General features: G+C 42.2%; 1 protein-coding gene across 2 annotated transcripts; it reads right to left on the reverse strand.

Moving 5' to 3' along the window:
* Positions 1-16,208: 16,208 nt before the first annotated feature.
* Positions 16,209-117,969, reverse strand: NUDT14 (nudix hydrolase 14). Of its 2 annotated transcripts, none has more exons than XM_074956357.1 (5): positions 117,733-117,969; positions 61,992-62,035; positions 46,024-46,088; positions 41,483-41,720; positions 16,209-16,766 (listed from the first exon to the last, which is right to left on the reverse strand). In XM_074956357.1, the coding sequence occupies exons 1-5, from the start codon at positions 117,811-117,813 to the stop codon at positions 16,526-16,528; spliced, it is 669 nt and encodes a 222-aa protein (XP_074812458.1). In that variant the 5' UTR covers positions 117,814-117,969; the 3' UTR covers positions 16,209-16,525. The 2 variants fall into 2 exon arrangements, with proteins under 2 accessions (XP_074812458.1, XP_074812459.1); XM_074956358.1 differs by lacking the exon at positions 117,733-117,969 and adding an exon at positions 117,316-117,464.
* Positions 117,970-144,179: the final 26,210 nt, after the last annotated feature.

Here is a 144,179-nt window from a genome sequence, read left to right on the forward strand (position 1 = left end):
CAGAGTACTGGAACTCAGACTGCTGTTATAAGGGGCATTTGTGGAATATTCTTCCAGTGTTTAATAATGAATTGTACAATTTCATACCCAAATAGGAATATTAATACAGTTGCAATGCATAGCTAAATTTCTTAACATTTTAGTCGGAGGCGTTTAAACTTCTTTAATTGTGAATTTTAATCTATTATGAAACAAGATCACATATGCTTTGAATATGTGAATACACTGATAAATTCAAAATACAACAGCTACCCAGTTTAATTCTGCACACAAGATGCAAACAAATTAAAAGTCAAGAATGAAACACAAAATGCATGTGGAATGCAAATCCTGGTTCAAAGAAAGGGGTGGATATAAACAAATTTCTTGGCTTCTTTCTGTCCTCGAATTTCCTATGACCTGGTGTTTCAATGCTGGCTTTAAATGCTAATTTTATATATAAAATATTCAAAATCACAGGAAATTTACAAGAACTAGTCTGATCTAAAGCCTTTGTAATCTGCATACAGATGGCTGGCTGATGTGCTAATACTGTATCAGTTTATAATATTGAATACCTTAGTACTGTACCATATCAGATGCTGCTGCAATGGATCTTAACATCTCCATGTTGCACGAAAGGGTCGTTACACTTTTTTGATCTAAAATAATAGTGTTGGTTGAAAAACAGGTTAAAGGGGAGGAAATATTTTGTGCTTAACCTGCACAGATGGCTTCCATCAATTCCACTACATAATTCTAGTAACTCTGTGTTATGTTACATAATAAAAAAACATGTTTCTTTGCTAATAAAACGAGACAAGTTGTGAAGTGTACAGGATATTTGTTGCATTCTGCTACTTTCTTAAAAACAAGCTGTTTGCATTTGTCCTTTGTGTATCTTGTTCAAAACACTTCTGCCTGAAAAATGTCAATCGCATTTAAAACCATTATACAAGAGACAAGTAAAACGATTAGCCCTAAACCTTGCTGGGCCTCATTTTCAGAAGTGTTGAGGTTCCCATCGCTCCCACTGGACTTCAGCTAGATTAGTGGGTGCTTCCTTTTCGTTTAATTTAAAAAATCTCCTTGCTATGCATAAAAAAATGGTAAATGCATTATCTGGTACTAAATCAGGTGCAGAAATAGTCTGTGCATCTAAGATAAATTGTCAGCATCAATCCCAAGTTCTTGTATTAGTACTTGAAGCTGATCAGATAAAATGATGTTTTAGACTCTGGTCCTGTGAAGAGTTATGCGTGTGCTAAACTTTAAGCATATGCTTGGACTCACTGAACAATGTGACAAAGTTTAGCATAGAATCGGGGGCTTAGAGCGCAACACATTTTACCAGAAAATAATTTTAGTTTACAAAAAAGTGAGGTTCTTTCATTTACTATTTTAAAAATATAGTGAATATCTGGGGCTTTTCTCCCCTGAATGACCATAGAAATGTGATCCAAGCTATGTAACTTAATCAGAAAGTGCATTTGATCTAATTCGTGGGCCACCTTAGTGATGAGGACTCTGACGTGACGCAGCATTTGGCAAGATTTTAAAAAAATGAAGCAGCAGAGGTTTTCTCCAGTTTTATTCTCATGGATTATACCGAACAGGAAAGTTTAAAGAAACTGAACCAACAGGTACAAGGCCACATGCTTCAGTTCTGCGGGGCAGGAGAATACAACACTGGAATTAAAATTCATCGGAAGTATACGAAAAAATAGAAAGGAAAGACGTCCTGTAGGATGCCCTTGGATCTGGTTAGAAAGAAGTTTGTTGTGTATCATAGTGCACATAATAATTTTAGAACACCAGTATTCAGAGTGCCAAGCCCTGGAAATCCTTTCGGGGCAGCAGTACAGCACTCAGACCCAACATAGGTACCTGAAAGTGGCAAAGGGGACACAGAGCTTCTCATCTCACTCAGAATTACTTGACACTAGCCTCAGTGGAGTTACTCCTGATTTACACCAGTAAGGAAGTGAGATCAGAATCCGGCCCAGGGCACATGTTACTACCTCCCACACCAAAGAAAAAAAGAAAGAGGCAGCTGAAATCAGAAAGGGACCACATGCTGCATCACGTGTATAACTGGAGCCACCTACTACAAGAACCGGAGGACTAGAACCCAGGTCTGCGGATGACCGATGCTTCCACACCGCCGTAGCAGAGCTCTCATCCATGTGCTGTAAATCCTGCGGGGACTAAGCATCACAGGAAGTACAGCCCACGGAAGACCCGATTGGCAGCAGCCTTCCATGACCTCTGATTCGTCCAGGTGCACTATTTAAAAACAGAGGGAATTCCAGGAAACTGCAACCTGGCAGCACCTGTCCTGTTGCTATAACAAACCCTGCTCTTGGTTCCTGCTTTGGTCTCTGGCTGTGTTTTCTGGCTCTGACCCTTGGCTTGACTCCTGACTCCGGCTGTGATCCGTGGCTAGACTCCTGACGCTGACTCCTGGTTTCTGAATCTGGCTCCGAGTCCTGGCTTGACTCCTAGCGCTGACTCCTGCTCTGACCACTAGGCCTAACTCCTGATCCTACCCACTAGGCCAGACTGACCGCATCCCCTCCTCTTTATTGACCCAGACCATACCCTCAATTATCCTGGTGATCCTGAACCTGCCTGCAGAGGGTGCTTCTACCATGCCATGTTTGATTGGGCATCATGCTAATTAGCATGTTCCCACATGACAATGGCACACACAGGGAGGTACATGGCACTATTCTGCACCAGCCTACACTCTGCACCCCACAGAGCACAGTAACGTAAGACCTGCAGAGAGCTCTGTAAGGACTATTGGAAGATCCCAGGAGGTAAGAAGGGGATCTATGAGGTCTCAGTTTCTTTATCCCTTGTAAGAAGGTTTGTAGCACACAATGATACCTTACTCCAGACTCTGGTAAAGTGGAAATCAACACTAGCTAAGGAAACTCTGATCATCCTACTTAGAGACTTGAATTAAAAAGCTTTGTCAAGCAGTCTTGAACGATAGACAGAGGACAAGGCATTAGGGATCAGTCATGTATCACTAGAAGGCAGGATACTTGACCTTAAATTTCATCTCCTTTTTACGTTTACTGTCCCTACCTGACTTTTGCAGTAAGCAGAGCTGTATTAGTAACTGTGGTACATTTACACACCCTCTCTCCAGAGGAAAATGGGGGAGTCTCATATTAGTGTTCAGTTGTGTGCCAAATTCTGTGCCAGAGTATGCATGGGCACATTGCTCTGACCTCTGCCACAGCTAATGCTCCCGCACTTGGAAAATCTGAAGCCCTCGCTAAGGTGGTACTTACCATTTTGATGTATTATTATTTTCAAAGTGCTCACCGGGGAAACCAGGGTCACATTATACAGGAAACCAAGAGCATAAAAAAAGGGATGAAGATAAAGAGAAATAAACTGGAAGGTGAAAAACACAAAATAGTCCAGAGCACACAGAGCAGGCCAGGGAGTTGGCCTGTGCTTCGTCTTTGTACTCTCTCCATTTCTGGGCCAGCTATGCAGCAATTTGGTTCCCTGCTCTAAGTTACACCAGCTGCTCCAGCCCCCAAGGGGCTGAACCAACCACCAGAGATGGGTTAGAGGATTTCCAGTCATGTCCCTTTTGCCCTGGCCATAGCCCTTACAATAGTAGCAGGCAATAGCTTTGTCCACTCTGCGCCATCTGAGGAATCCGTCTACATTGGGGTGATTCTCCCATTGGGGGCGGGGGGGGATGGTTTACACCAGCTCTGTGTCCAGAACCTGCTGACAGTGCAGTCTGGGGCATGATCTGTGCCGATGTATGCAATGACCTACAATCATAAAGAGCCCAGTTTTCAATGGGGGCCCAAGTGGAGTTATTTCAAATGGTGATCTCCACTTGGGCCCTCATTGAAAACTGGGCTCTTTATGATCGTGTGTATATACACACACACACACACACACACACACACACACACACTATAATACAGATATCAATCAATGTTACACAGCCAGGTTTGTCCAAACAGCAGGGTGGGATTTTCAAAAGCACTTAAGTGACTTCAAAGCACAAGTCCCATTGCCATTTCTTGTTATATTTTAAGAGGCACTGGAGGTGACTTAGGGCTTGTATACACTTAAAACGCTACAGCGCTGTAGCACTTCCGTATAGACACTACCTCCACCGATGGGAGGCGTTCTCCCGTTGGTGTAAGATAATCCACCTCCCAGAGAGGCGGTAACTAGGTCAATGGAAGAATTCTTTCATCGACCTAGCATTCTCTGCACAGGGATTTAGGTCGGCTTAACTACGCCACTCAAAGGTGTGGATTTTTCACATCACTGAGCAACGTAGTTATGCTGACCTGATTTTCTAATGCAACCAGGCCTTATTGTCCTCACTTTTAACCCACCCATAAATCTGAAGCCCTTGTTTTATTACCAAGAGGAATTTCCTAAACCCCTGAAAATAAAAGGTGCAAGAAGCAGCCCGTTAAAAGTGTGTGAGGATGCTATTAAAGAAGCAAACCTTCTGGTTATCAGCACCGCAAGTGCATTCTTCTGGGGTCAGGTGGTAGTGGGGAAACCAGTGCCTCTTTCAGCAATCCCACAGAGATGTTTGCAGAATGACTGCCATTTGTCATAAGAACATTTCTTAAATTGTTCCGAGCACTTTCAAGTGCCTGATTGTGACGTGCCCAGTTATTTTACTGATTAATGCATGAGTGAAAGTATTACTCAAATACCACCTCCATACAAAGGGTATTCCCAACAAAGAAACCAGAATTGCCTCCTGGGTGGTGGGGGGGGGCGGGGGGGGGACTGCAGCATGTTTTATTCAAGGCTGTGCCATTTTGCCAGCAATTTTATTAGTAGTTTTGGCCCTTGAAACTGTTCCCTTTCCTCACATGAGCTGCTGGAGCAGCTGCAGCCAGCAGGCTGGAGCTCGTCCTTTCCCATGGAGAATCAGCATAGCAGCCACAGTGTGCTCAGAGCAACGGAAGGAGGTAAAAACAACTGGCTTCAAGCACTAGCCAAGAGGAAGAACCACCTGCCAGAGGTTCAAGGGGAAGTAGTTTTAAAGATGGCAGATGGTTTGTCCCGCCTGCAAGTCATTGACAGTGACTCAGGAGCTTCTCAGCCAGATGGAGCCACTCCTTTTGAAATGGGCTTAGAAGCCCCTGAAACTATGGAAGTGACATGGTAGGATGGAGGAAAGCTGTATGAAATCATCCCCAGGAGACTGTATTAACAGCTCCCTCCCGTTATGTTAATTGCCCTCATATTGTCCCGTCCTGTCCCCAAACCCCAAGGTTTATCAGAAATCAGAATTCCATTTCAGAACAACGTCAAACAAAAGCAATAATCATGCAGGGGCGGTTGGGGGAATATTATCAGTCCGATCAAACAGAACAGTCACATCTACAGTCAAGGGAACATGTAATCTAAACGTGTAATCCAGAGCTGTGCCAAATGCTCACAGCACAACAGGGAACCACACAGAAGTTACCTTGGTCAGTATTTCACTACAAACCTGAAACTCAAGCCATGAAAAGGTCCACTAAGGTTCCAATACTTTTCCAGTGGAGCTGAACCAAGGTTTTTCTTAATGTTTTATTGATTGGTTTACTTTTGTATGAAATCATATGGTTCTGATGTAAAATCAGGTGAACCTCTGCTTTTTTATCCAAAGTTTCTCTTTCAATCTGAGGGTGGCAAACCCCAGGGGATCACAACCCAAGACGTTCTTTGGTTTCTGCTGAGCACTGAACAGTGTAGCCAGCACTGCACATTCCCAAACCCATTTTCACGCGAACCCATAAACAGCAAAAATCGCTGATTTCTGCTACGGAGAGTCTGAAAATTGTTACTTAGAGCACCATTGGTATTGAAGATTTTATAAGATACCAAATCCAGCACAGGATATTGAGTATATGGAACACTACAGAAATATATTGTTTAAAAAAAAAATCAATGCATTTCCTATGCCAAGAAATGCACTTAGAAACATTTATGAGCCAGATCTGGGAGCTCCGAATATGAGAACACTGCGAAATGGGACCAGTTGCGGGCTTTTCCTTTTCCCCACATTCTTTATTTGGAGAGCGGTTAAAAGGTTCTCTAGCAATATGTTTTTAATTAAAGAATGTGACTAAAAAATGGTTTGGGGCTGACATAAGATGAATTTTTTTAATCCTTTTTGCAAACCAAAATGTTTCATTTGACCAAAAACAAAATGTTTCATTTTCAATATTTTTTTAACCTTTTAATAAAATAAACAAACAAACACATCAAATTGAGGTACAATTCAAAAAGAAAAGTCATTTCAAATTGGAAAATCAAAATGTTTTGTTTAGAAAATGTCAAAAGAAAACATTTTGATTTTTTTCAGAATTTTTGTTTGTTTCCTGACTGAAACAATTCGGCAAGTTTGATTTGAATTCCTGAAATGTTGTGGTAGACCCAAATCTGCTTTATTCAGCTAGAAATTTTTGCCCAGCTCTAATGGAAACCTTTCCATTAATTCCAATAGGCTTTGGATCAGGCCTTAAGTGACTGTCCTGGTTTTCAGAGGCTCCTAGAAATGCTAAGGTGCTGCTGAGTTCATATTTTTTTCATCAATTGTTTTAACAGTGAGCATCATACAGAACATTAATGGCTCAACCCTCCTGCCCTGAGCCAAACCCAAAGTAGCTGGGTTCGACATGAGCAAGCATGACAGGACTGGGGAAGGAAGTCATCTTCCCAAGAGGTCATGGATCCACTCTGCAACTGAGCCTACCACGTGCAAACCTTAGCTCTTCTGGGGACAGTAGCCAACAATTGTGTGTAGTGGCAGATCCTTCTGCTGCCACAACCCATTAGGGAAGGAGGTGCAAGCAGGTTCTGGGGAGGTGAGTAAAATTCGGATCCCTTAGAAGTCAGTGGGAGTTTTGGACTCACTCTGGGGGAATGGAATTTAGCTCAGGGTGCTTGGTCTTTCCAACTGTCTCTGTTAGCACCACACAACCCTATCAATTCTGCTGAAGTCATGGAGGAAAAGGCATGATTGCCCCTAGACATTAAAAACAACTATACTACTCTTTGATCTGCACATTTATCAGTCATCCTAGAGAAAGAAAGCAGCATAAAATGTAGGACGGGCTGTACCCTTGAGAGGTAATGCTACAAAGGCCAATTCACACCTGCTAACCGCTGTGAATACACAGGCAAACAGCAGCAGGTGTGTCATTTAAACTGATTTTACAACTGGGTGTGCCTTTAACCTATGCATAGAGCCACAACAATACCTTGCATTGTTCCTAGCAATTGTCCTAATTAAGGAAAAATACTGTTTATCAAGCAGTTGAATAAGCGGATTCTTCTGAGGTAGGGGTGGCCAACCTATGGCTCCGGAGCCGCATGCGGCTCTTCAGAAGTTAATATGCGGCTCCTTGTACAGGCACCGACTCCGGGGCTGAAGCTACAGGCGTCAACTTTCCAGTGTGCCGGGAGGTGCCCACTGCTCAACCCCTGGCTCTGCCCCAGGTCCTGCCCCCACTCCACCCTTTCCTGCCCCTTCCCCTCAGCCTGCCGTGCCCTCGCTCCTCCCCTCCCCCCAGAGCCTGCTGCACGCCACGAAACAGCTGATTGGGAGGTGCTGATCAGCGGGGCTGCCGGTGGGCAGGAGGCGCTGGGAGTGGGGTGGGGGAGCTGATGGGGGGGCTGCTGACGTTTTGCTGTGGCTCTTTGGCAATGTACATTGGTAAATTTTGGCTCCTTCTCAGGCTCAGGTTGGCCACCCCTGTTCTACTGTATTGGTATTCCCCTTTTATTGAATGGCCTCCAAGTCCTGGTCCTATTGGAGTCAATGGTAATTTTACCTTTGTTGTTAGTAGGACCAGGATTAAGTACTGAGGCATAAGACTGAAGGGCAAGTGACTTTGACCACCAGAGAAATGTATTACACCTCTAGAAAGGAACTAGGTAACCTGTCTCAGAGTGGTCTAGTCTAGTAGATCAGGCATTAGCCTGGGATCCAGGACACCTGGGTTCTAGTCCCACTGCTACTACTGACCTGCGTGATCTGGGATAAGTCACTTCCTCTCTCCCTGCCTTTTTCCTCTGTTTTATGGATGAGCTTGTCTCTAAATTATGCAAATGTTCAATGCCTTGTACCATGGGCCCCATGTCCCAGTGGGGGCCTTTAGGTCCAACCTTACTACAAATAATAATGATAAAAATAGGGGGAAATGGTAGCCATGTATTTAAAAGGCACTGATGACATCTTAGGACATAACTAATGGCCAGTCTAATAGGTAGATTTTGCCCAGTTTGTCAATTGTGTATATTTTTATTCCCATTGGCTGATATATACGTCCCATAGCCACACCATAAATATTAAAATATATTTAATACTACAACTCTGCTTGATTAAGGCTTCCTTCTTTAATTATAAATGTAGCAGATTTAACTGTGTAACAGAATGAAGGCCAATCTCATTTTGAGCAGTAGAGTATATGAAATGTGAATGAGTTGTGTTATCCGGGTTTTATAATAACCCTTTACAAATTAAGAGGGACTATCTGTTTTGTTTTTAAGTTTTTACTCTCCAAGGACCAAAGCTGCATGTGTGGCAACCTAAAAAAAAAGGTATTAAAAATACAGATGTGAATTTAAAGATTGCATTAGCTCTTGGTACTTTGCCCAGACTTGGCAGATGTAAACCTAATTTGCCCTAATTATGCTTTTCTAAAAGAATGCTGATTAGAGAAGCTGTACACAAGTCTCTAGAGTTGCATTTTTATAAATATGAATCATCTACCATTTTGAAACAACAAAAACCTTTCCCATGTGTTTTCAAACCTTCCCACTTATTTTATAAAAACACTGCAGAAATTAACAGTTAAGAAAATAAGAGAAGACATTTTAATTTTTTTCAGAACCTTAATTTCTAATGTTGAAGAGCAAAATGCAGGCACTTGAAAATAAAACAACAGATTATTAAGCTACACCTGTTGGATACAAAACTGCATTATATCTAGAGTATGGCTTATTGTATTTTATCCACCCTCTGCCATTACTGACGTCTATGTTCAATAGTGTGTTTGTTGCAGATATAATATAAATGCAAACAGCACAAACTCCAGAACTATTCCCCATGGAATTAACCCCCAAAATTTAGAAACCGTGTAGCCTCAAACACACTGCAAAAAGATTAGGGGCCAAATCCTCAATTGGTGTAAATTGGTGTCATTCCACTGAAGGGAATAGCTCTACCAGCTGAGGATCTGGCCCCTAAGTAGCTAAGGATCCAAATCAGAAACTGTATTGAGGAAATTAAATAAGGCAAATTTTCTGCCCCTCTTCCCAAAACAGTGGTCTTACATCTTTGTATGTACTATGTATTATTATTTGGCTGGGGAGATAATGTGCATAGGAAAGAATCAAGCAGCGTGCAGTACTTTGGTTTTTATTTTTTTTGCTTAAAATGGAATTAGAATATATGTTCATAACTTCTTTTCTAACTGTGTTCGAAACGGGGAGGGTTGGATGCTCCTAAGAAGCAGGTGGCAAACTTGGAGCTCTAACTTGATAGAACTTGAAACTGGAAGGATTCAAATTGGGTAATAAGACACCAGCTTTAAGTAGAGAGTATAATTAACCATTAGAATAGCTTGCCAAGGGATGCGGTAAATATTCCATCGCTTGAAGTCTTTAAATCAAAGCAAGGGCTTGTCTACCCGAACAATTAGACCATGACAAGCTGGGGTAGGAATCTACCCAGCACTAGCTTTCCATGAACTAACTGTGTGTGGACCCTGCTGACATTAACAGTTTGTTAACGCACTTTGAACTGTTCCCATTTCAGAGGACTAGATCAGACAGTATCAACTAACTGGCGGTGTGGGTCAGCAGGGTCCACCTAGGCAGTCCATAGCAGGCTAGCGCAGGGGAGATTCACATTCCAGCTTGCCATGAACTAAATGTTTGTGTAGCCAAACCCTGTAGTTCCGCCACAATGCCAAGTCAGGGTGAGTTGAGGACATGAAGCACCTATCAGGTTTAGGCTCAAAATTACATAGATTACCGAACAAGTGAAAACAGATCTGGAGCTGAAAGGGAAAGAGCCAAATTTCTCCTAGTGTAACCACTGAAGTCATTGGACCACCACCAATTTATACCATCAGAGAATCTGGCCCAAACTATGGAAAAGAAAAATTTCTCGAGGAAGCACTATTTATAGATAATTCAAATAGATAATTTTTAATACATATAATCAACTATGAGAAAGGGCATAGCATGCTGGAAGTGAGATAAGTGACAGAAATGAAGCAGAACAAAAGTGATCTAAGAAGTGGATTAGGAGCCTGATTTGAAGCCCACTGAAAGCCTTTGACTTCAGTGTGTTTTGGATTAGACCCTAGCAGAAGAAAAAAAGAGGCATTTTCAGATACAGGACTAGGCATTTACAGGTTCTTCAAAACCAACCTAAAAATCAGGTGTGGGGTTTAAAGACATAACTAATGCATCATCACAAAAGGATGCCTGTGCCGGAAAGCAACATGGAGGTCTACATTATTCCTCTTTTCACAATTCAAATAACCCTTTCATCACTATTAAAAGAGAGTAATTTTGGGGAGGTGACATTTTTATATCAGAAAGCACGTTACTTACAGTAACTGTGGTTCTTTGAGATGTGTTGTCCAAATGGAAACCATTCTTGGCATACACATATGCCTAATGTGCGCAAGACTGGATTCTTTTGGCCAGCAGCGTCCACTGTACCTGCCCTTTAGATGCCCTCATGCCCCTCACCTGAGGGAAAGGTGGAGCAGGCCCAACCATTGCTCAGTTCCTTTGCCAATATACAATTCCAGAGGAGTCGGACTCCATAAAAGAAGAGAGGACGGGACATGAAATCCACATGGACATCTTAAAGAATCAGTTGCTGTGGGGTAACTAACTGTTCTTTCTTCTTCGAGTGATTGTCCACATGGATTCCACTCTTAGTGGCGAATAAGCCGTTGTTGGGTTTGTTTGGAGGTGAGTAGTAGGAGTCCTACTTAAACAATGACTACATGACATCCAATCTGGAAGCCTCTACCAAAGAGCAGTGCCTTGTGAAGGCATGGAGTGAGCTGCACATAGCTGCCATAGAGAGTTCAGAAATAGAGACCTTCTTTATAGTGGAATGAGCTCTAATATGGCTATATGGATCTAACTTGGCTAGATCCATAGCATGTTATGCAGTTGGAGACCCACTTAGATAATCTATTTGCCCCAAAATTCTCTCTGCAAAGGGCACAATGTAAAAAGACATTGCCGGTTCTATATCAAGTGTAGTTTCCCTGAGGTGGGGTGAGGTGTCGGGAAGAATATTGGGGGATGAACAAATTGATTCAGATGGAATTCTGAAACAACTTTGAGCGTGCACTTGGAATGAGGTCTGAGAGTGACTGTGTCCTTATGAAACACTACGTAAGGGGACCCAAGGTGAGGGCCTGAATCACCCCTATCTTTTGAGCTGGGGTAATGGCCACTCAAAAGGTCTTGCTGCCACAGGTGGCCAGAAGGAACTGAGGGATGGCCCATCCCCTCCGCCCTTTATGCCCTCAGGTGAAGGGGCCATGAGGGCATCTAGGGTGCAGAGGCAGCCCCAACAAATACTGCTGGCCACAATAACCCAATCTCCCATGTATGTAGCACACGTGCACCAAAAATGGAATCTATGTGGACAATCACTAAGAAAACTTTATAATTTTGAATTTGTCCCTACACTGGGGACATGCAAACGTAATGGAAGAATTTTATAGCTATTTTATTAAAGTAGGTGAAAGCTTTAGTTATGAAAAGCAACTCTCTCAACAATTTGATGCAACATATATATTCAGTAACAAGTCCAATTACTATAAGTGTATTTTAAGCCTAAGACTTGCCGTGCAACCATCACCAAAGTGACTGAGTTATCTGATCAAACTTATTTGTCAGTATTCATTGGTGTACACATATGCCTCATGTGCGCAAGACTGGATTCTTTTGGCCAGCAGCGTCCACTGTACCTTCCCTTTAGATGCCCTCATGCCCCTCACCTGAGGGAAGGGTGGAGCAGGCAAAGCCATCGCTGGGTTCCTTTGCCAATATACAATTCCAGAGGAGTTGGGCTCCATACTAGTGGGAAAAGAGAAAGGGTATTATTCAACATTTATTAAAGTTGAGAGAAAATTTTAGTAAACACGTTCACTTTCAGGTGGATACAATGAACAGCTGCTTGCTAAGATGGTTTACAGCATCTTTACTTTCATGCAGAAACTATTAATTTGCATAAAACGTATAGCCTCATAAATGATCTGGAGGATGGTGTGGATTGCACTCTCAGCAAATTTGCAGATGATACTAAACTGGGAGGAGTGGTAGATACGCTGGAGGGGAGGGATAGGATACAGAAGGACCTAGACAAATTGGAGGATTGGGCCAAAAGAAATCTGATGAGGTTCAATAAGGATAAGTGCAGGGTCCTGCACTTAGGATGGAAGAATCCAATGCACCGCTACAGACTAGGGACCGAATGGCTAGGCAGCAGTTCTGCGGAAAAGGACCTAGGGGTGACAGTGGACGAGAAGCTGGATATGAGTCAACAGTGTGCCCTTGTTGCCAAGAAGGCCAATGGCATTTTGGGATGTATAAGTAGGGGCATAGCGAGCAGATCGAGGGACGTGATCGTTCCCCTCTATTCGACACTGGTGAGGCCTCATCTGGAGTACTGTGTCCAGTTTTGGGCCCCACACTACAAGAAGGATGTGGATAAATTGGAGAGAGTCCAGCGAAGGGCAACAAAAATGATTAGGGGTCTAGAGCACATGACTTATGAAGAGAGGCTGAGGGAGCTGGGATTGTTTAGTCTGCAGAAGAGAAGAATGAGGGGGGATTTGATAGCTGCTTTCAACTACCTGAAAGGGGGTTCCAAAGAGGATGGCTCTAGACTGTTCTCAATGGTAGCAGATGACAGAACGAGGAGTAATGGTCTCAAGTTGCAATGGGGGAGGTTTAGATTGGATATTAGGAAAAACTTTTTCACTAAGAGGGTGGTGAAACACTGGAATGCGTTACCTAGGGAGGTGGTAGAATCTCCTTCCTTAGAGGTTTTTAAGGTCATGCTTGACAAAGCCCTGGCTGGGATGATTTAACTGGGAATTGGTCCTGCTTCAAGCAGGGGGTTGGACTAGATGACCTTCTGGGGTCCCTTCCAACCCTGATATTCTATGATTCTATGATTCATGGCCACTCTAGATGCTTTATAGTCTTTCGTTTGTTGACCTTTCTTTTTCCATTTTCATGTAATAGGCTCTTTAGAAAAGTCCTTAATATGCAAGTTCCAGTTTCCTGAGCAATCACATTAACCAATAAATCACTTGAGGCTACAATTCAAGAAGCTCTATGCATCTTTCACAGCCTGAGTTCATATGGTAACGTTATCAATGATCAAAACAGTGCACATCCTTTTGCTGTTGTCTTCACAAAAAACAACACTCCCAGAATTGATCCAATAAGGTGAACAAGGAAGGAGAGTCCATAGAAAGTCAGTCAGTAGAAAGCAGCTGCTCGCCCCTGGGGTCAGAGCAGAATCTGATGTGAAACTGAAGCCCAGCAATGAAGACTGAGAGACTTGGCTAGGAGATCAAAGCCCAAGTACTCCGATTGCCACATGGGTATATGGCAAGTCGTGTAGAAGTAGTATTATAGCAGTGGCAATGAGCGGTGTTATAGCTAAGGCTGTGTCAGCATTTCTGTTATAAGGCCCAGATCCAACACTTTTTGAAGTCAATAGAAAGGATGCCACTGATTTCACTGGGAATTGGATATGGTTCTAAACCATGTTTTTCAGGGGGTTGTAATTTGGCCACACAAATTGCTGTCATCTGATGCTTGGAAAACAGGCTAATCCACCTTGGATTAAACATTTTTGAGAGAAGGTTTAGAAAAAATATTTTGTCTGTGCATAAAGTGCTTTTGTACAGTTTCAGTCTCTTACATCCTTGTGCTTGCATTTTTGTCTGTTAAAATATTTTGCAGACCACTGTATGCTGTTAAAAGAGGCCCTTTTGACATTTTGCACATACTTTTTACAAGAATATTTTCAGATGTACATATTGTGACAAAGTTCCTCCTCTACCTCGGTGGGTCTTGCGCTTATTGGCGGATTTTCTCGCCTTGGAGATTCATGGCAGCCCTCAGTTTGGCCGTTTTTGTGAACCCACAGTCCAGGTCAACTTCTCCTGTGTCTGACCAGGAGTTGGGAGGTTTGGGGGGAACCCGGGCCCGCCCTCTACTCCAGGTTTCAGCCCAGGGCCCTGTGGAATGCAGCTGTCTAGAGTGCCTCCTGGAACAGCTGTGCGACAGCTACAACTCCCTGGGCTACTTCCCCATGGCCTCCTCCCAACACCTTCTTTATCCTCACCATAGGACCCTTCCTCCTGGAGTTTGATAATGCTTGTACTCCTCAGTCCTCCAACAGTCTGCATTCTCACTCTCAGCTCCTATTGCCTCTTGCTTCCAGCTCCTCACACGCGCACCACAAACTGAAGTGAGCTCCTTTTTAAACCCAGGTGCCCTGATTAGCCTGCCTTAATTGATTCTAACAGCTTCTTGATTGGCTGCAGGTGTTCTAATCAGCCTGTCTGTCTTAATTGTTTCCAGAAGGTTCCTGATTGTTCTGGAACCTTCCCTGTTACCTAACCCAGGGAAAAGGGACCTACTTAACCTGGGGCTAATATATCTGCCTTCTATCACTCTCCTGTAGCCATCTGGCCCGACCCTGTCACAATATATTTATTAGTAGTATTTGCTCCACATTACACAGATTGACAGGCTATTGTGTAATAACTTTGAACGAATCAAATACACATTGTGGTGACAGCAGTCCGTAAAAAAGGCATTAAAATCTATAGCAGATACAATAATTATTTATTATTTGTATTACAGTAGTACCTAGTTGCCTCAACTGAGACCAAGTCCAATTGTGCTAAGGGTTGTACAGATTCATAGGAGGAGGATGAATAAGCCCTGAAGAGCTTACAATTTAAAATATGAAAGGCAGACAAAGTGAATCTAGTGCTCATGACAACTCCAGGAACCCAAGTCCTCTGTTGATCCACAGAACAGCTACAACACAAGCAGCAACAATACAAATGTGCTTTCACCCTAATGAGAAGGTTAGACTTACCTCTAGGGACAAGTGGATAGTTCTTTCTCCATGACCTTTTTAATACTTAAGCTCTCTTCTATGACATCCGGCAATGCTGCCAGTAAATACCAACATGAGTGATTTAGACACCTATTTAGAGTGGAACTAGTGCCACCACCTAACTTCACATCAGTTACTGGGTACAATTACTCACTGCTAGTCTGCAGTGCATTTGAATGAGTTAACTTATGTGCAGAAGGCTGCACATCCTACTGCAAGTCTTCACAGAATGTCATTCCCTTCTCGTCCACCTAGCACACATAATATTGCTATGGTAATTAATGTTAACAGAGTGAACAACAAAAATTGATGTACAATCAAGTGGCAAGATTTGATTCTCTTCCATTCATGCACTTAGCAGATTTACATGACAACTGGCTTACGTCAGATCTATGATAGAACAGACATTTTATCATCATATCCATCTGTATTAAGAGAGAGGATACATGCACACAGCTCCCACTGACTTCAACGGGAATTGAGCATATAAGGGTAAAATTTGACCCTAAGTAATCCAGTGATTATCCCTAAAACAAACAAGGAAGCATTTGTACCAATGTCAACTCACACACTTTTTGATATTTAATTCATACTTGCATTATCACTGATGCACAGCATTACAGTGAGAAGAATGGCTACCACTCTGAAACCTGATTACAATTACAGTGTGTTAAAATAGACTCTCTTTCAGTTGTCCATCATTAGTTGGTCCATCATCAGATTTGAAAATGATCATCATTAGGGTCATTTGCAAACGTCTCACTTTGTGCACGCTCATGAAATAAAACATCACCATATTTAGAAATATATAACGTTTCTTCCGATTGGGCCTGTGCCCAAGGGAGCAGTTCTCACCGTGGCAGTATGTACAGAGGGTTGGGAATGTGGGCAGGTGTGTCTGTGACTACCCAGGTCTACTGGCCAAAACCCTGTTTGTAAGGACAGCAGCAAATACTACAGTGGAGAAGCAGCCATCAGTAGTATAGCTCATACTGCGGTAGCAACTACACGGTTGCTCTGTGGTTTTGAGGGATGGTGGTAAAGGATTTCCACCAAAACAGAGATCCTTTGCACAAAACATATTTACTATGCTTTGTACAGGGGACCAAGATTTGACCCTTAGACACTTAGGGTCAAATCCCAGCCCCACTGAAGTCAACGGGAGTTGTGCGATGGATTTCATGGGGGGCCAGGATTTCACGCTACATTTTAATTTTAAAATCTAGAGAGAGTCTATGATCAGTTTTTTTGTATGCATCTCCCCCTCCTGCTTCCCTACCCATATCTCAGTGATCCATAGAACAAAGAGGAAGTCATTTGTCAAGTTAGAAAATCATGGTGCTCATTTTATTTTTTCAGCGGCCCCAGGGCAACATTGCTTTGGAACCACATGAAGCTGAAGATAACGCCCATTGTCTTAGGGAAATGCTCATCAAAAGCAAATTTCATGGAGTCCTGTAAAGGTACTTCTACAACTTCAATCAGCTCTCCCTCTTCAGGCTGGCCTCCACCTTCTCCAGTTTTCATCTGATCTGTTACCTCTGCATAAAATAAGGTTTGCTTAGAACCGGTCACACCAACTCCGGACCTGGAAAAAAAATAGAAGAGGAAAAACTTCACATTTATTTAAGAAAAATGTTATTTTGTACCTATGAAACTGGGGCCCTGGTCCTCAATTAGTGCCCCTGAGCAATACCAAAATCAAAAGAATTCATCATTAATGAATTTTAAGTATTCAAAATGACAATGCAGAATCTCTTTTTATTCATAAAAAGTCAACTAAAATTGTCAGTTAACTAAAATTGAGTTCAGTTCCATTTTAGCACAGATATATCTACAACTACATTCTGTGGCTGCACCGAATGTTTATTTTGAAAGGAGATGGAATAATTGATCTAACAAATGGAAGATTCTTCAATTGACTTCAGTGGGAGTTGGTTTGGGCCCTGATCTATAGAAACCTGCAAACAATAGGGTGAAGCTCCCCAGGGTATCTGAATGTTACATTTGTTTGCTTATTTTTATAAGAAATTTTAGACTTCTATTGCTTAAGAAGATTAGGTCTATTCACAGCTGGAGACCTCTATTCACATACTGGATAGGTGCAAGAATGGAGTGGCAGCGTGAGATTCTTTTCTCCACCCCGCCTAACCCTTTTGCCTTGACCCAGATGGACCACCCTAAGAATGAGTGCATCTGAAGTAATTCAGCCTCTCAGCTAAATTTGTTATCATGGATTTACTTTAGGATATCTTAGATTATGCAGTCTTTCTTCAGCTAGACCACTTGCTGTGTGTTATACTTCTTATTTGTTAATCCTCTATTTCTTAAGAACTATTTCATTTAGATTTTTTTAAAAATAAGAGATAAGTACATAATCCACTCACTTGGTCCTTCCAGGAAAATAGTCACATTGCAATTGCAACTTCTGCATTTCCTGTTTTAACAAATTACTTTTAAGGCATATTGGGGGCTGATCCAAAACCCACTGAAGCTCTAGATCAGGCCACGAATGCTGAAGAATTAGTCTCAATATTACTGTACATAGGATTCAAAGATTTGTAGTAGATTAAAAATTATTTATTCAATATATATAGTTTCTAATAAAATAAAAATCTTATAGCATATAAACCCTTTTTACTCAATCTCTAGATAACTAAATCTCCCAGTTAATCCAAGGTAAATCAGATCCCCAGCAGGAATTCAAGCCAGGCTGTATTCTTTCAATCTTCTCAAACAAATCTATTTATTTTGGCTGGACAACGAATATTAATTAGTCAGTTTGTTGCTATATCAATAGCCACAGTCTTTTTTCTTTCTGAAAACAGAATTGGGAGTCAGCAAGCTGCATTCTCTTCCTAACTCTCCCACTGATGTACTGGGTGACCTTGGCCAAGGCACTTCTGTGCCTCAGTTTCTGAATCTGTACAAAGTGGACAATGAAATTTACTTATCTTTGTGAAGAGCTTACGAGAGACTAGGATGAAGGGTGCTATGTATGTATTCTATCTATTCTCTGCTTTCTCTGTGATTGTACTATTCTTCTGATACATTCCTTGGCCAAAGATAATGTGACCTAGTGGGAGGCAGCAAGAGAACAGGCTAATGGCTTCCCACTTTCTCTCCTCCCTCTTGCTGAAGGATGTGACCTGCTTTCTCAGTAAAACTGAATTACTATTTACTGTCCCTAATGACCTGGTTTTTGCAGCCACTGTCCTCAGCGTTTGTATCCTATTATGGTGGCTATCACTGCAGGCTTGTCAATAAAAACACTATCCAGCACTGACAATGATTCACAGACTTGATGCACCACTGGCACAAGATCAAATGCCTTCTCTGGACTCCCCCCTGCCCTTTGCATCCTTTCCCCTTCTCTAATCGGAAGCTGCTCGGAAGAATAACCCCATCAGGCATGCTGCCACTCATCTCAGTTGCAAGTGACGATCCAACTGGCAGAAGACACAATAGAAATGCAGTCTTTGAAAGCAGCAGGATTTACACACTGGGCCCACCATGCTGGTTTAATCATTCTAATCTCATTATAAAAGTAAGGTAGACCCATTTTTCACGAAGTTGCTACCAGCACCCGGTTTTCTAAAGTTGGAATGTCATTTTTTATGCTAATATGCTATCAGTGTGCTCTCTGCTGTAATGACGACAACACACTTCTATATATTTTCTTGGTACTAATAAGCAATAATGCATGTTACTAAAAAGGAACACAGGAGATGAATCACTGATTAAGAACAAACAGGGTTATTTCAGAATCCATCACAGGAAAGCCCTTTAAATCCTAGGAGGAGTCCAAGTTGTTCTGTAAACATGCTGGCCCCAGTTTATTCACCTTGTTTCATAGGTGTAGCTTTGGGAGGGAAAGTAAGAGGGTTGTTGCCCCCCCACCCCCAACTGCAAGCCTCGGGCAAGCATGGAATTTGCACCCGTCATGCGCAGCCCCATTGGCCTGATTGGAGCTCTCTCCCCAAATATAGAAGTCAAACTATGCCTTGGCTTGCTTTCCACCACTGAGCTCCAACCAGAGTGCTATCAACTTTTCCCAATCCTACCTCAGTCTGTTTAACAAAATTGTAACTTAAAAGACTTATTTGCCATGGAATATTACATTGTTTTTATACAACATTTATTTTAATTCTTGGCCCTCATTTTCCTATCCCTTTCTATTTGTTATCTGTGTGTTGTTTGTATGTGGGGCACTCTGTTTTTCACAGTCTATAAGAGGTGGGGATATTCTTTTTTCTTGCTGTTTTTTATATAGGGTAGGATTTGTTCTTCATCGATTATTTTTTGAGGAATTGTGTTTTTAAAAATTACAAAAGCACATAGAGCCTGGGATTTGGTATTTTTAAGTAGAAACCTAAAGAAATGAAAATAAATGTTGGATTAATTTAGCCCGCATGCTAATCTCTGTATGTGCCATGGTAAATTACAGAACTAGATAGGGGTTTAATAATAAATGAATAAATAAATAAATAAATAAATAATAAAATATTGCTGGTGGCTCTCTCACCTTCTGATCTTGATTTGCTCTCACCTCAACTTGATTTACACACATTCTTTTTAGGACCAATTCTAACAATTTGTATCATATTATATTTCACCCAAAAAATAACAAGTGGGAAAAACAGTTTTGAGTATTAAAACATATCCCCTTCCCTTTTAACCTGTTTCTGAAGTTCATGACCTTTTTCAAGAAACCAAATTGGTGCAGATCTGTAGTTAGACAATTAAAACATTAGATGTAACCTAGTCAGTTTGATATTATGCAAAGGATCAGTCTGCAATCCACCAAGTTTAAAAACATATAACCCTTATGTAAAAGACCCTTCCATACAAACTCTCTGCCTTAATTATTTACAAGGTAATCTCTTCCTATGCTACCCATGACCTTTTACTTTTGAAATAGCTGCAGCTGTGGAAATCACTGAGTTCTCCCACCATGTATCTTTTCTTTAGCGTAAAAGAAAATTGTTTCCTGAGTCACAGCATCATGAGAGATTCAGTTTCTTGCCTCAGGATCTCAAATAGCTTATTGGTTTCACTTCAGGATATTATTATTTATATGTTTCAGAGTAGCAGCTGTGTTAGTCTGTATTTGCAAAAAGAAAAGGAGTACTTGTGGCACCTTAGAGACTAACAAATTTATTTGAGCATAAGCTTTCGTGAGCTACATCTCACTTCATCGGATGGATTCCTTACTCAACGTATCAAGACTGGCTGTTATTCTCAAACTTAAAATGTTTTAAAATGATATTTGGCCTGGATCTCATATCTTTCCTATACTATAGTACCTGGAATTGCACGCAGTTTGGGTCATATCTTGCCATCTAACTACGCATAGAGCTTGCCACTGAAATCAATGGAACGTTTGGGATAAAAAAAATTGTGCTAGGATATGGCCACAGGTTCATTTTGTTTGTTCTTTTATTTGTATTCTCTCCATTCCGTTTTAAGACAACCTTAAATTGCATGTTGAGCTATTAGTTTTAAAACAAATATCTGCCTCCAAATAAGCAATATACAAGAACAAAGGGTCTGATAAATGCTTTTCACTGCAGTTTATTTTACTCCTCTCTCTAAGACTTTATATTTGTAAATCTATTTATATTATAATTCAACAGCACTTCTCAATCTTAAACTGGCTAACTTTGCACACTTAGTATAACATTACATTATCTACTGTATAACAAATTGACTAGGTTATGCCTAATGCTTTCATTGTTAAACTATAGATCTGTCTCACTTTGGTTTCCAAAAAACATCATCTACTTCAGGAAGAGATCAAAAGAGAAAGCAAATATTTTGCTGCACAAAAAGGATCTATTTCCAGTATTTTCCCACTTGCTACTTTTTGTCTAGATCAGTGGTGCCCAAACTTTTCTTGCCGCGCCCTCCTTTACCAGTAATAGAATCTGTCCACATCTTCTTCCCCTCCCCCTGCTCCCATCACTGCACACAGTTGGCTCAGCAGAGGAGCCTGGGCTAAAAGCAGAGCTGACCTAGAGGCAGAGAGGGAATGAGGGCAGAACTGGACTAGGGGTGGAGCAGGGGGAGGAGTGGAGCGGAGGCTGTGGCCGAAGCTGGGCTGAGGGCGGAGTGGAGCTGTGGCTGGGGCCAGACCTGGGCTGGGCGGCGCTTCCTCTCCATCCCCCAGCGGGGGCTGGCCTGGGTCCTGCCCCTCGAACGTTCCTCTCTGCCCCTCTAAGGGGGGAGTGCCCGACAGTTTGGGGATGACTGGTCTAGATGATTTGGCTTTATTATCTTCTGCTTTAGTTAAGTGTCATCTTCTTCTCATGGATGTATGCTGATTGCCCTTTACTAAAACAGATATTCCTGAATATTGACCACTGCCATCTTTTACAATATTTCCAACCTGTCTTGCATCCTCTTGTACTCTCCCTTTCCTTAGAGAACTATCAAAAAATCACCACCAAAAATGTTTTATTTGCCTTGCTATTTCCTACAGAATTCCTAAATGCAACTCACATGGGCCTGTTATTTTGAAGCAGTTTTAACTGCCTCTTCTGCTCTGATGAAGTCATAAAGCATTTTAACATTCCCCTTTGAAAATGTATATTAGTCTCAGGGATGTGACCTTCAGCAGTTGTTTGTTTTTTTGTTTCTTTGGGGGAAGGTTCCAGTAAATAAGGAAAGACTTCTTTAGGTTTCTAGTAATATCAAACTTCAGTCATTAACACTTTCCTTTTATCCTCTTGGATAAAGTGCATGGTTGTTTGCACTTCCTATTCAAAATATTCCAAGAATTTTGGTGTGCCTTTATTCTCTTTGATATTTTTATTTCAGTGACGTCTGCCACCTTCCTGCTCTATATACTGTCTACACATTGTTTTCTTCTTAGCCTTTTCCTATAATTTCAAATAAAAAAAATTGCTTTCCTCATGATCACACAGTGAGCCTCCTAAGAACAGAGATAAAAACTGTATTTATTACTGACACACACAAGCATATATCTTAACTTGCCAAGCACTAACATGCTATACAATGTGAGACAAGTGCAAAGTGAGGGGGATACAAAAATTAGGAATGCAGGAAACTTATAATGCTGCAGGATTTGTTCTTTTGGTGTAAATTACTCTGTAACTTCAATTTCATAATTCTTTATTCCAATCTTAATAATTTTTTACAATAAAAGTGATATGACACCAAATGTGTGTAGAATTGAAGAGACTAAAAAGGATGCAGTCCCTTAAAATGGGTGCTATGTACACAGATATAATCCTTTTTTTTGGACAACCAGTGTGGATGCTTGTATGTAGTAATGACACTATGTACATAGGTTGTGTATATCAGTTCACAAGAACCCTGGGAAATCCAAGCAACCCTTCACGGGCTCTTTCTTAACCATCTAAGTAAGTGAACAGCTCTGGATAAAGAGGTGGTTGAAAAGGAACTTTCAGGTTTTCATACATTCCTTTTAGGTTGTGTCTACACTTACAGTGGCATATGGGGTACAGGAGCTACGTGCTGTAGTGAAAGGCAGGCTGTAGCTACATTTATCGCTGCGGTGTGTCCTGCTGCTGGAGCCTTTCACTGGGGGAGAGGACGGGGAAAGCTCCAGCAGCAGGGTGGCAGCGAGACACTGCACTGCTAAAAATAACGGTGTAGATGTGGGAGGTGTTGCTTAGGCATGTAGAGCCGTGTAGGGTATATACCTTGGAGGTTCAGGCATGTCGAGCCTGTACTCACCTAGACCACGTCTCACTGTCTACACTGCTATTTATACCTGTGCTAGCTGGGTATTCAGTGTCTGACCTCTACATGTGACCATAAGTGTAAACGTAGCATTAGTTAGAGCTGTCATTTTCTTGAGTTTTTAAATCTTACTATGCAATATGTCACTTTCCACTTGTTTTATTTCTACTCTGCATGGAGACACTTTCTGGGTTATTCTTCACTAATTCTACCACCTCTCCTGGAAATCAAGGAAAACTTATCCACAATGCTTTCATAAACTTCCCAGTTCTGAGAAGAAACAGCAATCACCAGATGCTAGAGCCAACCATGCCAGCAGATCTTAGAAATGTAATTTTGGCTATATTTCAGCCACATCTTGTCTATGCTTCTTATTAGCATGTTGACATCTAATAGTTTCATCTATACTTGTCAAAGGAGCCAAAGTGAAGTAGGCATCCAACACTCAGTGAACTTCAGTGGGATTTGGGTGCCTAAATCCCTTATGATCCTTTGAAAATCCCACTCATGTATCACTGTGGGACAAATTCAGCAAAGACATAAGTGGGTGGAGCTCTTGGATGTCAATGGGAGCTGCATCCACTTTTGATGAGGGATGAATTTCTCCTGTAGAGTTTATAATCATTGCAACTGAATGTTACGGAGCTTACAAGCTCTGTTGGTCATCAAATCACTAGTACTTGAAAAGCACATAACATAAAAGTGGCCATTCTGGGTCAGACCAAAGGTCCACCTAGGCCAGTATCCTATCTCCTGACAGTAGCCAATGCCAGGTGCTTCAAAGGGAATGAACAGAATAAGTAATCATCAAGTGATCCATCCCTGTCGCCCATTCCCAGCTTCTGGCAAACAGAGGCTATTGACACCATCCCTGCCCAACAGCCATTGATGACCTATCCATGAATGTATCTAGTTCTTTTTTGAACCGTGTTAGCCTTGGCCTTCACAGCATTCTCTGCAAAAGAGTTTCACAAATTGTGCATTGTGTGAAGAAATACTTCCTTTTTTTTGTTTTAAACCTGCTGCCTATTAATTTCATTTGGTGACCCCTAGTTCTTGTGTTATGAGGAGTAAATAACACTTCCTTATTTACTTTCTCCACACCAGTCATGAATTTAATAGATCTCTATCATATTCCCCCCTTAGTTGTCTCCTTTCCAAGCCGAAAAATCCCAGTGTCTTATTAGTCTCTCCTCATATGGGAGCTATTCCATACCCCTAAATTACATAAAACCCAATAATTTCCAGACAAAGAGCTTGTAAGATCTTCAAGTCCACTAGCCCCAAATTTTTCCTGTTTTGTTTCAGAGAAAATTAAAATACAGAAACCTATGTTACTTGTGGTAACATTAAAGTTCTGAATGCAAACACTTTCAAGTCAGGAAATGAAAGAAGTTGTGGTTTTCACAGTAATGTTACCCTGGCACATGGCAAAAATGTTGTATTTTCTATTCCAAACCTGCATTTTAAGTGTGAATATTAGCATACTTGGGTCAAATAATGGCCTGGCCTCTACAGCCTGCAGGTGAATAAAGGTACGCAAGGCACCCTCTTATACCCATCTGTGGGTTACCCATACTATAGGGAACAGCACAGGGGGAGAGGAAGCCTCTGCAAATCCAGTTCATTCTCCCCACACATGGGCATGAGTGCGCTGTGAGGGTGGGGAATGTGTGAGGCCATAGCTAGAGAGTGTTACCTATACTTCCCTCTCAGAGCAACAGGGAACACAGTAGGCATATTGCAAATCTAGTCTTCTCTTGGAACAGTGCAATGTCATGCCGCCCCTTGCTTAAGGCTTGTGGCAAAGCCACAATTGAGTCCTGAATATTTAGGTTGTTAAGTGATTCCATAAAATATACATGATGTGTATTGGGGCTGTCAGTGTTTCTCTGACAAATGGGACTTTTCATTTTGTGACTTTTGTTTTTTTAAATAATTAAGCCTATATTAAATAAATGTAATATTTTATTATACTCTATAACTAGGGAAATAGTATGTGATCACCTTTAAAAAATTTTTTAACATCGTGCTTGGAGACTGCAACTAAGATTGGGCCCAGTTGCTCTAGGTGCTGTACGCACACATAGTAAGAGTAAGTCTCTGCTCCGAACAGCTTATCATGATACATATACACATGGGGTCAGAATTCAGGATGTGTGTTCACAGTTAACTTTCACATTTCCTGACTTTTAGGCATATGCAAACTTATTGCATTAACATATTTTAATGCAATATATATAAATCATAGCATCATAGAATATCAGGGTTGGAAGGGACCTCAGGAGGTCATCTAGTCCAACCCCCTGCGCAAAGCAGGACCGATCCCCAATTAAATCATCCCAGCCAGGGCTTTGTCAAGCCGGGCCTTAAAAACATCTAAGGAAGGAGATTCCACACCCCCCCCCCCGGTAACGCATTCCAGTGTTTTACCACCCTCCTAGTGAAAAAGTTTTTCCTAATATCCAACCTATATCTCCCTCACTGCAACTTGAGACCATTACTCCTTGTTCTGTCATCTGCTACCACTGAGAACAGTCTAGAGCCATCCTCTTTGGAACCCCCCTTCAGGTAGTTGAAAGCAGCTATCAAATCCCCACTCATTCTTCTCTTCCGTAGACTAAACATCCCCAGTTCCCTCAGCCTCTCCTCATAACTCATGTGTTCCAGTCCCCTAATCATTTTTGTTGCCCTCCACTGGACTCTTTCCAATTTTTCCACATCCTTCTTGTAGTGTGGGGCCCAAAACTGGACACAGTACTCCAGATGAGGCCTCACCAGTGTTGAATAGAGGGGAATGATCACGTCCCTCGATCTGCTGACAATGCCCCTACTTATACATCCCAAAATGCCATTGGCCTTCTTGGCAACAAGGGCACACCGTTGACTCATATCCAGCTTCTCGTCCACTGTCACCCCTAGGTCCTTTTCTGCAGAACTGCTGCCGAGCCATTCGGTCCCTAGTCTGTAGCGGTGCATTGGATTCTTCCGTCCTAAGTGCAGGACTCTGCACTTGTCCTTGTTGAACCTCATCAGATTTCTTTTGGCCCAATCCTCCAATTTGTCTAGGTCCCTCTGTATCCTATCCCTACCCTCCAGCGTATCTACCACTCCTCCCAGTTTAGTGTCATCTGCAAATTTGCTGAGGGTGCAATCCACACCATCCTCCAGATCATTTCTGAAGATATTGAACAAAACCGGCCCCTGGACCGACCCTTGGGGCACTCCACTTGATACCGGCTGCCAACTAGACATGGAGCCATTGATCACTACCCGTTGAGCCCGACAATCTAGCCAGCTTTCTATCCACCTTATAGTCCATTCATCCAGCCCATACTTCTTTAACTTGCTAATCATCTAATCATTATAATTTAGTCATAATTTTAAACTTTCCCTGTTGAGGAATTTGCAGTACTGCACAATAAATGTAAACTGGCTTTGTTAGCAACGATGAGATTCTGTATACAATTTCATTCATAAATCTGGTATGCAGTATATAAAAGCCAACTACTACTTTCTTAAACAGTGATTCATTTTAATTTTACGATCATTCAAAGTGCTACATGTTCACATTTGAAGCTGGCACACATTGACTTCTTTGTACTTTAAATGTACATAATTAAGGTGAAGTTCTCTACATGGAACGTATCTATTTATAAAATGCAACTTTTATTTGGATGCAGAATCTGGTATGTAGAGAATACATACGGTCATGTTTACAAGCAAATACAGTATCTCAATGGCCTTTCTACTGCATTCCAAATCTACTCAGATAAACTTTCTGCAGTTTCCACTGTAATGTCTTAAGACCTTTATACAGTTCTAATGTTATAAGCAGCAGGTGCAGGAAAGAAAAAGAATAGACGCAATTAACACAAAATTATATTACACAGTACCGTCCACAAACAGGTGCACTAGCAGGTGATCTTTCTAATCATAATACATTTTATTGTACCACAGCTATTCATCACAATGCAATAAGGTAAAAATGGATTGTATTCATAGGTTACTATGTAGAAGGAATAATGCCTTTGAAAATACTATAATGCACAATACTAGCTCCATAGGATAAAGGCTATGTTCTTTCCTTTACTCCTTCTATTTACTGGTTTCAGAGTAGCCCACGAAAGCTTATACGCTAATAAATTTGTTAGTCTCTAAGGTGCCGCAAGTACTCCTGTTCTTCTATTTACTGTAAATGTTCACATTTGGGAGGAACGTAGGGTGGGAGCAAACTTGTACCTGGTCCTTAAAGAACATTATATATGGGGATTCTGATGTAAGGGCCCAAACTTCTGAGACCCTCCAGGCCGAGGTAATCGCTACCAGAAAGGTGACCTTTCAGAGGGCATGATGCCAGCGGGTCAAAGAGAGGGCCCGTGAGCCTTGACAGGACTAGCTGAGGTCCCATGGGGGAATGGGTTCATAAATTTGAGGGTAAAGTCTCTCTAAGTCCTTGAGGAAACAAATGGACATTTAGTGTGAAAAGACTGACCTACCATCCATCAGAGTGTAGAAGGCTGAAATTGCCACTAGGTGCACCTTGATCGATGAAATGACTAGGCCCTATTGTTTCAGATGGAGTAAGTAGTCCAGCACAGACTAGAGAGGTGACTGTCGGTGAGAGGCCTTTTTGGGATGACCTTCCAGAGAAACACTTGCACTTGGGAACTTAAGTAGCTCTAGTAGGTTTCCTATTACCTAGCAAGACCTGGCAGACTTGTTCTGAAAAAGCCAGCTCTGCCAGATTTAATCATGGAGCTTCCACACAGTCAGGTGGAGGGCCTTGAGGTTCAGGTGGAGCAATCAGCCATGATCTTGCAAGCTCAGGTCCGGGAGGGGAGAGAGTGGCAACAGGATCGCTACTAATAGGTCCAATAACAGGCCGAATCAGTGTTGATTCAGCCATGCAGCGGCTATAAGAATAATCCTTGCTTTGTCTTGCTTGACTTTCAGTAGGACCTTGTGCACAAGAGGAATTGGGAGGAAACGTGTACAACAGGTACTTTGCCTGTGGGAGTAGGAAGGCGTCTGTTCAGTGAGCCCAGGCTGCAACCGCGTAGTGAGCAAAACTGCTGACATTTCCTGTTCTGCTGTCTACAAAGGGACACCCCCACCTCTGGAAGATGGACCTTGTTATATTATGAAGGGACCACTCATGGTGAGAAGAGAAAGATCTGCTGAGATGATCTGCCAAAATGTTCCAGGCTCCCGGAAGATGAGAAGCTTCAAGGTAGATGGGGTGCTTTGTGCAGCAATCCCACAAGCAAATGACCTCTTGACGCAGGATGGATGTGTGTGTGCTCCTCCCTGCCTGTTGATGTAAAACATGGCTGCCATATTGTCCATAAGTACTCGCACAACCTTGCCTACAATCTGGGGTAGAAACACCTGGCATGCTAGGTGGACCGCTCTGAGCTCTCTGATGTTTATATGCAAGGAGAACCCCTCCTGGGACCACAGCCTTGAGTCCTGAGGTGCTCCAGGTAAACTCCCCAACCTAGATTGGATGCATCCGAGATTAGGAATACTGATGTCTGGGGAGTGATAAATGGAATGTCTGATCCCACCAACTGGCTTACATTCTGTGAGATCGGGGAGTGACGAATGGTGACGGTTCACTGAGTACACCGAGGCCAGCCAAGCTTGAAAGGATCTGAGGCGCAATCTCGCATGCTGCACCATGTAAGTGCATGCCACCATGTGACCTAAAAGTTTGAGGCAGAAACAGGCTGTTGTAATGGGGTGGGTCTTCACTTGATCTATCAGAGCCAACATTGTCTGGAAGCAAGCCAATGGGAGGAAGGCTCTGGCCCAGGTGTGATAAAGCACCACACTGATAAAATCTATCCTCTGGACAGGGATAAGAGTTCACTTCTGCTCACTTATTAATAGGCCCAGGCCTCAGAACGTAGCTTGTAACAGACCAATGCTGGCTCTCACCTAGGCTTGGACCAGCCCTTGATCAGCCAGTCATGGAGGTAAGGGTAGACTCATACCCGGCGCCTTCTGAGAAAGACCACCACCACTGCCATGCATTTTGCTGATAGGCCGAAGGGGAGGACAGTGAATTGGGAGTGTGCCTGCTTCACTAGGAACCTGAGGAACCTTCTGTGGCCCCAGAAAATGGAGATGTGGAAATAGGCCTCTTTCAAGTTGAGGGAGGCACATCTGTCCCCTGGATCCAGGCAGGAAATAATGGAAGCCAGGAAGACCATGCGGAACGTCAGCTTCTTGAGATAACTGTGAGGCAATGCAAGATGCAAGAGGGGACAGAGACCCCTTTGGCCTTCAGAATTAGGAAATAACAGGAGTAAAACCCTTTCCCTCTCAAGTTCTGATGCACCTCCTTCACAGCCCCTATCCAAAGGAGGGCTTGCACCTCCTGGACTAGAAGTTGCTCATGAGAAGGGTCCCTGAAGAGGGATGGGGATGAGGGGGAGGGTGGGTGAAGAAAACTGAAAGATGTAACCTTCCTCCACTGTACTCAGCACCCAATGGTCTGAGGTGATGAGGGACAATACTGGCTGAAGTAGGAGAGTCAGTCTGAAAACAAAAGGGGATCAGGATCCGGTATGGGAACTGATATAGCGCTCTTGGGCACCCCTTCAAAAGTTCTGCTTGGGGCCGCCCGGATATCTGTGCAGACCCAGTAGAGAGGCTGAGGCAGAAGAGGGCGATTGCCTGCACTTATAACCCCTGCTTTGTTTCTTAAACAGGTCTTGGCGTGGTGGCAGAGCTGAGAACCAAACTGGTTGTTGAGGTCTGAAGTGCTTCCTCAAGGAATCAGGGCACAGAGGCCCAGGGACTTGAGGGTGGCGCTAGAATCCTTCAGGTGATGGAGGTTTGCTCCATCTGTTTGGAGAAGAGGGAAGTTCCCTTAAACAGAAAGTCCTGAATGGACTGCTGAACCTCCAGTGGTAGTCCTGCGGATTGGAGCCAACAGCACCTTTGCATGACTACCACCAACGCCATTATTCTAGCAACTATATCAGTTGCATCCAGAGCAACCTGGAGAAAGGCCCTGCCTATAGTCTTCCCTTCCTCTACCAGAGCGGAGAATTCCTGTCTGAACTCCTGTGGCAGTGAGTTCTTGAATTTTGACAGAGAGTCCCAGACATTATAATCATACCTCCCAAGCAAGGCCTGCTGGTTGGAGATGCAGAGCTGCAACCCACCAGTAGAATAACTCTTTCTACCAAATAGATCCAGCTTCTTTGAGTCCTTCGCTTTGAGGGTCGTGTCCTGCAGCCCTTGCCTGTCTCTTTCATTGGCCACTGAGACCACAAGGGACCTGGGAGGGGGACGGGAATATAGGTACTCATACCCTTTGGTGGGACAAAATACTTTTTCTCTGGTCTTTTTGAAGTGAGGGGCAGAGAGGATGGCATCTGACATAGGGATCTGCCTGGACACATAACAGCCTAATTGAGGGGTAGGCCCAACTTTGACAGGGCTGCTGCAGCCAAGATGTTGATCAGGCTGTGAGAGGATTCTTTAAGCACCTTCACTTCCAGCCCTAGGTTAGATGCCACCCTTTTCCATAGCTCCTGATGAGCACTAAAGTCACCGAGCTCCTCAACCCCCACATAGCTTCGTCTCAGGAGAAGGAGGCCTGCACAAGGGGGTCTTCCTCCTCTTCTTCTGCACCGCCCACATCACGTAGCCCCAAGTCCTGAGTATTGGTACTAGGTTCAGTACTAGAGTCAGGGTCAGGTGTTGGATGGTGTGGCGGAGGGGCCATTCTCTCAGACACCATCGAGTATGAATGGTTGGAAGTTGGTCCCAGTACCGGGGGAAAACCCCACAGATTCCAAAAAGGCCACTGGACCTGCATATGATACAGCCCACTGGGCCAAACGCCTGGAGGGGTATCCACACCAGGATGTGACAGAATGTAGGCCTGGAGCACCTGGCATTGGCCACTGTTGGAAGACTGGATACTGGGCTACATGGATCTTTGGTCTGACCCAGTATGGCCATTTTTATGTTCTTATGGGTATCGGTATCAGGCCCATGGCTGGATGCATGACTCCATCTCAGACTCCGATGACAAGTCAGGTTGTGGGGACCTGGGGATCATTAATGATCTGGAGGATGGCGTGGACTGCACTCTCAGCAAGTTTGCAGATGACACTAAACTGGGAGGAGTGGTAGATACACTGGAGGGTAGGGATAGGATACAGAGGGACCTAGAAAAATTAGAGGATTGGGCCAAAAGAAATCTGATGAGGTTCAACAAGGACAAGTGCAGAGTCCTGCACTTAGGACAGAAGAATCCCATGCACAGCTACAGACTAGGGACCGAATGGCTAGGCAGCAGTTCTGCAGAAAAGGACCTGGGGATTACAGTGGACGAGAAGCTGGATATGAGTCAACAGTGTGCCCTTGTTGCCAAGAAGGCTAACGGCATTTTGGACTGTATAAGTAGGGGCATTGCCAGCAGATTGAGGGACGTGATCATTCCCCTCTATTCGACATTGGTGAGGCCTCATCTGGAGTACTGTGTCCAGTTTTGGGCCCCACACTACAAGAAGGATGTGGAAAAATTGGAAAGAGTCCAGTGGAGGGCAACAAAAATGATAAGGGGGCTGGAGCACATGACTTATGAGGAGAGGCTGAGGGAACTGGGATTGTTTAGTCTGCAGAAGAGAAGAATGAGGGGGGATTTGATAGCTGCTTTCAACTACCTGAAGGGGGGTTCCAAAGAGGATGGCTCTAGACTGTTCTCAGTGGTAGCAGATGACAGAACAAGGAGTAATGGTCTCAAATTGCAGTGGGGGAGGTTTAGGTTGGATGTTGGAAAAACTTTTTCACTAGGAGGGTGGTGAAGCACTGGAATGGGTTACCTAGGAAGGTGGTGGAATCTCCTTCCTTAGAGATTTTCAAGGTCAGGCTTGACAAAGCCCTGGCTGGGATGATTTAGTTGGGGCTTGGTCCTGCTTTGAGCAGGGGGTTGGACTAGATGACCTCCTGACGTCCCTTCCAACCCTGATATTCTATGATTCTATGACCATAGGGAGGTAGTACCCCTTAATTCCACTGGCTGGTGTCAAGGGTCCAGGGAATGGTGCCAGAATGGGGAAGCCTTTGCTGACATCAGCAGGGTCGGTTTCCCTCCGGAGGACCCGGTGCTGGATAGGATCTCAGGGCAACATGCTCCCTTCTGCTTGCCATCCTCACCAGTGCGGGATCTTGCCCTGCCGGGGTCAGCAGTACCAGGAGTGCCATCAGATCCCTGGCCGTGGCAAATGCCTCTGGGGTGGACGGCACCATGATCCCACTGGTGCCACACTGTCCCCCCGGTGTCAGCAGTTGGTCCTGCACCAGATTAATGGCACCTGTGAGCAGGTCAGAGTTGACGCTTTTGGGGCAGGGGCAGAGAAGTGGCCTGACACAGGTCTCACCCTACTTCACTCCCCATGCTTGTCCTTCCTCAGTTCCCTCTTGAACTGCTGCTTTTTGTACTTCTTCCTCAGCACCGGTGAAGGGGAATGGTGCCAAGAGACCCATGCTGCTGGAGGAGCACTCCACACCAATGCCAAGGTACTCGGTGCAGAGTCTGACTGGCTTGGCTCCGACGATGGTCTGACTGCGGATTCCATCAGGATGGACCTTAGCCTAGCCTCACTGTCCTTCACTGTTCAAGGCTTGAACTGGTGGCAGATCTGGCAATGCTCTCACACATGAGCTTCCTCCAGACACTTCAGACAGCTGGAGTGTTAGTCACTCACTGGCATGGACTTGCCGCAGGAGGCACTGGCTTTGGAGCCTGGAGACCGGGGGCATGCCAGGCCTCAGGGCAGAGGATGCCCTCTAAACAAATGTGAGGGTCCAACTATTTACACAACTACTAAAAGAAATAAACAGAAGGCAAGAAAACTTGAAAAGAAAGAAAGGAGGGAATAATAAGAACCACTGATGAACGCCTTGCCAAAGCAAGAGATGATGTTCCAGTGACCATCACGGGCTGTAAGAAGGAACTGAGAGGGCGTGGGGCCAGCTGGGCCCCTTATACCAGCACATGAGCATGCAGCAATATAGGATGCTAGAGACAGCCTGACGGATACCACTGAGGGAACAATCTCCAGTGACTGTGCATGCGGTGTGTACGCACACCTACGATGGAACGGACATGAGCAAGCACTCAAAGAAGAACAACCAGTAATTTTTATCTTGTTCTGCTAAATTATTAAAATCTAAAAAGCACTCTACAAATATTCTTGGTGAAGACTTTGAAAATGTTAAAACTCCTGGGAGTGCTAGAAGTTAATAGATACCTTGCAATCAGGAAGAAAAATTCCATTATTTTTTCTTCAGTAGTGCAATAAAACAAGGCTTGAGCATGGCACTGAGGGTGTTGCAGCCTAAAAAGCTAGTTCACAGGTGAACTTCATACAAGTTCAAATTTGAAACCATAGCCACCCACGTGGGGACTGGGAGGAAACCTGTCACCATCTAATAAAAGGGAAAACACAAAAGACCTGGTCACTCATAGGACACAGAAAAGCTGTTATTTCTTTTATAAGATTATAATCATACTTTTTGCTGCATCCAATGGAATACAGGTCTTATTCTCTTATACACCTCTAAAGTACCTAGCACAATGATGGAGCTATAAATAATGATACACAAAAGCACCATGTTAAAACAACATTTTTAAGTTGCAAAGCCAAGCACCCAAAAATTAGTAAATGAGTGGGATGAGACACTTTGCGAGTGGGTTTCATAGGAATGGTGAAACTCAGACATCATGGGTTTTATTCAAGGCTCTGGAGGGGACTGTATTCTAGTGCTCCAAAGCATCGGGGTGCTAAAGTTTCTCAAAGAAGAGGGCACCAAAATGTTTTTGAACATAGTCAAAGCAAAATATGTTTCAGTAGCCTGGTTCTCAGAAATGGTTGAACCATTTTGGCTGGAAAAAAAAAATCAGCCTGATGCAGACACTCAGCATATAAAATTTCAGCCCAAATGCTTAAAGTTTGGCAAAATTATAAGCAACCAAAAACAGAATCTTTATAATGGGAACTGTCAGGCAGTCTTAGTATTAGGTGCGGCTACCAGCCCCAACTATAATATTCAGATAGCATAAAGCCAGACTGACTATGCAAGCTGCCCTGAGTAAGAGATGATACATAACTCCAAAGCCCCCAGAGCAGAGCAGACCAGACAATAAATTTTGTCTCTAAGAGCCATAATTCACTTCCTGTTACATTCATGCTCCTGGACTATAACAGCAGCAGATTACTTTCTCCTCTGTTCTGTATCAGCTGTGATGGTCAGCATATCAGGAGGGGCAGAGTAAAAGCTCTGCTCACAACCCCACCCCCCACCCTCCTACTCCCCTCCCACCTGCGCAAGTGTGGGAAGCCCAGGCAGGGGATTGATCTTAAAACTTTATAACCTCTGACTGCCTATGTAGGCCCATAGGGCAAGCTGCAGTCTCATCCACAATAGCTGTCATACTGTTGGGTAAGAAGGTGTCACTCTTGCATAGTTTCTTTTCTAGTCATAACTTTAAAATGTTCCTAATTTTATTGTACTAAAATAGTGGCTTCACTTATGAAAACAAATAAAAACTAGATTAGATTACTGTTCACTGCTTAAATTCAAACTTCCACAAGAAGGAAATTCAGAATGAGCACTGACATGCTACTGTTTACTGTATGTCCAGACACCTTCCTCTTAGGGTATGTCTACACTACGGAATAAGGTCGAATTTATAGAAGTCGGTTTTTTAGAAATCGGTTTTAAATATTCGAGTGTGTGTGTCCCCACAGAAGTGCATTAAGTGCATTAACTCGGCAGAGTGCTTCCACAGTACCGAGGCTAGAGTCGACTTCCAGAGCGTTGCACTGTGGGTAGCTATCCCACAGTTCCCGCAGTCTCCGCTGCCCATTGGAATTCTGGGTTGAGATCCCAATGCCTGATGGGGCTGAAACACTGTCGCGGGTGGTTCTGGGTACATATCGTTAGTCCCCCCTTCCCTCCCTCCCTCCGTGAAAGCAAGGGCAGATAATCGTTTTGCGCCTTTTTTCCTGAGTTACCTGTGCGGACGCCATACCACCGCAAGCATGGAGCCCGCTCAGGTAACCGTCACCGTATGTCTCCTGGGTGCTGGCAGACGCGGTACGGCATTGCTACACAGTAGCAGCAACCCATTGCCTTCTGGTAGCAGACGGTACAATACGACTGGTAGCCGTCCTCGTCATGTCCGAGGTACTCCTGGTCGCCTGTGTGAGGTCGATCAGGAGCGCCTGGGCAGACATGGGCGCAGGGACTAAATTTTTAGTGACTTGACCAGGTCATTCTCTTAAGTCCGGCAGTCAGTCCTATTGAACCGTCTTATGGTGAGCAGGCAGGCAATATGTCCTTCTGCACCGTCTGCTGCCAGCCAAAGATGTAAAAGATAGACGGAGTGGATCAAAACAAGAAATAGACCAGATTTGTTTTGTACTCATTTGCCTTCTCCCCTGTCTAGGGGACTCATTCCTCTAGGTCACACTGCAGTCACTCACAGAGAAGGTGCAGCGAGGTAGATCTAGCCATGTATCAATCAGAGGCCAGGCTAACCTCCTTGTTCCAATAAGAACAATAACTTAGGTGCACCATTTCTTATTGGAACCCTCCGTGAAGTCCTGCCTGAACTACTCCTTGATGTAAAGCCACCCCCTTTGTGGATTTTAGCCTCCTGAAGCCAACCCTGCAAGCCGTGTCGTCAGTCGCCCCTCCCTCCGTCAGAGCAACGGCAGACAATCATTCCGCGCCTTTTTTCTGTGCGGACGCCATACCAAGGCAAGCATGGAGTCCGCTCAGCTCACTTTGGCAATTAGGAGCACATTAAACACCACACGCATTATCCAGCAGTATATGCAGCACCAGAACCTGGCAAAGCGCTACCGGGCGAGGAGGCGACGTCAGCGCGGTCACGTGAGCGATCAGGACATGGACACAGATTTCTCTGAAAGCATGGGCCCTGCCAATGCATGCATCATGGTGCTAATGGGGCAGGTTCATGCTGTGGAACGCCGATTCTGGGCTCGGGAAACAAGCACAGACTGGTGGGACCGCATAGTGTTGCAGGTCTGGGACGATTCCCAGTGGCTGCGAAACTTTTGCATGCGTAAGGGCACTTTCATGGAACTTTGTGACTTGCTTTCCCCTGCCCTGAAGCGCATGAATACCAAGATGAGAGCAGCCCTCACAGTTGAGAAGCGAGTGGCGATAGCCCTGTGGAAGCTTGCAACGCCAGACAGCTACCGGTCAGTTGGGAATCAATTTGGAGTGGGCAAATCTACTGTGGGGGCTGCTGTGATGCAAGTAGCCCACGCAATCAAAGATCTGCTGATATCAAGGGTAGTGACCCTGGGAAATGTGCAGGTCATAGTGGATGGCTTTGCTGCAATGGGATTCCCTAACTGTGGTGGGGCCATAGACGGAACCCATATCCCTATCTTGGCACCGGAGCACCAAGCCGGCGAGTACATAAACCGCAAGGGGTACTTTTCAATAGTGCTGCAAGCTCTGGTGGATCACAAGGGACGTTTCACCAACATCAACGTGGGATGGCCGGGAAAGGTACATGATGCTCGCATCTTCAGGAACTCTGGTCTGTTTCAAAAGCTTCAAGAAGGGACTTTATTCCCAGACCAGAAAATAACTGTTGGTGATGTTGAAATGCCTATATGTATCCTTGGGGACCCAGCCTACCCCTTAATGCCATGGCTCATAAAGCCGTACACAGGCAGCCTGGACAGTAGTCAGGAGCTGTTCAACTACAGGCTGAGCAAGTGCAGAATGGTGGTAGAATGTGCATTTGGATGTTTAAAGGCGCGCTGGCGCAGTTTACTGACTCGCTTAGACCTCAGCGAAACCAATATTCCCACTGTTATTACTGCTTGCTGTGTGCTCCACAATATCTGTGAGAGTAAGGGGGAGACGTTTATGGCGGGGTGGGAGGTTGAGGCAAATCGCCTGGCTGCTGGTTACGCGCAGCCAGACACCAGGGCGGTTAGAAGAGCACAGGAGGGTGCGGTACGCATCAGAGAGGCTTTGAAAACCAGTTTCATGACTGGCCAGGCTACGGTGTGAAAGTTCTGTTTGTTTCTCCTTGATGAAACCCCCCGCCCCTTGGTTCACTATACTTCCCTGTAAGCTAACCGCCCTCCCCTCCTCCCTTTGATCACCGCTTGCAGAGGCAATAAAGTCATTGTTGCTTCACATTCATGCATTCTTTATTCATTCATCACACAAATAGGGGGATGACTACCAAGGTATCCCAGGAGGGGTGGTGGAGGAGGGAAGGAAAATGCCCCACAGCACTTTAAAAGATTACAACTTTAAAATTTATTGAATGACAGCCTTTTTTTTTTGGGCAATCCTCTGTGGTGGAGTGGCTGGTTGGCCGGTGGCCCCCCCACCGCGTTCTTCGGCGTCTGGGTGTGGAGGCTATGGAACTTGGGGAGGAGGGCGGTTGGTTACACAGGGGCTGTAGTGGCAGTCTGTGCTCCAGCTGCCTTTGCTGCAGCTCAACCATACACTGGAGCATACTGGTTTGGTCCTCCAGCAGCCTCAGCATTGAATCCTGCCTCCTCATCACGCTGCCGCCACATTCGAGCTTCAGCCCTCTCTTCAGCCCGCCACCTCTCCTCCTGGTCATTTTGTGCTTTCCTGCAGTCTGACATTATTTGCCTCCACGCATTCGTCTGTGCTCTGTCAGTGTGGGAGGACAGCATGAGCTCGGAGAACATTTCATCTCGAGTGCGTTTTTTTTTTCTTTCTAATCTTCACTAGCCTCTGGGAAGGAGAAGATCCTGTGATCATTGAAACACATGCAGCTGGTGGAGAAAAGAAAAGGGACAGCGGTATTTAAAAAGACACATTTTATAAAACACTGGCTACACTCTTTCAGGGTAAACCTTGCTGTTAACATTATATACATAGCACATGTGCTTTCGTTACAAGGTCGCATTTTGCCTCCCCCCACCGCGTGGCTACCCCCTCAACCCTCCCCCCTCCCTGTGGCTAACAGCGGGGAACATTTCTGTTCAGCCGCAGGCAAACAGCCCAGCAGGAATGGGCTCCTCTGAGTGTCCCCTGAAGAAAAGCACCCTATTTCAACCAGGTGACCATGGATTATATCTCACTCTCCTGAGGATAACACAGAGAGATAAAGAACGGATGTTGCTTGAACGCCAGCAAACATACACTGCAATGCTTTGTTGTACAATGATTCCCGAGTACGTGTTACTGGCCTGGAGTGGTAAAGTGTCCTACCATGAAGGACACAATAAGTCTGCCCTCCCCAGAAACCTTTTGCAAAGGCTTTGGGAGTATATCCAGGAGAGCCGCGAATGCCAGGGCAAAGTAATCCTTTCACATGCTTGCTTTTAAACCATGTATAGTATTTTAAAAGGTACACTCACCGGAGGTCCCTTCTCCGCCTGCTGGGTCCAGGAGGCAGCCTTGGGTGGGTTCAGGGGGTACTGGCTCCAGGTCCAGGGTGAGAAACAGTTCCTGGCTGTCGGGAAAATCGGTTCCTCCGCTTGCTTGCTGTGAGCTATCTACAACCTTGTCATCATCATCATCATCATCATCTTCTTCGTCCCCAAAACCTGCTTCCGTATTGCCTCCATCTCCATTGAAGGAGTCAAACAACACGGCTGGGGTAGTGGTGGCTGAACCCCCTAAAATGGCATGCAGCTCATCATAGAAGCGGCATGTTTGGGGCTCTGACCCGGAGCGGCCGTTCGCCTCTCTGGTTTTCTGGTAGGCTTACCTCAGCTCCTTCAGTTTCACGCGGCACTGCTTCGGGTCCCTGTTATGGCCTCTGTCCTTCATGCCCTGGGAGATTTTGACAAAGGTTTTGGCATTTCAAAAACTGGAACGGAGTTCTGATAGCACGGATTCCTCTCCCCATACAGCGATCAGATCCCGTACCTCCCATTCGGTCCATGCTGGAGCTCTTTTGCGATTCTGAGACTCCATCATGGTCACCTCTGCTGATGAGCTCTGCATGGTCACCTGCAGCTTGCCACGCTGGCCAAACAGGAAATGAGATTCAAAAGTTCGCAGTTCTTTTCCTGTCTACCTGGCCAGTGCATCTGAGTTGAGAGTGCTGTCCAGAGCGGTCAAAATGGAGCACTCTGGGATAGCTCCCGGAGGCCAATACCGTCGAATTGTGTCCACAGTACCCCAAATTCGACCCGGCAAGGCCGATTTAAGCGCTAATCCACTTGTCAGGGGTGGAGTAAGGAAATCGATTTTAAGAGCCCTTTAAGTCGAAATAAAGGGCTTCATCGTGTGGACGGGTGCAGGTTTACATCGATTTAATGCTGCTAAATTCGACCTAAAGTCCTAGTGTAGACCAGGGCTTAGTTCACATCAAACTGATTTCACAAGTGCAAGTCTGTTGAGATCCTTCCCAGAAACAAAGCAGTGGGGACTAAAAATGCAAGGCTGTACAATGTGAAGAAGTCTGCACAATACTGACCTGAAATATCGGGTCAATAAATACTTAATGGAAAAATTGTTATATAGAACTGCGATGATATACTATAATAATGGATCTGATTAATGTACTATATGTTAATCCAGAAATCACTGAACGAACACATACTAGCCATTATAATGTCTTATGTCAGCATTTTATATTGGCTATTAGAGGGTTGATAAAGATACTATCTAGAATGAATTTCAACAATCTGAACAACACTATTTTTTCAAACATTGATATTGGTATGTTTAGTGTTGTCCCCACTTCCTCCGGAGGTACTCAATGTCCCTGACAGAGGGGACCAGTTCTCATATTCTGCCTTTACAGCCAATACTCAAGGCTCATGTTGGACCACCACGCTGCAAGCTGAGGAAGTGTGAACAGGACCCAGACACAAATGATGCAAAAGCCCTTCTCCCCAACAGGAGCTGAACACATTCCTTCTAAGGGAGCAGGAACACAGGATTTGGAATCAATTCTGTCTCCCATGTGGCAGTGCAGCGTTATAAAAAATCCAACAACAGGTGACCTAAATACATTAGTTTTTAATTGAAACAAACCACCAACACCCTATTCCAAGGTGAAAAATAAATGCCAGAAAAATATCATTTTAGAGCCACAATCCTGCATTTTGATTTAAAAAAGTGAATCACTCCATCTGCCTGGAGCCCCACTCGATAGATCTCCGCACAGGCTAACTGCTGTGCCCATAGGGACCACAATGCAGGACAGGGGCCTTAAAAATTATATCACCACACTGAGTGTATTTTATTTGGGAGTCACACTGCAAGTAAAACCTGGGTAAATCAACTAAAAAAAATATTCTGTAAAATGAAAAGACATTTGTTAACTGAGAATGTATGTTGTTTCAACTAAATGGGAATTCTTACTATTGAGTCATAAACCCTAAAAATGGAGGGTTTACAACGGAAATAGGGTCACAACTTATTTTTTAAAAGATTTTTTTAGGTATCTGTGTCAGTACAGCACATCAATGTCACACAAAATACAAAATACTATGAACAACTTTTATTAATTCTAGAAAGCACGGTTTCTTTCAGTAGAACAAACCCCTAATCTAGTTTCAAGGAGTTGCAAGAGACAACTCCTATGATTCACCCCTCACACCCTCCTCCATCAGAAGCATTGCTTGTTAATCCAGCAGGAAATAACATTTGCCAGGATTGACAGCTGTGGATTTGTATTCAATTCCCAAATTAAAAACCAATGACAGGGTCTAGTTCAATAGAGCTGTCAAGTAAAAATGAAGTAAAAAAACCTGCAGCCATTCTCTGTTAATTTGTACATGTATTTTGGATAATGGTAACAGATGCCTTTAACAATGCTACAGCCTGGTAGGGAGATATAATGGCAATAAGGCTGTGAAAACATTTTCTTCTGAAATTATTTAATTCTTAACATTTCTTTAATTCCAAACAGCACAAATATATTCTCTTATTTCTGATGTAATATTTTACACTGAAATTAAAAACGTTCATAACAGCGTCAGCAATAAAGTGATATAGAATGTATCCTAATACATATTTCATATAAGCTTCAGTTATGGCCCTGATCCTGCGAACAAATCCAGTGGCACAAACCCTCATGCTGGGGTCCCATCAATGTAGGCTCAAAGCCCATCTTGTGCAGCTCAGTTTTTAATTAGAATAATGGAAATCAGAGATGGAAAAGATCTAATAGGTCAGCTAGCCTATCATCCTGTGAGTATAGGATTGTTTCTTACAATACACTTTCTAGCACTTCAACCACTCAATGTTTAAGAGCCCCAAGCAATGGGTTTTCCACCAATTCCCTTGGGGGTCTCTATTCCCCACTCTAATAGTTTTTACTAGCCCAATTTTCCTCAGTATGAATTTCATCTCATTAATCTCAGTTTATTGCCCTTTATATCTCCCTAAATAATTCCTCTTCTTCTTGGCGTTTACACCCTTAAGCAATCGTGGATGGCTGTTTCTCCCAGCTCATTGCTTTGGCAAGGAAATTAATTTACCCCTAGGCTATTCTAACAATTGTCATTTGAAAAAGGTTAAATACAAAGCATCAACTTGGCTGCTATTTACCTGAACGAAGTGATTTTCTTCAGGTTTGTAATGGGAACGTCATAACCACACTCTTCTAAGACTTCGTTGCATGCAATTTCCTCCAAAGAAAGTCCTGGCTTGTCTACTATGCCAGCGCAGAGTTCATAGGTCACGCCTTCTGTAGCTGGTAAGGGATCCAATAGAGGACACCAGCTATCCTGGTCTTTACTTTGAAAGTCTTGAGGCCGGTGCCGTTCCATTTCACACATGTAAACAGCTTTAAAAAAATGCAAAAGAAAAAACAACTGCTTGGAAAAATTCTACTCTTACCATATCATTTCAAGTGGCATAAAAAGACCCCTTACTCAAAGGGAATTTCACCACGCAATTTAAAACAAATCCAACTAATAGACACAATAAATCATATAGGGCTACATTCTAAAATGTGCCTGCACTGGTGTGTGTGTGTGTGAATGTAATTTTTACACAACTTTTGCACATTATTACTTTTACACACCAACGATGGGTTTTGTGTGGATAAATTCTATGATTTGCATACCAAAGTGACAGGCCACAATAACTACCCACAAAAGCGACTGGAGCATGCAATATTTCACACCTTTGAAAATTTGTTTCCACAATATATCATAAAGGTACACAAGTGCTTAATTGTGAAGCATTTACTACTGATGGGGCAATCAATAGTTGATTTTTAGTAAAATTGAGAAAAAAATAAAATAGCAGTGGAATTTTTGTTTTCTATTTAATTTCTGTGAAATGGTCCTTTGAATATTAGTTCTGCTTATATTGATATGGAAGTCTCATACATGCTACCAAAACTAAGTGCAGCTGGTTGAACCTAAAAATCTATTGTTCAAAACAGCTTCCATTTGTTGGCCAATGTACATATCAGGGTTTATTTTAATCTATGCATTTATCTCTGCTGGGAAGTTGGCCTGTACATTCTGTACCATGTGCACAATGATGAATCTTTCAGCCTGTCAACTCAGCTGTTATTTGAACAGGGTTATGAAAAGCATGTATGTTTGTTTGAAAAATCCTCTTTTGAACATATAGTTCCTTGCACAGATTCTTGAGTGGAATTTGCAAAGGACCTTTTGCATTAATCTAGAAACAGCTGTCACTGTAATACACTCCTAAAGGAAATACTAAGGGCCAGATTCTACAGTCTTTAGTCAAAACTCTCACTGATCTCAGTGGACATTTTTCCTAAGTAAAGTCTGCAGGATTGGGTCCTAAAACACAGAGAAGCACTACCAAAAATATAGAGCCATTCAAACTTTCTTTTACAGATGTAGCTCCGTTTGTTTCTTTTTTTGCAAAGTTTCCCGTTTTCACCCCCTTTCTTTTATTAACAAATCTGATACTAATATATGAAAAACATGTTATAAGATGCCCAGCATGAATACTGCTGTTTTATCTAATAATCTGTGACAGTTATTATACCTTAATAATGTTTAAAATATACTATATAAGTGTAACATGGGTTTCATGTAGAAAAAAAAGTGCATATTTATTGTTTAAGACTCATTCCAAATATTAAAACTCTGTTACATAAGAGAGTACAAATTTAATGGACAAATTTAATGTTAGCAACTGAACTTTGTCCAGTGTTTCATTGTCCCTTTTTATCGTTGGTTATAAAGGAATATTACTCCCAAAGAAGTAGCCCACTACTGAGGGTACTTAGTTTAAGTCAAGGAGATCCTGAAGACACATCCTTAACTGGTGTAAATTGCCATAGCACCGAGAAGTATGACAATTTACCGAAGCTGAGGATCTGGCATTATTTGTTGGCTCTTACTGAGCAAATCTGGGGGAGTTTTTAATGTGTTTGCTCTAACATCCAAAATCTGAGTTTGTCTCAGATGGTTAATATGGGAAAATATCCAAAACGTTTCTTTCTTTAATTGGGAAAATGCCATGATGTGGTTATTGAGGTCAGATTCCACCAGTCTTGACTTCAGACAAGGCAGCTAAATACCTCCAATAAACACAACCGCAGTTCAGCTCAGAATTACTCTAACAAATTTCACAGGTCCGTGATGCGTTTTTCATGGCAGTGAATTTGGTAGGACCCTAATCATGAATTTCGATTAATGATCCAGCATGTAGGCAAGATCTGTGGATTCTCATAGTGGAAAGTCCTAACTATGTGAGTTCTTTCCTGTGCAGCTGTGGCACAGGGAAGAGAGCTGAACTGCCTTAGTCAAACCAGGTGATATTGTTACCCAAAACAAGCCCGTTCAAGTAACTGAAACAAAAGGTTTGCTTGCGCTCCAAGGAAAAAGAATGGGGAGTCAGTAGTACAGATTTGGAGAGGCTTCTGGAATTTAGCAGCTCAGGGAGGGAACTGGTTTGCTGTTTAAACTTTTGATTTCTTTTTGTTTTCACCAATTGTTTTGGGAGCCCTCTGAGGTAAAACCTGGCTGGTGACAAGCCTTGGGTGCTATGTATTTTGAGTCACTGGAACAGCAAATACATACAACCCAATTAAAGGTTGTTATACGTTAACTTGAAAATCCCATGGTGTATGTTTAGTGCTACTAACCCAAGTCTTCTCCAGTTACATACTGTTTAATCGTATTTGGAAAGATGTGGTCCGTTGACTATCAAATTAATGATACCTAGAGTCTCTCAATGGGGCATCTGTAAGGGACTAAAGTGGAAACTACTGCAACATTCTTTTAGATTTTCATTTTAGCAGAAGAGTTAATTAGTCCTACCCTCTTGTCTGTCTGAGGAGGGGCAGACACAGGTATACAACAGTCACACTTGTAGTAGATACACCTAGTGATTTAAACTGCTGCTGATCATTCAAATACTCAAATATCCATAGAAATGTTCCCTTCCCCTATCCTCGTTCTGTTGGGATTCTGACAGGGGAGCAAATAGGACACAGAGAGAGAACCATCACTTAATTTATGCATTTTTACGGACAGTATGGCAGATCATCCCCAGGCAATGGAAAGCTAACCCTATCACAAATACTCTGGTGGGAGTGGGTATGAGCAGTAACTGCACTGGAAAGTTTGACTGCCCATTTGCAGAGAAGGCCAGTCATTCTGAGCACAGTCAGGACCCTCTCTGATCTCTGTGAACAGAACACCAAAACAGAAGGCTTTTTGGGAGACTAGGCCTTCTAGAGCCAGCAGAATCTGAGATTTCCATGGAGATGGCACACTGGAGGTATCCACTTGGCCAGAACACTTAGAGTATTACATTTAGTCAATTTTCTCTATTCCCTTTGCTTATGGACCAACCTAATTTCATATTATCTAGCAGCTTAATGTGTTTCTCTTGTCATGAGAAATTCATCCTGAAAAGAATCTATTTTATTACACTATATATTACAGTATTTTATTTGCAAAAATAATTAACTTTATTATGCATTAGACCTGATTCAAAGAAAAAATGTGCCCAGCTCTGTCTTGCATAGTACTAAAAGGCTAATGTGTGCATTGAGCCTTGTGCCCTCTGCACAGGAGTGAATTTCGTAAAGTTGATAAAAAAAGGCATCATGAAAGATATTTGCAGTTAGAGCCACCTAAGAATGCCTCAAAGAGAGTATTAGCCATACTAGCAGTTTCTATTTGGTTGCAAATAAAAGACATAAGGATTTTAAATAAGCATATAAATAAATCCTATTCCTTACAATAGGCAACAGAGTGCTGAATGAAAACATGAGCAACAAGTTACAATATTATTGCTTTACACTGAACTGCCTGTCAATCACTATAGGCAAGTGCGGATGGTAAGACACTGCACCAGAAAGTTTCCAGTGACATCTACCAGAATGGTCTTGAAACAGTCTCCTAGCAACAGAGATAAAAAGAGAGAGAAATATCTTTTAGATTCTCTCTCTCTTTTTTTTTTTTTGGTTAAAACCAACATGCTGAGGAAAAATACATCTTATTTTTAACCTCCAAAAAATAAATAACTGTCAGAAGTTATAACAATTGATACAAAAACACTAAAATTAATTTAGATAGATTCTTTCTTAAGGTATCAACCCCTCTTACAAGTAAGAGAGCCAATAATCTACCTATTACATTGCAGAATACAATAAAGCAAAAATATATTTGTGCACAGTGTATCAATAGTCCCTAATTTTGAGGTTTGTTTTAAATTTCCAAGCATATACTGCCTCACATTAGATAAGATTTTTTTTTTTTTTTTTAAATAAGGAACATAACACTAAATGATTCAGGGCATAAGCCATCTGCTAATTACCATAGGTCAAGAAGAAACTTCCTAAAGGAGCAGCTTATTCCATAATTGCTCACTACAGGGCTGTTTGGAACTTCCCCTGAAGCATAGCAGTAGCTAAAGCCAAAGACAGACTAATGGACTATCTGGATCACTGGTTTCATCTAGTAAGGCAATTCCTATTCTGTGGAATGCTGATCTAGAGAATAGAGTGGGCTATAGTACAAAGGAATAGAATATGGAACAAAGATTTTATCACAACTATCTGTACACCCCCCAACTTTTAACTGCTAAACCCTTAATAGCTTGCTTCACTTGAGAGCAAAAGTAAAGCTAAAGAAGAGGATTACCTGGGCGGAACTGCTTCACCATAACAAAGCATTGCCGAGAGGAATTAAATATCAGGATTGAGACACTAAGGAAGAGGGGGAAAAAAACAAATCAATGCACTCTGAATAAACCAGTATGGATTAATGCAGTATTATTAACCTTACATCCCATGACTTTTATTTTTAACTATATAGACATGTATGATGTTCATTAACAGTTCAATGCAACACGGGCCTGATACAAAATCCATTGATTTCAGTGGATTTAGAATCAGGCCCCAAAACACGGGTGACTTTATCCACTCTTAAGTCACTTTGCAGAAAAAAAAAAAAAGACTAAGAACACGGTTATTAATTGTAACAGCAGGAAGAGCTTCCAAAATCAAGTTATTTCTGATATCAGGGACACATATAGGCTGTAAACCTGGAATCAAATCTTCATGTGTGCACCCTAGCACTCGGAAGGAGCCCCATTGAAGTCATGGACTAAAAAGTCTACCTATTTGCAAAATCAAATCATAAATAGTTTCAGCTACTACCAGTTTTTTGTGGTTTCACAAATTTTTTTCTCCCGTTTCTATACAAAAGACTCACATTCAACTGACTAACTCACCATACTGGGGAAACAAACTGATACTTCACAGAGTACCGAAAAAATAGAGAATTATTTTTCTGTCTCTAATTTCTTTCCATTGTAGTAATCTTGGGTTTTATTTGTAACACACAACAAGTTAACATTTTCAGATGAAACTGTGATTGCTAATTGGTGTCCCTTTAAAACTCACAAAAGCAAGTTTACACCACTCTCATCATCATGGTGTCAACCCTTCATCTGCAATGCCTAGGTGCAGGTACATATCACTGGAAAGATCATTTATTATTCAATGAATCATACAGTTCTTCAATCCAGTGGGTTAAGTTAATGATGGAATATTTGCAGAAGTATTCAACAATATTTGAAATATAATGATGATGTCTATACATTTTTACTATGGATTTACTAACAAACAGTTGCTACTAGTTTTTTTTAAAACTACTACAAATATAAATAACTAAAGGGACAACTAAGATACAAAATCTTTATGAAACTTTAGCAGTATTTTAAATTCCATCTAATGTCAAAATGATTATTCAGAGCATTTCTATACCAGGAGTAAGTTATCTATATAGAAATCTATTTTAAACTAGACCCTAATGTACATATTGGGGCACTAGGTGCTGAAATTTGGCTGACCCCTGTGCAAGGACATAAGAGGGCAAAAACAACTCCGCACCCACACTGATTTTAATCCCATTTGGAAAGATAACATAACTCCAGCAACTAATGCACATCTCCAAATCTACAATGTTGTGCAACAAAGAAAAAAAATTGCCTTATACTCCCAGTCATGAAGTCCAAATCTGGGCAAAATGCACCTTTGTCACTGCTCTTGAAGTCTGTAACTGTGCAAACCCCCCTGAAACATGCAAGCGCCTATAGTGCAACCATAATGTAAACGCACACTTACAGGATGTAAGTGGAAATGTTCTGTTGTCACTGGAGAAAGTTGATGGTAGGCTATAAAGAGGGACTGCCCCCAGTGAATGCTGCTGCTCCCACTAGAAACCTGCGCTTGGCTCAGCTGAGGTGATACACAGAGACCTCTGTTGGATACTGATGGCTCCTGCCCCAGATGTCATTTGCAGGGTGATTTAAACTGAGGGACACAGCTTTTTTGGGCTATTGTGCACGGCTGGATATTTTTTTTTCTGTTTACAGATAGCCTAATATTCAACCAGAGAGAGACTCTCTATCAGCCAAATATTGTGTAAAGACAGAAGGACTGAATTTAAGTCTGAAGCTGTAAAATATTTCAGTGTGCTGGACTGCGGTATATTATGTGACCTTCCACAGCATTGTTCTTTGACTATGTTTAATTTCTCTTTCTTTTTTTTTTTGGATACTATTCTGTCCCTATAAGAGTAATTTTTTGTTTGTTGCTCTATTGAACTTCTGTGATGTACTGTACCTCAAAATAGCACCCTAAACCCCAATATTCACCACTATTATATGATTATGTATGTGTTACGATATGTTTTGTACAAAGTATGTCTTATGAGGTATGATTTGGAAAGTTATAATCTGTTGAACATCACTGTTTGGTGCAAATGTATCACTGTATATGAAGTCATGAAATTTTACTATATGTTTGTTACTGAAACACATTGTAAGACTGGGAAATGCCCACAGACTAGCTCTTCAGTAGCAACAAAGGAGTGACCAACATCCAGCCAGGTGTTAAGCAGCCATCACCGGGCCTTCACCAGCAGGGGAATTGTAAACAAGAGATTTACAATTCACATGAAAGACAGTTGCTTGAGCACATACACCATGGGGCTGCCTAACCACCATGACACAGCAAGGATGTTTCCAGCACCTGGAAGAGAGTATAAAATAAGAGACAATGACATCACCACTTCACCTCTCTTCCCTCACATACACTGAAGGCAACAAGATCGTTTGGAAGACAAAGAAACATTTGGACTGGTGGGAGTGTTCCTAACTGGAAAGGCTACAGACTGCTGTAGGGTTTTTGGGTAAGAGAAACTTCATTACTTCAAACTGGATTTAGCTTGATAAAGTTTAGGAATTAGACGGCGATTTTATCTTTCATTTCTTTTTGTAACCAATTCTGAACTTCTATGCCTATATCACTTATAATCTATCTTTCTTTAGTTAATAAACTTATTCTAATGTTTTATCTAAGCCTGTATGTTTTTGATTGAAGTTTGGGGAATCTATTCAGGTTACAAAGGCTGGTGAATGTCCACTACCCTTTGACAGAATAACAAACTAATTAATGAGCTTTCATTGCTCAAGAAGGTCTTGAGCAGTGTAGAAGGCACATTTCTGGTGCAAGGCTAAGGCTGGGGCTGGCGGGAATTTGCTGGTGTCTCCCTGTATACAGTTCATGAGTGGCTGGGGAGAGGATTCATGTGCTTTGCTGGGCGTGCCTCTGCATGCTGATGGCTGAGTGAACAGAGCCTGTAGGGTTTGCTGTTCACTAGCATAGTAGTGTAGGAGACAGCCTGGGCTGGAGAGTTAAAGGAGGCACAGTGGTTCCATAGTCCAGACTGCACCCTGGGGCATGTCACAACTTCCCTTCTTTTATATTGTGGCTACAAAACAGTATAAGTCACCTGAGAAGTTGAATCAACAGCGTAAAGTTAGACGGGATAGTGGAGACTCTTTGAAGGATAGACTAGCTTCTGAGGTTGTATAGCCTTCCTTACACCCCTAATGCAGGTCCAACCTTTACTTCGGTTGGGCCTCCTTAGCATCTGGAGAGGAAGATATCACATTAAATAACTTGCATCTACTTAGAAGGATCAGCTATTAGACATTTTCCTAAGATTCAGTCATCTGAGATATCTATGGAACAGATGGGAAACTTGAAAACAATCTGTCAAAATTAAGGAACAAGATCAAATTAAACTGGAATTGAGTAGTACCAAGTTATTACAATTGTCTGTCTCTCACACCATCTTGAGACGAAAAGGCACAGAGATGCCACAGATTTGTAGAACATTTTTCTTCATTACTTTTAATTTTCTCAGAGACTGACAAAATTCTGAACACAATGTTTAACGTTTATAGCTTTTTTAAAATTACGGCAGATGAATTCTAATGTTTCCTTACACAGCTTGAGAGTCACAACCTAATAGGTTAAGATTTAAATCTCTCAGAGATGCATTTGCTACAATAAGGTGCAATTTGGTATGATTTTTTTTTTAATCCATCAAACCTCATCCTTGAGACCATGAAATATACTTTCACAGCTTATGATGAGGCTTGTACCTTTTTACTTGTGAAACTCCATGCTGCTAAAATCAGGGGATCAGGTATTTGAAAAATCCACTAAGTGGGGGCCAGATCATCCAACTGGATTTTCATGGGTAGATCCCTGAGCCCACAAAGAGCCCCCACTGAATGCAATGGGACTCCATTGTGGGTACAGCAGCCATGTGTGTGGATTCAGATGGAGAATCTGGCCCTCTAAGGGTACAAAAACATCCTTAAGCATGCATATATTATCATATTATATTATGTTATATATATATATATATATATATATATATATATATATATATATATATATATATATATATATATATAATATATATAAAAATAAAGAGAGAGAGAATTTATTTTAAAAAATTACTCTGAAGATTTTTTTGGATGGTATATGTATGTGGAATGGGCCTAATCTGTTGTAAAGCCAGAGTTGTAACAGTCTGTGATTGGCCAAATACTGTAACACATTTATATGCATGTTTGATGTTTCATAGCAATTTCCTAAAAGAGCATTACAGTTAACCTTGGTTTAAAGTAGTCAATATACAATATAGACTTTAAAATGATAAAAAGTAAAAATGGAAATGTACACAGCAAACCTTGTGATTAATGGTTGGCAGCATAATACATAAAAAATTAACCCAGCCCAAGTTTTATGTTATGAGAGCAATGACACAGACCCACAAGAACAGGAAAACTGTAGACCTTCCTTGGAATGTACGAGGTCTGCACAGAATTTAATCCGATATTGACATCAAAGATCCTAGTCTAACAATAGATTTGGTGTGCACACATGGCAAAAAGATGCATAGGATTTATTTTTGTTGTTGTTCCTTTCCTGGAAAATTTAATGGTCATTCCCAAGGAAAACTCATTCCAGGTGTAAGACAGTAGCTCCAGAACTAGTCTCTTATCATTTCAAAACAAGCTACAGAGTGAACATATGACTAATAGACTGCCTCGCTCACCCTGTGGAAGGAGGCTACAGAAAAAGAAAACTCCTCAAAATGCTCCCAGGATCATTCCAGGAGCAGGCTAATGTTTGCTTCTCCTCAGAATGAGATACCAAGCCACACAGATCACCTTGGATCTGAAAGAGGGTTAGGATTCTTCACAGTAACTGTGACTGCAGCTGCCCTAAGGACTAAACTTAGCAGGAAGGAGTGGCAGAAAAAGGTATCATAAGCTAGTACAAGTGATGACTGCAGAGTTGGTGGGAGATCGCATGCCCCCTTCAGCTGCTCATGCCAAGTGTCCATTTCCCCTGTGGTTCCCAAGAAGCAAAGCTGTGCAGGCAGAAAATCATCTGTTCCACGTGGGACAGATGAGTTATGCCCAAACAAGGTTCCCCCTGTGTGCAGGGTTCCCTAGGATGGTCTGGGCCACTGGTTTATTTTTCCATAAATATATGAAAAATTGGTGGTGGCTTTATTATGATCTAGGTTCATTTGGTCCTACCTCAGCACAGGGGACTGGACTTAAAATAAATGATGCTGTCGACTTGGACTCAGTGTTTAATATGGCATTTGTTCAGAGAGAGACCAGTATTGACAGGCCAGTAATGACATTTATAAAGCACCATTCAGCCAAGAATCTCAAAGCTCATTAGAGTCAACCATTTAATACTCCTGAGGGCACTCTGTGCCAAAAAATTAAAAAATCTGCACCAAAAAATTAAAAATTCTGCACACAATATTTTAAAATTCTGCAAATTTTATTTGTTAAATAAATGTGGAGGCTCCAACATGACATTGGGGAGCACAGGCCACTGGTTGCACAGAGGTGGAAGATCACTGTCCAGCTCTCTGCCCTGGGACACGGACACAGCTGTGAGGCTGCACCAAACCCTGACATAGCACAAAGACCGAGTCTGCCCAAGAAACACCCCACGGCCCTGCCCCTCTGTGCCAGGTGCACCAGGAGTGGGCAGGCAGGTTCAGCAAGGCAGGAGCCAAGTGTGGAGGGGCTTAGAGTGGGGGCTCCAGGGTTGAGAGGGTTCTGTGTAGGGCAATCTGGGAGCAGGTGACTCAGTGGGGGATCTGGGTGCCGGGGGCATCGGGATGCAGGGAGGCTTGTTGGGGCGGTTCTGGGTGCAACGGTAATGGGTCTCTGCAGGGGAGTCCAGGTGAAAGTGGTTTCGATTCAGCGGGAGGGGGGGGTGTCTGGAGGGGGGATAGAGCTGGGTAGGCAGGTATGTGGGGCTCAGTGGGGGGTCCAGATGCTGCAGGAGTGGGGCTCAGTGGGGTGGGGATCCAGGTGCAGCTGGTTGGGGCTCAGTGAGGTGGGGGTGTAGGTGGATCGTCAGGGTGCTCCAGGTGCAGGGGAGTTGGGCTCATCGGGGAGGTTCTGAGTACAGAGGGGTGAGACTTGGTGGGATGGTCTGGGCATGAGGGGGTCTGGATGCACTGGGGTTGGGTGGATGGGGGAGCAGCTCCCTGTACATGGATCCCTCCCCCTGCAGCTGAGGAGCAATGGGTGTAGGAAGTGTATGTGTGTGGAGGGAGTTTGCAGAGCTTCCTGCAGCCAGGGGAGAAACCTGGGGGTGGGTCTGACCCAGACCCGGATGCCATGCAGGAGAAGAGGAAGTCCCGTCCTCCCCAGCCAAGCCGGGACTAGCAGCTGAACCCAGTGCAGGGTAGGAGCCCCCAGCTGGGTCTTCCCCAGTCCCGCCCTCTGCCCCAAAGTGATTTACCTCTCTGCTGGCTGCCCTGATCACCTGAAACATACTACTGGGGAGGGTCACATGACCATTCTTGTGGCTTCCCCTTGCTTCCCCGTCAGAAAGTCATTTTTCTGCAAGAAGCAAAGAAATATGCAGGGACATAAATTCTGCACATGCACAGTGGCGCAGAATTCCCCCAGGAGTAACATTTTAAATTTCACATCATCTGAGACAGGCAGGTATTTTGCTTCTTATTTTAAAAAAATGGGTAAATTGAACTTAAGTTACTTACCCGTGGCCATACAGAGCTGGGACCAGAACACAGGAATCTAAAGTCCCAGTCCCTTGGTATAACTCTTTAAAAAAAAAAAAAAGATACTCCCAAATTTAAGACTCTTTTTAATAGGAAGGATGTTCACTCTAAATGCACCTTTTATTGTCCAAGAACTTCAGCTATAAATTTTATAATTGTATTATTGGGCAAGAAAACTTTTTGAGTTACCACCTTCACAAAAAATCTGGCCTAACTCTAAATTCCTTGTAATCGTGGAAGTTGACACATTTTATGAGACATTCCTAGAAGTAGCATCTCCAAAGGGCTATATTAAAAAAAAAAAAAAAAAAGGTAAAGATCTACTTGTCCGACACTAAGAGGAATACAAAATCTGCTTAGTCCATTCCACTGGAATATGATTTTTTCAAGTGCAAAACTCAAATCCATGAGCATATTTTTTTCAGGATTGTCAGTATGTTTTTTGGTATGGGCACAATTTCACCATACAGTAATTTGCTTCGTAATCTGCTATCTTGATTACTTGGGTTACAGTTAATCCATAAGCAATTGCTAGCATTTACTAATTGCTTTTCATAAATTGGAAACAAAAACTTGAAAAACCTCTTAATGGAAGAAAGGCCTTTAATGGCCCCTAGGTATCACATCAAAGGGAACTTTAAAGGCAAATGTGCAAAAATATATAGTAAATAATAACAGCAGCTAAAAGTAGCAGGGTCAGTGATGGCTCATGTCTTCATGAGACTGAAACAGGATTCCCAAAAGCTGGAGACCAGGTTTCTATAGGAGCTTACACTAATACTATATTAAGTAGTTGATGAGATAATAAGGGCAAAGAAACTGACCTTTCCGTAACTCTAATCATTATCAAGGCACCTCAATAATCACATCCTGTAGACATCTAGGATAATCGGATCAACACGGAATGATCCAAGCTCCCCCAGTACAAAAACATTTAAAGCAACCACTTACTAGTTTTTTTCCTCAGACACTCATGACTGTTTTACTAAAAGGTTAAGAATCCAGTAGACTTTTGAATTGATAATGAATATGATTCTTGCAGGCCACTTGCAAATAATATTCTGAAGCACCTGGTAAGGGCATTAGGCAGAATATATTACTTTGAATATTACGGAGCATTGTGTGGGCACTCAGTTGGCATTGGTCTGAGAAGAGAACAAAAAATTGTCAGAACTGAAAATGCCTAGGAAAGAAATACCAAGATGACATGCAGGAATAAATAGGGCAAAGAATGGAATCAATGAGAATCTCAATTCTCAAGTGATATCCAGTGTTAAGAATCTTCTTGATATACTACACAGAAAAAAGCCAAGCACAGCATGCAACCACAGAGATCTTTGTAGAAATGACCTTTTATAGACGTGATCCTGGTGAAGCACTTCTGGATACAAAAAAAACTCATGTAAAATGTTTTTGCCTAGGTCGGCTTGAAAGGGAGCCAACATACCAGCACCAATAAAACAGATAAGAAATAAAAACGAAGGGGAAATGAAACATTTTAGTTTCGCTTCAAATATTTCAGTTTTAAAGCATGATCTTGTTTTTTCTTGAAGTTTCAAGACTTTGGCTTTCTTTGCTCACCCCCATATCCAAAAGTGGAGCCCAAATTCTCCATGTTGTTCTTCCTATTGAGTCCATCTTTAAATTTAGTAAGAAATAAAGTAGCTTTGAGAAGTAAGGTACAGTCAGAGAGAAGGAAATGAAGAGAAACTGCATAATTTTACCGTTCAGCTAAGAAATGTCTATACGTGCCATTTTAAAACTATTTCTTTAAAAATGAAATTAGAATTTCTGTTGAGGTCCAACACAATCCAAAACCTGTCACATTCTTAAGTACTTTTCGGGGTATAGACTTCAAAGAAGCTCAGTTCATCTAGAACAATCCATCCAAAAAATATTTTCTTTGTGAACACAAAAGAGCAGGCAATTGCATGCAGACCCTAGGTTACTTCTCAACTCAAATTAACCCTTCATTTCTTCAGAATATGATTTGGAATTGCCCCTGAAATTTATAATGGGATATCTGAAGTGGTATCTTCTTTCTTTTATCAGGCACCTAGAAGTTTAAGCCAGAGAAAAAACAGTCTTTAAATTTTCAGAAGACTTTAATAAAGCTGCAGCCTTTGATTTATCCTTCGATGCAACTCCTTTAGTTTCCCAGAACTTTAACTGTAATACAGAAAGCCTTGAGATTGAATGAGTGTGTGCTTGCATAATCTTTATTGGTTCATTTAAATCTTCCTTCAAAGCATTTTTACATTTTTCAAAGGCCAACACCAATCCAAACAGGCTGCATTTTAAGCAGCTATCACAAAAGCAAAGCTATAAGCTCCTGACAAAAACATTCAGCCTTTCATACTAATCACAAATGAAGTGGATTTGGCAAAAGATAATTAGAGGTCTAAAAGACTAATGTATTCTGATGACACTTCCAAGCTATTTTCGAACATCGTTTAAATGTAATTAATATTAAGTAAACTCTGTATAAAAAATGAGACAAGCACATTTAAGAAAACAAACATTACTTTGGAAAAAATGAAAAGAAAGATTTGTCTCACTGTAAATTTAACTGCAGCAGGAAGTTGCTCATGATACCGTAAAGTAGGAAGCATATGTTTGGTTAATCACCAGGCTGGTGGGAGAATGAATTGTAGCAATTATTTAAGATGCGTTAACAATTCCATCAACATATACTTTTGAAATACAGACTTTAACTACAGTACCTACTTGTTAAGCACCAAGTTAGACACAATGTTTAAATCAGTCCATCTAAGAATGATTTTCAGTAGAATTTTTTAAATGTAAGCGGATGCGCACTACCACCCAATTCCCACATAATAAAGAAAAAATACAGATACAGTCAACAACAAAATTAATGAAACAATTGTGGGTGCAATTTTACCTCATTACAGTGACCTAGCCGGACCTGAGGATGTAATCAGGTACTAGCCAAAGAATAGCAACTATCCTGTAAAACTGCAGGCACATAAACAGAAGCCCTACCAAGCCTCAGCTGAAAATCAGGCCCTAAGTACATGTTATTTGAGAATATCACAGGCAAACAAATAATATAATTATCTGAGCTGAAATATGCACCACCTTCTGTACCATCACTTGAAACATGATAAAGAAAATGCCTCTAGTTATAATCTGGCAAAACTGAAGGCATTAAATTAGAGAGAAAAATATGATTTGTGGTATAGCAGTATGACATGGCACACAGCAGCATGTCAGCCAGCAAACACATATAACTGTGATGTATCATATTAGTTTTCATGTTAAAATAAATTAATTCTTATATAAAAAGAAAGACAAGTGAAATTTCACAATATATCATAATACATTTGTACATAACACAGGAAATACACATGGGATGAAACTAACTTCATTCACACACAGCACCAGTGATCTAGCACAGGGAATAGGCAGAGGGATGGTAATTTGCTCCCATAATGTGCTCAGAGTATATGGCTGCAATGCAGTCTCCACAGCTGCTTGCTGCAGCCAATGGCTGGAAAAAGTGACCACAATTCCTCCATGGCACTTGTGTAGTTCTAATGACCTGTAATCTGGCCTACCCTCATGGCACGAAATGGGTGCAGAAATCTCCTAGCGAAGCTGCTCTTCTGGCAGGTTCTCTCTGCATTCCTCAAGGCCACTGCAGGGCTTGGTGATGCAAAGGGGCCAGGTCAGACCCCCTTCACTGAGTTAAATTTAAAGCATGTTGTAGTGAACTGAGTACATATCTATTTTTTATCTTCCCATCTAGAATAGCTTTAAGAGTATATTTTAAGAACCTTTTTCTCCATACATAATAGAAGTTGAGAAGTGCAGACTATTTCTGTGGAATCTGCAGGAGACTATAGAGTATAATGCTGATTTCTTGGACTTCCTACAGACCTGGCAAATCCTTCCCTGCAAGCCCTTCAGGAAAACTGTATTTTTCAGCAGTCTTTACAAAAGTAATCACTATCTTACTTGATATATTTAATAAAAAGTCTCTATCCTTTAGCTGCTGTAATCATAAAGTGAATTTATCCCCTACTGAATTCTAAAAGGAGGTGATATTTTTCCCCCTCTCTTAAAATGTTCAGGAATGACTTCATAAGATTTTCCAACAAGAACATATATTTAATACAGGGACGACTAATGAGCCATTCATCAGTGACATTTGACTTGTGTTTAGGATTTCGGTAGGAGCCACAAGAGTACTGGTAAGAGAATGGTCTATATTGCCTGTCTCTAGTCACATGACATTGTTCAGGGTTACAAAAGACTATAACCCAGTTACGTGGTAATATCCACAGACTCCAGTGGCTAACGTTACAGTGACTTCAAAGTTTTTCTTTTACATGAAGTGTGCTTTATGTTGATTTTTCCCATCGGTTTAAACTGGTAAACTTCCATCACCTTTGCTTTATACCAGTTCACATCATAACCTGAAAGCTATTCTCTCACTTGTCAACCACTGCACTGTATGCTTATGTTCCAATTCTAAGTCTCATACACTACATTATTTCTTATTCCTATTTTTATCACTGCGTATTGACCTTCATAAATTCTTAAATTCTGTCTTAAAAAAATCTTGGATCAGTTTCAGAGAAGTCATTGAAACCTGAAATGAACTAGGTATATTGTTCTACAAAGTTGATGAACACAAAACTAAAAGTATTACATTTCAAACTCTTAGTGTACTAAATATAGCAAAATTAGGGTGAGGGATGATCTAAATGGAAACACCGATCTAGTTTTAGTGGCTCAAGATAATTTTAGTTTTATTACTTCAGTTTATTTTTACAGGCATTAATTATTAATTTGTATTATTTTAGCTGTTTGTATTTGTATTTTAGCTGTTTGTGAGAAAGCCATTACACTTTTGTAAGAGGGACACTTTCAAGACAATTTATGGATTTGGGAGCCTAATTTTACACACTTTGGGTGAAAAGCTGACTCCATTTACGTCAACGAGGCCAGAATTTCACTCCTACTTTTGAAAATCTTGTCGTTCATTAACAATAATGAGCCTTAGAAAAAACCCTGGGATGACTGCTAACTACAAAGATCTATAAGTAATGCTATATCTATAAGCAATCCTGATATCATTTTAAAAAAGCAATTCTTTCTGATACAGCCCCCATTAAAGAGCATCCTGAAATATAAACAAAAAATCCCATTAAAAAAACCCCTGTATATATGTTTTCCCCATTGTTCTCCTGTTGATGCTTACAAGCATTTTTCCAGAAAAGAAACTGACAGACAGACAACACAGAGGAAAAATGAAATGACTATGAACTATGTGCTGTCAAATGCACAAAGTTTAGATTAACTGGACAGGAATTGTAATTTACTGTATGTGCTGGGCCTACCACAATGAGGCCCAGATATAGTTGAGCCCCCTTGGCACTACCACAATATAAATGTTAAATAAAAACAACTGAAAAAAATTAAAGGATTTTTTTAACCTAACTTCTTTCAGTTACCGTACACTTGGGTGTTATTTCTAACTATAGGACTCAATCTCGCAATGAGATCTGCTAACATTGACCCCGCTGCTTCACAAAGCCGTGTTACCTTCAAGGTAACTCCACAGGGGTTTGCACTAGCAGATCTCACTGTAGGATCAGAGCAATAGTAGATTACAATATTTTCAGATAGAAAGGTGGCTTTCAAGTTGTTAGGTTTCCTTTAATTGTTGTCAGTAAGGAACTGAAATACTGAATAAATACATTTAAATACTTGTACATATGTATATTTGATGCACATTAAACTCATGCTTATCCTAATTTCAGCAGAAGCCTGTGAAGTTCTCTGGGGCCCCACCTGAGCAAAACATTTAAGCACACGCTTAAGTCCAGCTCTATTCAGCAAGGAACTTCGCTTTAAGCACATACTTAAGTGCTTTGCTCAACAGGGATGGAATGACATCTGCCTATGTATTTGTACAATGCCTACTAGAATGAGGCCCTCATTCTGAATGGAGCCTTTGGGTTCATCCACAATATAAAAAGAACAACTTCCTTTTATATTTAGTTCCAAATTGCTTTATTTATGTTACAGTAGTGCCTAGAGACACCAGGGACTAGAGCCCCACTGTGCAAGGCAATTAGTCTCAATAAGTGGACTAACATTTAAAAGTGCCAAGCACCCAACAGGTCCCACTGACTCTGATGCAAAGAAATAAGTTTCTAGCACTTTAGAAAATCAGGCCCCAATTTTAGAGAGCACCTAAGCACTTGTCTAAACATCCTTCCTGAGCAATGCTGATTCCCTGAAGCAGGGTCATTTTTAGGTGCCTACATATTGATTTGCAAAAAGAAAAGGAGTACTAGTGGCATCTTAGAGACTAACCAATTTATTTGAGCAGCTCACTTCATCGGATGCATCCGATGAAGTGAGCTGTAGTTCACGAAAGCTTATGCTCAAATAAATTGGTTAGTCTCTAAGGTGCCACTAGTACTCCTTTTCTTTTTGCGAATACAGACTAACACGGCTGCTACTCTGATACATATTGATTTGGGAGCCTAATTTTACACGCTTTCGGTGAAATCCTGACCCCACAATAGTTAATAGGAGTTTTGCCATTAATGTCAATGGGGCCGGGATTTCACCCCTAGTTTTGAAAATGTCCTTCATTAACAATAATGAGTCTTACAAAAAACCTCAGGATGTCCTCTAACTACAAAGATCTGTAGGCAGTGCTATTTTAGTAACATTACAAAGACACTGTTATAACATTTTGAGCTTATTTAAAAATGACTTCCTATAGTTTATAACTATTCTCTCCCCTCCCCCTTTTTACAGTTTTATTCCTTCTCTGAGCATCTGCAAAACAGCTTGGTACAGTTTGAGATATTAGAGTTCAAATCTAAATGTACAGAGACTAGCAAAGGGAACCCTTACTACAAATAAACAATTATCGGTTTAGTTACAATCTGTTTTTTTGGTGTTTTCATTCAATTTTAGAATATTATACACTAATTAAAAAAGCACTTTTCACAATATTAGTGACATGATAAAAAAGAACATTCCCCCTCTCGCACACAATTTACAACAAAATAGAGCACATTTATTTTGTGCCACAAAAACAGAGACAACCAAATAATTACACATTAGCAACAAATCTCCAACTACAAAGAAAAGCTTAGCCATACAACCAGCACAAACATCCACAAACTGTTCTACTAAAATAAGGTAAAATAAAAGTTTTCAGTCAATTTACAGCATTTTGAACCCGTTTATGACTATGATCTATTTGATCATAATTGGTCTCATATTCATGGATAGGGCTTATGTAAGAAAACTGAAATCTTACAAATAAAGGAAGCTTTTGTTGTTCCTGTGAAATGACAGAGGTTGAATTTAAATTGTTTGTGAAACTAACATTATGCATTCTACAGTTTAACACAGTAATCACTAAGAAGTTAGGATGGCAGCTGTTGTACATGTTAAGCTAACAAATGTTACGTGACCAGAGATGACTGGCGTGACATGTGGCTGTAGCCCTTTTATACAGTCATGTTACCAACTATTTAAAAAATGTTCACAAAAAGTCCTTTAAAAATAATATTCTCAAGAAGTTCATGGAAAACTGGTCCTATAGTCAAAAGAACAGGAGCACTTGTGGCACCTTAGAGACTAACAAATGTATTTGAACATAAGCTTTCATGGACTAATCCACTTATCCAGCTTATCCTCGAAAGCTTATGCTCAAATAAATTTGTTAGTCTCCAAGATGCCACAAGTACTCCTGTTCTTTTTGTGGATACAGACTAACACTCTGGTCCTATAGTATTTATCCCCATCCAGCTGTTTATCATTTTGTTAGTATGCACAATCTAAGATTTATATTAAAAAAATAATCAGACAAGAAACAATTGCCTTCCAGAAAAAAAATTAACAATACTATGACCTGAAGCGGGACTAGTTTGTCTGGAACCAGAGGGCAAGTATTACATGTCCAACAATCAATTATCAGTCCAACCTTTTGTATCTATGATCATAAATCTACACACATCTCCATAAGTAAGTACAGACAGAAATCTGTTTGTCCTCTAGACAGATTCCAACAGTCAGTGTGAACTGTAATATTTAAATATCAATCCCTTTTATCCCCATCCTCAAGTATTGCAAACACTTTTTTTTGATGGATCCAGATATGTCTGATTTTCAATATTATTTCTGTAACTCGTACCTTTGTATCCTCCATTTTGATAAAAATTTATATATGCAAAGGCCTGCCTGGTTGCTGCTACCACTTCATTCATCTCTCAAGTAGCTACATGTGACGCCATTTACTAGAAGGGTCCAACTGAGTCTAACACTGGACAATTTCCTGAAAGCAATTGTTTTACCTGATGATCTCACATCATCAAAGCAGCTTCCCATTTGACTTCCATTAAGGTCAGTTCAGTAAAACATTTATTACTTTGAACAGAGCTAGGGAAGCTATTTATAAACAACAATTCATTAGTCTAATTTTACCCTTATTTTTTATTCATGAATTTTTCAAATATCAGACCTGAATTTTACGAACTTGTTGGAAATTACTCAATGAATGTTTAAGCAATGGACAGCTCATGAACTGGGTCTGCTGAACGTATTCTCTATTTGTTATCAGTGTTATGTGAACTGGGTGGCAGGATTAGGGAATTTTTATGACGTAATCTTTTCTTTTCAAGGTCACTTGAGGTAGGCCTTGCCTGATACATCATTGCTAGATTAATTAGGCTACTGTAATAATAGGACTTGATCAGACTTAAAATAGAATTTCTTACATCACACGTAAACCAAATAATGCACATAGCATATTTTCAAACAGCATAACATTAAAGCACACTAGGGACCTTTAGTGCGCACCAGCAGGGTCTACATGGACCAAAAGTGTGCTTCGGAATTCATACCCCCATAGAGTGCATTACCCTATTGTGTAGATAAGGTGTTAATAGATTTTTTTAACTTCTTTTTATTCTCTGTCTTAAACTGTGGGTCTGAGAGGGCATTTGACTGAAGGTGGCTAGTATTGGCAAGCATCACAGGAGGAGTGGGCCTTTAGAAGGGATCTAAATGAGGAAAAAAAGGGGATCTGGTACACTGGGATTGGGACTGTTGAAGATAATATTGAATGAAATATGACACATAGATAAAAGAAAATAGACATGAGCTCATTTGTTCAGGTTTACCTGTCATGTGTCCTCATAAAGTCCCAAAACTTCTTAGTGCCATTCTAGAAAAAAAACAAAAAAACCTCATCAATACAATTAGTTCCCAATGAAAATTGGCTACCTGAAATCAAACATCATTTTAACAGCAGCAACTTCCTTCCTTGGCAAAGCTGGCTGTATCTGGAATATATTTATTGATTTTTGACCGCAAACAGTAGTGTTGCAGGTACAACTATTTAATTTTCAACTAGAAACTGGAAAGGGCTGAGGAAGGGACTAAATGCTTACCTACCACTTTGTAAGAGCAAAGGCAAATATGTTGCAAACATGTGCCTAAAATAGGTACCTAACTCTATATGTAGGCACCTAAAATCAAAGATGCCTGATTTTCAGAAGTACTAAGAACCCATATCTCCCAGTGACTTCAGTCTATTCTGATTTAAGTACCCAGGAGTACTTAAGTACCTTAAGGAGACTGGCTTTAGGCACCCAGCGTTTGACAATCTAGGCTCTAGTTTCCAGCAGAACGATGTTCACTTACAAGAATATGCTACTGAATAGTTTCATCCTGATTTATAGATGGCAAAAGCATGCACATAACAGCTAAAAATATTTGCAACAGAATAAAATCTATTAAAACTGATAATCAACTAGCTACTGTGCTACCTACCATTCACTTGTTTACTTCCAAGATAATCTTGGACCAAATTCAATAGACTTGTGCTTCAAACATCACAGCTGAATTTGACCCCCTAAACTGTAATCATTTCCCCCACAGATTTAATAGATATGTTGACACTTGTTTTAGACATATAATTTCACATTGTATAGTCTATGGTATATCTATTAAGACACTTCAGATGAACTCAACACAAGAATAAGCCCTTTTCCATCACCTCAAATACAAATTCTCAGATGGCGTAAATCAGCAAAGCTCCATTGAAGTCGAATAGAACTATTCCAATTTGCATCAGCTGAAATGTGGCCTACAGATTTATTCCCTTAAATCACATTTTGGGTTTACATGATAACTTGGGAGCCGCCTGAAGGAATCACCTCTTTTGGTAACCACCTTTCTTTAATTGGACATGCAAGAGGTAGACCTGTTGAGGACTTGGATATCTAAAAGATACTGTGATGGGGTGTGGCCCCCTGCTGGAGAACCTGTGGTCCTACTACACCCCACCCTAGGAAGGAGCAAAGAAGGTGGGTCCTCCAGGCCTTCCTATAAAGGCCTTGTGGAAGCAGCCAATCAGAGCCCAGCAGGCTCAGCTAAAAGGAGCTGCAGGGGCTGAGAAGGTCAGTTCCTGGCTGGGGTCAGTGGGGTAAGAAAGAGAGTGTTCCTTTTCTCTGGCCGCAGGAGATTGACTGGCTGTGCGACCCCGCCCTCCCAATTCCATCGCAAACTCATCTGCGACTAGGGACAGCGATGGTTGAGGCCTGGAGAAGGGTACTCCTGCACATACTGCTTGCGGATCGAACTACCACTGGAGGGACTCGAGGACTAGAGGAGTGAGTGAGACCAATTTGTCTAGGTGGTCTCGGTTCGGCCTGTATACCAAGGTTAGCCAAGCCTGAAGGGGATGGAGCGGCAGCCTGGCATGCTGTACCACATACGTGCAAGCAGCCATATGGCTGAGCAGTTTCAGGCAATTTCGTGCCATATTACGGGGGAATCTTCTGAGATCCTCTATGATGGCGCCCATGGCGAGGAAGCGAGATTTCGGGAGGAATGCCCTGGACTGACCTGAGTCTAGGAGAGCTCTGATGAACGCTATCCTCTGAGTGGGAGTTATGGTCGACTTTGCCACATTCAGAATGAGGACGAGCCTGTGGAATGTCATCCGCAGCTGGCTCACCTGGACCTCCACTTGGGCCTGATTAGCCAGTCATCTAGGTATGGGAATACTTGCACTTGTCACTTCCGCAGGAAGGCTGCCATGACCGCCACACACTTGGTGAACATCCAAGGGGCCACTGAGAGGCCAAAGGGGAGAACTGTGACCTGACGGTGGGCGTTTTTGACCATGAAACAGAGGAACTATCTGTGGGACGGAATTCTGGACACATGAAAGTCTTCATCCTTCAAGTCGAGGGGCGTACCAGTCTCTGGATCCAGGGAGGGAATAATGGAAGCCAGGGAGCCCATGAGGAACTTAAACTTCTTCATGAATCTGTTTAGGTTTCGCAAGTCTAAAATAGGCCTGAGCCCACACTTGGCCTTTGGGATTAGGAAATACCGTGAGTAGAACTCCCTGCCCCTGAATTCCAGAGGGACCTCTTCTACTGCCCTGAGTTGTAGGAGCATTTGCACCTCCTGCACTAGAAGTTGCTCTTGAGAAGGATCCCTGAAGAGGGATGGGGAGGGAACAGAATTGGAGAGAATATCCCAACTCTACCGTGCTCAAGACCCATTGGTCTGAGGTGATTGAGCCCAGTCGTGGTACAAATGGAATAGAGAATTCACAAAGGGAGGGGAAAAATTCGGGATCTGAACTGGTGCGTCGCCCACGGGCGCACCTTCAAAAGTTCGGTTTAGAGGCTGAGGGCTGCTTTGCTGCACCAAGGCCCTGGGTTAGCAGAGTAGAGTACTGAGAGGGCCTCCATCTATTACTCCTGCTATAGTCCTGCCTAGGAGGAGCTGAGTAGAAGCGTTGCAGCTTAAATGGCTTTCTTTGGTGGGCTGACATATGAAGCCCCAAGGACTTCAAGGTTGCCCCGAGTCTTTCAGGCTGTGGAGCTTAGTGTCCGTTTGCTCCAAGAAGAGTCCTAAACAGTCAAAAGGCAAGTCCTGAATAGTCTATTGGACTTTGTGTGGGAGTCCTGACACTCGAAGCCATGAGCTCCATCTCCTGGCTACCGCAGTTACCATCATATGGCTTGCTGAGTCCATCAAGTCAATGGAGGCCTGCAAGGAGGTCTTCATGACGACCTTGCCCTCCTCCAGGACAGCCACAAACTCCAAATGGGAGTCCACCGGAAGCAGTTCCTGAAATTTGGACAGCATGTTCCAGGAATTATAGCTAAAGCAGCTAAGGACTGCCTGCTGGTTGGCAATGTGAAGCTGGAGACCCCCGGTAGAATACAGCTTCCTACTGAAGAAATCCAGCTTCTTCACCTCCTTGGATTTAGGAGTCAGCCCCAGTTGTCCCTGCCTTTCCTGCTGGTTGGCAGCCTCTACCAGCAGAGTACCTGGTTGAGGATGAGTAAACAGATACTCATACTCTTTGGAGGGCACAAAATATTTCCTCTCCACCCCTTTTGCTATGGGGGGAGGGGGAAGAGAGGAGGGTTTTTGCCACAACACCTTAGTGGTTTAATGTATAGTCTTAATGACAAATGACAATGGCAAAGCCACTCTCAAAGTACCTTCAGGGACCAGAATGTCAACCGTAGGGTCAGTCGGTCTCTGACACCTCGTCTACCTAAGCCACCCTCCTGAGCAACTCTTGGTATGCCCTGTTGTCCATGGCAGGCAGTGTGGTGGAAATGCCCATCACCACTTCATCCGGGGAGGATGAGGAAGATGCCCGTGGGGGCACTGGGTCTTCCTGACCCTCTGGTTCGCAGGGATCCCCTTGTGCCGAAATGCTGTGCCAGGAGTGCTGCTGATTTCTGGGCCTGCACCCTTCTTGGTACTGGCCCCGTTGCCAGGTTCCGCAGTGGTGTCAGCCTGCATGCCCATCTCCTGCCCTTGTAGAGGTTCCCAGGTTGTCGATGAAGGAGGGACCCGTGGCTCCAAAGCCACCAACAAGGATTTAGACCCCGGCCCTTGGGCTTGTTGGAAGGCCCACAGGGTCCAAAAGGGCAACTGAGCCGGTGCTTGACGCTGTGGAGACCAGGACATCATGGGTAGCTGCTGCCCTTCCTCTTGTCTCGAGTAGTGCTGAAAGCGGTGACGGCTTCACCTAGAGGCATGCAACTCCACCTCCAAGTCCAACGAGGACTCTGACAGTGCAGAGCGGTGCCGTGGTGAGGGCGAGTGGTGCCTCATCATCGTCAGCTTGCCCCTAGAGGGCACAGTGCCTCTTTGCGGCACCAGTGCCATTGTTGGTGCGGGGGACTGCGCTGTCATCGCTATGAGGTCCCATGCCGCCTCAGAGGTATCCTCCCAACACTCCCACACGTGGGAGTCCACTACAATCGGACTCTATGGATGTCCCTCTGAGGCCAGAGTCAACGGTGCTGGCTGAGTCAGAGTCAGAGCCAGAGCAGGGTGTCCTGGCACAGGACACACCCCACTGGTGCCTCCTTGGTCCACTACTTTAATGGGAGAGCAGTATACCTTAAATGGAACCATCATGCCTTCATTTATGCCCCACACTATTTTTGCTCACCTCAAGAATCTCTTTGAGGAAGGTGGATATTCAGATTATGGAGAGGGAGAACAGAGCCTGCATTAATGTTTATGAAGCATTAATTTAAATGTAGGAAATTAATCCCTGTGGGATTGTTGAGATTATGCTTTGAGGGTGCAGCAGTCCTCTTGGCCTCCTGTGCTTTGCAAATTACAGAACCTGACTGCCATGAAACACTTATAGAAGGGTTTCCACAGAGCTGAGGAAAATTATATTGTGGAGCTGGTATCATGCTCTCCTGTGCCCCCAACACAGATGCACCAAATCTGAATCCCCTCTGATCACATATGCCCCCATTTACAGTAATGGGATCTGGCCTATGAGCTGTACATAACTTTAAACAGAAAATAAGAGACTCAGAAATAAAGGAGTTATCAGGATAGGACGTCCATGTTTTCTGTGAAAATGACTAGCGTTTGCCCACATACAGTTCATTATCTAGATGGTAAATACATTGAAAGGTTTCATTATTATTACTGACTTTTTAATGTCCAGTGTCACACCCATAAAAGGGTTAAACTAATTTGCATTGGGTCCTTCAAGGTGCTGTTCATCATCATGCATTGATCAGATAATGCTGTAAGTGTATCTTGTGGCTATATCTGAATAATAATCCATTTTATATATCCAACCTGCACCTGTCCAAATAAATAAATCAATAAACAAATGAAACATTCCAACATCCCACTGTTTACAGTGGCACAAACTCAAATGAGCACCATTCACTCCTATTGTCCAAGTCTAATGTAATTTGAAGTCAACTGTATAGAGTTGAGTTTCTATTGTGCCAAATGCCTGGCTCTCTGCTAACAGACTAGCATAAAGGCTGCTAATTATTAATAGCATGTAAACAGTTACCAATGGTTCCTATACTGCTCTATGTACTTTACAGTACATTAAATCTAACCAGCTTTGTCCAGCAGTAAGTAGTATCATTTTATTGAGTTCTTTCCTCTGTTTAACACAAGATATATATTCACAACATAAAATAGTGCATAGTTTTATACATATAGAAGTCATCCTAAACAAGCTATGTGCTACACAGACTGTAGTTTTTTAAGTTGCACTGATGAAATAGGTCACTTTATTCTTGCTTCTCTTTATGTGTGCAAATAACCCATTCCTGCCGTTGATGGTGTTCTGCTACCACGGCTGCTGTGGAGTTTGGGAGAACTGAAGCACTGATAACTATGTTCATTGTCATTCCAACAGAATAATCTTCCCATGAAATTAAAAATAAATCACACTTCATTTTATTAAAACATATTCACACATTTATAAAATAGTGCCATTTACAAAGCTTATCAAAGAATGATCAAAATATCTCTCAATGGTATATATTAATTATAACAGATTTGTGCAAGGTTTAAACACAGATGCTGTGAAAAAGAGGAGTACGTTAAATCTGAAATATATTTAAACAATTATTGTTACAACAGGAACATAAGAATGGCCATACTGGCTCAGACCAATGGTCCATCTAGCCCAGTACCCTGTCTTCCAGCAGTGGCCGGTAAACACGTCTTACACCGAAAAAGATATACTGCATGTTATGTTAGCCTTTACCTGTTTCCAAGTGGCAGCTCTGGCAGTCAAACAACATCCTAGGATAATATATATTATGTGAATTGATAAATCTCTAAGCACAAAGTAACCATATCCCCTTTCTGTATTTAGTGATCAGGCTCTATTGTGGTGCAATACCGCACTCGTGCACATGGTATGTTTAAGTCAAGAGTTGTATTTCAGGAAAGCTAGTATGCGAGACAATTTCAGTCTCATATTACTTGAGAGAGAGATTATTTACATAGGGAGAAACTAAATAGTCTGTTTTTTCCTGGAAAGGCAAGTCTGAATGAGAACTTTAGCAGTGTGAAAACAATTATTTAATAAAAACCCATTGTAAATAAAATCGCCACAAGTTCAAAAACCAGAGCACAAATTTGGGTCAGTCTTTTACTTTTTTAAATCCCTTTCATAGGGGGAAAAAAAATCAAAATATTAGTCCTTTTATAGTTTACAAAAAGAAATAACTGGAATTAAGACGTTATTTAAATCCTTTTAAGTATGTAATGAAACTTATGGCCTCAGACTTCATGCCACAAAAGATATAGGCTGGGATTTTGAGAGGGATTTCAGCATTTTGACTGCCTATCTCCATTAGTCTCCTTTGGAAATCACAAACAAAATAAATGATGCCTGCCTAACTAAAGGTATGGTTTGTTTTCTTAAAAAATAAAATAAAATAAAAGTTACCCAGAGGAAGAAATAAAATATTCCTCATTTCCAGGAGGATGAAGAGAGAGGTTCATAGGCACCAACCCCGTGGGTGCTCCAGGACTGGAGCACCCACGGGGAAAAATTGGTGGGTGCTCTGCATGCACCAGCAGCCAAGCTCCCTTCCCCACCCCCCCGCCTCACCTCACCTCCACCTCCTCCCCTAAGCACGCCGTGTCCCTGCTTCTCCCCTTAGCTCCTAGTGCTTGCTGCCACGAAACAGCTGTTTCGTGGTGTAACAAACTCCGGGAGGGAGGGGGAAGGAGTGGGAATGTGGCTCGCTCAGGGTAGAAGGCGGGGAAGAGGCGGGGATTTGGGGAAGGAGTCCAATGGGGCAGGGAGGGGGCAGAGTTGGGGCAGGGACTTTGGGGGAAGGGGGTGCAATGGGGGCAGGGCAGGGGCAGAGTCGGGGGGGCCAGGGGCAGAGGCGGGTCGAGTATCCACCGGCGCCAACAGAAGTTGGCGTCTATGGACAAGTGTGAACAGAGGAGAAGAGTAATGGTAAAAATCCATTCCAAGACTAAGGCAGAAACCATACTTGCTTTTGGCAAGCTTCCACTTAACCATACAATCTTGGTTTCTCAGCTTATGCATTTGGAAAGGAGAATTTGAGGAACTAAGGCCCCGAGACAAAGCCCAGTGAAGTCTATGGAAACCTTTCCACTGACTTCAAGCAGGCTTTGAATCAGGTCCTTCCCTGTTCCCTATTTTCACCTCAACCTTCATCCATTTTCTTTCTCCCAACTCTCATGTTAGTCTCATGCAGGCTCTAGAAACATATATAAACCAAAAAGAAATATTCATAGCACTGGGAATTTAACCACATATATACAATTATCCTTGCTTAAATTCCCAGGCAACCCAGCACAGTATACGAGAAAAAATGGTTACCAACCCTTCTGAGATGTGTTGCTTATGTCCATTCCACGTTAGGTGTATGCGTGCTGCGTGCACTGTCGCCAGAGATTTTTCTGTCAGTGGTATCATTGGGACGACTCTAGCATTCTCTGGTGCCATGCGCTCATACCTGGCATCATCTCTAGCCTGCTAGTGAGATGAAAGAGTATGCACCAATGACCAAGTCACTGCCCTACAAATATCCTGGATAGGGACCTGGGCCAGAAATGCCACTGAGGAATCTTGAGCTCTCCTCAAGTGGGTAGTCAAGACAGAAGGAGGTGTGGCACCTGCCTGCTCATAGCATGTGCAAATGCAGGAAGTGATCCAGGATGAAATTCTTTGGGCCGAAATTGACAGGCTTTTCATCCTATCTGCTATTATCACAAAGAGCTATGTGGAGCCTCCTGGCTGAGGTAATCGCTACCAGGCAGGCGACCTTCCTGTAGCCCAGGGCCCCAGCTCAAGGAGGCCTGGGGGTGCAAAAATAAATCACAGGCAGCAATCTCCAACTCCAGACCGCTAAAAGTGTTGCAGTGCAGCAGGGCACTCAGGCAGGCTGCTAGCACGGAAGCAGCTCCCTCCCAGACCCACACCCCCTCCTGCACCCCAATCCCCAGCCCCCTCCTGCACCAAACTCCCTCCCAAGAAAAAGACTTGTATACAGGGGCCCCACGAAATCTAATAGCCCCGGGCCCACAGGAGAGTTAATCCAGCCCTGACGACAAGGGGCACGATGCCAGCAGCTCAAAGGGAGAGCCTGTGAGTCTTAACAGGACCAGGTTTAGATCCCATAATGCAACAGGTTCATGAATATGCAGGTAGAGTCTCTCCAAGCCCTTGAAAAAAAAAAAAAAAAAAAACCTACAATCCACCAGAGAAGGAAGGTGGGAATGGCCATTAAGTGTAACTTAATCAATGAAATGGCTAGGCCCTTCTGTTTCAGATGAAGCAGATACTCTGGCATGGGACTGGAGAGGTGACCTAGGAGGTGAGGGGCCTCATTGAGGCCACACAGAGAAATGCTTCCACTTGGCGAGGTAAGTGGCTCTAGTAGATGGTTTCCTACTATCTAGCAATACCTGGCGGAGTTACTCTGGACGGGCCCGCTCCGCTGAGTTTAACCATAGAGCTTCCACATGCTGAGGTTAAGGGCCTTGCGGTTCAGATGGAACAATCGGCTGTGATCTTGTGAGATCAGATCTGCGAGGAGAGCGAGTGGCATCAGGGTTACCAGCAAGTCCCTGGTCTCAATGAACGCCTCTGGTGTAGACAGTACCGCAATCCTGTTGGTGCCGCTTTGACCCTCCAGTGCCGAGGAATGGTCCAGGACAGAATTCAATGGTCCTGCCTACGAGGCGGAGCTGATGGTGCCGCCCTCGGAGTGGGGGCAGACGAGTAGCCAGACTCAGGTTGGACTCCACTGTGCTCCCCGTGCTTGGCTCTCTTCAGAGTTGGGGAATACTCCCTCAAGGCCAGCTGCTTCTTATGTTTCTTCTTCGGCACTGGTAAAGGAGAATGATGCCGAGAGTTTCTCCCAGCAGCTCTCGACTGGGTGCCAGGTTGGACCAGCTTGACGCCAAGAGGTATGGAGCACCACCTCCATTAAGAGGGACTTCAACCTGGCCTCCCCTTCCTTGATACGGGTCTTGAAGTCTCGACAGATCAGGCAGCGGTCCCTGATATGACTCTCTCTCAGGCCCTTCAGAGAACTTGAGTGCAGGTCACTCACAGACATGGACTTGCTGCAGGTGGCACAGGGCTTGAAACCCGGGGCATGCCCAGCACCAGGAGCAGACGAAACTCCAGTAGGGCGAGAAGTGCCAACTAATTATATACACGTAATCTACAACAGTCCAAATGGAGAAAATAAAGAACTGGGATAGGGAAACCGGCAAAAAGGACTAAACTAAGACCACTTAGTAAGACTTTGTCGAAGCAAGAGGAGCTCTTCCAGTGACTGTCATGGTCGGTAAGAAGGCACTGAGATGGTGTGGAGCTGGCCGGGCCCCTTATACCAGCGCAGGAGTGCATGGCACCAGAGGGCGCTCTAGCCAGCCCGATGCATACCACTGAGGGAAAAATCTCCAGCAACTGTGCATGCAGCGCACGCACACTTAACGTGGAATGGATATGAGCAAGCACTCGAAGAACTTTGCCTTTAATGATAAAAATGTGTCCAGGTAAAAAAATTTTATAAGTACACAGATTTAGTTCTTCCTGCTCTCTCTACCACACCACCCTGCTACAATAGAAAAGTTCATACATAGAGCCAAATTCTGTTGCTATCCCTGGGCAACCCCACTGAAATTAATGGCATTGAAAATCAGTGTAATAGAAAGCAAAATGTGGCCTATTATATCAATAGCATCTACCCCAAAAGTTGTGCTGCACTGCATTTTTTTATTTTTTGTAACCTGAAATGTTTAGGAACACTTGGGATACAACCAGCATGGGTCATGTTAGAGCAGCATTTTCTTCTAGCACGTTAACAAGGACATTCTAAACCAAACTTGCAAAAAACTGCACCAGTTGCAGTTAACTACAAGACTTAGACCCTCCTTATTGAACGCAGCAGGTCACTTTTGTTGGGGAGCGAAGAAGGTGGGTGCTCATTGGAGGCTTGTGTGTTAGCCCTGTTGCTTGCCTGCTTTGCTACACACTGGATAAAATACACTTTTAAAATGTTTTGTTCAAAATAATTCTCTAGATCTTTAATTTAAATTATTGTATGCAGATTTCTTTTCTATCCCTCCCTGATATCTCAGCTGATAAACGCTGTTCATTTTACAATGTAACTTCTAGTGACACCTGCACTAGAACAGGGATAGGCAGCTACTGCTGTCCTTAACCTAACATTGTGCGCCCAGACTTGCAGTGAATATGAAAATATGTAAAATATGGAATGAGTACACATATCACACAGTTGGTTGAGTCAAAGATGGAGGGGCCAGAAAACCAGTACAGGTTGGTCATATCCAAAAGACATTTGGTGGCCTATGTGACATGAGTTTGGTGGTTTCCACTAGACAAGTACCCACATCACAAAATCATGTTCAAAACTGCCATTAGTTGGCAGTCTTAGTACAGGCTTCAAGGATTGACTGAGCCATGTAACCAAGAGATCAGTCTTGCAGTACAATTGCTGGGCCATATGGGGAAGCTTGCACTGATGCAGCTTATGCTATCCTGTTGTGTGTGTGTAAAGAAAGAAAGAGATTCAGTCTTTAAGGCTGTAAACCCAGCAACTTCCACATAAGCAAATATATAGTAAGAAAGTAAAATTGGAATTTAAAGTTTAAATGTCTTAGTCTTTTTGGAAGTTACATCCTTATGTATAAATTTATAGCAGTATGTACAAAACAGGAATAATTAAAGGCAGCATTTTAAATATGTTATATGCCATATAATTGCTAAATAATATTAGTGTCTATAATCTACTATATTATAAACCCTAAATATTTAGAGATGAGAGACCAAATTCCTCTCTCATTTGCTTTGGTGGAAGTCCAGTACACTACCACTGAAATCAAGAGTTATTTTAAATTTCCACTGGTTTGAAGAAGAGCAAAACTTGACATAATGTGTTTTGGACAAACAGTTATACAATTTTGTTTCAACCACATTTAGCCAAAAACTCTGGGTAATTACTTGGGGCTTCTATTTTATTGGATATACTTATGGTATTTAACAATCAGGAAAGCTATTGGATTGAAGGCATTTGTCTATTAAACCTGTGTTTAGTCACCGGAAGCTGCTACTTGCACAGATTAACAGAAACGTCCACAGAATGTACCCTCCTACCAGTCTGCCCCAACATCAACAAGAAGGTTTCATACTCCATGCCTATTCAAACCTTGGCCTCTTTAAAGAGGCTGACAATCAGGGTTACAGATAGCGCTGCTTATGATGGTGGGATTTTCTGTGTTGTGGACATATACCCAAAATAAACTGCTAAATTAATTTCACATAAACCACAGAGAAATCTTCCAATGGCAATTATTATCTATTGTTTGCATTACAGTAACATCTACAGACCCAAAGATCCAGGCACTAAACAAAATATAGTGGGAACAATTCCCGCCCCAATGACTTTACAATCCAGTTAGAAGACAGACCCAAGTGGGTATAAACAAACAGAGGGAGTGGAGGAGGGAAGGCAAATATATTCTGGTACAGATCGCCTATAGGGACAAATTGTGAGTAGTGAGCTTCTTATGACAGAACCAGTAGTGGCCTTCTGGTCTCTGCCAATCTGGACTGGATTCAACCAAGTGATCTAGAGATGAAACATTCCATATTTCTGTAAGCCACCTAGTCTTTATGAAGTTATCATAAATTGTGTTCTCACTGATCCACTTATTCTCTTTGCAGGATATAAAAAACATACAGGAAGGTAATGTCGATAGTGCAAGGAAATTATGGTAATCTTTCCTACAATAAAAGTGAGACTCTAAATTAAATCAGATAAGAGAATGAATTGCCAAATAACAGTCTCAAGACAAAGTCAGTGGTGCCAAACCCTGTTTAATCCCTGGTAATCCACCTTCTAGAGTTTTAGAGCTTTGTTACATGTAAATGGTTAAATTTTGCCTTATTCTGTTCTCAATGTTCCATTAAGATTTGGAGTCTTACTTCTCAAATTGTACATATCTGAGCACTTTTTCTTGCAGTGTATTTCCAAATGCAAGCAGTTTGCTCCAGAGCAGTGGTTCTCAAACTAAGGCCGCCGCTTGTTCAGGGAAAGCCCCTGGCAGGCTGGGCCGGTTTGTTTACCTGCTGCATCCACGGGTTCGGCCGATTGGGGCTCCCACTGGCTGCGGTTCGCTACTCCAGACCAATGGAAACTGCAGGAAGGGCGGCCAGCACATCCCTCAGCCCACGCCGCTTCCTACAGCCCCCATTGGCCTAGAGCGGCGAACAGCAGCCAGTGGGAGTCGCGATCGGCCGAACCTGTGGACGCGGCAGGAAACAAACCGGCCTGGCCCACCAGGGGCTTTCCCTGAACAAGCGGCGGCCCTAGTTTGAGAACCACTGCTCTAGAGAGCTAATCTCTTTCCATAAAGTTATCTACACTAAAGTGTGGTGTTCAGAGTCTGGGCTTTTTGCATTTGGACACTCTAAACTTGCACCACATTGACCTCCTTGTGGTAGGAGGCAGTGGCAGAGCAGATGAGTGACTATGCTTGTGTGGCCAGTCTCAAAGAAAGCCAAAATCCACAGGAACAGAGCCAGTTAGTTCCTGCAGAACTTAATCACCAGGGAGTCTAGAAATCCATTTGCCACAGAAAAACATGGGAATTGCATTTTACAGAGAATCTTTAGCTTTCACATTGTGAAAAAAATAAAACCATATACAATAGAATCCCGTTTATCCGAGCCTCCATTATCCAACTACACATGCTGTTGTGAAATCTGTATAAATCAACAAATTATATACTGAAAGAATGACACAGCAAGCCTGGACTTGTATGGGTGTGGCGGAATTCACACCTTGCACACTATTGTAGTAATCTTTTGTACAAGGCATGTCTTGTAAGGTATAATTTGAAAACTCACAATTTGCTGGTCACTACAGTCCTGATAAAATGCATGACAACACTGCATGTGAAGTTGTAAGATTTCCCTCTATCATGTTAACACATGTTCCAAACCCCACAGCCCTGCACAAACAGAGCTTGGCAAACAGGTCAGTTCTGAACAAAGGAATATAAGCTCTGCTTAATTTGCATTTAAGCAGTAAACAGAGTCATCATGCAGGAAGAGAAACAAAGAAAGCTCAAACAGGTGAGAAAAAGCCAACAGGGAACATCTTTCCACACAGACTGAAAATATAAAAAGGAGGGACAAACATCCCAAGACACCCCTCTTTGCCCATTGCATTCACTGCACCTGCAGAGACAAAGGAAGCATTTGTTGGACTCTGGGGGTGGGATCTTGACCTACAGGGTTTGGTCAGTAAGACTGCTTGAAAGCATGTGGCGAGAAACTTTGATTGAATCTCATATAGTTTACGTTTGGTATTAGTAAACATCTCATCTTTATTCTTCTTGAAGCATCTCTGATTTTTATGCCTCATTACTTATACTCAATTAAAATCTCTCTCTTTGTAGTTAATAAAGTTGTAATTAATAAACTGTTGTGTCAGAGGGGAAATCAAATCAATATCTTAGATGTTTGTATACTAATGCAAGACACATGGGGAATAAACAGAAAGAACTAGAAGTACCAGTGAATAAACACAACTATGACAGTTGGCATCACAGAGAGTTGGTAGGATAATACACATGACTGGAATATGGGTATAGAAGGATACAGCTTGCTCAGGAAGGACAGGCAGGGAAAAAATGGAAGAGGTGTTGCCTTGTTTACAAAGTTGTATACACTCGCACTAAGGTTGAGATGGAAATAGGAGACAGACTTGTTGAAAGTCTCTGGATAAGGATAAAAGGGGTAAAAAACAAGTGTGAGGTCATGGTAGCGGTCTACTATAGACCACCTAACCAGGAAGAAGAGATGGATGAGGCTTTTTAAACAACTAACAATATCATATAAAGCACAGGTCTTGGTGGTAATGTGGGACTTCAACTACCCAGATATCTGTTGGGAAAATAATACAAGAGGGCACAGATTATCCAATACATTCTTGGAATGCACTGGAGACTTTTTTTTATTTCAGAAGGTGGAGAAAGCTACTAGGGGAGAGGCGGATGTGTATTTGATTTTGACAAACCGGAAGGAACTAGTTGAGAATTTGAAAGTGGAAGGCAACTTGGGGAAAAGTGATCATGAAATAATAGAGTACATGATTCTAAGGAATGGTAGGTGGGAAAACAGCACAATAAAGATAATGGATTTCAAGAAAGCAGAGTTAGCAAACTCAAGGAGTTGGTAGGCAAGATCCCATGGGAAGCAAGTCTAAAGGGAAAAATAGTTAGAGAGAGAGTTGACAGTTTTTCAAAGAGACATGATCAAGGACACAAGAACAAACTATGTCACTGCGTACGAAAGACAAAGACAATGCATGGCAAGAGACCACCCTGGCTTAAACAGGAGATCTTCAGTGATCTTAACCTAAAAAGGAAAAAAAAAAAAAAAAGAGTCCTACAAAAAGTGAAACGAGGTTAAATTACAAAGGTTGAATATAAACAAACACCTCAAGTATTTAGGGTCAAAATTATAAAGGCCAAGGCACAAAATGAGATTAAAGTAGCTAGAGACATAAGGGTAACAAGAAAACATTCTACAAATATACTAGAAGCAAGAGGAAGACCAAGGACAGGGTAGGCTCATTACTTAATTGGGGAGAGAGGGGAAGAGAACAGAAAATGTGGAAATGGCAGAAGTGCTAAACACCTCTTTTGTTTCCACTTTCACCAAAAAGGTTAGTAGCAATCAGATATCTAACACAGTGAACACTGGTGAAAACAAAGTGGGATCTGAGTCTAAAATAGGAAAAGAACAAGTTAAAAATTACTTAGACAAGTTAGGTTTCAGAGTAGCAGCCGTGTTAGTCTGTATCCACAAAAAGAAAAGGAGTACTTGTGGCACCTTAGAGACTAATGCTCAAATAAATTTGTTAGTCTCTAAGATGCCACAAGTACTCCTTTTTTTTAGACAAGTTAGTTGTCTTCAAGTTGGCAGGGCCTGATGAAATACATCCTAGAACACTCAAGGAACAGACTGAGAAGATATCTTAGTGATTATCTTTGAAAACTCATGGAAGACAAGAGAGATTCCAGAGGACTGGAAGAGAGCAAATATAGCGCCAATCTATAAAAAGGATAATAAGGACAACCTGCGGAATTACAGACCAGTCATCTTAACTTCAGTACCCAGAAAGATAATGGAGCAAATAATCAAGCAAGCAACTAAAAGGTCATAAGTAACAGTCAACATGGATTTGTCAAGAACAAACCCTGTCAAAACAACCTAATATAATAGCTTTCTTTGATAGAGTAACAAGCCTTGTGGATGAGAGGAAGTAGTAGATGTGGTATATCTAGGGCACTGGTTTTCAACCTGTGGTCTTTCAACCTGTGGGGGTAGTGGACTGTGCCTAAGGGATCCATGAAAGGTTGTTGTTACCATAGAACAAAGCGGTCTGCACCTCCATTTGAAAATTTTTAGGGGTCCACAAATGAAAAAAAGGTGAAAACCATTGGCCTACAGAAGTCGTGGAATCTCTATCGTTGAAGGTTAAACAAACACAGGTCAGGAATGGTCTAGTTATTACATAGACCTGCCTTGAGTGCAAGGGATTGGACTAGATGACCTACTGAGGTGCCTTCCAGTCTTAAATGTCTATGATTATCTAATTCAGTGTGTTTAAATCATTGTCTGAATAACTATTTGAGACAATCAACTGCCATATTATTCCCTTAAGAATTAATTAACTTAAAATATTTTGTACTATCCAGGAGAGTGCGGGGCAGTCCAGGACATACATTTCTGTGGGGAAAATCTGGGACTGGGGGTGCATTGGGGTCACCCTGCAGTATAACTGAGACCGGTGAGAGCCAGAGTGTAACCTAAGTGTGGCAGGCTTGCAGGCTACAGTTACACACACACACACACACACACACACACACACACACACACACACTGGCTTGAATGCTGTCTATGAGTGGCCCAGGTGGGAGCTATTTCAGCAAGACATTCTAAGGCACCCAAGATTGCCAGGTAAGGGAGACACAGCTGCTCATTAGTCTGGATTGAACCCTGGTATGTCACAATGGGTTTCTGTATAACAAAATTATACAACACTTTCTTTCATATTTTAATAGATTAATCACAACAGTAAAATATTTTTAGGATTCAAACTTATTTTTTCCTTAAAATTTACACTTTGTACCATATGTTTATAGATGATAAAGAGCTGACAGTAATAGGTTCCAAGGAGTTCTTGTCTTTCATAAATACTGTTCAGCACAGGAATATGCACAGAGAGCTGGGATAATCCCAAATCTCTTTACTCTTTATCTGAACAAATAATTCTGTGTTATGGAGCATTGATGTATAATTTAACTCTGTCTTTGCTTACTTTTAAGGGTTTAATTTGTGATATGAAGTGTGATAGCCCTTCACTGCGTTTAAAACATTTTGTATAGTAGGAGTCTCTTCACTTCAAAACCTCAGGATGGATTCTCAGATAGCATAAATCAGTGTAGCTCCATAGAAGTCAATGGAGCTATGTCAATTCATACCAAGTGAGGATCTCACTCCTCATCTTCTTTTGTTTCCTTTTGAAGATGTGTATCAGAACTAGGAAACTGTTACAGAATTATCAGTCCCATAATTAAACAAGAAAATCAATTAAGTTAGTAATGTTCTTATAGAGCATGCTAAATCTGAAAGAACAATTCAATAACCAGATATATTGTTTACACTCTTCCATAACCAATTTTACATACTTAAAACTTGCTACAGTATGTCTGATCTAAGTTTCTCCTTTTTATCCTTGGGAAAACCATACATGACATATTAATATGCTAGTTTTTTGAGGGATCTTATATTAAAGAAGTACAGTACTCTTGACCTATCTGAAAAGACTTCAGAGTGACAGGAAACCTCTGACCAGAAACAGCATTAATGAGAGTTGCCAAGAGGCCTGCACCATTCAGTGTCTCCACTCACTTACCTATTTGCATCACACTGCATATGCTGGGGTGAATTAAGCCTCATCTTCAAAAGCAGTTTGCAGAATTAAGTAGTGATATCAAGGAACTATTTCCTACTAACAAGTTTCTAAAAACAAACAAACTTATTAGGAAGAATCAGGAATTTGTTTCTCAGAATTATGGAGTGACCAAGTATTTTTTTCAGAGTAACAGCCGTGTTAGTCTGTATTTGTAAAAAGAAAAAAGAAAAGGAGTACTTGTGGCACCTTAGAGACTAACCAGTTTATTTGAGCATGAGCTTTCGTGAGCTACAGCTCACTTCATCGGATGCATAGCATATCGTGGAAACTGCAGAAGACATTATATACACACAGAGACCATGAAACAAAACTTCCTCCCACCCCACTGTCCTGCTGCTAACAGCTTATCTAAAGTGATCATCAAGTGATCATCAAGGAAGGCCATTTCCAGCACAAATCAAGGTTTTCTCACTCTTCCCCCCCCCCCCCCCACACACACACACATACAAAAACTCACTCTCCTGCTGGTAATAGCCCATCCCTCTTTGAAACCTCTCTTTATCATGCGCATTATAAAGAGAGGTTTCAAAGAGGGATGGGCTATTACCAGCAGGAGAGTGAGTTTGTATGTGTGTCTGTGTGGGGGGGGGGGGGGGGGGAAGAGTGAGAAAACCTTGATTTGTGCTGGAAATGGCCTTCCTTGATGATCACTTGATGATCACTTTAGATAAGCTGTTAGCAGCAGGACAGTGGGGTGGGAGGAAGTTTTGTTTCATGGTCTCTGTGTGTATATAATGTCTTCTGCAGTTTCCACGATATGCTATGCATCCGATGAAGTGAGCTGTAGCTCACGAAAGCTCATGCTCAAATAAACTGGTTAGTCTCTAAGGTGCCACAAGTACTCCTTTTCTTTTTTCTTTTTACAAGTATTTTTTGTTTTTAGTATGTACTACAAAAGTCAGAGGAAAGGGGATTTCCAAAGTTTCTCTGATTCCGTTAATGAAGTATTGAGAACCATTACTTTAAAAAAAAAATACTACTAACAACAGAAAAATGTGTTTTGGATGCAAATTCCATACAGAAGAGCAAGAATGCCAGAATGGTAGAACAGAGAAACCACTTGAAATGATCTCTTATAATTAAGAACATAAGAATGGCCATACTGGGTCAGACCAAAGGTCCATTTAGCCCAGTATTCTGTCTTCCAACAGTGGCCAATGCCAGGTGCCCCAGAGAGAATGAACAGAACAGGTAATCATCAAACGATACATCCTGTCACCCATTCCCAGCTTCTGGCAAACAGAAGCTAGGGACACCATCCCTGCCCATCCTGGCTAATAGCCATTGATGGACCTCCTCCATGAATTTATCTAGTTCTTTTTTGAACCCTGTTATAGTCTTGGCCTTCACAACATCCTCTGGCAAGGAGTTCCACAGGTTGTGTGTTGTATGAAAAAAATACTTCCTTTTGTTTGTTTTAAACCTGCTGCCTATTAATTTAATTTGGTGGCCCCTAGTTCTTGTGTTATGAGAAGGAGTAAATAACACTTCCTTTTCAGACCTCTATCATATCCCCCTTAGTCATCTCTTTTCCAAGCTGAAAAGTCCGTCTTATTAATCTCTCTTCATGCAGCAGCCATTCCATACCCCAATCATTTTTGTTGCCCTTTTCTGAACCTTTTCCAAGTCCAATATATCTTTTTTGATATGGGACGACCACATCTGCAGGCAGTATTCAAGATGTGGGCTTACCATGGATTTATATAGAGGCAATATGATATTTTCTGTCTTATTATCTATCCCTTTCTTAAAGATTCCTAACATTCTGTTAGCTTTTTTTGACTGCCGCTGCACATTAAGTGGATGTTTTCAGAGAACTATCCACAATGACTCCAAGATCTCTTTGAGTGGTAACAGCTAATTTAGATCCCATCATTTTAGATGAATAGTTGGGATTATGTTTTCCAGTGTGCATTACTTTTCAGTTATCAACATTGAATTTCACCTGTCATTTTGTTGCCCAGTCACCCAATTTTGTGAGATCCCTTTGTAACTCTTCACATTCTGCTTTGGACTTAACTATCTTGAGTAATTTTGTGTCATCTGCAAATTTCACCACCTCACTGCTTATCACTTTTTCTAGATCATTTATGAATATGTTGAACTGTACTGGTCCCTGTACAGACCCTGGCGGACACCACTATTTACCTCTCTCCATTCTGAAAACTGACCATTTATTCTTACCCTTTGTTTCCTATCTTTTAACCAGTTACCCATCCATGAGAGGACATTCCTTCTTATCCCATGACAGCTTACTTTGCTTAGGAGCCTTTGGTGAGGGACCTTGTCAAAGGCTTTCTGAAAATCTAAGTACACTATATTCACTGGATCCCCCTTGTCCACATGCTTGTTGACCCCCTCAAAGAATTCTAGTAGATTGGTGAGGCATGATTTCCCTTTACAAAGCTATGTTGACTCTTCCCCCAACAAATTATGTTCATCTATATGTCTGACAATATTGTTCTTTACTATAGTTTCAATCAGTTTGCCCAGTACTGTAGTCAGGCTTACCAGCCTGTAATTGCCCGGATCACCTCTGGAGCCCTTTTTAAGAATTGGCATCACATTAGCTATCTTCCAGTCATTTGGTACAGAAGCTGATTTAAATGATAGGTTATAGACTACAGTTAGTAGTTCTGCAACTTCACATCTGAGTTCCTTCAGAACTCTTGGTGAATAACATCTGGTCCTGGTGTCTTATTACTCTTTAGTTCATCAATTTGTTCCAAAACCTCCTCTAATGACACCTCAATCTGGGACAGTTCCTCAGATCTGTCACCTAAAAAGAACGGCTCAGGTTTGGGAATCTCCCTTACATCCTCTGCCATGAAGACCAATGCAAAGAATTCATTTAGTTTCTCCGCAATAGCCTTATCATTCTTGAGTGTTCGTTTAGCATCTCGATTGTCCACTGGCCCCACTGGTTGTTTAGCAGGCTTCCTGCTACTGATGTACTTAAAAAAAAATAAAAATTATGCTCCTTTCTATTTTCCTCATTAGGATTTAACTTCCACTTTTTAAAGGATGCCTTTTTTCCTCTCATTGCTTCTTTTACTTTGTTGTTTAGCCACAGTGGCTCTTTTTTGGTTCTCTTACTATGTTTTTAATTTGGGGTTACATTTAAATTGAGCCTCTGTTATGGTCTTTAAAAAGTTTCCATGCAGCTTGCAGGGATTTTACTTTTGGGTGCTGTACCTTTTAATTTCTGTTTAACTAACCTCCTCATTTTTGTGTAGTTCCCCTTTCTGAAATTAAATGCTACAGTGTTGGGCCGCTGTGGTATTTTCCCTGCCACAGTGATGTTTAATTTAGTTATACTATGGTCACTGTTACCAAGCGGTCCAGCTATATTCACCTCTTTGACCTGATCCTGTGCTCCACTTAGGACTAAATCAAGAATTGCCTCTCCTTTTGTGGGTTCCAGAACTAGCTGCTCCAAGAAGCAGTCATTTAAAGTGTCAAGAAACTTTCTCTCTGCATCCCTTCCTGAGGTGATATGTATCCAGTCAGTATGGAGATATTTGAAATCCCCCATTATTATTGAGTTTTTTATTTTAATAGCCTCTCTAATCTCCCTGAGCGTTTCACAGTCACTATCACCATCCTGGTCAGGTGGTCTGTAACATCCCCACTGCTATTCAAGCATGGAATTACTGTGCATAGAGATTCTACAGTACAGTTTGGTTCATTTAAGATTTTTTCTTCATTTGATTCTACACTTTCTTTCACATATAGTACCACCCCCCCCACCCCACGTCCTGTTCTATCCTTCCGATGTATTTTGTACCCAGTTATTATCCTCATTCCACCAAGTTTCTGTGATGCTATTATATCAATATCCTCATTTAATATGAAGCACTCTAGTTTGCCCATCTTATTATTTAGACTTCTAGCACTGGTATATAAGCACTTTAAAAGCTTGTCACTTTTTAGCTGTCTGCCATTACATGATGTAATTGAATGGGACTTTTTTTTTTTCTTTTGACTGTTTCTCATCAGATCCTACCTGTATTTTATCATCTTCCATCCTCTCTTCCTTATTAGGACATAGGGAATCTCCATTTATAGATCCTCCCCTAATGGTATCAATCCCCAATTGAAATATTTAAACAACCTAAGCTGTAAAATATAAAGCGAATGCAGGTGAGTAACCTAGAGGTTTAACCAACTAACTGATGGTAATTCAGCAGTCTACATGAAATGAGCCTAGTTCACATCCAAATCACAAAAATTTCTGCTACAGCTGGCACTTATTGACAATTATAATGACCGAGACCAGGGATGGCATAGATCTTGGAGGCTGAACTATCCCTACAGGTGGTCCCACCAGTGTAGTTGAGACTCATTGGCACTGCAGTTTTGGGCAAGCTAACACTGTTGTGATCTGTGCAGTACCTATTTTGTTTGTAAGTAACTTGAACAAGAGCTAAGGGTGCTCTGCTCATTGCTAGATCAGACCTAATATGATGCATGGATGTGATTCTGTATCTCACATTAGTTTGAAGCCATTAGCCAGCTAAGTTACTTTTTAAAGAAGTCATAGTATACATCAGTAGAGACCTCATCAGAGGAACACAGAAAAACACATAACCTGAGGTCAGAGACTATCATTTTTTACAACCCATATCAATTTTTCTCTTCAAAGCAAGAGTTTAGTGGGAGTTCATAATGAAACTGCAGCCAGATGGTTACAGTAGTAGAGTTTACTGTTCAAAGGTGCATTTTTTCCACACTTTAGGAGGTAAAACAAACAGTTGAGAACACACATTCGTTTATTCAACTGTTAATGCAATAGCTGGGCCAAGCCACTTCATTATTTCATACCTATCAACTGCCAGTACAACTAAGATTTTTGATGTGTAAGTAAAGCTTCCCTTATAATCCATGGGAAGTTTGCTTTTCAGATACACACAGAAGATAAATTGTGTACCTTTCCAATAATGTAGTGGCTGAAGTTTAGTTTTGCATATGCCTACTATTGCTATCACTTAAATTTGAATGAAATAAAAACGTGAGAATTGACCAGGGTTTTTTTTCTTATATTTAAATATATGCTAAATTCAGTCACATTTGCAAAATAACATTGTAAATAAAATCAACTGCTCATTACATACAAAACATACTTAATTTCCAAGCATGTTGAAATCAATATTAGGAGTCGGGATGTGGTGCTTGCACTAAGAAACATGATATATTTGCAGGTCAAACTTATGACTTTTTTCACTAACATCATTTTACACCATCAGCTCAGCATATAAATTAAGGTTATAACCTGGTATTCAGATGTGGCTCTTCTGGCACCATGTTAACTTCTGATAAATTCCAGCAAGTCACCAATTGCAAAGTTACACAGTTTGCTTTAGAAAACTGTAATGATATTTAATATATAGGACAGAATTTAAATTTAATATTAAACTTTATAGCATTTTGACTAATTTCCTAGCATTTAGAGCTTGGCTGCAAATAGATTTTACCCCATTTTCATAGTCTCATAACTTTCCTATACATTTATTTTTGGTGCTGACGTTTTACATACTGATTTACACCCCACCCCAAAAAAATGGGCAAAATGGAAGGCAAGGATGAAGGGGAAAATACACTTGTTTTAAAAATTTCTGACCACACATTTTAGAAAAAGCTAAATCAAAACAGCTGAAGTTTGAAACTTCGTCTGGACACAGTACTCATGAGGAACAAATGTCTTTGCATAGTTTGATATAAAAAAAATGATTTAAGAGATAACCCTTTGAAATCTATGCACTGAGCATGTGGCTTTGAACAGTGTTTCTGTAAATTTACAGAGGCACACTAAAATACAAATCTATTGCATATGTGTGGCAGAGATAATTACATGTGTACTTGCTGAAGAACTTACAAGCTCTACTGCTGAAAGGCTACAGAGCAAGGGACTTACTACAGCTATTGCCTTCAGCACCTCCCTCTCCCCCATCTTATACCTTTTTTCTTGACAATAAACAAGAAATTAAACACAGTCTAGAATAATTTCAATTTCAGTTTGCAAGATCATAAGCTCCAGACAAACAAAAAAAACCACACCAAAAACCAGGAATTTTCAAAAATTAAGATTTTCAGTTAATGTAAAGTCAGTCCCATTACATGTTAAATGTTAGCCTTAACACTAACCTCAACTCTCACATTCGGTGGGTCCGATTATGCAAGTTGTTAAGCAAAAGCTTAATTTTATTCAGTTCAACAGGACAATGCACATGCATAAAGTTAAGCATGTGCTTAAGTGTTTGCAAGATCAGGGACTAAAAGGGCTGAGATAAATATTTTAAAACAGACATTTGGTGTTTTGTGCTCAATCTTCATTAAGATTGCCTGTAACTTATCTGGGTGAGCAGAAATGATAACCAGGAACTCTCACATTAAAAGCAAACCTTTAACCCCTTCCTGCTATACAGAAAGAAGGCAGAGTACTGAATCTGTTCTGGGGTGGGGTTTTTTTGTTTTGTTTTTGTTTTGTTTTTTTAAAAGGTTCGTCAATTTCAGGGCCAGAAGGGACCACAGCGATCATCTAGTTTGAACTCCTATATAACATAGGCTATAGAACTTTCCTAAAATAATTCCTAGATCATATGTTTTAGAAAAAACATCCAAGCTGAATTTTGAAAATTGTTGGTGATGGAGAATACCTGGCAAATTGTTCCAATGTTTAACTACTCTTACTGGTAAAAATTTACACCTCATTTCCAGTCTGAATTAGTCATTGGATTGTTATAGCTTTCTCTGCTAGACTGACAAACCCATTATCAAATATTTGTTCACAATGTAGGTACTTATACACTGTAATCAAGTCACCTCTTAACTTTCTCTTCATTAAGCTAAACAGATTGAGCTCTTTGAGTCTCACTATAAGGCATGTTTTCTAAACCCTTCATCATTCTTGTGGATCATCTCTAAACCTGTTCCAATTTATCAATATGCTTCTTGAATTGTGGACACCAGAACTAGACACAGTATTCCAGAAGTGATCATTCCAGTGCCAAAATACAGAGGTAAAATAACATCTCTACTCCTACTCAAGATTCCCGTTTATGCATCCAAGGATCCCATTAGCTCTTTTGGCCACAGCATTCCACTGGGAGCTCATGTTCAGCTGATTATCCATCATGACCCCCAATTTTTTTTTCAGTCACTGCTTCCCAGGATAAAGTGCCCCATTCTGTAATTATGGTCTAAGTACTTTGTTCCTAGATGTATACATTTAGTCATATTAAAACGCATATCGTTTGCTTGTGTCTAGTTTACCAAACAATCCAGATTACTCTGGATGAGTAACCTATTCTCTTCATTATTTACCACTCCCCCAAGTTTTGTGTCATCTCCAAACTTTATCAGTGATTATTTTGTTTTCTTTTAGGCCATTGATAAAAAAGTTAAAAAGCATAGGGCAAAGAACCAATCCCTCCAGGACACCACTAGAAACACAACCTATCAATGATTTCCCATTTAAAATTATATTTTGAGACCTGTAATTAGGTTGTTTTTAATCCATGTAATGTGTACCATGTTAATTTTATTTTGTTCTAGGGGTATTTTTAATCAAAATATTGTGTGGTACCAGGTCAAACACCTTTCAGGAATCTTAGTATATTACTTCAACACTATATTGCATCAACATTATTACCTTTATCAACCAAACTTGTAATCTCATTAAAAAAAGATATCAGGTTAGTTTGACAGGATCTATTTTCAGCTCATAATTTACCTACAATAAATTTATATTCCTTTCATTTGGCTTTCAATTTCTGAAGGATCTCTGTTGGGCTTCATTAACTACTTGTGTCTTCCCATTTAAACCTTGCGCAATACTTTGTTTTCCTCTTGAGTTCTTGCAACTATATTATGCAGGCATTGGTCACAACTCCCTAGTTAAACTGAAAACTTCTGATTCAACCTTAACAGGAGCTTTAAATCTTTTTATTTTATAGAAATCTCGTGGAAATGGCAAACACAAAAACCAAGACACAGAACACAAACTATGAGTATTGGAATTTTTCCTGGTGTCTTGATGAAAATGAATTGATATAGAGAGAACGAGAGCACAAAAATCACCCCTGTGGCAATTCCCCCCCGCCTTGATTTTCTTACTTTTTTTTTTGCAACCCTTTTGTAAGAAGTCTAACATGCTCCAAAGTTTGTTCTTCGTCTACATTATTGCTCTTCATGTGCCAATTGCTCAAATATGATTTATATGTCAGTAATGTTTGTCTGTAGAACATTTTTTAGCCCTAACAAAATTAATGTGCAACAAGTTGAACTTGCCAGCATACAAAAGACAGAAACTCACCCCTTCTAACTTATTCTTTAAGTTCCCATGATATTTACCATCCTTATTATTGACTAAAGCCATGAATCCCAACTAAGGCTGCTGTCAAGTACAACTACTGAACAATTTCCCTCCCAATTTTGTAAGCAAGCTAGCAGAGGGTGTATGCAAAATCACAGCAGGCAAAAAATCCAAGTGACTAAAATCAAGGCAAAACCCAAAGGGATGCAACCATCTTGCAGACCAAGAGCTACTCAGATCGATCTCCAGTTAAGTCCTTACGGTGTTCTGTGTGGATGTTCAGTCTATATTGATTGGCACTAATTATATTATCCTCCCTTAATATTTATTGAGTCTATTATCTTGTGCAGGATCGATGTCAGACTGATAGGCCTATAATTACCAAGGTCATCCACTTATCCTTTAAAATATTGGCAGATTAGCTTTCTTTCAGTCTTCTGGAACTTTGCCAGTGTTCCAAGACTTATTGAAAAATCAATATGAATGGTCCTGTGAGCTCCTCAGCCACCTCTTTTTAAACTCTTGCATGCAAATTATTTGGACCTACTGACTCTAAAATGTCTAACATTAATTGCTGCTGTTTAACAGTCTTCTAAGATAACACTCTTTCCATTCCATAGTATCATGATACTACTACAATCAATTTTTTTTTCAAATAGCAGAAATTTTTATTGAACACCTCTGCCTTTTCTGCATTATTATTGATAATTCTGTCACTTCCATCTAGTAATGGACAAATATAATTGAGAGTATTCTTTTTATTCCTAATATAAACTCCTTCTTTTCCTTAACTCTGCTAGCCACAGACTTCTCCGTGTCCCCCTTTGCTTTCGTTATCAATTTTCTACAATTCTTAGCTTCTGATTTATATTCAGTACTACCAACTTTCCCTTTCTTCCAATTGTAATAGCTATTATTTTTTATAGCTAACTTCACTTCCCCTCTAAAGCAGTTTTTTTAAAATCAATACAGCCTTCTTCCTCAATTTGTGGGACTCTGGCTGTTTTAGGCATCTAATTAAGTGTTCATAAACAATTCCCAATCATCATTCATATTTTTCTGATTACATTTTTTCTCCCAGCTAACTTAACAATTGTTTTCAGCTTTGTGAAGATGGCCCTTTTAGAGTACCAAGTATATACATTATTGCTCTGGATTTTATTGTTTATACATTATGAACGTGATCAAGTCCTGATCACTTTACCAAAGTTACTATTAATTTTTAGTTCTGTGATCAGTTCCTTTTTATCTGTCAAGATGAGGTCTTACATAGATTTCTCCTATATTGGATACAACCACTTTTTCAGTTAGGAAATTGTCATCTGTAATAGTCAGAAATTTTAGAAGCTTACTGTGCATATTCCACATCCAGTGAGCACAGTAAAAATAAAGATGTAGGGTACAATTTTCAAAATCTCCTAAATCCCATTCACTTTCTTTCAGGGGTAGGTGACTTTTGAAGATTTTACCTGCGAAGAAGAAAATCTCCTGGGTTTCTGAGGCTCATTTTATGTTCTTTGTAACAGGAACTCCTTTATCAGAAAGAAACTCCTTTCTGTTTCCACTGGCAGCATGCTCATTTTGGATGCAGAACTAAATAGACAAAGGGTGTCCTTGGAGAATCTCAGAATAGTGATACCCAATGACAGACAGAGGAAATCATTTTACACCTGACACAGTACATCTAGGCCTGCCATAGATAAAGTGTAGATTGAGAGACAATAGCAACTATCCACACAGAAGTAAACAAAATCAAAGAGACCGCATTGAAACAGAAGCCTGAAGGGGTAATCTCTTCAGAATGATGCACACAGTCAAACTCTTGCTCTGCACAAGTTATACCTTGGCTACTTTATTCCATTTACTCTCCTGGGGCTTCAGGGGTATAAGGTAGAGAAGAAACTGTGGCTGCTGAAGGATAAGACCTCGTCTCAGTCTGATCCAGAGCTGCTTTAATTCAGTGATTTCTGGGGGCTTTGCGGGAGGTTCTCACTGCATTTGAGTGCGGGTAGCTAAGAACAATCTGGCAACCAGCAGACATGAGAATAGTCTGCAGAGTGAGAGAACGAACCTTAAAATGATCAGTCCCAAGTCTACCACCACACAAATTAAATCTCTCCTTTCATTCCAGTCTTTGCTGCCCAGTGTCAAGACCCTCATTCAAGAGAAGGGAAGAAACTGTCCTTTCATCATTAGACCCACTTACTGTGCCATACAAGTTTTACAGATCTGCAGTGGCTGGATCACACAAGGATGGAAGTAGGAAAACAGCACTGAGAACACAATAAAACCATGGCTTAAGCTATCACTAACGCTTTAGGAACATGTCAACAACAACCACCATTTGCTAATATTTCTTATTCCTCTTATAGTCATTTTGCTAATGAATGCCACGGTCTCTTAAATATTGCCCATTTTGAATTCTCTGTGAACTGCTTTTTTCAGCAGTCTCTCCAGAAGTCCTATGATGTGACGAAGTGGGACTGTTCTTAATGTTTTCTCTGAATATTGTGGGGGTGCCTCAGTTTCCCCTATGCAGTTCTTAAGTATCTAGGTGGTGGGATAAGGGTGTATGATCATTGCAGAGCCCTAGAGGGCAGGTGTGTGCAGGGGTCTGGACACAGGGAATGGCCAACACCCTGTTTCCTGGCCACTGATGGCCTGGCCCTTCCCCCCTGCAAGGTGAGAGCTAAAGGGTTGGAGAACAAAGGAATGAGGTGCCCTCCTGGCCCGAGAAAGGGACAAAGCCCAGAGGAGAAGGGGCTGGAGGGGGAGTCAGTTGGGGCTGGCTGGGGACGTGGAGTGAAGTGCAGACGTGGTTGTCTGGCTCACTGCCCCCCAAAATGGACCCGGCTGAAGGGTCCTGTTCTCTGTACCTACAAGCTCTGTGTTAGACAAATGTTCCTTCCAACTAATAAACCTCTGTTTTACTGGCTGGCTGAAAGTCCTGTCTGACCGTGGAGTTGAGGGGCAGGACCCTCTGGCTTCCCCGGGACCCCACCTGGGCGGACTCGCTGTGGGAAGCTCATGGAGGGGCAGAGGATGCTGAATGCTCTGAGCTCAGACCCAGGAAGGTGGAAGCCGTGTGAGCTTCTTGCCCTGCAGACAGGCTGCTCCCAGAGAGGAGACCTCACCAGAGTCCTGACTGGCTTTGTAGGGAGCAGTTCCAGAGCATCCAGGGACTCCGTGACAACTGGTGGTAGAGGTGGGATCCAAACCCACGCCCCCGAAGAGACTGGAGCCTCATCACTACAAAAAAAGCTTTTTCCCCCCCGCTCTCCTGCTGGTAGCTCACCTTAAGTGATCACTCTAGTTACAGTGCGTATGGTAACACCCATTGTTTCATGTTCTCTATGTATATAAATCTCCCCACTGTATTTTCCACTGAATGCATCTGATGAAGTGAGCTGTAGCTCACGAAAGCTTATGCTCAAATAAATTTGTTAGCCACAAGTACTCCTTTTCTTTTTGCAAATACAGACTAACACGGCTGCTACTCTGAAACCTGTCATTATGCAATGCACTGAATTTAGCCGTATGGAGTGGAAATCTATCAACTTCATGAAAAAACTCATACAGATACAGACAGACATCATCTTCCTTTCCCAATGCAAACAGATGGACATCATACCAAAAGGACTGAAGGTACAAAATCCATTACAATCTACATACCATACAGACTATGCTGACAGCTTGTACCATACACTTTCAAAGAAACTGTGGAACCACCTGATCAACATCCTCTACAGCAAACAGGGAAAGATTAAGAATGAGCTCTCAAAACTGGATACTCTCACAAAAAACCAACCTTCCACACAAAATTCCTCGTGGCTGGACTTTACAAAAACTAGACAAGCCATTTACAACACACACTTTGCTTCTCTACAAAAGAAAAAGGACACTAAACTACTACATGCCACAAGGGGCCACAACAGTGGTTCCCTTAACCCACCCAGCAATATTGTTAATCTATCCAACTATACTCTTTGCCCAGCAGAAGAATCTGTCCTATCTCGGTGCCTCTCCTTCTGCCCCTCCACCCCCATGAACACGATACAGTTCTGTGGTGACCTAGAATCCTATTTTCGACGTCTCCGACTCAAGGAATATTTCCAACACACCTCTGAACATCATACTAACCCACAGAGACCGTCCTACCAAGACTACAAAAAGAAGGATTCTGAGTAGACTCCTCCTGAAGGTCGATACAACAGACGGGACTTCTACATAGAGTGCTTCCGCCGACATGCACGGGCTGAAATTGTGGAAAAGCAGCATCACTTGCCCCATAACCTCAGCCATTCAGAACACAATGCCATCCACAGCCTCAGAAACAACTCTGACATCATAATCAAAAAGGCTGACAAAGGAGGTGCTGTCATCATCATGAATAGGTCAGAATATGAACAAGAGGCTGCTAGGCGGCTCTCCAACACCATTTTATACAAGCCATTACCCTCTGATCCCACTGAGAGTTACCAAAAGAAACTACAGCATTTGCTCAAGAAACTCCCTGAAAAAGCACAAGAACAAATCCGCACAGACACACCCCTGGAACCCCGACCTGGGGCATTCTATCTGCTACTCAAGATCCATAAACCTGGAAATCCTGGACGCCCCATCATCTCAGGCATTGGCACCCTGACAGCAGGATTGTCTGGCTATGTAGACTCCCTCCTCAGGCCCTATGCTACCAGCTCTCCGAGCTATCTTCAAGAGACCACTGAATTCCTGAGGAAACTACAATCCACCAGTGATCTTCCTGAAAACACCATCCTGGCCGCTATGGATGTAGAAGCCCTCTACACCAACATTCCACACAAAGATGGACTACAAGCCGTCAGGAACAGTATCCCCGATAATGCCACGGCAAACCTGGTGGCTGAACTTTGTGACTTTGTCCTCACCCATAACTATTTCACATTTGGGGACAATGTATACCTTAAAATCAGCGGCACTGCTATGGGTACCCGTATGGCCCCACAGTATACCAACAGTTTTATGGCGGACTTAAAACAACATTTCCTCAGTTCTCGTCCCCTAATGCCCCCCTACTCTACTTGCGCTACATTGATGACATCTTCATCATCTGGACCCATGGAAAAGAAGCCCTTGAGGAATTCCACCATGATTTCAATAATTTCCATCCCACCATCAACCTCAGCCTGGACCAGTCCACACAAGAGATCCACTTCCTGGACACTATGGTGCTAATAAACGATGGTCACATAAACACCACCCTATACCGGAAACCTACTGACCGCTATACCTACCTACATACCTCCAGCTTTCACCTAGACCACACCACGCGATCCATTGTCTACAGCCAAGCTCTACGATACAACTGCATTTGCTCCAACCCCTCAGACAGAGACAAACACCTACAAGATCTCTATCAAGCATTCTTACAACTACAATACCCACCTGCTGAAGTGAAGAAACAGATGGACAGAGCCAGAAGAGTACCCAGAAGTCACCTACTACAGGACAGCCCCAACAAAGAAAACAACAGAACGCCACCAGCCATCACCTTCAGCCCCCAACTAAAACCTCTCCAACGCATCATCAAGGATCTACAACCTATCCTGAAGGACGACCCAACACTCTCACAAATCTTGGGAGACAGGCCAGCCCTTGCTTACAGACAGCTACCCAACCTGAAGCAAATACTCACCAGCAACCACACACCACACAACAGAACCACTAACCCAGGAACCTATCCTTGAAACAAAGCCCCTTGCCAACTGTGTCCACATATCTATTCAGGGGACACCATCATAGGGCCTAATCACATCAGCCACACTATCAGAGGCTCGTTCACCTGCACATCTACCAATGTGATATCTGCCATCATGTGCCAGCAATGCCCCTCTGCCATGTACATTGGTCAAACTGGACAGTCTCTACGTAAAAGAATAAATGGACACAAATCAGACGTCAAGAATTATAACATTCAAAAACCAGTCGGAGAACACTTCAATCTCTTTGGTCACTCGATTACAGACCTATAAGTTGCAATTCTTCGACAAAAAAAACTTCAGAAACAGACTCCAACAAGAGACTGCTGAATTGGAATTAATTTGCAAACTGGATACAATTAACTTAGGCTTGAATAGAGACTGGGAGTGGATGGGTCATTACACAAAGTAAAACTATTTCCCCTTGTTTATTCCGCCCCCCACTGTTCCTCAGACATTCTTGTCAACTGCTGGAAATGGCCCACCTTGATTATCACTACAAAAGGTTCCGCCCGCCCCCCCCCCCCCCCACTCTACTGCTGGTAATAGCTCGTCTTAAGTGATCACTCTCGTTACAGTGTGTATGGTAACACCCATTGTTTCAAGTTCTCTATGTATATAAATCTCCCCACTGTATTTTCCACTGAATGCATCCGATGAAGGAAGCTGTAGCTCACGAAAGCTTATGCTCAAATAAATTTGTTAGTCTCTAACGTGCCACAAGTACTCCTTTTCTTTTTGGTCTCCCTCTTTTAAAACCAATAGTAAAAGGTTCTATAGTCATATAAATAAGAAATAAGAAGAAAACAAAGAAAGAAGAAGTGGGACCACTAAACACTGAGGATGGAGTGGAGGTCAAGGATAATCTAGTCATGGCCCAATATCTAAACAAATACTTCGCCTCAGTCTTTAATAAGACGAAAGAGGATCTTAGGGATAATGGTAGCATGACAAATGGGAATGAGGACATGGAGGCAGACATTACCATATTTGAGGTAGAAGCGAAACTCAAACAGCTTAATGGGACTAAATCGGGGGGCCCAGATAATCTTCATCCAAGAATATTAAAGGAATTAGCACATGAAATTGCAAGCCCATTAGCAAGAATTTTTAATGAATCTGTAAACTTAGGGGTTGTACCGTATGATTGGAGAATTGCTAACATAGTTCCTATTTTTAAGAAAGGGAAAAAAAGTGATCCGGGTAACAATAGGCCTGTTAGTTTGACATCTGTAGTATGCAAGGTCTAGGAAAATATTTTGAACGAGAAGGTAGTTAAGGACATTGAAGTCATTGGTAAATGGGACAAAATACAACATGGTTTTACAAAAGGTAGATCGTGCCAAACCAACCTGATCTCCTTCTTTGAGAAAGTAACAGATTTTTTAGACAAAGGTAACGCAGTGGATCTAATTTACCTAGATTTTAGTAAGGCATTTGATACCGTGCCACATGGGGAGTTATTAGTTAAATTGGATAAGATGGGGATCAATAGGAAAATTGAAAGGTGGAGAAGGAATTGGTTAAAGGGGAGACTACAAGGGTCCTAATGAAAGGTGAACTGTCAGGATGGAGGGAGGTTACTAGTGGAGTTCCTCAAGGATCGGTTTTGGGACCAATCTTATTTAATCTTTTTATTACTGACCTCGGCACAAAAAGTGGGAGTGTGCTAATAAAGTTTGCGGATGATACAAAGCTGGGAGATATTGCCAATTTAGAGAAGGACAGGGAGACCCTACAGGAGGATCTGGATGACCTTGTAAACTGGAGTAATAGTAATAGGATGAAATTTAATAGTGAGAAGTGTAAGGTCATGCATTTAGGGATTAACAACAAGAATTTTAGTTATAAGCTAGGGACGCATCAATTAGAAGTAACTGAGGAGGAAAAGGACCTTGGAGTATTGGTTGATCATAGGATGACTATGAGCCGCCAATGTGATATGGCTGTGAAAAAAGCTAATGCGGTCTTGGGATGCATCAGGAGAGGTATTTCCAGTAGAGATAAGGAGGTTTTAGTACCGTTATACAAGGCACTGGTGAGACCTCACCTGGAATACTGTGTGCAGTTCTGGTCTCCCATGTTTAAGAAGGATGAATTCAAACTGGAACAGCTACAGAGAAGGGCTACTAGGATGATCCGAGGAATGGAAAACTTGTCTTATGAAAGGAGACTCAAGGAGCTTGGCTTGTTTAGCCTAACTAAAAGAGGGTTGAGGGGAGATATGATTGCTCTCTATAAATATATCAGAGGGATAAATACCAGAGAGGGAGAGGAATTATTTAAGCTCAGTACCAATGTGGACACAAGAACAAATGGATATAAACTGGCCACCAGGAAATTTAGACTAGAAATTAGACGAAGGTTTCTAACCATCAGAGGAGTGAAGTTTTGGAATAGCCTTCCAAGGGAAGCAGTGGGGGCAAATGACCTATCTGGCTTTAAGATTAAACTCGATAAGTTTATGGAGGAGATGGTATGATGGGATAACATGGTTTTGGTAATTAAATATTCATGGTAAATAGGCCCAATGGCCTGTGATGGGATATTAGATGGGGTGGGATCCGAGTTACCCAGGAAAGAATTTTCTGTAGTATCTGGCTGGTGAATCTTGCCCATATGCTCAGGGTTTAGCTGATTGCCATATTTGGGGTGGGGAAGGAATTTTCCTCCAGGGCAGATTGGAAGAGGCCCTGGAGGTTTTTCGCCTTCCTCTGTAGCATGGGGCACGGGTCACTTGCTGGGGGATTCTCTGTTCCTTGAAGTCTTTAAACTACGATTTGAGAACTTCAATAGCACAGATATAGGTGAGAGGTTTTTTGCAGGAGTGGTGGGTGAAATTCTGTGGCCTGCGTTGTGCAGGAGGTCAGACTAGATGATCATAATGGTCCCTTCTGACCTAAATATCTATGAATCTATTCATCTCCCATTAGCCCAGTCCATCAACTTAACCTAAAATGAGTCAGTCAATCAGCCCCTAAAAACCCAGGGCTTGCAGTTTTCCTTTGTCACCCTGTCAGTTTCTTGGAGGCAGCCTGGTGTGGAGCTGTTGCGCCTCTGCTATCCCAAGCTATTTTGCACCCCCATCTCTCTCTGTTCTCCTTCCTTTATAGCTGGGCTTGTGTTCCTTATTGGTCCCAGGTGGGGATGCATGCCTCCATGATTGACCATTCTGGCAGCTGTGCTGTGGGGTGGTCAGCCTGATTCCCTACAGGCACTCATTTCCCTTCTGCTCAGTATGAGGCTTGTAAACCCCATTACATATCCACCCCTCAAGGCTGAGGTCCAGCCTTGACTGACAAAGGCTACCTCTCTTGACAGAAAAATCAGCACTGCAATGCAGCTGTTGCAATCATATGCCTTCCAGATACCACAACAGGCACCATCTCATGATCCTCGAGTTTCTCTCTTCCAGTAAATTCAGCCTGCACAAGGGAGCATGATCTCTAACTAATGTGGATTCATTCCCCAGAACCCAGTGCCATAAGCTTTTTACTGCCCACTTGGTGGCCAAGCATTCCTTCTCTATCACCAAGTATCACCAAACTCGTGAGGAAAGAGTTTCTGGCTGACGTCCACTATTGGGCGTTCTTCTCCATCTACCTCTTGGGAAAGGACCACCCCTAGTCATACATCCAATGCATCCGTTTGCAATACAAATTCCTTCTTGAAGTTTGCTCTGGGTATCCATAAGACCTATTTTGAGGCGGTGCCCTTAGCTATGTTGGTTATTGCGATATGAACCAATGATAGTAGCTAGCTAGACCTAGGATGGCCCGAACTTGCCTTTTGACAGTGGGAGTTTTATGTGCCTGTAAGGTATGAACCTTATCCACCAACAGGTGGATTTTCCCTCCACTGACCATGTAATGGGCTTCCTGTTTTCCTATCACACACTGGCTGGGTTAGCTGTTAACCTGGCTTCCCTCAGTGACTGGAGAATGGCAGCTATTTTATCCAGATGGGAATCCTTTCTATAAATTACTATGTTCTTCCAGTATGCCGCTGCATATTGATTATGCTGTTAAAGTAACTGGTCATTCAAACGTTGAAAAATAGCCGCCACTTTGTGTAACCTGAAGGGCAAGCAGCGTTAACCTTTCTGAAGTCTATACAGAAATGCAGTGAGTCATCTGGCTTTGGAACCAGCACAACAGTACTCATCAAGTCACTTTGGGATTCCTCTATTGTCCCGAGTTCTAACATGGCCTTGAGTGCTCTCAACAACCCTTGTCAATTTGTTGGGGATTGGTCAGAGCTCTTCCCGTATTATTTCACTTGGTTCCCTATTACTGTGATGGTGAAAAAAAGGACATCTCCCCAGGATGGGCTGAGAATACCTTTGTAAAAGTGGCCAACAGTTGGAGTGCCTGTTCCTTTTGCTTCTGGTTTAAGTTCTCTCAAGGGGCACTGAGCTTTCTTACAGGCAGTTGTTAATTTGGGGTTCCAGTTCTGGTTTCTCAGGACATGGCAGGATGAAGAGACCTTCCCTGGCTTTCGCAAACTTACCTGGCAAATTTGGGGAGGGCGTGCCCCTTAGTTGTCTGATTAAATAGTGCGTGGTCCTACCTTCTTTATCACCTCATAAGGGCCTGGGCCATCAGCTTTGATTCAGAGCTTGGAAATAGCAGTAGAACTCTGTCACCTGGCTGGAAGGTGCATAGTTGTACCCCTTTATTATAATGTCACTGTCATTCCTGTACTTCGAGGTTTTCTTTAGTATAAGCCCCCATAGCCTCCAGTCTCACACATAACTTTAAGACATATTGTACAAGGTTTTCAGCTCTTGGACCCTAGTTTTCCCATATCTACTGCACCAGGTTTAGTATGCCTCTTGGCTATCACCTATATAGCAGTTCAAATGGTGAAAATCCTGTAGAAACTTGGGGTAGTTCCCTAATGGCAAAGAATAGGGCCATGAGTAATTGATCCCACTGTCAAAGAGTCCAGAGTAATACATTTCCTAAGACTTCTCTTTAGCATCCGATTAAATTTTTCCAATAAGCCGTGTCTGCAGATGATCCTCGGATGTACATAATACTTTAACCGTCAGTAGACCACAGACCTCTCATCAGCCAGGACATGAAATTTGTTCCCTGATCTATCAGGGGCTCTTTGGGAATCCCTTCCCATATAAAGGCCCTCTGCTGCTCATTAGTGATAGTCTTGGCATTCACTGACAGGAGTGATATGGCTTCTGCATATCAGCTGGTGTAGTCCACAATAACACGTATATGCTGGTGTCTGGAGGCACTTCTCTAGGAGGCCTATAAGGTTGATGCCTATTCGTTCAAAGGGGGTCTCCACCAAGGGAAGAGGTACTAGTGGAGCCCATGGAACTCCTTTGGGGGCTTCTAATTGGCATTCAAGGCACAATGCACAGAAATTCTCAACTTCTTTAAGGACCCCTGGCCAAAAGTATCAGGACAGGGTCCTAGACTGTATCTTATCCTTCCCAAGGTGTCCCACACATAGGATTGTGTGTGCTAGCTGTAGAAGCTCACAACTGTATACCTAGGGCACTAGTAATTGGTCTGTTTCTCCTGCATTGGCTTGTCCTGGTCTATGTGATAGAACAAGTCCCACTTAAAGACAAAATGCCTTCACGGGGTCTGTCACTGCCACTTGCTCAAGTCTCATGGTTTCTTTGTTCCATGCAGAAATCCTAGAAGCCTGTTAGCCTCTTTGGGTCCAGATAGAGATGCATCTTCTGCATCTCCTGGATTGACTACAGAGTCTGTTGTCTCCATTATGTGTATGGAGGGGGTAGCCTCTCACTTCTCTCTGCTCTTTCCTGTCTATCCACTTCTCTCTAGGTAACTTTTTCCTTCTAGGCCAGTATTTAAGTACATTAGGGTCCTTAAAAGGGAACAGGAGCTCTAATGTTTCTTTTGGAGCACCTTCTTCAGGCTCCTGTGTTAAGGCAAACTTCTGTAAGAGTTCTGGAAAATACAGCCAGTCTCAGGCTAATATCACTGGGTAGGGGTAATCTGGAAACACATATACCTTTATATGACCTTGGCTCCTGTCAATAGTCAATTTTACTATCATGCTGGGATACCACAGAATATCTCCATGGATGCATTTAGGGGCAACTTCCTCCTTTGCTAGCTTCCCTACTGTTCCCCCTATCTGCTCCCTGAGAAACATCTGGTCACACCTTGTGTCTATGAGGGCCAGTGTTTCTGGGCCATTCACTGTCCCAGGGTTTTTGCTGAGCCCTATTCTCTTTGTCCACACCTGCCCGAAATTACACTCCATGGAGGGACAGTTGCAAAACCTGTCCCTGCCATCGATAGGAGTAATACACGATCAGGTTCCTACATTGGTGTGGGGCATGCAGTACATGGATTGTTTAAAGTTGTAGGCTTGCTGTCTCAAGGGAATCTTACTCACAGACCCTGAGAGGCATGTCTGTCACCCATAAGGCCCAACGACCTGTCAGGTGTCTGTGTTTTCTTGGGGTTTACCCAAAATGGGACCCCCCACCTTTGGAACTCTATTTCCTTCTCCCTTATGTATGGAGCAGGTATTTCTGAGGCAGAAGGCCCCTGGATGGCTTGAGCAGTCATGTAGTCCCCCATAAATCAGGTTGTGTCCACTAGGATTACTGGTCTGTGTCTGCAAACACAGTCGTAGCCCACCAGTGGAAGAATCTGTATTAACTGCGTGTTCTGCTTTCTGGGGTCCCGTTCGAAACTCTGGCTTTAACCAATGCTGGCAGAAGTCCTTTAGTCTTTGGGCAGTTGTCTGTGGCTATGCTTTTGGGGGGTATAGCTTACAGCAGAAACGCTGACAGTAGACTTCTTCATCTAGACCTAGCTGATACAATATGGCAGCCTTCACCTGTTCAAAGTCCTGACCTGCTGTGTCTTCAAGTCCCCGGTATGATGCTTGGGCTTCCCCAATAAGGAATGGAGGGAGCTGGATTCCCCACTTCACTGGGGGCCATTGACAGGCCATGGTCGCCCTTTCAAAAGTTACCAAGAATGACTCCAGGTCATCATCTGTCGTCATCTAAGAGAGCATCAGGGTCAGAGTGGTTCCCTGAAGTGCAGGGGACACATTCCCTGTGGCGGGACCCTGAAGAGTATCTGGTATCAGGTCTGCCATCCATTGCAACAACTGTTGCTGGGGCAATGCCATCTGTTCAAACAGTTGTTGTTGCCTCTGTTGTTGCTGTGCTTGTGAGTCAGTCAGCTAGTGCAGGGGCTGATTCACCTCCTAGCACTCGGGTATATATCAGCAAAAAGTTAAGAGATTTTGTGTTGGTTGTTTGGATTTTTTTAGCTTTTCTTTCTGCAGGGACCATTAAAGTCAACCTGACTTCTGGTACCACTTTGTCAACAGCTCTTTTGAGCAGTCTCTCCAGAAGTCCTAGCTTTCTCCTAACCGGTCTCCCTCTATTCATCTCCCATTAGCCCAGTCCATCAACTTAACCTAAGATGAGCCAATCAGCCCCTAAAAACCCAGGGCTTGCAGTTTTCCTTTGTCACCCTGTCAGTTTCTTGGAGCAGCCTGGTGTGGGGCTGTTGCACCTCTCCTATCCCAGGCTGTTTAGGATCCCCATTCTTCTTTGTCCTTCCTTTATAGCTGGCTTGTTTTCCTTATTGCTCCCAGGTGGGGGTGCATGCCTGCATGATTGGCCATTCTGGCAGCTGTGCTGGGGGGTGGTCAGCCTGATTGCCTGTAAGTGGGGAAAGATGCTCCTTTCCCTTCTGCCTATGCTCAGTATGGAGTTTGTAAACCCCATTATACCTTCCTCAGCTGAAGAGTAACCAGCAGGGAAAGAAACAACCCCTTCCATCCCCTGTTCTGTAACCTGTTTGAAAATATGATGGACCTGCATTCAAGAGTCATGAAACAGGTGAGTGAGGATACTAGTTTCAACAGCAATATTACTTTTTTACTGCAGCCACTTAGCTCTGTCTTGATTTAATCACTTCACTAAATCACCTGCAGCAGAATGTTTGACTGGGAATAGCATGGTGCCTGTCTGTTTAGTCATGGATTATTAGAAACTGGATTAGAAAGCAGTATCTGTGATGTATGGATTTCTCTTAGGCCACACAGTTTTGTAAATCCACTTGCTAAACCATCAGCATGTGATATGTAAATTTATTTAATAAAGTGTCTGTTTGCTAATTATTATTTAAGCCCTGTAAGAGAAAATGTTTTTGGATTCACAAATCAAGTCAATGCAGGAGTGCAGCTCAATGAAATATGCCTTGCATCAAATTCAGATCTGGTTTTGGTCAACAAAGAACAAGTATTAACAAGATTAGCAAAGGTTATCAAGCAATACACAAACTCCTGTAGGCCCTTAGTGAGTTCCAGTGAAGTTGGGAATAAAGCCATTTGCTGCACCTAGGTATCTCCATGATGTAAGGAAGGTAGAGAAGAAGTCCTGCTCTGCTTTAGAATCTCAAGGGAAGTCCAGCCAATCAATTCTACCCCAGGTCCTTTTATAGTGAAGGCCTAGGAACCTCCAGCTAACGCTGCAGCATTCTGTACATCTCCTCAACAACACAGGCTCCTGCACACACATCAAACCTGTCTGTTGCTCTCTCCACTTGCTTCCAAGGGACTAGAAAGTCAAGGTGTCAGTCCTTATCTTCCAGGCATTCAATGGCCTAAGCCCAGCGTAACAAAAGAGCCTACGGTTCCACAATGAAGACCATGGTAAACATCTCTGCTTCTCAGGCACAATGGACCTTTTTACTGTAAGGGTAAAGCTCACCCGTGAAGGAGACAAGAGATTTCTCCAGAGACCAACAGGGACAAACTCACCCAGGAACTAAGGACCATCACTAACTTTTAGCTCTACCTGCAAGGCATACTTCTTCGACCTGCCTACTCTAACACACATATAGCACCATGTACATTTGAAAAAAAAAAAAAAAACAAAATCCACACTGCATACACAGTTCTCCCCTTGGAGATGATGAGGGAGAAAACAAACAAGTTGCAGTGGGGGAGGTTTAGGTTGGATATTAGGAAAAACTTTTTCACTAGGAGGGTGGTGAAACACTGGAATGCGTTACCTAGGGAGGTGGTAGAATCTCCTTCCTTAGAAGTTTTTAAGGTCAGGCTTGACAAAGCCCTGACTGGGATGATTTGATTGGGGATTGGTCCTGCTTTGAGCAGGGGGTTGGACTAGATGACCTCCTGAGGTCCCTTCCAACCCTGATATTCTATGATTCTATGAAACCACACTAGACAGATGTTCATCACATCCTTCAATTCAGTACTGGAAGGCACTCACCTAGTATAGAGATCTGGGCTGTACAAGAGCCTATATAGAATAGAGGGGAAGATATCACACTGGCAAAATGGTCACTAGTTTTTAACTTCCCTCTTTTTCACTTTATCATTGTTTAATAAAAACAAAATGTTCTAGTTTTTCCTTTCTTCTGATGAAACATTTTCCCTGATTAGGCTGTTGCCAGTCCTAAACTGCTGGGTCTGATAAGATGATCTTTAAATTTTCTCTCATTTAACAATGTTTACATTGGACCATTAATAGCACTTTTATAATATTAATGCTGTGCATACTGGTACACTAGAAACTCTTTAAACAGTAAGTAAGATCAGTGATAAATATCCAGTAAGCAGTTATTCTGATCATTCTTTTGGACTATTGTCATAAATATAAAGGGAAGGCTAACCACCTTTAAATTCCTCCTGGCCAGAGGAAAACCCCCTTTACCTGTAAAGGGTTAAGAAGCTAAGATAACCTCACTGGCACCTGACCAAAATGACCAATGAGGAGACAAGATACTTTCAAAGCTGGAGGGGGGGGAAAACAAAGGTTCTCTCTGTCTGTGTGATGCTTTTGCCAGGACCAGAGCAGGAATGCAGGTCAGAACTCCTGTAAAGATTTAGTAAACAAACAATCTAGTTAGATATGGGTTAGATTCTGTTTTGTTTAAATGGCTGATAAAATAAATTGTGCTGAATGGAATGTATATGTCTGTTTTTGTGTCTTTTTGTAAATTAAGGTTTAGCATAGAGGGATTCTCTATGTTTTGAATCTGATTACCCTGTAAGGTATTTACCATCCTGATTTTACAGAGGTGATTCTTTTACTTTAATTAAAATTCTTCTTTTAAGAACCTGATTGCTTTTTCATTATTAAGATCCAAGGGTTTGGGTCTGTGTTCACTTATGCAAATTGGTGAGGATATTTATCAAGCCTTCCCCAGGAAAGGGGGTGTAGTGCTTGGGGGGATATTTGGGGGGGGGGGGGGAGATGTCTCCAAGTGGGCACTTCCCCTGTTCTTTGTGTAACACTTTGGTGGTGGCAGCTTTTAACCTAAGCTGGTAAGAATAAGCTTAGAGGGTCTTTCATGCAGGTCCCCACATCTGTACCCTAGAGTTCAGAGTGGAGAAGGAACCTTGACAACTATGTTGATAGGTTTTCTGCTGCTCCAACTTGAGAGAATGTCAAGATTCTCATGGACCTGCCATTGACTCATCTAAGCACTCCAACTCGGACAAGTGATTGATCAAGCTTCAGGGTGCATTAAGTCTTTTTTAAAAGAAACATATGCCTTGCAGACAAAACACTCTAGCAAATGCTCCATTAAAAAAAAAATCATATACATACGAAGAACTGAAAAACTTTGATTGGTGGAATTATCAAGAGTTTCCTAAAGTAGTGCTGAAAGGCTCTTTTCATTGAAAGCTATCTACAATAGTCCACTTATTAAATGAATCACAATATTTTACGAATACCATGATTGTGATAAGCAAAAAGAGTCCTAAGTGCAGCTGCATACATAAAAAACAACTATGACAGACCTGCCGGAAAACAAGACTTCTACACACACTGCTGCTCAATGTTGCCGCTTCAAGCTCAATATGCTTTTAAGCAGCCATCAAACAATCACACAGATCTATACTAAAAATCAAAAAGAACTGAACTATAGTCAGCAGTTTCATTCCAATTTTATTTTATAAAGGTGATTTTCAATTTGTTTGCAATCAGCTAAAAGTACCTTTAATAGCAGAAGTATCTGTATATCTTACAGACTTCTAATAAAATAATTATTGAGAATAACATTGTTAGTAACACAGTTTAAGAAGTTATACTATTTATTTTATTTTCCCCAAGTGTTGAATTAAAGCTTACTTTGTTACTAAGTGTAGTTTCTGGTCACCCCCTAAGGACACTGATGATCCCAATGGCAATAATTCTATGTTTGCTTTCTGAAAAAGTAATTCATTAGCTAAACTGTTTTGGAGTTTCCCTCAGAAAGGATTAAGTAAAATCATGATCCCACTGACTTTAATGAGGTTAAGATTTCAACAAATATATAAAAATATACAGTAGAAGCTCAGGTTTTGGACTTTAGTGTATTACATGTCTGTTATACTACGTAGTGTTTTTAAACAATATGAAGCTCAATAAAACATCCTATTTACTACTTTTCAAGTTAATTGTACTCATTACCTAATGGTAAAATACCTGCCAGGGATAAGTAAGTTTTAAAGGTTCAAGTTACAACCGGAGAAGATTTGTGGGCCATAATTAGTTTCACACAGATTTTCAGAATACATTTACACATCTTTATGGGGGAAGGGTGGGAGAGAAGTGATGCTTAATGATTATCCAGTATTAGAATTAAGCATAAAGTGATAATTTGTAATGTAGATAATTATTAAGATACTTATGATAAAATGTTACCAAACTCTCAGTAATCTAATTTTGAACAAGGTACCTTTCTATTTCCTCCTCTAAATATGAGACTGTCTGACACTGAAGTCCTTAGAGACTTTTTACTATTAACAACATATTAGGACTTTCTATACCATTTCTATTTTTCTTTAACCACAGCATGTGCAAAAATCCATTCACTGCTATGGCCACTCATCAGGTTACTGACAAGAATTGTTTTCTTAATTAAGAATGTGTGTATAAATGAAAAATCACTTCACTTGCTAAAACTCTACAAAAACTTGTGAATTTAGACTGAAACTTTACAGGAGACTTTTGCAATTGCAGTATGGAAAAGGACTAGTAAATAGCATAATGGAATAGGTGCTTTTTGTGCTTATTAATAAAGTATTTAACAAATCACTGTTTCATATTGTAGAAAGGTACCTCTGTATTAAATTATGTTTGTTTATTAAATGTATACATTGATCTTGAGCAGCCTTACACACTACAGTATGCATCTTGCTTTGAAGTAGAAGGCTCAGAGTTTTAAACTCTCAGTAGAAGTGTTATGTTCTATATGCACTGATCCCTTTTTTTCTATTCAGAAGGTATCAACTATATAGCACTAAAACACTGACATCCAGAATACTTTTTTTTTTTTTAAAAAAGGGGTGGGGGTTGAAAATGGACAGAAGCAGGTTCTACAGAAAATACTTACAAGGTTATTTACTGTGTTTGACATATACAATATCCATATGTATCTCTCTCAGAGTACACATACGAAATATTTTTATATACTGTATTACATAGTCAGAGAAACAACAGCTAGATATTTAAAAGATTCACAGATGTCAGAATTTGAAGGTTCAGATATCTTCAAAGGCATCCTTGAATATATGCAAAGCATATTAATTTGAGATTTTACTTTGCATTTTAAGCGGGTTTTTTTTTAATACATGTCCTTCATTCATGCAAATGTAAAGAACTCCAAAAATATATAAAGGAATACAAAAAATATGAAAGAGGTACTTTTAACACAGGATCCTCAGCAGATGACAAGCCATTAAGCTTTCACCTTTGAGTAATTATGATGACTGTGATGTCTCTTTTGTATCTCCATTTTTTAATTAGAATCTTTAATGTGTTTAACAAGCAATTCTTCCATCAACCTTTGATGTGTTTTACTTGTAAAGCAATGACAGTTTGCAGTTCAGTCTCCTTAAAGTTCCAGAGAAACCATTTTCCACTCACTTGCTTTGAAAGCCATTAAAATAACTTGATGAAGAACAGCAGCAGGGGGCTAATGGAAGCCAAGGCTTAGTAACAATCTTTAGATTTCCCCCTAAGACTTTCTCACAGGCACTTCTCACAAAGATCCTTAAGACCTTTCATCCTCATGCCCTCCCCCACTATCAACAAAACCAGCACACAGTTAACAGATGCAACTAGCTCCATGTTTTCATATTTTCTTATTACCTTTACCTTTTAATTTAAAAAAGCTAAAACTTCATCTGTTTTCTGTAACACAGACCGACTCCTCATCTTCCCATTTGAGAAAGCTGAAAATGTAGAAAGATTCAAGAAGCAGCTTCTCCTAACTTACCACCTATATTGAAGATATGGGTACGAAACAACACATCTGCTACCTAACAGAGAAATATAAATGACAACTTGAACTTGAGTGACTTGCTTATGTATATTCTGGTTGTTACTGAAGTATTTTGGGAACCTTCAGGACAAAAGGCTCTCTATAAATGCAACATAATATTTTAAATACATAGATGTATTCCAAAGAAGCAATACTGTCAAATGATCTCTAAGCAGCAGAAACAAACGTTGAACCCTAAGGCAAACTGGGAGTTTTTCAGATTGCGATTTGGTCCAAATGTAGCAATAGAGTTATGTTGAGCACTGAAACTAAACGGTACTAAAGCATACTTTATCTGTCATACCATTAACTTAGGTTTGAACAGAGACTGGGAATGGCTCGGTCATTACACTAATTGAATCTTATCCCACCATCAACCTCAGCCTGGACCAGTCCACACAAGAGATCCACTTCCTGGACATTATAGTGCTAATAAGCGATGGTCACATAAACACCACCCTATACCGGAAACCTACTGACCGCTATACCTACCTACATACCTCCAGCTTTCACCTAGACCACACCACGCGATCCATTGTCTACAGCCAAGCTCTACGATACAACTGCATTTGCTCCAACCCCTCAGACAGAGACAAACACCTACAAGATCTCTATCAAGCATTCTTACAACTACAATACCCACCTGCTGAAGTGAAGAAACAGATGGACAGAGCCAGAAGAGTACCCAGAAGTCACCTACTACAGGACAGCCCCAACAAAGAAAATAACAGAACGCCACTAGCCATCACCTTCAGCCCCCAACTAAAACCTCTCCAACGCATCATCAAGGATCTACAACCTATCCTGAAGGACGACCCATCGCTCTCACAAATCTTGGGAGACAGGCCAGCCCTTGCTTACAGACAGCCACCCAACCTGAAGCAAATACTCACCAGCAACCACACACCACACAACAGAACCACTAACCCAGGAACCTATCCTTGAAACAAAGCCCCTTGCCAGCTGTGTCCACATATCTATTCAGGGGACACCATCATAGGGCCTAATCACATCAGCCACACTATCAGAGGCTCGTTCACCTGCACATCTACCAATGTGATATATGCCATCATGTGCCAGCAATGCCCCCCTACCATGTACATTGGTCAAACTGGACAGTCTCTACGTAAAAGAATAAATGGACACAAATCAGACGTCAAGAATTATAACATTCAAAAACCAGTCGGAGAACACTTCAATCTCTTTGGTCACTCGATTACAGACCTAAAAGTTGCAATTCTTCAACAAAAAAAATTTCAAAAACAGACTCCAACAAGAGACTGCTGAATTGGAATTAATTTGCAAACTGGATACAATTAACTTAGGCTTGAATAGAGACTGGGAGTGGATGGGTCATTCCAGAAAGTAAACTATTTCCCCATGAAGAAAAGGAGTACTTGTGGCACCTTAGAGACTAACAAATTTCTTTGAGCATAAGCTTTCGTGTAGCTCACGAAAGCTTATGCTCAAAGAAATTTGTTAGTCTCTAAGGTGCTACAAGTACTCCTTTTCTATTTCCCCATGTTAAAATATCCTCACACCTTCATGTCAACTGTTCAAAATGGGCCATCTTGATTATCACTTCAAAAGTTTTTTTCCCCTGCTGATAATAGCTCTTAATTAATTAGCCTCCTACAGTTGGTATGGGTACTTTCACCTTTTCATGTTCTCTGTGTGTATAAATATCTTCTTACTATATGTTCCATTATACGCATCTGATGAAGTGGGCTGTAGCCCACGAAAGCTTATCCTCAAATAAATTTGTTAGTGTCTAAGGTGCCACAAGTACTCCTGTTCTTTATATTGTACTGTGTTCATCACCATTGTATTTGAGCACCTTTTTCCATGTTACTACTCTAATATAACTGTTTGGAGTACAATTCTTCTTGTTAGTTACAAGTTCTTAGGAATTCCTGGAAGAGAGAGACTGTTTAAGCTATTGCTCCACTCAAGATACAGTATATAACATTTTGGCAACAGGAATGGCTACTCTCCCTGCAACAGGACCTTGGAGCACATGCATGCATCCCAGTTACCGCCCTGGGGTCCTTTAAAACTGGGAGCTATAGTTGCAGGGCATATGACTAGGAGGAAGCATGTGACCTACAGAATGCCAGATATAAGATTTCTTGTCTCTAGGGCAGGGGCACAGACATGAGAGACTCAAGGTCAGGGATGTCCAGTCAGGGTTCCTCCACAGTAGCAAGGGAGGGGCGACTAACAGGGAAGTGTGTGTCCTCTCCCCTCCCAACTTGGCAGAAGTTGGAAAAGTCTGCGGTGGTTAGTATACGGTATTTCAAGTTTATTTGCATCTGTTTTGGAACACTTGTTTGAAAGTAAAGCCAGCCCTGAGGAAAGGGTCCTGGACTGCACAGTTGTTCCCCAGTCGGTGAGTTGGCTCGCAGCTTACACTCTCACATCTTCTCAGTTTCTACCCTGGCTTAATGAGCCTGTGGTGCCTTCTACAGTCTGGGAAAATATTTTATTTAGTGGGACAACTGCCTAGAAGTCTGGAAACAAGCTGTACTGATACCCTCTTGGGTACCAAAGGCTCACATATATTTCACACATTTCTTCTTCTTGATAAACTGATATATTACTTCAGTTTCAAAGTTTCAATAACTTTTTCAGGCCTCAAATGAAAGTGGCAGAAGTACACGAGTCAGCATCCAGGTTTTTTAGGAGCTACACAAAGAACATATTTGCCAGTCCTTTGGCTTTGCCAAACTGGCTATATCATGAACAGAGGAAATGGATCCAGCAAGAAGTAGCAACAAAAATCATAGTTTTGTGGCACAAAAAGCCCAGGAAGTGCCACACAGTTATTCTGAGAAATAATTGTAGATATCTGCAACATACCCCACCAATATGTTCTGTAGATACCATGTACTGCAAACAAATTAAAAAGCATCAAAGCACCATCTAAAAAAAGCCACTACTTCCATCTCTTCATCATTTTAGGCTGTCAAAATAAGTACCTGTGATATTATTATTGGTTTAGCAGTAGGTGTGCTGTAGTTTGTTAAAAGTATCACTGAAGAACAAACATTTAATAAAGTCAAAATCAACAGCTGTATTCCCTCCTTTTCTGCATTATTTTTCAAACAAACTGGAATGTTTTGTTTTTTACGGACGGGTGAATCTTTCCCACATTTATATTTAACATTTTTGGAGAAAGAATAGCCCTCACCTTTAGGAGAGGAGTTTTGCCCTCATTTCCCTATAATGTATTCATCACCACTCAGCACATCTGTCCTAGCAAATCCTATTTCCTGTTCTATTCATGAGGCTCAGCAACCTGGAGCTTTAACGATTGCTGCCACACTTTTCCCATGGCCTTCTCACCTCTCGGTCCCCCCACCCAAGTACCCAGCTCCCATTGTTTATCATCTGTTCTCCCCTGCTGCAAACTGCTGTCAGATGTTCACTTATCCCTAATCTTACTCACTGCCTTTGATATTCTTTCTAATCCAACAACCTGTCAGCTGGGGCATCAGCCCATGTCCAGACCAGCTGCTCTGTCACAGGCCTTAAGGTTCCCTCTCAGCTTCATATGCAACATTTAAAGGATTTTGACACAGCGTGCACAATGTAAAACAGATAATTAATGTTGTTTTGATCAGCGATCATGGCTTTCGTGTGACACTAGTTGACCACTAATGAAAAGTAAGCTTTAGTTTGTTTAAACTTTAGTATTACTATATTAACAAGACCTTGGTCTATGTTTAAGGGACAACATGTTGAAAGCTAAGTTCTTGGAGATCAGGGAATGCTGCTTTATTTAGCTATAAATTATGTAGAAAGACTAATTCACACAAAAATTTAAGTCAGATAGTTGTTTTATATATTCTGTGGAATAAAAAAATATAATGTCCCTGTTTATGCTAAGTCATCATTTTCTACATAGTGTTTTCAAAGCAAATAATTACAAAACATACGAGTTGTGGCTGCAAAATGTAAAAAATGCATATTCAATATCACTAGCCATTTATATGTAATTTCTTATTCTTTAAACTGTGTTTTCAAGGTATAATCACAATGTGCTATACTCATTTAATATAAAGCATTAAAATCTGTTTTCTGTCTTTACATTTTACACAATATTCCCACTTAGAGAAGATTTTATAACTTCATAACATCCAAATCCACTGTAAAGGTTTGTACACTACTGCTCATCATCTGTATTAAAACGTACACCATATGTATACTTCTACATGTTACACTGCTTCAGATAACAGAATTTTTTGTACTGGGAAACAAGTAGCCATTTTTACTTATCTCTAACCAGACATGTATTTTTAATCTCAATTGAAAAATTACAGACATATACAGGTACATTTCTCCGAGCTAGCTCAATTTATAAAAATAAATAAATAAATAAATAAATAAAAAGAATAATAATTTAAACAAAAAAAAATTAAAGATTGTACAAAATGTGACGAAACTACTACTAGGAGTATACAAAACACCAGTCTTTTTTTTTTTTTCCATAGCAATTGTAATAAAAATCTACATTAGATGTTGTAAAGTGGCTCATTTTCTCTGGACCTGATTATTTCCATCCTGGGGCCTGTGTACATGGGGATACTCAGGAAAAATTAATTCAAATTAAAGGTGTAAATTTAAAGTGGATTAGTTAAACCTCATTAAACCCGTGTGCGCATTCTCTTTCAGCATTCAAGTGGCCTTAATTTGGTTTAATTTACAGTATATCTACAGTACAGCCACTACAGTGGAACAGCTACAGCGCTGCAGGTGTGCTGCTATAGTGTAGATGTGTGTAAATGCTGTAGTGTGGCATAGGGCTTGTCTACACTTACATTTTATAGCACTCTAACTTGCTGGCTCAGGCGTCTGAAAAATCACCTCCGAGTGCAGCAAGTCTGAGCGCTTTAAAGTGCTAGTGTGGACAGGCTCCCAGCGCTCTGAGCTAATCCCCTCGTGGAGGTGGATTACCAGGAGCGCTGGGACTCTCTCCCAGCGCTCACGTGCGACCACACTTGCACTTCAAAGCGCAGCCATGCGAGCGCTCCTGCAGCAGCGCTTTGAAAGTTTCCAGTGTAGCTATGCCCATAGTGTAGATGCTTCCTACGTTGACAGAAGGAGTTTTTCCTTTCTCTATTGTCAGTCCACCTCTCTGAGACGTGATAGCTAGATTGACAAAATAATTATTCTGTTGATTTAGCTGTGCCTACACCTGGGCTTAGGTCTACGAAACTATGGTGCTAAGGGCACAACATTGTTCACAGCCCTGAGCGACATAGCTAGGTCGATCTAATTTTTAAGATTAGACCCAGCCTTAATTTGGAAGTGAATTAAGATAAACCCAATTAACATCACTTTAATTTTGAACGAGAGAGTACACACAGGAATTTAATGCAGTTTAACAAACCCACTTTGAATTCACACCTTTAGTTCATTTGGATTAATTTTTCTGCATGTCCCCATTTAAAGAAGCCCTTAGCAATCATTATTGTGAAGTGGAATAACCCAAGCTAACCACAGCATACTGGTGAAATACATTTACTAGCACTCAACTGTGCAAGTATTTCACAGTTATTCTAAACTTTGGAGTCTGATTTGCATAAGTGCATGGCTGTTTCTCAATAACCAATATGCCAGTTTCTGTGCTCTGGCTACTAATGGCCTTTGGACATTAAATCAAAACACCATTGTTTACTTAATTTATTTCTAAAATGTAGACATACTTGTAAAAATTGTATACAGAGAATGTATATTGCAGGCTTGAACCTGCATTACTGTAATTACTGGCACCTTTGCTACTGACTTCAATGAATGCAGAGTGAATTCCTGCTCTCTGATCAGCTGTTGCCCTCATAACTCCACACCCATATGTCCACAACAAACAATGCTACCTCAGTTTCTCACTGCCTTCCCAGCTTATCATTCCCAACAATCTCTCAACTCTCACATCTTAAGTTATCTCACTACACTCACACAAGTACAGTTATTTTTAATATTTTTATCTTTATAATTTGAGATTCCTGCTGCCTGTTTGTAGCTAAGTAACATGAAAAATGATTGTACTCCATTGTATGCAGATTGCAATCTTCTTACTGTTCTGTAAAATGCCTGTCATTCTCTTGGGATTATACAATTAAACAGACACAATCGATGGAGTTCAGTTAATTTGTTTCATTCAGTTGCATACATGAAACCATTAGGAGCAAGATCCCCAATTTAAGATGATATTTAATGTTAAGAATTTGTTAAAATTAAGATAAAGACTATGCTTAACGTAAAAAGCTGGAAATTTCTGTCACTGCTAACCACTACTCACCAATCTCTACATTACCAGCCATTACCTTCTAACTGTCCCTAAGCTATTTCACACTAGGAACAGGTGCAAGCTTGGTGGCCAAAGTATGTTGAATGAAAATAAACCTTCATTACAGCACACACAAAAATACCTTTATGTTTCCCTTCTACTACTTCTCTGACTTTCCAAATTTTCTTCATATTTTCCCTTCAGCAACTCCCAACCACATCTCATGCTAAAATAATTTTGAAATTTGAATAGCATTACATCAGAAGTCTGTGGCAGTGCAGGTCCCCTCACTTCTAGTCCCAATCCCGTGCCTTAACTTCAAGACCACGGTTCATCTAAAATACCGTGTATGCTCCTGCTGCTTGTGAAAACTGTCACTTCAAAGTTCCTTATGTTTATGCATACAAAATGCTATATGATGTCATTTCAGCCAAAATGCTGTCTTCTTATTTTTGCATTTAATATTATGAGTACTAGAAAGGTTGAAGGAATTCAGAAAAATTCTGCAAAAGAAATAACACCATCATCCTTAACATGATTGCTTTGACAAATGAACACTTCTTAATACTGGAGTCTTTGAAGATTTAACAGACCAGTGTTACTTGTTTGAACAGGTTACCTAAAATTCTGTTTATTATTTTCACAGCAACATTTTAACTGCCAAACTAGAAAAGAATGTTCTATGTTTACCAAAAAGCAGAATGAAGCTTCAGCAAATGTTTTAGGCAGCTGGGAACACTCATGCTACTATATAAAAATTAGTTCTAAATGTGGAATTAGTTGGTACAGGATAATAAATAATAATAATAATAATTATTATTATTATTATTATTAATAACAACTTAGTGCTTTTGATCTCCAAAGTTCTCAGGCCATTAATAAGGCCCCAATCTTGCTTTCCGTGCATGGAGCTCCTTGCAGAATTGGATCTTAATCCTCATGTCCAGTGAGATAGGTAAATCTTAAATCCCATTTTAAAGTGTGGAAACACAGAGACTAAGGGGCTTGCTCAAGGCCACAGAGGAAATCAGAGTCAGATCTCTTAGAAATCAGGAATCCTTGTTCGCAATCCACTGTTAAATTACACCCAACTCCCTTTTTACATGGGGCATTTTCTGCTCACTACACAACAGATTCAGATCACAACATTCTCTAAAAAAAACCAAACTTTTAGAATGTTAATAACTTTAAATGTTTTTATTCCCTTAAAAGTAAAAGAAAAGGCCACACATTAAAAAGATTTTTCCCACTTCCATTTCATTTTTATGTATCATATGTTTAACTCAGGAATGAATGACTGGAAACCTTAGTTAATCAATATAGAACAAAATGACAAAGCCAAACACTAAACCATCTGAAGCTCTGAAAATAGAGTAAAGCTCACATAAAAATAAATAAAGTTTCTTGTTACAATCGGTCCCCTTATTTGATTAAACTTCATTAGATCCTAACTGGCACCATAGAACAATTTTTCCGGTTTGTCATAAGAACATAAGAGCTGCCATACTGCGTCAGACCACAGTCCATGTTTCCCAATCTCCTGTCTCTGACAGTGGCACGCACCAGAACTTCAGGTGGAGTGTACAGAACAGGGCAATTATGGAGTGATTCACGTGTCTTCCATTCCCAGCTTCTGGTAGTAAGAGATTTAGGGTCGTCCTGAGCATGGGGTTACATCCCAGACTACCTTGGCTAACAGCCACTGATGGACCTATCCTCCATGAAGTTTTGAACTTATCTAGTTCTTTTTTGAACACAGTTATACTTTTGGCCATCATGACATCCCATGGCAATGAGTTTGAATGTCCTGCCATCATTCAAATAGATGCTTGTTCACCATTCCACGCTAGCACAGGCTTGCCCATATATACTAGAAAATGTAAAATTGCAGTTTATATTAGTCTAGCCTGTACACTTCCAAAAGTTCCTTGACAGATCACACACTAAAAATTAAATGGTAGGAAGCAGTGATGAGAGCTGTCTTGTCAGAACAAGCTTCTAAAACAAAGCCTGTGTCAGGTAGTCAGTGTATGAACTAGGATTAGAAGTCAAGAGATTCTGGTTCTCTGCTTAGCACACTAGACCACATCTCTCTCTCTTTTCAAAGAAATCAAATCATAAGAAATATATAGTGAATAAATGTACTATACTGAAGGAATATAGTCCCAAGGGAAACTCAATTTCTGAAACACATCAGGGCAACTTTCTGCATCAGATATTTTTGGCCTTGGTTACACTATGAAAACAAGCAAGTTCAACAATGGCTTTTGAGCATGGCTATGGCCCTACTGGTTTAAAACTAAATGTGGTCCAGCCTGCATGGACAAGGCCATACCTACAGGCTAAATTGTAATGCAAGTCATCTAGACCTCAATTAAGTTTAACCACTGTTGTCTGACTTGATTGTTTTGGTTGTGGAGATAGGATCAGAAAGATTCAGGAATTTACAATTGAATCTCCAGCCAAATACTGTAATCTTTAAAGATTTAAAGAATTTAAAGAATTAAAGATCACTAGTGATGTCTTGGAGGTACCTAGAGTTCATCAATATTTAAAGGTAATCCATTATCAGAAACTTTATTTACAAGAATTCTTTATATTTTCTATTTGTGCAGGAAGACACTATTTGGGATATGCAGAAGTTCCCAACTTCAAAATGTTCCCTCCTACTCTGTCCCTGTCTATTTGATCGCCTCCTGCTTTTCCTTTTCCAACACTTTAAGACTAGGAGTTGAATATATCTCCTCCACACACACCTCCTCTTCCTTCCTTAATGAATGTGTCTAAGGGCAAGTCTTCACTACAAAATTAAGTCGACTTAAGTTATGTCGACGTACAGCCACCACAGTAATTACTGCGGTGGTTCATGTCCACACTATGCCCCCTCTGCTGGTAGTGTATGTCCTCACCAGGCCACTTCCACTGACTTAACTGTGTGGGGCATTGTGGGGCACTGACAGCTGGAGTCCTGCCTGCCCTGGGGCCCACATGGGGCTGACAACCAACAGGTGATGTAAATAACACAGACACTGCATCACCCTAACTACATCAATCTAAATGCTACGTCTCTCACAGACGTGGACTTATTAGGTCAGTCTAGTGGGCAACTTACATCAGTAGAAGAAACACAATAGTGTAGACATTTACAGAGTTAGGTCGACATAAGCTGCCTTACAGTTGACGTAACTCCGTAGTGTAGGCCAGGCCTAAAACAACCCCCCAAAAAAAAGGATAAAAGAGAAGTAGCTTGGCATTGCTAATTTCTGCACGCACTGGGTTTTCCTGTATTTGCTACAGCCATGGAATTGCAATGAACAAATGGACCTCACTAGGCCAATATTGAGACTGGAGCGACCACTACAGTACATTTAATTAGAGAAACAACTGCTCTTCGTACAGTTAGAAACCTATTTACAGAACAGATTCTGAAGGGAAAAACACAAATATGTTACAGTAGCAGACACTAATCTCATTGTATCATGTGTACTCTTTGTATTGCTGAGGGCTCTAATTCTCAAGGATCATCTGAAAGGAGATTCATGTTTGTATTGACATTATAAGGAAAAGGATTTCCTATTACTACTTCCCCATGGGTGCTGTAAAGTTGGCTGTACATGGCAGTTTCATCATTTTTAATGATCTAGACAATCATCCAACTTTGCTCCAATTACTGCAACTAAATGACTATGATTTTACATGACATTACTCAAGAAGCGAGGTCCAAATGGGTTAGTATTTAGTGAGACCTGCAAAGAAAATTAAGTTGCTGCAGACAACAGTGTTTCAGCCCTAATCAGTACCAAACCAATGCCCACGCACTGGCAATAGGGGGCACTATAATTCAGTCTTTCAGATGAGAAATAAAACCGAGGTTCCGAGTCTGACCACCGCATACATGACCACTTGCAGTCCTTTACAAAACGCAATGGTACTTTTCGCAAGGGCAGGTGTGTTTTGGCCTATTTCCAGTTTACAACGAAAGTACCAACTTCAGTTTCAATCATATATGAATCATAGAATATCAGGGTTGGAAGGGACCTCAAGAGGTCATCTAGTCCAACCCCCTGCTCAAAGCAGGACCGATCCCCGACTATGGTATCTGCCTTCACTTCCAGTCCTAAACTATTATGTAGGTTGCTGTGTGCTGTTAAACAACAGCTGCATTCTACCCCCAAGATGACTGTATTTCAGTGGCAGGTGGATCAAGTGGTTCCTGTTTACACAGCAAATGAAAAGTGCTTGGGGATGAAAGGTACTGTATATATGACTGGATTCATAGAAAAGATCATAATTGACAAGCATTATAAGACTACTACTGCACTCTTCAGGACAATATTACTGCTGCCACATAAAGACCACAAGCAATCGTAACCATGACAAACCTGCCTGAGAAAAAATTGTGATGGGACACTCGTGCCTTGTTCAGCTATGGGAAATGATGTAGAACAACTAAAGTCACCTCTTCTGGTGTTCTGTCACGCTCATTCAGATGTCGGTTATTTCCAGTCTTCCCCCCTCCTCCTGATTTGACGCAGCTGGGAGAACAAGGAACCCACAGAGACAGAGCGCAACGTCCGCAGGACTGGCAGGGGCGAGGAAGGGGGGCGCAAGGGAGCCTGAGCGGAGTGGGACCCTAGGGGCAGGGAAAGATTTGGGAGGGACCGAGCGCGAAGGGGGCGCTGGTGAGGACGAGGAGCAAGGGGGCTGGCAGGCCAAGGGGGCAGGTCCGCAGGAGGCTGCAGGGAAGCGGGAGGGGGAGGGCACCATACAGCCCCGGGCCAGGCCGCATTTCCTGGCAGGGCAGCGCTCCGGCGCGCTTGTAGGCCCGGCTATAGCCGGGGCTTCCGCCCGCCGTGCCGCGGGAGCCGGGACTCACCTGCCGGTAGCGGAGCCGGAAGGGCCGCAGGTACTGGGAGGAGGCGCAGGGCGCCAGCGCCAGCTCCTCTATGGCCTCCATGTGCGGCAGGAGCGGCCCCGGGAACCGGGGCGTGACCGCGGGCAGCCTGCGGGCGCTCTCCCCGGCCTGCAGTCTAGAGCGGCGTCGCGCGCCGCCTGCGCGGCAACCGTCCTCGGCTAAGGCGAAAGGAACCTCCCCCGCGGCAACCGTCCTGCTAACTGGGAAGGAACCCCTCCCCCCCCCACGGTCCAGCTAACGGGGAAAGACGCCCCCTCCCCCCCCGGCTGTCCTCAACTGAGGGGAAACTGCCCCCCCCCGCTAAGAGGCCAGGACCCCCTCCCCCACTGAACCGTCCAACTAAGGGGGACGGGGTTTTCTTTTTCCTCTCACACTCCCCCCAAGCCAGAGGGAAGTGAACCCCCCTCCCTGCACCCAAGCACACGTCTACATGCCTGGTGAAATCCTTGGCCCGCAGCGCGGGGGTCAGGTCAATGGCAAAAAATCCCCTCCGCTTCAGTGCGGCCTGGATTTCAGCTGCTGTGTTTTCCTGGCCCCCTTCCTTCAGTGGCCAGGGGCACGTCTACACTGTGGACACAAGCCTCTGCAGTGTAGATCAGTGGTTCTCAAACTTTTTTTCCCCATGGACCACTTGAAAATCGCTGAGGGGCTTGGCGGCTCACTTAATGTTCTTTCCAAATGTTGTTTGCACCGGTAGCTAACCATTGTAAAGCACTTTGGATAGAAGCGCTATGTAAAAAAACAAAAACCCTTAATAATAATAAACTTTTTGTGTTCTACAAATAAAAGCACACTACTCATATTTTACTATCAGTAGTCTGACCTTTCTAATGCGATGGATGTGCTCTCCCCTGCTGCAGCAGCAGCCCCCCAAGCTGGGGCTGGGAAGGAGTGAGGGTCTCTCCCCTGCCACAGAGCTGGGGCTGGGAAGGAGGGCCGTCTCCCCACAGCAGCCGCAGCCCTGGAGTTGGGGAAAGTCACCTCTTTCTCTGGCCACCGCAACCCCACACATCCCAAATTCCCCCCACCCCCTCTTCTCACCCCACTGCCCCCTCCCACCTACCCTCTATTCCCCCCAAGGCCACCACCTCACCTTACATGTGCGTCTTCTCCAGAGTCCAGGCACCTAATTAGTGGAGCCACGTGTGCACAGCTCCACTAATTAGATGGGCGGCCCTTTATTCTCTCATGTGTGGCCACTCAGGCGTGCACCTTAGAGGGAACTATCTGTGGACCACCTGAATGGAGCTCGCAGACCACTGGTCGTCCAAGGATCGCAGTTTGAGAACCACTGGTGTAGACACTTCCTGTGTTGCTGGAAGTGGTTGTTCCATGGATGTAGGACCTACATAGGTAATCCACCTCCTTGAGCAGCGGTAGCCACCTCCCTGATTCATTAGGTCAGTTTAGCTCCAGCATGCATGGGTGAATTTTTCACACTTTGAGTTCTGCAGCTAGGTCTAATTAAATGTTAACTATAGACAAGTCCTCACATGAGTACTCCCACTGAAATGGCCTCATGTGCTTAAAAATAAAATGTTTGTGAGTATTTATGGGAAATGGGATCAGGTCCACAAGCTGCACCCCCATACAGTACATGTTGCCTTCTGAAAAGTACATCTCCACCCCAAGACACAACACGTCATCTTCTCACAAACATCCCTTCAAAACACGCACATTCCCATGCACCACTGATTACGTGTCCCCAAAAAACAAAGATATATTTCTCTGCACATTTTCCTTGGATATAATCCCCACGTCCCAGGCTAAGCTGGTTTTGAGCATTCTAACACAGCTATGTATCTTGATAATGAATCTATTAAAAATTGCTTCTGTCTCTTGTGTTCCTTAATCTCTGAACAGACTTGTGAATATCCATATCCTATATGCAAAACAGGGATTTTGTGGAGACGCAGGGGGGGTTCAATCTTATACTTTTATGGGTCACAAAATGTAATACTTATTTGTGAAGTAATTTTTTTAAATTGATGTTAAATTTCAGAACTTAGTATTTTGGTATCCCAGCTTCATTTTGTCACCTTTGTATAAAATGGAAACGTAGGCCCTGATCCTGCAAAAACTAGCACACGTGTTGTGTTTAACTTTGCACACAAAGGCCATGTCTACACTATCGATGCAGCTGTGCAGTTGTAAGATTGCTCATGTGTTGCTCTATGCTGACGGGAGAGAGCTCTTCCATCAACATAATTAAACCAACTTCAACGAGCATCTCGCACCAACATAGCACTGTCCACACTGGCACTTCTGTCCGTGTAACTTATGACACTCAGAGGGGTGTTTTTTTTCATACCCCTGAGTGACATAAGTTACACCGACAAAAGTGCTAGTGTAGACATAGCCTAAGTACAATGAGAGTATACATAGCATTTTGGGAAATACAATCAGTAAACATTAAGATGTATTAACTAATGAAAATTGTAGCGTTTAGTTAAATAAAACAAAACTATAACCCATGTCTGTGTGCGTAATTGTATATACCAAGTAAAACTATAGATAAGAAGACTACAAGCTATCAGTTTGTGTCCAAACGAGAATAGCAAAAATAACTACAGCCCTGCTCCTACAATTGGATCTACATGAGTGAACACTTGTACGCATTCAGAACTTCAGTGATTTCATTAGGGTTATAAGCTGTTACAAGGATCCACCCCTACAGATTCAGTTGGAGGGCTGAGGCCTAAATTACCGCTCTGGCAAACACTGCTCTACCAACCTTAGATACCATTCCTGCAACTATAACCATGTGGGCAAACTCCTGTGCCTGCACAGAGATCTATTGACTTCATGGGACTCCATGCAGATACCAGGATCTGTCCATGTGGATACAGCGGCAAGATCAGAGCTATAACGCTTACTATAATGAATAGAAGGAGGACTTGTGGCACCTTAGAGACTAACAAATTTATTTGAGCATAAGCTTTTGCGAGCTACAGCTCACTTCATCGGATGCATTCAGTGGAAGATACAGTGGGGAGATTTATATACACAGAGAACATGAAACAATGGGTGTTACCATACACACTGTAACAACAGTATTCAGGTAAGGTGAGCTATCCACTGTTCCTCAGACATTCTTGTCAACTGCTGGAAAAATGGCCCACCTTGATTATCACTACAAAAGGTCCCCCCCCCCCCGCTCTCCTGCTGGTAATAGCTCGCCTTACCTGATCACTCTCATTACAGCGTGTATGGTAACACCCATTGTTTCATGTTCTCTGTGTATATAAATCTCCCCACTGTATTTTCCACTGAATGCATCTGATGAAGTGAACTGTAGCTCACAAAAGCTTATGCTCAGATAAATTTGTTAGTCTCTAAGGTGCCACAAGTCCTCCTTTTCTTTTTGCGAATACAGACTAACACGGCTGCTACTCTGAAACCTATAATGAATAATACTACTGAAGTCAACGGGGCTAGTCACAGCAGTTGGAAGTAAGCTTGATGGAATGTTTGCAGGATTAGGCCCTAATTCTATGTCCCACCCGGTATTTCCAAATCCACACATTCAAAAGTCACAAGTGAGGCCCCCAAGTATCATGAGACTGACTTTAGAATGATGTTTTTTTAAAATATAATAAATATTGGGCTGTTTTTATTTGCCTGCTGCTTTTGACTTTTCAGGTCACATTTTCAAGCTGTTCTCCTCAACCACAAGGGCTAGAAACATACTTGAAGGAAGGAAGAAAGAAAGAAAGCTGAGAGTCTCACCAAATAACATGATTTCAGCTTAAAGCTGGAGCTTTAAGAAAAACTCCACATATTGCAAGACTTGTGGTAAAATTGCTGCCTACTACTGATAAATTTATTGTACTTTAATTACAAGATTTATTGTGTAAAAAATCCATTGCCAATTAGCCTAAAAGCTGCATCTTCCAACTAAGTAAACTGTACATTTCATAAAAAGAAAAGGAGGACTTGTGGCACCTTAGAGACTAACAAATTTATTGGACTATACGGTTTCGTGAGCTACAGCTCACTTCATTGGACGCATTCATGCATTTCATGTCTCTGACATCTTTGCTTAAGCCTGCAATTAATTTTTGGGGGGTACAAGTGTCTTCCTAAACAGAGCTTATTACTTTAAGTGTTACCAACACCAAAGCCAAAAGTTATGTTTTAGCTAGTAAAAATGAATTATGCAAGTGACTGTATAATTTGCTAGTTTACTTCAGTGTCACAGTCCACATAACCTACCTCATTTATTACATTTTTGCAAGTACAATACAGGCAGAAATATCTTAAATTCGTCACTGCAATGCAATGGTTAATATACACATACAATCAACCAATAATAAATTCAAACCCTAATTTCCAATTTGTCAGCCTTTTTATATGCTACAATGTTGTGATGGTGATTGTGGAGTAATGACAAAACTTTATAAATAATATTACTTGTATTTGTACTATACAGTTATTTTATTTCAAAGCATTTTATAAACAGAAACAAATCTTTTTCCTTTACTGATATCTATTTTGTCTGATTTTTTTCTTTCTAATTCTGAGCAGATATCATTGGTTTTATGGCTTTATATACTTTATAAGAATGCCCCATATTTACTCACTATTTTTGTTATTGTGCATTGGACTTGTAAGTTATTTCAGTAATACCATCACCTCCAGTTCATGTTATTTTAATTTATATAAGTGTATTTATAAAACATACTATCTGGAGCCTGTGTGATTTTTAAAAATAGCTTACATTGGATGACTCTTGGTCCCCACTAAACTATATACCACCCTCAGACTCAACACCTGTTGGCAAAGAAAAGAAAAGGGCCTTACACAATGCCTTTGAGGTCAGCAGATGGGTTTCTGCTGCTTTGGGAATTACAGGCTTGTGGTTCATGTACAGGACTAGGAGTCAGGACAGCTGGATTATTACATTCCTTGTTCTGTCGCAGTCTTGGGGCAGATCTTGAGCTGATGAACATGGTCATAGCACCATTTACCTCAGTGGCACTATCACAATTTTGCCAACTAAGGGTCTGCCACGCTGTGTGAATTTTGGACAGAATTTACGGCCCAGTCCTATTCTAATTGAATCAGTGGCAAAACCCCATTGACTTCAATGGTGCATGAAATGTCTCAGCCTCAATTTGTTCATGTATAAAATAGATAATAAGCATTGCCTACAGTATAAGGCTGTTGTGAGGCTAAGTTTGTTAATATTTATAAAGTAGATAGGGTTCTTTAAATGGAATATGAGCAAAAATATTATTGCATTTGTACTTTCTTGCTTGAAGCTATTTAATTCAAAAACATGTTTCAAAAACTTCTGCTTTGGAATAAAAAAGACTAACAATATTGCAAAAACTAAAATATCTTCATATTCCCTGAAGTGTAAAAGGCAAGGTAATAAAATTTCATTGTTATTAAATATAAAATACCTTCTTGTTGCATGTGAAATGGAAGTAACATAAACACCAATCTTCTCCAGTAGAAGAATAAACGGAAGTTTTATTAGATTCATAGATTCCAAGGTCAGAAGGGACCATTGTGATCATCTAGTCTGACTTCACTATTCCCATCTACCAAAAACCATTCTTATTAATCATCCTTCTCATGTTTTTTTAAACAGATCATCATTAGATTTGAAGGTCTGCTAGTTTTACCAGGAGTTTGGCTATCAATATACAACAGAAGGCTAGGTTCTCTTTCATGTTTTTGATACTCTCAATACTGATTTAACAGCATTACGTTTTTGAACAACAGAAGCTCACAATTTGTCATGGTTATTATCTCTGTGATTTATGTTCACTTTCCATACAACCTTAAGGCAGATGTCTGTGTGCACAGCTATTCTGCAATCACCACATAACTCAAACTATTTTGTCAATATATTGATTGCACTAGGACAATATTCTGATATGCCAGCCATCTGTTTATTTTTGCCTTCTAATCTAATACTTTTTTGTTACATCATCTACAAAGGTTATTGCCATCTCATATAATAGTAAGAACCTTACCAATATGACTAAAATGAGAGGAGTCTGCTATTGTGACAGGTTTCAATCGGTCCACCGAGCCTCTAGGGGGCGATTGAGAGCTATGGTCCCACTGGCAGACCTTAGTCACACCTTTCAGTCACTGGAGAATTAATGGAGAAGGTGCGCCGGCCAGAGTGGCACGCCCGTCAGGCAGGGGAGTGCCGGCCAGAGTCTGTGGCACGGCCGTCAGGCAGGGGGAGCACCAGCCAGAGTCTGTGGCATGCCTGTCAGGCACGGGAGTGCCGGCACGAGTCTGCGGCACGGCCGTCAGGCACAGGAGTGCCGGCACGAGTCTGCGGCACGGCCGTCAGGCAGGGGGAGCGCCGGCCAGAGTCTGCGGCGCGCCCCTCAGGCAGGGGAGCGCCGACATGAGTCAGTGGCGTTCGGGATTCTGCTACCCAAGGCGGGTTGGCCGGGGTAGGAGAACGTAGGCCCACTCAACTCCACTGCGTTCCAGCCCAGGGTCCTGACAGTGGCGGGAGGAGAGGGTCCCGCCACTGGGTCAGCGGGGAACCATCCGTGCCACGCTGACCAAATACACCCATCACACTGTGCAGTTCTGCCCCTGGGCTACTTCCTACCCGGTCTCTCAAGCGGGCCTCTCCGGTCCCTCCAGCTCGTCCAGGTATTCAGCTGCTGGCAGCTCCAGCTCCCGCTCTGTGTCAGGCTCACGCTGGCCCGGGTTACAGCCTGGCCCCTCCAGGTCCTCCGGGTACTCGGCGACTGGCAGTCCTGGTCCCCTCAGTCCTTCCTCCAGGTCAGGTTTCTCCTGGCCCAGGGCCTCCCCTGGGTCGGCAGCAGGGTCTGGAGGGAACAGCCAGCAGCCTGTGTCTGTCTCCCTCCCTGGTGCTGCCCTCACTGGGCAAAGGGCCCCGCCCTTTGTACTTCCGGTTCCACCCCTCCTCATCCAGGGATTGGAGTAAGCTTGGTCTGGCCCCACCCACTCAGGTTGAGAGGGTGGCTCTTACCCTCTGGTTCGGAGGGAAGTCACCCTGACTTCCTAAGTATCATAAAATTTACTTAGCGATAAATTATTTATCTTTTATATTTCAGAGCCGTTACCATCAATTCTAATAAAATCTTAATATTTTGTCGCTTATATTATGGGACTGAATAGTATTATATTTTAAAGTATGTATGTTGTAATGAATAAACAACAATGTATTATTAGTTGATTTACTTGGATTATATAATTTGAAAAATATGATAATCCCTATCATAACTCCATTTGTGTAGATGGAATTACACCAGACATGAATTTGTCCCTACGTATCCCTTTGGTCAAAATAATCTTCAGATCATTCAAAACTCCAGTGAACTGTAACTAATACTTTTATTTTAAAATTACTTCAATTTTCCCAGCCCAGTTGGAATATAAACACAGTTCCAATGTGCAGTAAGTTTACAGTATCACTGTATACTTGTATTAAAAGTTATAGAGTATCTAAATCTGTTCAGCCAATCAGATTACTCTGTGAAATAAACATTGTGACCCCACTTTACATTTGTTTTGTTTTGTTTTAGAGAGAGATCATTGTGTATAATGGATTGCTCATACCATTCTCTGTGCTGTACAGGAAGCTTTTAGAATTTTAAATTTTAAAATATATATTTATGACCTGTGATACTTCATAGACCAACTTCTGCAAACACACATGTTCCTAACTTTATGTGTGAGGCATTGAAGTAAATCATCTTTGATAATAAATGGAAGTTGAATGGGAAATATATTTGAGAAAATTCTCACTGAAAAAGCCATATGTTTTTTGGTGTTGTGGAATTGCGGTTGTAATCCAAAGAAAAGGAAGTCTTCTGATAAGGAATGAGGTTTACGATGTTCTTCGCGAAGGTACTAGCTAAGCTAAGGATCTAATGAATAGAGAGTGAGTGGCAGACCCTTACATAACATGCTCAGAGTTATCATTATGTAGTCTGAAATCTGAGTGAGAAAATGAATAGAAAAATGTATGCAGTGTAGAAGAGCTCAGTGTGGCTCGAAAGTTTGTCTCTCTCACCAACAGAAGTTGGTCCCATAAAAGATATTACCTCACCCATGTTGTCTCTACAAAAAAATATGACATGAGTGGCAGAACTGGCACAGAGCAGCTGGGCTTGGATTTCATTAAGCTTCTTCATTAAAGGCTAGATTGAGCCTCTGGGCTCAAAAATGGGTAGGGCCTGGCATGTAATGTCTCTAGCCCAGAAGCAGTGCTGGGAAGGAACTGTGACTAAGGCCTTGTCTACACTACACGGTTTTGTGGACAAAAGTCAGCTTTTGTCAACAAAACAGTGGGGGTGTACACACTGCACTGCTCCTCCCGCCGATTTAACTCTCCTGCTACACTGACATAATAAAACCACCTCGACTAGAGGAATAGAGCTTTTTGCTACAAAGTTAGAGTGATACTGTGTCAGTATAGACACTGTGCTTGCTTATGTGTTGCCCTAATTGGCCTCCGGGTGGTGTCCCACAATGCCCATCTTGACCACTCTGGTCAGCAGTTTCAACTCTGCTGCCCTGAAGCCAGGTACACAGGCATACACCCCTCCCTTTTTAAAGCCCTGGGAATTTTTGAAATGCCACTTCCTGTTTTCTCAGCATTGACATAGCATCTTCCCATCTGACCATGCTGGCTTCCGCAGCAAACACGCTCCTGCCTGGAGTACACCGGAGCTGTTCGATCTGCTGGGTCTGTGGGGAGAGGAGGCTGTGTAGTCACAGCACCGCTCCAGTCGTAGGAACTTTGACACCTACAAGCAGTTTGCTCGTGGCATGGAGGACAAGGGGCACGAAAGGGACATGCAGCAGTGCCAAGCTAAGCTCAGGGAGCTGAGGCAGGCACACCAGACGGCAAGAGAGGCCAACCATCACCTTGGTGTGGTGCCAAAGATATGCAGCTTCTACAAGGAGCTGCACGCCATCGTTGGCAGTGACCCCACCTCCACCACCAAGAGCCCTATGGATACTTCAGGGGAACTGGATGAATGGCCAGCCGAGTCAACCCTGAGGACAAAGTGGTGGACAAGGAAGTGGAATTGGAGGAGGATATGGGACAGGGTCATGTGGTGGCGTGGTAAGCCAGGACCTCTTTTTGACTCCGGAGGGGTCTAGCCAGTCCCACTACTTGGGCTCTGGCATGCCTAAAGCAGGAGAGGGGAGCTCCGGAAAGTACTCATTTTGCTTTGACACTGCAGGGAGACATGAGGTATAGGTCTCCTTTATTTTGTTACATTGTACAAGTGGGGAAAGGGATAGAAATTAACAGCACTAGGACAGTTTGCATCTGCTTCTCATTGCCCTGTGCAGCTGCACAAGTGAGTGCCCTGCAGAAAAGTTTGTTATTGCACATGGGGATCTCCCAGGAATCCTCTCTAGAGATCTCAAGGTACCTTTCCTGGAGGTACTCTGCAATCCTCTGCTGACGGTTCCTTGGCAGAGCTCCTTTGTTTCTTCCCCCGCTGTAGGAAACATTGTGGCGCCAATCATCAATTACTTCTGCAGGAGCCAAAGCAGCATGCAGATGAGCAGCATACGGACCCAGTCTGAAGCTGCACGCATGCAAGAGATACACCCTTGCATCCTCAATTATCCTCAAGAGAGAGATACCAGCTTTGATCACCCCTGCCTGTGGCAAACGGTGCCAATATTCAGAATAGAGTCCCTAGGCACATGTACTGATCCCCTTTTGAAGCTCCCAGACCCTGTGTTGTATCTTGCCCCTTCCCTCCTGGGCCAAACTCACCATGGTTAGGGCACTTGCCATGCTGTGTGCAGGCAAAGGAAAAGTGAGAAAGAGGTGTATGTAACTTTTATGATTCAAGGCTGTGAGTGCACTCCCTATACTGATAGTGTGTATTGTTTCTTTTGTTTCTGCAGATGTGCCCTTGAGGTCCAGCTCCTACACACCGGCAGAGCGCCTCCATCAAATAAAGAAGCAAACAATGAGGAGTAAGGAGGATATGTTTAGAAAAGTGCTGCAATCATCTGATGCTGCAGATAGCGAGCACAGAGTGTAGAGAGAGAGAGAATCCACAAAAAAATCAGAATGGATAGCCAGAAGAGGAGACGGGTAGAAGAGGATGATAGAGGGGCAGGAGCGGATAATAAAGCTGAGTACCAAACAGAGATGGTGAGGTCCCTGATTATGCTGCAGTTGGAACACATCTGTGCTCAACTCCCCCTGCAGCCCATACAGAACTGCATTCCAGACCCTCCCAAAGCTCCTCCCCCACATTCATTGCATGTTCCTGGCCTGACCCAGTACCCCTTGCACTTCACCCCTAGAAACATGTTTCATTAGAAGTGGAAATCTGTGTATTGCTGTTTAATAAAAATCTAGTCTTGAAATAGAATGATTCTTTTTTTGTGTCCTAGACATGGTGGTTGCTGCAGAAATTCATACAAAGTGGCAATCAGCACATTTTCAGATTACAATTAACGCTCAGGCAGCAATCATTAGAAGGGTCATTCAAGGCAGCAAGTAAACAATGCCAGACTGAATGCATTACAGAAAGACACATTACTGGGGCGCATTGTCAAAATGCTGCTTCAAAGCCTCCCTGATTCGAACAGCTCCCCCCGCCCCCTTGAGTCCCCTCTAATAGCCCTGGTATCTGGTTGCTCCAAATCAGCTGCCAGGCAATCCACTTCAATGTTCCACCCCTGGGGAAAATTTTCCCCTTTAGCTTCACAAATGTTATGCAGAGCACAGCAGGCTGCTATGACCTTGGGAATATATTCCTCATTGAGGTCTAACCTGCCAAAAAGGCAACACCAGCAACCCTTTAATCTGCCAAAAGCACATTCAGTGGTCATTCTGCATCTCCTGAGCCTGTTGTTGAAGTGCTCCTTGCTGCTGTCAAGGTTTCCGGTTGTAAGACTTCATGAGCCGTGGGAATAAGGGTAGGCTGGGTCTCCCAGGTACACAAAGGGCATTTCCACATCCCCTATTGGAATCTTCTGGTCTTGAAAGAAAATCCCTGCATGCAGCTTTCTATACAGGCAGTGTTCCTAAAGATGCCATCATCATACACCTTCCCTGACCACCGCACATTGATGTCAGTGAAATGACCCTGGTAATCCACCAGCGCTGGCAATACCATAGAGAAGTAGCCCTTTCTATTGATGTACTTAATCGCAAGATGGTCTGGGGCCAAAATTGGGATATGCATGCTATCTATCACAGTGCTGCAGTTAGGGAATCCTATTGCCGCAAAGCTATCCATTATTTCCCGCACATTGCCCAGAGTCACAGTCCTTTGTAACAGGAGGCGGTTAATGGCCCTACATACTTGCATCACCACAACCCCCACGGTGGACTTTCCAACTCCAAACTGTTTCACTACTGACCAGTAGCAGTCTGGAGTTGCTAGCTTTCACAGTGTGATCGCCACTCGCTTTTCCACCATGACGGCAGCTCTCATTTTGGTGTCCTTGCGCCGCAGTGTAGGGGCCAGCTCCACACACAGGTCCAAGAAGGTGACTTTGCACTTCTGAAAGTTCTGCAGCCACTGCTTGTCATTTCATAGCTGCATCACAATGCGAACCCACCACTCAGAGCTTGTTTCCCGATCCTGATGGTGATGGTCCACTATGTGCAGCTGCTCCGTGAATGCCAACATCAATCTTGAATTGTTTCTTTCCATGGCACACAGAATGGCAGACATCACAGATTCTTTTTCAGATTACAGCTCATGAAATACTGCAGGATCAGCCATGTTGTGTTCATAATGCTCTTCACAAGAGTGGAGAGCAGTGCAGGATCCATGTTATCAGGCAGAGATGGCAAGCACGCTGTTTACAGGGGCAGCTGAAAAACGGCATGAAACATAGTCAGAAACCCATGGAATGTTGGGATGTAGAAAACTGCATGAGCCAACCTCCATGATGCACTGCAATCCATTTCCAGAACTCCTAGTGGCAGAAGGTGGCAATTTGCAGTGGGATACCTACACATGGCGCACTGCTCTCTCTGTCGATGGTAGAGCACCAACACGCACAAGGAGCATTGTGTGAACATGCATAAGTGATGTAATTACAGCAATTTATGATTGTCGACATAACTTAAGTTGACTTAACTCTGTAGCGTAAACATAGCCTTAGAGTCACAGTTCATCCCCTAGTCCAATGTCTTCCTTTGGAGGATGGGAAGGGGGAATTAACTTGCTGCAAGCTTTAAAGGGATGATGTTTACTTTCCCACCAGTGTTGTGCTTGGCTAGCTACTTTGACCAGCAAGTTTCAGGGGTGAGGGAAGACACTAACCAAAGCTACACCTCACTATCCACCTACTTGCTGACAAGGGGGAGTCTCTGGGGACCATGGGCTGCACACTGCACCAGACCTGGACTCAAGGACCTACGAGGCCGAGAATGGGGATGGAGGTGAGTTTCACTTCCCCATATGTGAGTAAAACACACTATCTAGTCGTGATTAATAAAATGCTGTGAGACTGTTAGTATCAATGTGCATATACAGTAAAAGCTTTGTTATCTGACATGTTGGGAGAATGCAAGGTACTGGTTAGTCAAAAATTCTAGTTAACTAAGAGTTATATTTACCAATGGAATACCAATTTTCAAAGAATTAGAATACAATAAAATGAATAATGTATAACAGGGATCGGCAACCTTTGCATGTGGCCCATCAGGGAAATCCGCTGGCAGGCCGGGCCAGTTTGTTTACCTGCAGTGTCCGCAGGTTCAGCCGATGGCAGCTCCCACTGGCCACTGTTCGCTGTTGCAGGCCAATGGGGGCTGCAGGAAGCAGCGCGGGCCGAGGGATGCGCTGGCCACTGCTTCCCGCAGCCCCCATTTGCCTGGCACGGTGAACCGCGGCCAATGGGAGCTGCGATCGGCTGAACCTGCGGACGCTGCAGGAAAACAAACCGTCCCGGCCTGCCAGCAGATTTCCCTGATGGGCCATGTGCCAAAGGTTGCCGTTCCCTGATGTATAAAATGGTATACAGGTACTCACCAATCCAGTAGAAGTACTGCACTGCACAGTGGTTGGTTTCCTGAAGCACCTAGGTGTATACAGTTAAAGTTTTCTATACAGTAGGTTATCTTATACACTACATATCACTATAGGCAGTGCATGGCATACACCCAGATCCCTAAAAATACATTTAACACTAAAACTATACTGAACATAATTTAATCTCTCTTTGATAATTCAGGAGGCACTTCAGGATCTTGCAGTGCCTCAGGGTCATCATTGTCAACATCAATTATTATTGTAGATGTAGAAGTGTAGGAGATTGGGCTGAATCTGTAATGACCCCATGATACACCCTGGAAGCTGCTTTTTTGAATAAATCCCTGATATCAGCTTGCTTACTTGTCTTCTGCCTCTTTTACATAAAAGTAAAATGCAGAATGTGCAATTGCATAACCTCCTGGGCAGTATACTAGTACCGATTACTAGACTGAAGATTTGTATTGGGTGATATCAGAAATGCCGGTTAATAGAGCTTTCTGGTTGATAAAGTGCCTGATAACACAGCTTTTATTGTACCTCTTCAGTTTTAAAACGCCATCTCTACGGTGGGCATACTCAGCCTGAGGGGAGGAGTAAGTGATGTGGACATTTCCAGCCACTACAAGACCTCTTTTCCTGCTCTGGACCAATGTTGAGATGCTTTGTAGGGAAGTGAATCCATTCAGCCAGCTCTTGGCTGGAAGAAAAGGCCTTTCAGATGCAGGTCCTGGGAGGAATAAAGGAAAAAATGGATTAATCCTGAAGGACTTGCACCTGAACCCCAAAAATACCATCGATACAACAGCAGACATATTGATCATAGGTTAGAATAACTACTAGATTTAGCCCTCACCAGAGTGCCTCACTTACTATATTACACAGTAACTCTCAAAAGAGCTCAGCATCACAAGCACCTCTCTGTCATGTGGCAAGTAACATTTATTTGAACACAGCAGAATAACAGAGACAGTGGCAAGCAGAATAATCATAAGTAAACTTTGAGAATGGTGTAGCATATTAGTCTGGACACAGGAATATGCATTTGAGCTCCTGAATTCTAATCCCAACTTCTTCCGTGGCCTTGACCAAGGCATATACCCAGTCCTTGTACTGCACACCCTTATACTGCACACCCTTGAACTCCCATTAGTATGATGTCTTGCAGGACAGGACATTTAGCCATTCAGTTTCCCCGCCTGTAAATGCATACCTTAGTTTTCAGTTTGCACAAGCTACACAATGAATTGTTGACATGACTGTGAAATATGTACTCTGTGCCATCCGAGGGTATGTTTCATTGTTAATCCTATTCCCAAAAATTTGTTCAGGAAGGGGTCAGAATGGACTGTTTGCCGTTTCCAGTAAGAGCTACATTTCTTTTATTATTATCATATATGTATTATATGCTACACTCCTCCCCACTTCACATCTAACTTTCCAACTGTTGCCATAACTGCTTTCCCCAAAAGTTCTTTAATTTCCTGGGCCTACAAATTAAAAAAAGCAAAAAGAAATAGGACAGACTGTGGCACTATTGTGTATATGTAGGAGCTGCCTATTTGTTACCCAGCTCTTTAGTCCCAGTGCAGGAAAATATCCCACTGAAATCGAGAGGAGTTTTGCCCACATAAGTGCTGAAGGGTCAAAGAATTGAGTGATGTGACTGCATCGAAAACAAGTAGGCAATGAAAGAGGAGTGCAGGAGTGTATTTGTCCTTGAGGGGATATCAACAAGATAGGAGCCACTGGGAGAAGAGGAAAGGAATCCTTGCTTCTCTCCTAGTAGTTGCACCTTTGGAACCCAGGGACTTTTTAAGAGGGACTTCAGAGGCACACTTGACACTCACCCTCCTGCAAAGCACAGTGTATGCTCTATTGATGCCATGGAAACCACGTTTGTTGCCAGAAATACATCTAAACAATATTATTCTTTTGGTTAAGCCCAAAGTGTGCGGTTTCAGCAGAGACTCTGCTGTTGCCCCATCCCACTTTTTGAGCAAGGGCTCTGCTTCCTGTTGCTCTGCAGAGGGTCAGGTTGCATCATTGTAAGAAGCGTTTGTTTTATGGCTGTTTGCTTTGGGACATAATGGGTCTTGCTGCTGGGGAATGTTTCCCGCGCGAGCCTGGCGCTAGACATCCTGCTGCCTCTGCCCTTCTCCTGCCTCTGGCAGCTGCAGGGTCTCAGCACACCCGCCCATCCGCACCTGCCTGTGTGAGTGCAGTGAGTCAGCGCAGCCCTCTGCTGTCTGCCTTAGCCCTTGCTCAGACAGCAGCCTGATGTTTACCTTGGACACAGAGGAATGTCCCTTGCAACACACCACTTCCCTCTTCTTGCTGCAGCTTAGCCAAGTGCCTGAGCTGCCCATTTCATTCATGCCCAGTCACATTTTAACTGCAGCCTTTTTCTTAAGTTTTTAACTCTAAGGTGAAATAGGGTCTCTCTACCTGTTGTCTCACTTGGCTGGCAGGCAAGCAATTACATATGACCACCTTGTCACTGTGATCCGGGCTATCCTTGCATATCAACTGAGGCCTATGCAGTGCGGCTAACTCTGGTGATTTCATCTGGTGATTTTTCTTAAAGCCTCAGCTCCTGGAGTTATATGATTTTAGAAAGAAAGTACATTTTTAACCCATATGGTTGTGGAGAAAAGCTGGAAAACATAATCCCTAAAGGATCAAACACCAGAAGGTGAATAAAAAGGCTAAGAACAATATATATTTTTAAAATCTCATGATTTTGGGTGGTGCTGACTCATGATTTTTGAACACTTGAAGCTGGTATTATTGAAGCATCTTACTGTGTTCGGGGCCTTCTGTGCATAACAAGAAGCATCTGCTAGAACAGTTTTCTGGGAATCAGACACAGCTTCTTTCCCTAGCTTATTTCAATAAAGGTGCTGCTCTAAAGCTTGCTTACTGAAAGTTTACCCCTTAGGCGGCTGTTGAAAAGCAAGCCCAAAGCCGCCAATACCTAGATTTTAATTATTATTCTGTTCTGGGGTGTAACCACCCTGGTTATATCCGTAAAACTCAGGAATCATGCTTACACAATTCCTCTGGCATCGTAAATAGAAACCTGGAGTATCTTGGATTTGTTTTAGTGGTGGGATTGGTGATTTTTAAAAATTTTTATTTTAGTTTGTAATACGTGTTCCTTTCCCATTACAAAGTACACAATCAGAAGTCAGCATTACAACACATACCATTATAGTCCAACAATTACATAGGTGCCCAGTCCTGCTTACATTAGTCACATGGTTAGACCCAATCAGAAGAGTTCAGCAGGACTACTCGTGTCAATATGTGCAGAATTAGGTTCATAGGAACTGGACACTTGAGTAAGGCAGGTAGTATGTGTGGCCTTTGCCGTGTATAACGTTTTGAGCTGTGCCTGCTTTAGCTAGAAGACTATTGCAGCCTGATTTTATTTTTACGTTTGGGCAGTTTAAATTCATAGGATTTAGTCAGCATAGTCAAAATGTGCCTTTTTTAAATAAGAAAACACCGTTTAGTTCCCAGTCCTGCAAAGATTCATGCATATGCTTAATCTCCAACACGAGTAGTTTCCTGCTGATTTCAAATGCATTAAGTTAAGCAAATAACTTTGCAGAATATGGGCCTTAATTCGTCCATCAACCCATTGGGGATGGGGGCAGATGAAAAACCGACCACTATAGTGCATATCATCATGAAAATCCTTACACAAAATGAGTTAAGAAAGAAGAAACTAAAAGCCATGCAATGTAAAAATAAATATTGGCATGATTACACACAAAAATTCAATCCTGCTCAAATTTGTCAGAAAAAAGGTCCTCAATATAAATATATATTTCAAACAATCAATCAGAACATTTGCAAGAAATTATTTCATAATACAGTATGACAAATTATTATTTGATACAACCTAGCTGTAGGGAGGGAAAATATAGGAAGCAAAATCTGATTGCTGTATTTATCATGACTAAGTTTTCTTGCTTTTTAAGGAATGAACAAAAACATAGCTTGTGAAAAACTAAGAAGCAATTTGCATACAGAATTCAGATGCTGTTTAAATTTTTTAAATTACTATCCAGCAAATGTAGCCTGCAGCTATCAGAAGAACATTATTACACAGAAGACTTCAATTTTTCAACATATTCCACTTTACTGAGAGAGAGAAGAAAAAGATAAGAACAGCCTGTTTTTTTATTTTGTTTTACAGCTAGAGGTTGGAATTAGGTTCACGGCCTCACTGTACTAGGACATGTTCATCACAGGTTAAAAGATGGTCTCTGCCCTTAAGAGATTACAGCCTAATTCAGACAAAGGTACAAGAGAATGTAATACACAGTAAGAAGGAAAAGACTGCTGTGTCTGTGTTTTCTAGGGTTACCAACTTTCTAATCGCACAAAACCGAACTCCCCTGCCCTGCCCCTTCTCCAAGACCCTGCCGTGCCCCTTCTAGGAAGCCCTGCCTACTACTCACTCCATCCCCCCTCCTGCCATCGCTTGCTGTCCTCCACCCTCACACACTTTCAGTGAGCTGGGGCAAAGGGTTGGGGTCCGGGTGGGGGTGAGGGCTCAGGTGGGGCCAGAAATGAGGGGTTCAGAGTGCAGGTGGGAGCTCTGGGCTGGGGCAGGGAGTTGGGGTGTGGGAGGTGGTGAGAGCTCTGGCTTGGGGTGCAGGCTCTGGGGTGGGGCCAGGGATGAGGGGTTTGGGGTGCAGAAGGGGACTCCAGGCTGGGGCTGAGGGGTTTGGAGTGTGGGAGTGGGCTCAGGGCTGGGGCAGGGGGTTAGGGCGTGGGAGGGGATGCAGACTCCGGCTGGGAGTGTGGGCTCTGGGGTGGGGTGGGGGATGAGGAGTTAGCAGTGCAAGAGGGGGCTCAGGACTGGGGCAGGGTGTGGGGGTGCACGGTGCAGGCTCTGGGAGGGTGCTCAGGGCTGGGGCAAAGGTGCAGAGTCTGGGAGAGATTTAGGGTGCGGGAGGGGGTTCCAACCTGGGGCCGGGGGTTGGGTGCTGGAGGGGGATCAGAACGTGGGCTTCAGCCAGACGGCGCTTACCTCCGGCAGCTCCTGGTTGGCAGCACAGCAGGGCTAAGGCAGGCTCCTTGCCTGCCCTGGCTCCGCGCAGCTCCTGGAAGGGACCCTAGGTGGAGGGGCCAGGGGGCTCTGTGTGATGGCCACGCCCACAAGTGCCACTATCACAGCTCCTGTTGGCCAGGGTTCCCAGGGTCATGGTCACCTGCCAGCCCTGAGGGGTCCGGGGTCAAGGATGCTACCGCCCGGTCCCAAAGAGTCAGAGTCCAGGGTTGGCATCGGGGCTGCCACCCAGCCCCACAGGGTCAGGGTTTGGGATGCCACCCAGCTGCCCTGCCACCTGGCCCCATGCGGTCGGGTCCAGGGTTGGGGCTGCCACCTGGCCCTGCACAGCAGGGTCCCTGCCACCTGGCCCCCTGCCCAGGGTTCCACTCCTGGCCCCACTCTGTGGAGGGATCTTTGGGCGGGAGGTGCTGGGTATAGTGGTCTGTGGGAGGGTTCGGGGGGGCATGCTTGGTTCTCAACTTGTGGCCCAGGTAACACATTGTGGGCCGCACAAATTGAGAACCACCGAGAAAGGTAATTCCATTCAGGGGAGGATTTTGATATTTTGAAATCTGGTTGTGTTCTGATTTGGAATAAACTCCCCAAATTCTGAAATGCTCCATGTAAGGGAATGGAACTCCAGCCCTAGAAAAGTCCATCTGGATGCCCTTCAGCCATGGACCCTGGACACCCTAGAAAGCCCAGCTGTAGGGCAGACTGCTGGGGGCCTTAGAAGTCTGAACTCCCTGTCAGCCCACCAGGTGGACTGCCACGGAGTTGGGCAGGTGAAACCTTTCTGGTTTCTGGAAAGAGTTTTATCAAAATTGAGCCATCTCTGTGAAGCATTTAGATTTTGATGAATAGGCCAATTCTAACAAAAAAATGTTTCATCAGAATTTCTCTGACCACCTCTAGTGCACAGCTAGCTGGTTTTTTGGCTGATACATTTTTTAAAAAATTAAAAATACATTCTAAGATATAAATATAAGAGATCCCTACTGGTCACCGTCCTAGCTCATAGTTATTAATTATATTATTATATTTATTATTTGTCTTGAGGTAGTGCCTGGGAGCTCCAGTCAGGGCCAAGACAACATAGTGCTAGGTGCTGTACAAATACAGAACAAAACCCCCAAAGAGCTTAGTTGGCAGTTTCCCATCGGTATCATAGTAGAAAAGAATCTAGAGGAGAGATCCGAATGAGGACAGGGTAAGGTCTTTACGGACTGTTTCCAGGATGGTGTTCCACGCCGTAGGGACAGCAAGGAACAAAGTGCAAAGGTGCTTGCAGGAAAAGTTGATAAAGCAGACAATGAAAGCTGGTGTCACAGGTGCAGTGGGGAGACAACAGGATACAAGAACAGTTAATAGGAAGGGGCAAAATTGTGAAGCAACTTGAAAATAAACTCTGGAAGCTTGTATTTGATACAGCGGGGAAATGGAAGCCAAAGGAGGTACTTGGTAAGGAGGGGTACCAGGGTCAGAATGATGGGCCTGGAAGATTATCGTAAGAGCCATATTTTGAATGGGCCTGTTGAAGTAAGGCGAGAGTCAGGAAGGCTAGAGAGGAGGAGACTGCAGCAGACAAGATGGGATGAAAATGATTGTGGTTTGGATGAGAGAATGTTGGCAGTGTGGACAGAAAGGAAAGGCAGGAAATGTTATGGAGATTTGGACTTAGTTTGGATTTGCAAAGCTTACACCCAGGTTATGAGCTTGAATGACAGGAAGAAAGGTGGTGTAGACAGTGATGGAGAACTGGAAAGGGATAGCTGGGGAGCGTTTGGGAGAGAAGAGAAGGAGTTCAGATTTGACCATGTTAAGTTTAAATTGGCAGGAAGGCAACCAGGAAGCGAGGTCAGACAGATGGGCCAAAATACAAGACTAGATTGAGACAAATTAAGAGTGATATGGAAGCTCTGTAAATCATCAGCAAAGGGATGGTGCTAGCATATGAGCAGATAAGGTCACCTAGGACCTGATCTGGGAATGAATCCGGGGTGTGTAGTGAAGAAGACTTGTCGGTAGGACCCTTGCTTCATTTATGGCAAAAGTTGGAAGGTGTTCAGTGAATGAGGCAGGGATTGCTGGAACAAAAGGGAGGGTTGCATGATTAAAACAGTTGAATGCTGCTCTGGAGATTTGGATTCTATCCTTCTGCCATGGAGTTCCTGTGTGATGTGGTGTTTGATGCTGGGCATGTCACTAAAACCAAACATTTCACTAATCCTCATTTTCTGGATACCTGACTTGAGATCCTGGGGTCTGATTTGTAGGTGTGCTGAGCACTCACAGCTGCAGATGAAGCTATTGGGAGCTGGACTTTGACCATTCAAAGTACTATCTGTCTGGATGCCCTGGAGCTGTGTACCCTGGAACCTCTAGTGAGCTTGGCTCAGGGGCAGCCAGCCTGGGGGCCTCTGGAAGTCTGAACTCCCCATCAGCCCACCAGGTGAGTTGCCAAGGAGCTGGGCAGGCAAGCTGGGCACGAGAAACTTGCCTGATTTCTGGAACAGTTTTATCAAAATCAAACCATCTCTGTGAGACAATACACTAACTACTCTGAAAAATCATGTCTTAGGTGTCTCATACTGGGCACCCAAAAGATAGCTTTGCTCTCACATATCTGAAACACCCATTTAATCCAGCCTAGACTGAGGACAATTGAGCAAGACTGCCAAGCCACTGGGGAGTCTGGGTCAGAAGGGGGGTGCACTCCCTCCAAGGGGGGTAAGTGTTTTTAAAGTTACAGGGGTCACCAATCTTATTGCTTTTTTCTGTTACTAGTTTTGTTACCCCCCTGTGGCTTTAATAATAATGAGATCAACTGCATGGAGAAGACCTCTCTCCTTCACCAGATCCAGGTAATATATATTGCTTTAATAACAACTTCCAAAAAGTGACTAATATGGATTCTTACTTAGCAATTTATATATATTGCTAATTTATATATATATATAATCCCCAGTGGCTTGGCAGTCTTGCTCAATTAAATATATAATCCTTGGTCTAAATATGTATGCGCATGAGAATCTGTAACAGCTCACAAAGGGCTAGCCTTCGGCGTAAGCAAAACAAGCAACCTCAGGAGGAGATGGTTTCAGTGTACTTGGATGTATAATATTTCTTCATTTTAAATTACTGCCTAAAGGCCCGATTCTGCAGTCTCTGAAACTCTGGGTGGACATAAATGTCTGTACTGATGGATCCATTTGCAGGACAAGGGTCTAATTAAGTATTTATCTGACCGAGCTGTTCTGTTTTGCACCTAACTAGCCATTCCAGTGCTTCAGGTTAAACCAATAATATACAATTAGTCATTTCTCATAATAACAGTTTTATCTCTTGTTTTTACATGAGGAAGGAAAGGAAATTTTAAGTGAATGCCGCCATGCTGTCCTTAACTCACATTTGACCAGATTCTGATCTCATTTATCCCCACATCAGTCCAGAGTAACTCCTTGAAGTCAGTGAAGTTAGTGGAGATTTACACCAGTGTAAATGAGATCAGAATTGGGACTTGTTTTCTAGCCCTGTCATGACAGTGAGAATAAAGGTTGGAGTGTCAGCCTCACTGACTTGCCTTGCTTTGCTCAGTTTGTCACAAAATGAACATAATTTAATCTTTTTTAATTTTTATTTAACAGAAAGAAAACCTTGATGATTTTTTTTACTGGAATATAAATATTAAAAGTCATTTTTCTTTTACACATGATTTACGAAGCATAATTTACTTGAAAGGACACTATTATATACTCAGCACTGCATTTGTTTACCCAATTGAATAGAAGTGCATTTGCTTCAGTTTCAAAGTTAAGCCAATAAACATTCATCTTTGTATTGTGGCAGTAGCGTTTGACAACTGGATTGGGCAACACCCGTTTCAACTTGAGGTTATTTTATGGCACTTACAGAGGAAAAAATGCAAGTTCATTTTCACTTTCTTGCTCTACTTTTGCTACAACTTGGATATTAGGCAAAAGATGCTGAAATCATTTATTATAATAATAAATGCACAAGAAATAATTCTTCCACTCTACACCATGCTGATTAGGCCTCAACTGGAGTATTGTGTTCAGTTCTGGGTGTCACATTTCAGGAAAGATGTGGACAAATTGGAGAAAGTCCAAAGAAGAGCAACAAAAATGATGAAAGGTCTAGAAAACATGACCTATGAGGGAAGATTGAAAAAACTGGGTTTGTTTAGTCTGTAAAAGAAGACTGAAAGGGGACATGATAACAGTTTTCAAGTATAAAAGATTGTTACAATGAGGAAGGAGAAAAATTGTTCTCCTTAACCTTTGGGGCTAGAACAAGAGGCAAGGGGCTTAAATTGAAGCAAGGGAGGTTTAGGCTGGACATTAAGAAAACCTTCCTAACTGTCCGGGTGGTTAGTTAAGCACTGGAATAAACTGCCTACGGAGGTTGTGGAATCTCCATCACTGGAGATTTTTAAGAGCAGGTTAGACAAACCCCTGTCAGGGATGGTCTAGATGATACTTCGTCCTGCCATGAGTGCAAGGGACTGGACTAGATGACTTGTCGAGGTCCCTTCCAGTCCTATGATTCTAATTTATCTCAGGTACTAATATGGCTCCCATTTCTGTAGTAACTGAGCACCTCACAATATTTAATACTTTTGTGAGGTAGGGAAATGCTGTTATCCCAATCTATTGCGGGGGTGGGGGGAACTGAGGCACAGAGAGGCTAACAGTGGGATTTGCAAAACACCATGGCACCTAATTCCCATTCAAATCAGTATTAAGTCAGTTGTCCAGCACATTGAACCTAGATCTCCCAATGGTGATTCTCCGTTGGAACAAACTAGCAAGGGAAGTGCTAGATTCTCTGTAGCTTGATGTCTTCAAATCAAGACTAGATACCTTTCAGGAAGCTATTCTTTAGTCCAGCACAAGTTTTTGTGCTCAATACTGGGACAACTGGGTGAAATTCTGTGACCAGAGTTATGCAGTAGGTCAGACTAGATGATTTAATGATATGTAAATTCATAAAGACCATAAGGGACCATTGTGATCATCTGGTCTGCCCCCTCTATAACACAGGCCACTGAATGCATCCGATGAAGTGAACTGTAGATCACAAAAGCTTATGCTCAAATAAATTTGTTAGTCTCTACGGTGCCACAAGTCCTCCTTTTCTTTTTGCGGTTACAGACTAACATGGCTGCTACTCTGAAACAGGCCATAGAACTTCCCCAAAATAATTCCTAGAGCAGATCTTTTAAGGAAAACATCCAATCTGGATTCAAAACTTGTCAGTGATGGAGAATCCTCCACTACCATCACCACCACCAATGATTAATTAGTCTCATTGTTAAAATTGTACACCTTCTTTCCAGTATAAATTTGTCTAGCTTCAACTTCCAGACATTGGATCATGCCAGAAGACAGGGCCCATTATTAAATATTTGTTCCCCATGTAGGTACTTACAGACTGTAATCAAGTCACCCCATAACCTTCTCTTTGTTAAGCTAAATAGATTGGTCTCCTTGAGTCCACCACTATAAAGAATATTTTCTAACCCTTTAATCATTCTTGTGGCTCTTCTCTGAACCCTCTCCAATTTTTCAACATCCTTCTTGAATTGTGGACACTAGATTTGGACACAGTATTTGAGCAGCAGTCCCACCAGTGCCAAATACAGAGGTAAAATAACCTCTCTATTCCTACATAAGCTTAGCCATTCATGGATCACATTAACTTTTTGGCCACAGCGTCCCTTCTGGCCCTCAAACTAAGAATCTATTAATAAAATAGAAGACTTATTAGTGTCAATTATGCTCTTTTAAAGACAAATAGATTTAATTTGCATCATTTTTCTCAAATGTGTACTGTGCACCAGATGAGTGCTGGGAAAAGGTGCTAACAGCAAAAGTATTGCCAACATATAATATTCAGAAATCATAAGGTAGACCACTAAAAATCATGAGATTGGTTTCAATATGATGAGATATTTAAAAAACAAACAAAACCTTTTTTTATTTACCTTCTGGTTTTTGAGACTTTAGGTTTTCAAGTTTTTCTTCCACAAGCTTGAGGGCTAGAAATGAATGCTTTTAAAAGAAAGCTAAGATTGTCATATAAACACATGAGCCCAAGAGCTGGGGATATAAAAGACACATAAAATATCCCAAGACTCATGATAAAGTGGTGAGAGTTAGTAATATTGGATTATCTAATGCCTGGAGGATTTGGGGGGTTTGGGGCAGCTAGAAGCAAAGGCATATTGGATTTTGAAAAATGTATAAATGCAGTCACAAGCAAAATTTCATCTCTGTCTTATGAAAACCTACTTCTCACCTACACTCTTGCAATGCAACATTCCAGATCGTTCAATTATGCAATATAGCAGTGTATGCAAATGTACAATCCAATTCTGCAGATCTTACTCAAGCATAATTGCCACTGAAAATAATGGGAAGTTTTGCTGGAGTAAAGATTACAGAATCCATCCCTTTAACAGTTTCACATTAGTTAACTAGGCAACTGAGCATGAAAGTGTTAAGGCTTCTTTGGGAAAGCCATAATGGGAGAGAAAAGAAACATTTTTACCTCCTAAGTCACTTGCAAATCAAGCACAAAATTAAGTTCTGTGACTTAGGTAATTTGTTTGTTTAATCTGAAAGATCTTTGTTAAAATAAGGAGTGTTGTCTGTTTCTTCCTTCAGACTGAAAACAAACATCAGCCTCTACAGTGGTATAAGAGCAAATATTTGGTGCTAGGCAACTTGATTAAAGTGTATCCCTTTTAATAAGTGGTTCCTCCCTTATCCTGCCATTGTTGTCATACAAAAAAAGGGGGGGGGAGGGGAGAGTGGGTCTGCCCTTTCCCATTGTATAATCACATTTTCCAAGTTCAGCCAAAAGGACTGAAAAAGAGCTTTTTTTTTTTTTTTAAACAGATTAACTTTGTCATTTTGCAAACCAGCGAGAATACTCTTAAGTCAAAGCAGTTTTTAACGTTCTGCATATTGGAAAATTGCTGTATATAGCGTTTGGCCAAACTAACAGAGGAGGAAGATGATAATGCTAACATTTAACCCCATCCTATTCTTTATCTCCATCATGTTACATCAGACCTTGCTCCCAGAAATGAAGCTGAATTTTATTTGAAGTATTGGGAAAGTTTTTAAGAAGATGTGTTTTGTGGCTGGGCCATCTAGCACTGCTTGTGCACTAATAATAATACCAATTGTAACTCAATTGACTTTAATGGGGTAGCCCTTAGCCTCCCTAGGTCAAATTTGTCATTGTCCTGCACTGCGTCACCATCACTGTGCAAAGTGGGCATAAAACACCAAATCAGAAGTGCTTGGCACTTTGCACTGGCCTTAGTGACAAAGTGAAAGCCAACAGAGAATCAGGCCTCATCTTGGTCTGAAATAGCCCTTCATTCTTTAAGATTTTTCTAACTTGTTTTGATTCACGGTAGCCCAGCAACTCTGGGCCAGCTGATCGATGCTTGGCCCAGGTCTAGAGTGAGGAAGGAGCAAATTTGGCACCTTTGTTACTCCCCAGTCCAGAGGCTGACAAATGCCAGCTCCAGTCCACAACACAAATAGAGAAGTTCTGCCTCTAAAATCCTGGGCCATCTCTTGCCTTGATTCCTGCAGGTTCCTTCTCTCTTGATCCTTCCAATCTCCCCTGGCACCTCAGGCTATCTGAGCATATATAATGCTGATGAGTTGAAATGTTGTTCTTTTTAGCCTGAAGACCTCCTCCTCCTAGCTTTAGAACCCCTTTTCTGCCATCAAAAAAGAAATACTAAGAGGGACTTCTCCTTAGCAAGGCCCCCAAAAAATTGAGTTTCTAGGATACGCCATTTTGGATATATGGGGCTGCATCCTCAGCCGTATTCCATCTGCTTCATGCCACGTAAATCAGTCTTAAAGGGCCAGTTGTGGATTTTCCCATCTGTAGGGATACTTGGATGGCATAGGGTTGCTGTAAGTAGCTATTATACCACCACCACTCAGTCCTTGCGTAGCGGGGTGTAGCCACTGAAAAGGAGATATGTCTGGGACACCTCTGCATATGGCCAAACATTGGCTGCAGGGTTGGCTTCTGTGGGCTTCTGGCAGCCAACATAAGATACAGCAGCCTATAGGGCAAGGATTTTAGAGGGATGGAGAGGAATGGAGGAGTTTTAGAGATGTTATAGAGGAAGAAGAGACAGGAGCTGGCAAAACCCTGGACATGGTTTGAGAAATCTGACAATGAATTAAAGTGGCCAGTTGAGAGGGTGGTGTCAAGAGACATGAGGGAGGATTTGGGAAGCCAGATGGTTGTTCTGTTTTTTCCATGCAGAGACAGAGATGATAGAAGGACATCCAGAA

The sequence above is a fragment of the Natator depressus genome, chromosome 6 (assembly GCF_965152275.1).
Source record: "Natator depressus isolate rNatDep1 chromosome 6, rNatDep2.hap1, whole genome shotgun sequence".
In the NCBI taxonomy this organism is placed as follows: domain Eukaryota; kingdom Metazoa; phylum Chordata; order Testudines; family Cheloniidae; genus Natator; species Natator depressus.

Bases quoted from the DNA above. Each gene is read 5' to 3' on its own strand.
- NUDT14 (XM_074956357.1), bottom strand. From the start codon at position 117,813: ATGGAGGCCATAGAGGAGCTGGCGCTGGCGCCCTGCGCCTCCTCCCAG. The intron at 46,089-61,991 runs GTAAACCTGAAC...CCTCTTCCTTAG, and splicing joins TTTATGAGGACACATGACAG to TGTCTCAATCCTGATATTTA. The intron at 16,767-41,482 runs GTAAATAGCAGC...TTTTTTTTCCAG, and splicing joins AAGAAAATCACTTCGTTCAG to GTCCGGAGTTGGTGTGACCG.